We start from the raw sequence: 140,120 nt of genomic DNA, 5'->3' as shown, positions 1-140,120 counted from the left end.
AATGAATCACTGCAATTAAGGGAATCGTGTGATTAAGGGAATCCAGATTCCAACTTTGCTTGTTGGAAGCCACATGGGAAAGTTACAAATGTATTTATTATTTATTTATTATATTATATATATTATATAATATATATATATATATATATATATATATATATAATATATATATATATATATATATATATATATATATATATATATATATATATATATATATATATATATATATATATATATATATATATATATATTATCCTGCCTATACTTATTATTTTTACAAATAACTCAAGGTGGCAGACACATCCAACACATCTTCCCCCTCCTATTTTCTCCACAGTAACCTTTTGAGGTGGGTTGGGATGAGAGAGAGAGAGAGAGAAAGAGAGAGAGAGAGATTGTCTCAAAGTTACCCAGCTGGCTTTCCTGATTTAATGCGGGGCCTGGCAAAGGAGGAACATAGGATCCTGGGATGCTGCAACTGTCATAAATACATGCCGGTTGCCAAGTGCCCGAATATGGATTACATGACCATGGGGATGATGCGATGGTTGTAAGTGTGAGGACCAGCATGCCACTTTTTTCAATGTTGTTGTAGCTTCGAATGGTCACTAAATGAATGGTTTTAAATTGAGGAGTCCCTGTATTTAAGATAGATATAAATACTGGAAAGATAATGTATATGTATGGGCAGTCAAATGAAAAACAAAGAGCCCAACATTTTAGGAGTAATAACACCACAATACACGGACATCAAACTTACCGTGTCACGTTGCCTTCATGCAATGTTTCGCAATGTTTTCCCCATTTGTGGGGCTGGGGTGGGTGTGGCCTGCATCAAGCCCACGGCCTGCCAGTTTGACACCCCTGCCATAATAGCATCATCACCTGAAATTTATCCAAACAAAGCAAAAGCATTTCTTAGGGCCCCTTTATCTGTTATAAAAACCTTCCTTCCTTCCTTCCTTCCTTCCTTCCTTCCTTCCTTCCTTCCTTCCTTCCTTCCTCCCTCCCTCCCTCCCTCCCTCCCAACTCAAAATAGCATTTTCAATTTCTGATTTGCTTGTTTTCAAGCAAATCGACTGAGCAACGACTGAAAAACCTTGTTTAGAAAATGGATATCACTTTTAGGATAATCAGATACAAGACAGTACAACCGCAAATATGCTTACCATGAATCAATCACTACTAAGGTCAATAGAATTGCTTCCTGATAGATATGTTTAAGAATGTAGTTGAAGACATGTTGAGTAATGCTTATTACTCAACATTCTCTATATGTACTCTATAAGTGCTTATACAAGAGAATTCAGCAGCAACTCTTCTAAACTTTAGAAACCGAACATTTCTGTTTCTAAATACCAAATGGATTAAATTTACAAATTAGATCACATATTGAATAAATTAAAAAGATAAATAACAAAAACATATACAGTGATTTAGCTGCTCTGCTGCTTTTGGTGATAATTTAACAACAGTTCCTCCCTGGATAGTGACTTTAGAGGTCAATATTATATCCCATTATCATTTGTTATTTCATTGTAAATGGTATGAAGTATGCTTAAAAAAAATGGTCTTTTAGTTTGTGACAGTATGATCGGTCTTGTGTCTCAGAGAAACAGGTAGAGGTCATCTTTCTGCTAAAAAACATTTGTTTAATTTGTTCTTTCCAGATAGATAGATGATAGATGATAGATAGATAGATAGATAGATAGATAGATAGATAGATAGATAGATAGATAGATAGATAGACAGATAGATGATAGACAGATGATAGACCTAGACAGACACAGAGAGAGAAAGGGAGAGAGAGAGAGAGAAAGAGAGATAGACATACACTCACAGAGAGAGAGATTAGATAGATAGATAGATAGATAGATAGATAGATAGATAGATAGATAGATAGAATGAATCTCAGTTCTGCTTATAATGAAATAAGGAAAGAATGATTCTTATGTGGAAGCTTGAGTTCTCTTCAGCTGCTTTCAGCTTTGCTTCACTCTCCATCTGCAACGTGGAGATAATAGTACAGTGAGAGCTCTCCTCTCAGAAGGGTTCCGATGGTGAAGAGGATGACGAGATGCAATTTTTAATGAAGGTCAATCAGATAATAAGTATCTACGATAGGGGCTTTTACAGTGAGCCACTCTTGTCCTGAATCTCATTTTCTTGCATGTAGTGAGATGCTGCAAATGTTTTCATTTCTTTGCCTGAATCTTTGTCTCGGGGATGACACTTGTGCCAATTGTTGGACTGTAAATTTTCTGAGGCTGAATTTTATAATCTGAATGTTATCTTACATTTTCTTTTCTTGTTATTGCCATTTGTCTGACTTCCTTTTTTTCTTTTCTTTTTCTTTTTCTGCTTTTATGGAATTATATAAAAAAGAGGGGAGAGTGACATCAGCAGCACAGCCTCACCTCCCCCCCCCCCCGCAGATTACAGGATTAATTTGAATTACAAAGAGGTAAATTAGAAGAGTTGTATTTCTGATTGAAGGGTTACTGTCTTCTAGTTCAGTGATCACCAACCGGTGGTCCGTGGACCACTGGTGGTCCGTGAGAAAATTTTGGTGGTCCGCAGAAAAATTATTTGCATTTTTTATATTGCACTAAATCAGGGGTCCTCAAACTATGGCCTCTGGGCTGGATACATGAATGAACGTTTGCGTTACTACAGAGTCTCCCCCTTTGGGATCTTCTTGTGTGGATCGGAAGGGGGAAGAAATTCCAACTTGGGGTCTGCTTCAGCTTCCTAGTGTGGGGCTTTGGGCTAAGGCTGGAGGGAAGTGCAGCTGGTGGCAAAAAGCCAGAGGGCCTTGTTCCAGTGGGACTGCCTCATGGCCTGGAACTGACTAACCATCTCAAACCGCTGAGCCTCCAGGCACCAGTACCTGGCCTTACACTCCCACAGGTCTTCCCTCTGCTTGGAAAGCCTATGCTCATAGTCCCCAGTGAGGTGCTTCTGATGAGCCTCCTTCTTGGTCAGATCCAATTTGAACTGAGCTGTTTTGCCAACTCTTTCTCATGGTGGCTGCTTAGCTCCAACAACTGCTTCCTGTTGGGGCCCTAAGGAGCCCGGGTGAGGAGGCGAGAAGTGTCTGGGAGGAGAGGGGCAAGTAGAGGCTGGCGAGGTACCCCTCGATGTGAGTGACATTGAGTTGACCATGCCCACCCAGTCACATGACCACCTAGCCATGCCCACCCAGCCAGTCATTAGGCAGATAATATTAGTGGTCTATGGGACTTAAAATTATGAATTTAGTGGTCCCTGAGGTCCAAAAGGTTGGTGACCCCTGTTCTAGTTGGTCTCCCACATCAATGAGAGTACTACCCCCAACATACAGTACTTGCTGCTGAAAATCCCAGATCTTTTAATTACCCATAATCCTTAGCATAGCCTGCATCAGGCACTGTAGACATTAAAATAATTCTTTGGAGCAAATCCCAGACTACTGGAGAAGCATCAGAGCTACCATAGTGCCATGGTCCTGGTGCCTTAGCAGAACAAGAATGTTGCTAGCATCTTACTAAAACCCAGTTGGGGGCTTTGCTTCCTGGATGGGAAACCCCCAAATATACAGTAAGACTGTTGCCCGAACTTTTTTAAAAAACTTTTTTTAGTGGAAGAAAGCAAGGGTAACTACACGCAACCTGCTGCCCCCCAAAAAGGCTACATATTCATGAACTCCTGAGGAACTGAGTTGACTTGGAGGAGAATTTACATTTCTACTTAGCAAAATTAGCTTGTCAGAGATGGCCAGTTCCAGTGCTATCAACTTCTAATGGTCACTATGTTACATTCACACCACTTAAATTCAGATCAGCATTTTTGTCCTTTGTTTACTCAGTCATTTCTACAATATCTACAAGTGATTCCCCCCCACCCCCTCGGCCATTTGCATTTGTTCACCTACAGTACATGAATTAAGAGAAGCAGCTATTTTATTTTTGTAGGCTTACATCCTCACCATCCATCAAATTGTTCGCTTTAAGGTACAGAATAGAGGAGGGGGTCACTTGGTGTCCTACTTTCCATCTCTATTTTTCTGCTGCTGTGCGCCTGAAAAGATGAAAACTGGGATAACCAAAGGTCTCTCCTTTTGGGACCAGCTATATTAACAAGCCAGTAGCTCTGGAAAGTTTTGTATCTTTTGATATAAATATGGATAACGAAGATCATTGCTAATCAGATTGCTGTCCTTTTATCTGTTGCTTGCTTATGTCTCTTTCCCTCACCCTGCTCTTGCCTGCTTTTTGTCCCATTTTTGCCAGTTAATATTTTGATGTGTTGCTGATGTTTAATAAAGCTTCTCTCTCTCTCTCTCTCTCTCCCTCCCTCTCTCTCTCTCTCCTTCTCCCTCTCCCTCTCTCTCTTTTAGCTAGTTGAACTGAGTGGTATGTGCACTTACTGTGATCTGGATATAGGGAGTGTGCCGGGTGCAAAGTAACTTATGCATTTCCCATTCTTCCAACATCTTTCATAGCCACAAGCCAAAAGTCTACATAAGGAGTATGACAGGAGGGGCTACTGCCTTTCCCATTTCAAGTCCCCTGCCCGAGATTGTTTTGAGAGAAGTCCCTTTGAGCCCCCTTGTGCACGTATCTCTTGCATGCCAGCCTTAGTCATTATTTTTTATCAGTAGCAGTGTACTTGGCACTTTACCAGCTCTCGTGAAACCTGTTCCTTCTTAAAAGTTTACAGGGTCGTTCTAGACTAGAATAAAATCACTGCTGCTGAGAGAATAATAGGAAGCAGACCAGCAGCAACTGGAAACTCGATTTGCATTGCAATTTTGAGCGGGAAGAATAAGGGCAGATCAATGTGGAAGCATCAGAAAAGAGCTCTTACACAAAGGGACAGGATTTTCCTGAGAGCCCCTTTGGGTTGCAAAGAGAGCAGCTGTGCGGCTTCACGTTGGACTGCTTCTGTGTCATAGCAGTTGTCTTCCTGCAGATATAAGCTGGCATGTTCAGAAAACACTTAGTGCTCTTATAACTCTGGTCTCAGGTTCAGCCTGGCTTTCCTTTTATCTTTGTGTTGTGATGGAGAAGATTTACCTGTTTCCCACCCCTGTACATATGTCACCTGCATCCATTAACAAACCTCAGAGATTTCCCTCCCCCTCCATAGGTATAATCCACTGAAAGTGTCCTTGAATTGACCCTGATAGCAACAGAGAGAACACTCAGGCAGGAACCTGTGGCTCAGTTGCTTAGCAACCGTCCAAAGTTGTGACGGATCCCCTCCAAAAGCAACTTACAACCTAGTTTTGAACTTATGGCTGCTGCAGTGCCCCTGCAGTCACATGCATAGAATTCAGGTGGATTTGCCCCTAAGACCAACTGCAGAGACTCTGCAGCACACACACACCCATGCCTATCTTTTCCCCCATCACACCGTATCGAGTCCCTATAGGCCTCACCCCCATCTCGGAAGCAGTTGCCATTTTGGCTGCAATGAATTGTGGCTACTCAAAAAATGACACTCACTTCTGGGACGGAGAAGCCGAGGGGTAGAGGCGTCTGTTTCTTTTCCCCAATATAAACTCTGGAGGTAAGGTAAGGAAGGGAGCGATTGAAGGGTGAGAATGAGGGAGTGAGACCTAGTGAGAAGGCCATAGGCCTATGGTAACCCCAAGGGGCAGGAGACTCTGATAGATAAATAGAGTTGGAAGGGACTTGTAAATTATCTAGTCCAAACGCCTCCCCCCCACTCAAGCAGAAGATCCTACACCATTCCTGACTGATGGAAATCCCATCTCTTCTTGAAAGCCTCCACTGATGAAGCTTCCACAACTTCTGAAGGCAAGCTGTTCCATTGGTTGATTGTTCTCATTGTCAGAAAATTTCTCCTTATTTCTAGGTTGAATCTCTCCTTGAACAGTTTCCATTCATTTTTCCTTGCCTGACCTTCAGGTGCTTTAGAAAACAGGTTGACCCCGCTCCTCTCTCTGACAGCCCCTCAAATATTGGAACACTGGTATCATGTGTCCCCTGGTCCTTCTCTTCACTAGACTAGCCATGCCCAGTTCCTGTAACCATTCTTCATATGTTTTAGCCTCCAGTCCCTTAATCATCTTTGTTGCTCTTCTCTGCACTCTTTCTAGAGTCTCAACATCTTTTTTGTAGTGTGGTAACCAAAACTAGATGCAATATTCTAAGTGTGGTCTTACTAAGCCTTTATAGAGTGGTATAAATACCTCATTTGATCTCGATTGTATTCCTCTGTTAATGCAATTTAGGATTGCATTGGCTTTTTTGGCTGCCACCGCACACTGTTGGCTCATATTTAATTGATTGTCCACATAGATTCCAAGATCCCTCTCACATTTGCTGCTATTAAACCTGGTTTCACCCATCAGGGAGACCAGGGATGGGGGTCATTAAGTGAGGCAGTTACATGATTGCCTCATTTAATGACCATCATGACTTGTGACTGTGATTTGCAGGCTCCATTATAGTCATAACGTGAGGACTACTTGCAATAAGGTGGTCACACAGATGGATTTATACAAAATATTCCAGCATCATGCTATAATTCCACTGTATCTGGCTTTTTCTTTTTCATTTCACTGCAACCAAAGGTGTATAAGCCCTGGTTCTGCTTTTTTTTTCAAGGCCACTCAGCAAAGTTTCAAAGCTGAGTCCAGTATTGGGATCCAGTATAGTGCATTATTTTTTGCATGCATGCAAATAAAAGTATGCTGTATCCTTAGAGTGATTGAGTTGCTTTAGGTGAGCCAGGTTCTGCCACAACAGGGTATTTTATCTGTGGGGTAGTATTCCGATCTACAGCTCTGCCACTTTCACTTGTACTCTAAATAAAATTCAGTGCAAAATTTTACCATCAGATTCTTTCCAAATATATAAAATGGGTCTTGTCTATTAAACAAGACAAGCCCTTCAGCTTTTACAGGAGCTGAATGAGATAGGTCCACATAGACGCTGATTAAGTCATTATTCCATGTCAAAAGCTCGTTCTTTTCAAAAGATAAAGAAATGGCAATAGCTAGCGTGGAAAGTCATTTTCCATTTTCTTTGTAGCTTACAATGGAAGAGTCACACCTTCTTAGTTTTGGGAACTGTCTCTATTGAAGAGAATATGTTCATGTGATGTTTTTAACCCTTTTTTTATTTAAATTTATTATTTCATGGTTTTTAAAATAGTGACAAAAAGAAACAGAAAAAAACAACAAAACGCAAAGATAAAAATAGTTTATATGGGCAAATATAATGAAATGTGGGCCTCATTTAAACAAAATATGTTAAAAATGTATTACAAATTTATATGTATTTAATAATTTCATTATATAACTATATATAGAATTGTAACTATTTATTATTAAAATATCCCTTTTATTTTGTTGCATTTTACCTGTTTTTTTAAAAAACGCATTTTAATTCTTTTTTGTATTTTAACCATAGTTCAGTTAAAACCCATGTGTTTGAATTACACATTCCGATAACGTAGCTTGTGCATGTGGATGTATATTTTACTTAGCACAATGTGTGAATGTGGCTTTTTACCCACAGTTTATCACACTGTTCTATAAATATCCCAGAGCTGCGCTTATTCTTACTTAAAGCAAATTGCAGTTTAATACCTATTGAGAACCAAGCTAATATCAGTCTCTCACATGAGCAACTACAGCTGTCTTAGCTAAATGCTCCTTTGTTTGGTTATAGGTTTAGATGGGGGAACAAAAGGAGAAAATATCCAGAATTAGCCAAGGAGCCACAATTGCTAAATTGCAATCAGTAAATAAATAGCGTAGAATTTCAGCTGTAATTTACTGTGTATCTGCAAGTCTAATGACCCTCTACACCTGTGGTTCTGTGTTTCCCTGAAAATAAGACCCTGTCTTATATTTTTTTGAATCCTGAAATAAGTGCTTGGCCTTGCTGCCATATGCTCAAAAGCCCGATTGGGCTTATTATCAGGGGATGTCTTATTTTGGGGGAAACCTGGTAGTATTTTTTGCTTTGGTTGATCTCTTCCAGTGGTGGGTTCCTCCCGGTTCAGTCCGGTTCGGCCGAGCCGGTAGCGGTGACAATATGACGTCACCGAACTGGTTCTGCCCCCCCCGCCCTCCTTCCCACCCACCCACGTACGTTATTCTTACCTTTTATTTGATCCCACCCCCAATGTATTGCTGCCTCCTGAGTCCCAACTGATGACTAGTGGGAAAAAAACTGTTTAAACTCTTGCCGCAGGGCTTCAAAGGGCCGTCCTACAGCTGATCAGTGTTAAAAGCAAACAAATGAGTCCGGTCGTAAGTGCGAGGACTGGTCGTAAGTGCGAGGACCTTCCAGAAATGACTCTGACCAGCTAGTCACGCCCACCTAGTCACATGACCTCCAAGCCACACCCACAAAATAAGCCACGCCCACAGAACCGGTAGTAAAAAAATTTAGAACCCACCCCTGATCTCTTCCTATCAAAAGGCTATCAGATCTGGCAAGTAGCTATGGGATCTGGCTTTTAAATTAATCCCTGCTCTAGTCTTCCTCAGCATGAGGGTTTTCAGGTACGCTGAACATTATAGCAAGAGCAATAGCATTTAGACTTAAGATACTGCTTCACAGTCCTTTACAGCCCTCTCTAAGCAGTTTACAGAGTCAACGTACTGCCCCCAACAATTTGGGTCCTCATTTTACCAACCTTGGAAGGATGGAAGGCTGAGTCAACCTTGAGCTGGTGAGATTTGAACTGCCAAACTGCTGGTAGCCGGCAGTCAGCAGAAGTGGCCTGCAGTACTTCATTCTAACCACTGTGCCACCACTGCGCCACTTTTCATCCCTGTGAGCTATCAACATGCCAACTAGAAAAACTAGAACAGTTTTTAACAGCATTTTAATCTGTGTTGGTTTAATTTTTTAACTAGTTTTTACTTGTTTTATAACTTTGCAAGCCACCCAGGGTCACCTTGTAGGGGAGATGAGTGGCTTAAAAAAATATATTTTTTTTTTAAAAAAAGGAAAATTGAAGTGTGTGACCCCCTGCTATCACCTTTAGCTCTTTAGCATCTGGTTGGGTAGCTATTCAGAAACCCAAATAGGCATTGTTCTGGTTAACTAATACATAAAAGGGGCGAGTTGAAAGTAGCTTAGTTTGCTACTGGAGGATTTTTCCCAGAGGTTAAGGAGTAGGCAGCTGCTAAGGACTTGTGGGAAGAAATAACTTTTAGAAAGAGATGCGGAAATGGAAGTACGGCAAATCAGGGTAGATTCCAGACAGACTTGGTGGTTGAAGCTTGTTGATTTTAAGGAAAAATAATGGCGATTAGAGATCCAGAGATAAATGATTGTTTGTGGGGTGCCCTGAGGAAGACATCTGAAGCACAAGAAGGTATAACCCAGAGAAAAGCACTGAATCACAAGATAAGCTGATGAGCTGGACAAAACTACTGAAACAAAGAAGGGGATGACAGAGAATGAGGTGGCTGGATGGGGTCACTGAAGCAATAGGTGTGAGCTTAAATGGACTCCAGAGGATGGTAGAGGACAGGAAGGCCTGGAGGAATGTTGTCCATGGGATCGCGATGGGTCGGACACAACTTCACAACTAACAACAACAAAAATTGAGATGAGAGAGACTGAATTCTCCAAGCCAAAGATTGGAGCCAATGAGACAGAGACACAGAGAGAATAACTAACCTCTTTCTTATATTTAAGTCAAAAAGTTGAAACAACGCATACAAGTTAACTATTTAGATTTGACTGACATGCTAGGCTAAACACATAATGAGATAGACATGGCCCGAAGCAGGAAGCTTCACATATCTATTAAAGAATGCTTTGTTTTAGAATGATTTCCCTCCTGCCTCTGATTTATTATTATTACCTTTTCTCTCCTGCTTATCAATCATGTGGATGAAGAGAGCAGAAAGAGACTTTGGGCTTATCTAGTTATAAATAACTCTTGCAAAGAAATGCTAGCTAAAAGTGAAAGTGCAAACCTATTTTTGGTTGATATTGATTGCCGAGGTAATCAGGAAAAAAAAAATCACAAATGAAGTCTGATCTGCTGTATCCCATACCAAATCCTGAGAACCTGCAAAGGCCTGTGACAAATCTGAAGACCAACTGGTTGAGACAGACTTCCTCATTTCTCCTTTGGATCAGCCCAGTAAACATTCCCTCTATTATTTTCGGCTGCTGGGAATGCCTTTGCTAAATTGGTGATTAGCGAGAATTAATTTCTTCTCAAGAGCAGCCTGCTTCTGTAACCCGTGGAGCTGCAGATTGCTGATTTATACCTGCAAAAGACGGTCATATGGATACATAGCTCCATCAGTCTCTTTCTCGGAAGTGAGAGGAATGAATGTAATCAAACTTAAGTTTTCAAGGTTCAAATGACAAAGTCAAAGTAATCAGTGTCTGAATCTCTGGCTGTGAAGAAATGAATACAGGCAAACTCTTGTCTTCTGAGAAAAGGATAGGCGTGGATGGGGGACTGATGATGAGGGATTTGTAGAAAGATCAGGGTCAAGGGACATCCTGGGATTTGTTCTGAAATCTAACAGTGGCATGCATGTCGATTCTTGCATATTCTATTTTTGTAAAACCAAGGCCATGGGTTTTTTCCAGTATGGCTACATGCTGTGTTGGGCTTTGATCTACTGCAGAATGAATACAGAAAGCAGAGTAAAAAGTATTGTATATATCTCACAACACAAACTGACTTCTTCTCATCACAGTTTTGGTGGAGAAAAATCTGACTTGATTATGTTTTTTGGCTCTGAAATCCTTACTTTTAGGTATCAATGTTTCATTGGTTACAATCTGTCGCAACCTGAATAACAATCTTGTGTTTTCCTAGGTATCGCTTTAGTTTAGCTTGAAGATTTTAAATTTCATCGTCTTCGGTTTCTGGTTTATTATTTTTTTAGGATAAAATAATTTTAAATTGTACGCTACTCTGCAACCTGATAGGGCAAAGGGTGCACGCACATATTTTAAATAAATGGTGTAAAAATAAATCTAAAAAGTGAAAGTATAAGTTACTCTTAAGCATCCCTGTTTCCCAACAGATGTTCCAGAAATGTATTGTCCATCCAGCCACAATTATGGGTCTATGATGGAAGATAGTGAGAATGTTATGCTCAATGTACAAATTCCAGGTAGGATTGTTGCAACCAAGGATTATTCATTTTATTTTGATATATTTCCAGTAACCTATGGCAACAAACTTGATGGTCTTTAGAAATGTCCTGAATTCTTCCCCTCAAGCTCCAAAATATATGTATCAGAATTTGCATCTTCAGAGCAACTAGTCCTCAGGCTCTTTTATTCCATATACCACAAATAGATGCATAAACTACATGACTGAATCTTTTGCATTGCATTTCTTGTCCTGGTCCTTTTTTTCTCTTCTATACTTTTAGTCTTTCCTATAAACCAGAGGTAGCAAATTCGTGTCATCACAGCGTCATGTGACGTATCACGACCACATGATGCATCCGGCCCCCAAGCCACGAGTTTGACAGTCCTGCTATAAACCCTCCAGATTTGCATTACATGCTTCATTGGGCAGATATTTTTTGGTCTTTATTTCAATGTGTACATTTTTGTATGCATTGCTGGTCATCCACATCGCTACCATCATTATCAATGCAAGCTGGACTCCTGTTGACTGTCTCTATTCAGGAACATTATTCTCCACTGCTTTCTGTAATGTGTTTTTCAATGTCCCAGTCTGTTACAGTCTAAATTTACACAAAGCTAATGCTTGAATTACATTTCCCCAAATAGCGAAATAACCATTAGAATGATGAACTTTCCTTGGAACACAGGATGCATTGTCAAAATATGTTCATAGGGTAAAGTGGCTATGCTACCCATAAGTCTCTACCTATCTCATTTCTCATGGGGTTTTTTGAGGTTTACTCAGCTGTGCAAGCAACCCTAGCCACATGGCATACCATTATTTACAATGACAATTGAATCTGCTTCTAGAACATATGTCAGACTTCGAAGCTATCTCATTTATTTTGGCGCTTCGACGCTGACAACATATTTATATTAAACAAGTCCAGCAAGTTTTACCAGTTTTCATGATAATATACCTGTGAGATAAATTAGATATGAAAAGGGTAATTTTATTTTTTTGTATTCATTTATGTCTCACCTTTATTGTTTTCAAAATAACAGCAAATATATTCAACATACCTTCCTTCTCCTATTTCCCCCACAACAACAACAACCTTGTGAGATGAGTTGGGCTGAGAGAGAGTGACTGGCTCAAGGTCATTCAGACAGTTTTCATTGCTAAGGTGGATCTTGAACTCACAAATCTCTTACTTTCTAGCCTGGTGCCTTAACCACTAGACCAAATTGGCTCTAAAGACCTCTCCTTAGTCCATTGTATGATTTAAAAAACACAGTTGATGCAGCTAGAACACTGGAATGGGATTAGACAAGGGGATGAAGTATGCAGCAGACTTAGCTAGGACTTTCTGGAATTTTCCTCAGGGATTTTCTTTCAGGGATTCAATTTGATCTAGTGGGAGAACCAATTTGGTCTAGTGTTTAAGGCATAAGGCCAGAAACCAGGAGCTGTGTGTTCTAGTCCTGCCTTAGGCATGAAAGCTGGCTGGGTAAATTTGAGCCAGTCACTCTTTCTCACTCCAATTAATCTCATAAAATTGTTGCTGTGGGAAAAATAGAAGGAAGGAATGTTAGGTATGTTTGCTGCCTTGAGTTATTTATAAAAATGATAAAGGCAGGATAAAATAAACAAATAACTACATAGGTACATACAACTCAGTGGCCTTGCTTCTAGGCTGATATAGAGTAGTCAATATATAATAACTTGCCCTCTCCCTTAAAATCCATCAGATTATGTGTGACCCTCTGAAGTTGAAGTCACTATCAGAACACTTGATGGGAATCTCCAGCAACTGATGTTCATCTATTTGTGTAGATGGTAGTGGTAGCTAAAAGATAGCGGCAAATAAAAGTGATAGTTTGGGATCAGGAATCTTTTGTGTTTGTGAGTGTGCATATTTATTTATTTATTTATTTATTTATTTATTTATTTGTTTATTTATTTATTTAATTTTTATACCGCCCCCTCTCCCAAAGGACTCGGGGCGGTGAACAGCCAAAATTAAAAACACACAATACAAATATTAAAATACATTAAAACGAAATTAAATTATCTTTGGCTTCTCCAATTTAAAACCCCTTGCCCATAAAATTCCCCAATTAAAAGATTTTTAACCCAGCCCGGCTTGCTGAAATAAAAAAGTCTTCAGGGCCCGGCAGAAGGTACAGAGGTCCGGGATCAGTCGTATCCCTGGGGGTAGCTCATTCCAGAGGGCGGGTGCCCCCACAGAGAAGGCTCTTCCCCGGGGGGTCACCAGCCGACATTGCCTGACAGACGGCACCCCGAGGAGGCCCTCTCTGTGGGAGTGTGTTGGCCGGTGGGAGGTTATCGGAGGCAGAAGATGGTCTCGTAAGTAACCGGGTCCTAAGCCATGGAGCGCTTTGAAGATGAAAACCAACACCTTGAAGCGCACTCGGAAGACCACTGGAAGCCAATGCAGCTCGCGCAGGAGAGGTGTCACGTGGGAGCGCCATGTCGCCCCCATAAGTACCCGCGCGGCCGCATTCTGCACCAGTTGGAGCCTCCGAGTGCTCCTCAAGGGGAGCCCCATGTAGAGAGTGAGTGCCTTAACATGAGTGCCCTTGAGTCAGTGTTGACTTATGGTGACTACATTAACAAGTTCCTGCAGTTCTCTTGGCAACATTTTCAGAAGTGGTTTGCTCTTTCGCCCTTTTTAGGGCTGAGAAAGTGTGATTGATCCAAGGTCATCCAGCTGGCTTCATACCTAAATCACTGCTGGAACTTGTAGTTTTCCAATTTCTAGCCAGTGGCTTTAACTAGTAAACCAATTTGGTCTTGGGTCAGGAATTACCCAATCTGAATTTACCCTCTACCATGAACTAATCTAATGGATTAAAAAAAGCCGAACTTTGGCAGTCTCAGGTTTCTTCTATATTAGGGGTGTCAAATTCTATTTCATTGAGGGCCGCATCAGGGTTGTGTTTGACTTTGGGGGGTGGGGGGGGCATGGCCAGCTCAACGTCACTCATGTTGGGGATGCCTGTGGTGGCCCGAGCACTCTGCCAGCGAAAACAGACTCCCGAGTTCTGTTTTCGGCTGCAACGGCCTCCTGCAACCCTCCCGAGCTCCATTTTTGCTGGCAGAGGCACCACGGACCAGTCCTTCGCTGTTTCCAGGGATACTTCCAGATCTAAGTACCCTGTGGGCCGGATCCGGCCCGAGCCTTGAGTTTGACACCCCTGTTCTACAGCTACCTGGAATATGAGGACAGTTACACCAATTCTTTCCATCATGGACAGCTTGCTGAATTAGTCTAAAAGCTGGAGGGCAAATGCCACAAACAAATTTACACTTCCAATTGGCTTCATGTGAAAAAACAAAATAAATGATAAAGTACGATATTTAGAAAACCTTATATTTAGAAAACAGAAGTATCTGATTAGCAGGTTTATTTAACAATTGGCTACAAATGCTAGATAAAAAAAAATCAGAACCAGGCAATATGAATATAAATGATCAGGCTATACAACATTGTCTGCAAATCCTTAGTGCAGCCCTGCTTTTCCTGGGATTATGTGGCTGTATTTTGAAGCTGCCTGTGATCCAGAAAAAAAAAATACATTAGATTTACGGAATCACAGAAAGGAGCTATAGATTCATGCTTTATGTGTCCCCAAGAATCTTTTTCACTATTGAATTGAAAGTGCTGCACAGCATGATTTTATGAGAGGAAAAGTAAGAGAGATTTTTCCAGAGCAAAATGAACCAGCTTCCTGAATCCCCATTTCCCAAATTGAATCTGAATTCCCAAAATGAACCAGCTTCCCATCCTGAATTCCCATTTCACATGCTGGGAATCGTGGATGCTACAGCATTATTGCATAGGAAGGTCTGCAGGCTAAGGGAGGCAGATGTCCACACAAACTTCCAGAATAATAATGAGAGATGGGATGGAGCCCATAATGCTTGCCTAATATGAAAGCAAGTACTTTCACTTATAGTACTCTAGAAGAATTAGGATTCGTGATCCCAGAGCACTAGATATGAATTGCTATGGAGGGGGTGGGGTGGCAGCAAATTTTAGTAAATTCATTTAATAGAATTCAAGAGCTTTAAAAGCCCTAAATTGTGCAAGCGTTCAAAATGAAGTATCTAGGAAAGATGACCATCCAAACTCTCCTTGAACACATCCAATACAAGGGATCTTACCACTTCTCTCATGAATCAGTTCCTCTTTGAAAGTGTGGCTTATGATTAGGACCTTTTTCTGACATTCAGACTGTTGCAATAATTCGAGGATCGGACTCAATAAAGGATTCAGAAATGTAGTATTCAAACAAAGTATTGTTTATTTACAGTAGGCATTCTATATTCTCTGAATGTTTGCAGATAGAAGCAAGGAGGAGGAGCGTGTATCCCCTTTTATATCAATAAGGCGGGCTTAGAGGTAGGAGTGGTTACATATGAATACATTAGGAAAGGAAGAATAAATTAACCCTTGATGTTCTATGAACATACATTTCCTCCATTCAAGAATAAGGCATTTACCCATGACACAGACAGAATCTACTTTTCTGTAACTTCAGTGCATTGCTCCATGTCTCACACTCTGTGTAGCAAACTCAAGTACTTGAAAATGCTCCCATATATTTCAGTTGTCTTTTCTCCAGGCCAAATTTACCAGTTTAAGAAACCCTCAGTGGTTTCTAATAGAATAGAATAGAAAGATTACCCAGACACTGTCTTATTCTGTCAAAGGAGAAAGTTTTCCAGTGGCCGATTTAACAAACACAAAATCGAAAGGAGCTACTTCTGCAGCCGATGAAGGAGTCTCTTCTCCATGGAAACAAGAGTACTGAAATAAATTTTAATTTCCTCTCTGCCCCTGAAGAGTTTTAAAATTTTTCAGCATCTTTTATTTGTGTATATACTTTTATACTAGATCTTCTCCTCTTCCTCACTGAACTTCTGAAAACAAATTCATTATCTTGTTAATAATGTATGGTCTCAGACACTTGAAAGGAATTTTGAATACATGTTTACTGTTATATCATCATGGATCTGCTTTGTCTAGAGACTTTAATTTTCTTATTTTTTAAAAAAGCTGCAATTACTCTTCCTTTGTTGTCACATTTGAAAAAAAACAAAATAATTTGGAGGTATTTTAAATGTATAACGATTTGGAAAGAGGTTTACAATACTTCAGAGTTTTTAATTCCTAATCATACATGTTGCCCTTTTCTAAAAAGATGTTGCCTCATCTTGTTTGAATATTTCTTGAAGTATGATGCCCAGAGCAGAACACAGTGCTGACTGCGGAATCTAACCAATAGAATTGAGTGGGAACTTTCATTTCCTGTGATTTGGCAATTAGTTTTCTAAGCTGTTGTCTACAATTATGCTTAGCTTTTGTGCAGTCATGTCACACTGCTGATTCATAGTCAGCTTGCAATCAGTGATGCTTCCAAGATCCTTTTCATAACTATGATTACCACGCCTGAGGTAACCCATTCTATGCTTCTGAACTTGATTTTTTTTTCAAGTCAAGAACTTTACATTGAATTCTGCTAAACTTTGTTCTATTGTTTTCAATATATTTTTTGAACCCAACCAGATACATTTAAATGTTACTCCTGTTAAGGTATTAACTTATCTATCCTCTTTTATGTTGCCTATAAATCTGATAAATATTCTTTCCAGCCTTGAATTTAAAATGTTGTAAAATATCAGACTCAGGATTGAATCTTGCAGTGTCTCATTCAGTAACTCCCACAGTTGATGAGAAGCACTTCATAAGCACTCTTTAAGGATGATTTTCCACCTAATTGTCATACGACACATTCCATATTTAGCTGGCTTGCTAATCAGCCTGCCAAATGCTTTGCTGAAATCAAAGTATATTATGTCTCCAGACTTCACACAATCTACTAAGGAAACACTGACATCTTTTAGGATTTAATGTGATTTGTTGTTCTAGAAGTCTGAAGAAAACGATGGGAGCTGTGGCCTACTATTAGTGGAAGAAGCCAGTTGGGAAGAGTGGCTTAAATCTACTGTGTGAAGTGTACCCCAGGGAGACAGTGATAGAGACCTCATAGCATCAGAAACCTCAGAAAACAGTGCCAGAGACTCAAGCCAGCCCTCCCCACTTTAAGAAAACCAAGAAGCACCATCTGAAAGAAGAACACAGAACAGCCCTGCTAGCAGAGCTAACAGTAGAAACACTTAAGTAGAGCCATTAAGATAAGGGGAATCAGGTTGGATTCTTCCCTTTTCCTCTTTCCTGGTAGAATTAACCCCCAGGATAGGAAAGACAAAGCCCCAGGAACAGGATTAACCCATTAAGGACCGAAGATAGGATCCAGGGCAATCACTTTAACTAGAGGCACACAAATAAACCCATCAAGCTGCAGGAGCTTCAAAGGGGAATTAAGAATAAAAGGCTCAGAGTCACACTTCCAAGTTTGCTTGCAAGCCAGGAACACTTGAGCTGTGTCACTACTTTTCTTGCCTTCCTGAATTAAAGGTTCCCTTTTCTGGCAGCTGCTTCCATGTCTATTTCTTCTCAGCATGAATGACTGCTTCCCAGCTGGGAAGGAACCAGAGAAATTTCTTCCAACACTACTTCACAAGAATATCCTGGAAAGGTTTTAAGGAAATACTTTGGACTGAAGTCCTGGGATTCTTAAGAGGCCTCCAGATCCCAAAGTTTGTTAGACCACAAAAATTAGCCCTTAGAAGAATATATTGGTGATATGGTTTAAAATAACAGGGTTGATTAGAGAAAATGTGAAATAAGTATTGCCAACTGGAAACCCCCTTTGGACTTTTTGCATGAAACTGAAAAAATGTGAACTTATATAATTTTAATTAGAAAAAATATTATAGAAAAAATGATGTTTATAACCATAGAGGTAGAGGTTAATTTACATTTACTAACTGCTGTAAAAGAAAATTGGAAGTTACTTCTATATACTTTTCTTTCTTTTTTCTGCATTTTGGCCTTGTCTTTTTTTTTTCTTTACTTTTTTTTTTCTTCTACTCTAAATATCAGTTACCAACACACACACACAAGACAATAGTACATTGGATGAAAAGTCAAGCCATATAACTCAGGACAGTTCCCAGTAGGTATTACTGAGTTTACAACATGGCATTTCAATTTCAGCATGACTATTTTAGCAGGAAATGTTAGTGAACCAACAGCAACGTTGTCTGCCATGTGATAAAAATTGGTCATAACTGGATCACATTCTTGGCACTTCTTTACTGCAGAAATAACACCTGAGAAAGGATTCAGTGCTCCTGTTTTACTTTATTATAGACTGGCTTTGTTGCAAACATTTTAAATGCCCAGACCAGTGGTGGGTTGCTACCGGTTCGCCCCAGATTGGGCTAACTGGTAGTGGCAGTGGTGGGAGGCTCCGCCCACCCGCCCAGATGCTTCTCCGCATGCGCAGAAGCGTCATGAGCATGCTTGAGCACGCCCACGCCCATGAGCGAACCGGTAGCAACGGGTTTTGAAACCTGCCCCTGGCCCAGACCCTGCCATGATTTATTTTACACTCACTGGCCCATCTTTTTTCATATTGAAATAAAATCTATTATGGAATAAATGATAAAATGACTTCAGAATTGTCTTTTAATTAGCAGCAATGGCAACTTTCATTGGAAACATCGTTGTTATTTATTCTCTTGTCCCGGATCATTTATAATTTTTTCCCCTCAGAAGGTTAAATAGGGAATTTACAAATCTGGTAAAGCTGGCTCAGCATGTGGATTTTTTCAATTGTTTGAACTAAAAACATTTTGGCGAAGTCAGATCAATTAAAATAGGACTATTTTTACAGAGCTTTGAAAAGTAGTACCAACTATCATTATCAAGATTTGGTGCTCTTTCTTTTCTTTGGAAGTTAGTAAAAAAAGTTAGAAGTTTCTTCAAAAGTTAGAAACAAAATAGGGACTTCCTGTCTGGCTTCCGGCGCCGCCAGACGGTCCTCCGTGACCGCCGCCCCGTTGCCTGTAAAAGAGCCGCCTTTACACCTGAAGGGCGGCTCGAAAAACTCCATTTCCTGACGGAAATGTGAGTTAGAGCAGGCGAGGGCAGGTAGAGCCCTCTGCGAATTCCCCAGAGGCTTTTTTTTGACTCTTGGGGACGAGCAGGTTGAGGCTCCCTATTTCCGCTCGCCGTCGCTCCGGGCATCGGGAGAACTCTGCCTTTTTGCAGAGCTAGGCGCTGGAACCGGATTAACCAACGAACTTAACAGATGGATTTATTAAAAAAGATGAGACTTGGACTTGGGACCCTAAATTGCAAGTATCCTTAATGAATTTATAAGCATTTCAGAGTGAAAGAGAAAAAAACTTTAAAATGGCGACCGCTGAGGCTTGGGAAGTAGAAGAAAGCCGAAAGTGAGAGTCCTTCCGTAATAGATACAAAGTAGCGGAATATATAGTGCTGGCTACAATTTGGAAGAAAATTAGTTATTTTAAGTTCCTTTCTTCTTGGAGATTTGTACTTGATCTTGTTTGGGGGGGGGAAAGAGTTTGCTGGCAGAATGGCGTTAAAACTTATAAAGCCTGACAGACAAGCAGGGGGGGGGTTGCTCCCCCACTCACAACTGTTTGAACAAGCCTTGAGCCTACAGACTTTGCAAAATGGTTTTAACTTAAAAGAATTTCTTCAGGAGGAAATGGCAAAATATCATGAGACTGTGAATCAGAAATTTGAAAAATTAAGGCAGGAAATTAAAGAAATGATACAACTAAAGTATGATAACTTGCAACGAAAGATTGTAACAGTGACTAATCGTTTTTCAGAAGTTGTTATAAAGTTGGATACAAATATTAAATTACTAGAGTCTAAAATGGAGGAAATTGATGATAAGATTTATAATTTGGACAACAAAATACTAAGAATTGAAAAGGATTTAATAAATATTCAAGACAATAGTTTAGAAGTAAAGTCTAAAGAGGAAGCTGGTCACGAGACTTATAATGCAGAAGATATAAAGCAAGGAATTGAAAGAGAAGTTGTAATGATGCAATACAGGCTGAAAGAATTTGCGATCAGAATTAGAGGTTTGCAGGAAAATAACAGTGATGACTTAAGAAAAATATCTGCTCAAGTTCTGGCTGGGATATTAAAGGTTCATCCTGAGGAGGTATCTTGTAAAATTGATAAGGCCTATAGAGTAAATTCTTGGATTGCAAAGCAAAGGCAACTGCCTAGAGATGTGGTGATTTATTTTACAGATAAAGAAATAAGAAATGATATTGTGCAAAAATCCTTTAATTCTACTTTACAACTGTATGGGAGAAAAATTTGGATATATAAAGAATTGCCGCCTAAGATGTTAAGAGATAGAAAGAAATTTGGACTTTTGGTGACTGAGCTAAGAAAACAAAATATTCTATTCAGGTGGGATGTCCCAGTGGGTATAATATTGAGATATCAAGGAGTAAGATATCAGTTAAATACTGTTGAAAAAGCGGAAGAATTTTACTACAAGGTCCTTAAAAAGCAAAATCAACAAGAGATAGAAACTCAAGAAAAGCAGAAGGAGATGGCAGTAATGAAGAAACAACAAGTCATAGAGGTCTCCACAGATGAGTCGCTTTTGGATTCTCTCTCAGAGGTCTCAGCTGGACTATTTAATATAAGAGAGGTGGTACCGGATTCTAATGTAATGATTTATCAAGCCACAAACCAGTATGGAAGTCAATCAGTTGATATACAATTTACAGAACCAGAAAGATTTAAGCCACAAAAGCAAAACCAACAAGATCAAGTTATAGATCAGCATGAAAACCAAACAGTCGATACACAATCTACAGAAAGGAATTCAGGATGGAGATCCAGCCCACAAAAAGTCAAGAAAAGAAGAAGTAGGTCTCATAAAAACAAAAACTTTTAAACTAAACAACAGTGTAATACCAGTTATTTATGAGAGGACTGAATATATGAAAAGATAATGGGCAAAGTATTGGTTTATTTTATCCTGAGGAGAGTGACAGATCTCTGCAGTGCTGAACTTTTGGGATGTGAAAAGGGCCTTAAATCGAATGGATTGGAAATATCTTTTTCGTTTTTTGGATTTCTTGATAAATATATTACGTTTATGCTGAGTTACATGGCAAGAGATTTACTGGATTGGGGCACGCAGAAGATCTGGTTGTTACCCTATTATGGTGGTTGGAATTAATAATCTGGATAAAAGACACCTCTATAGACATTATATGGAATATAAATATAAAGTCACTTGGGTGGTTGTTGTGTTTTTCTTATGCAACATGAAGATATTTGTTATGGATGGGGGCAGATGGTAATTGAAGATTGAAGATACTGAAAATACTGTTGGAATTAGGATGTGATGTTACCCTAACACGGGTGATGGAGTTTATCATCCAGCTGAAAGACACTACAGAAGATATTATATGGATTACAAGCTTAAAGGTTTTTTTTTAGGATTTTATTTACATAAGGGAATATTTTTCTAGTTGAGTGGGCAGAAGAATAAAGATATTAATATGGTAGTTTTGTAGGAAAGTGGGTGGAGATAGGTTAGGTTATTGATTGTTTAGTTTAAAGAAAAGGGATATTATGTCTAGATGTGAATATATGTAAAAGATTTGAGCTAAGAGATATAATGATGGGGGGGAAGGAAATGGGTAGCTGAACTGAATAAATGTTAAATTAGGATTTACTATATAGTCTTATAGTGGAAGGTTGTTTTGAAATGTTATATTAATATATACAAAAGATTTGATTTAAGAGATATACGTATGGGGGGTAGTAAAAGGGTAGATTATGAGCGGAAATCGCTAAATTGGGAGATATAATAATATTATTATGTTATTATTATGTTAAATTAGGAGTTATTAGATAATGTTATAATAGAATGTCACTTTGAAATGTATAGCATAGTATAGTATAAGGCGGATATGATAATTTTATTAGAAAAAAAAGGGTCAGTATATGGAGATGGAGTAAGTGGATGGTAAAGTATGATATAATCTGTTATGAATTTGGGTTTTATTATGAAGAAGTCACAGGGGAAGGGGAGGGTGAGGGGGGTTAGGGAGGAGGGGGGGAAAAATCTGTATTTGAAAAAAAAAAGTTAGAAACAAAATACAATTCCAGTTTGGTATGAGATAAGAACCGTTGCAATCAAATGATATTGTGATCAGGAGCTTGCAGTTTAACTAAATATATTCTAAATATATTCATTGTTTCTGTGAATGTGAAACTTCCATTTCAGAGCTGTTCAGAACACTAGCCTCTCTGTCTCTCACCCTTTTGAACTGACTTTAAAATTCACCAAGACTGAATCAGATTATTTCCCAGTCTTTGTGAGTACCAAATCACAATGAGGATACATGTATTTATATATTTGCAAGTACTATATTCAGACATGCCAATCCATCAGTGTTTGCCCTTTTTGGGTACAGTAATAACTGAGAATAAAGAGGAGTTACCACTGAGTAATCAGCAGCTGTCCAGGAACTAATTGCAAGGCTCACATCCTTTTTCCCTTCTTCCTAAGAAGGGGAAAAAAGTGGGGACAGGCAATTTTGAAGGGAACCATGTTCCCTTCAAAATGTTAGCAAGTAAACATTTAGGCCTCTTTTTAAATCAAGATACCTTAGCTGGACAACAGTTGGGAGATAGTGCATGGCTACAGAGATTGGGTCTCGAAAGTAATGCACCTCCAATTTCCTTGTGTAGGAGTGGTAACTGCTCCCTTAAAACTGTTTACTCCTCCTTTTCAGAAAGAATAAACAAACTAAACATTTATTGTAACTGCATATCTGCAGCTACGGGATCATCTAATAATTAAGGAGTTCATCTTCCCTGAAAAATTGATCTACACCTTTGTCTAGAAAAGGCCTTCCTCTAAAACCAACAAGCCACATAAAAATGATCCTGGGTTAACAAAAGACAGCTTCAGCTTGTCTATTGTCAATTAGATCAATGTCAGATTTGCTTACTTCACCTTGGCTTCTATATACAGGAAGAGTTGCAAGAGAAGAAAGATAACAAACCTGCCAATGGTCAAAAACAGCTCAGATCAATCTTGGGTGAATATTATACTGCCATCAGAAAGGAGTCAGAAAACTGGGTTGCATGGAAGTTTCCTTCTTGAGTTTCATGTCATATATCTCACCTCAGTTGTAGCCGGAGCTACAAAGAAATTAAGTGTATGTGATTATGAGGGAAAACATTGTATGATTTGATGAAGTGTGAGAGACAATGTTATTTCTCACATTGATCCCATTGCACATTTAAGTTGCATTTCTATAGCATTTCTGCTGTAGCCTGCATATATTCCAGCTCCCTTTACTGGGAGCATACAGTACCAGCTTGGCATCCTGATATCTGCAGGATTGTATTGGATCAACTGATTATAGAAAATGAGAGCAAATTTATTGATCCCACGTTTTGAGGAAGTTCAGGGAGTTAAAGTGAGAAGATGCTGGCAGCACCAATGGCGCAGAACAATCTCCAGTAAAGAACAAGGTAGTCTCTCCCTTTTGGACGTTCTAGTAGTTAGTATAACTACTATATATATATTATTATAATAATAATAGTTATACTATATAACTATTATTATAAATAGAATGATTTCAAATAATTCCTTTCTTCCTCTAATTTTATCACTCCACTTTTAACTACTTTTTAACTTATTTGGTTTGGTTGGTGCTATTTTAATGAAAGTTTGTATTATTTTAATTGGTTTTTTTATTTTATGTAAATTATGGAAGGTCTTTCAAGTGCAGTCAAATAGAAATGTGTAAAATGCATTAATGAAATAAGCAAGCAAGCTGGTAAGTTATGCTAAAACAACCTTTCAGTTTAAGTTCAGAGTGCATATCATTAGCTATTCCTTCCTACTCTTTCTTACTGGATCTTCCCAACCCTCAGATATACTCAAGATTCTCTTTAATATCAGAAATCTAACAGAGTTCTTGTTTTTAATCTGAGGAAAAACTAAATGTAAACCTTAAAATACAGAAATTTCAGTTAAAAGAGACAAAAATCTCACAAATTCCCTTTTCTTCTGACATATACTTGTTTTTGGATTGGATGTTTATTAATCTGCCAATATACTGCTCAATCCAATTGCTTTAAGTCAAGACAATACATAAAAACACAAATAAAATTTAAAAACTTATCATCTGAAATAACCAAATCGCTACAATTCAGATATAAAATGTAACTCCCACACAAAGCAATAAAAATTATAGAGTAATTTTTAAAGAATAAAAGCAAGAGGTTCTTAATTTCCATTGGGCTGTAAAGCATTTGGTATGAAGGTAGTATTTCAGTTTCTAGTCATTCCAAGCAATTCTCCAATTTGAGAATTGTGACATTTATTGGCACTTGCAACTGAAAACATCGAATTGTAGAATTGGAAGGGATTTAAGAGGTCAACAAATCAGCCCTCTGAGTACAGGTAGTCCTTAACTTACAATACTTCATTTAGTGACTGTTCGAAGTTACAATGGCACTGAAAAAAGTGACTTGTGACCATTTTTCACACGTACAACCATTGCAGCATCCTCATGATCATGTGGTTTACATCTGGATGCTTGACAACTGACTCACATTTATGACGGTTGCAGTGTTGTGGGGGTCATGTGATCACCTTTTGCAACCTTCTGACAGGGAAAGTCAATGGGGAGATGAGATTCACTTAACCATGTTACTAATTTAACAACTGCAGTGATTCAGTTAACAAATACGACAAGAAAAGTCATAAAAAAGGGGCAAAACTCACTTAACAAATTTCTCACTTAGCAACATAAATTTTGGGCTCAATTGTGGTCGTATGTCAAGGACTACCTGCACTTTAGAATTCACTATACCATCCCCAATAGACAACTATCCAGTTTCTGCTTGAAAACCTCCAGTGAGGAGGAAAAAACCCAAGTTGCTCCCATCCTCTACCCAATCATCACCATCTTTGATTTGAAAGAACATTTACTGTGCTTTTTAAAAAGCTGCATAAAGAAAAGCACTTGGCATTAGAACTTTACCTTGTTATTACAAATCTTTTCTTTAGCTATTCTCAATGAGATTCATGCGTGATTCATGGTACTTTTAAAATGTGTGTCCTTATTAAGCATCCTGTGTAAGTGATGAATGGATTTCATACTATCGAAATAATGGGGAAGTTCACTTGGTTGCTTAACATTTAAGCCTGGGAGAAATGGGAAGCCCAAGTTATTTTTTTTTTTTTAGTAAGCCAATGATTCCACCAGCATTTCTGAAACCATGGCTAAAAATAACATTTCTTCTGGCCAAAACAGTTAATTGGGTTTTGCTGAAGAATCTGTCATGGCCTCTTTAATGAAGAGGATTATAATTCTCAACTGTACCAGTGCTAGATAAAATGTCCAGTTTATGAGCTTCTGGGATCAAAATTTCCCCTTCAAACCAAAAGTCAATACTTGCATAGCCTAACTTCTGCCTTTGTTATGAAAGGCAGAAAGAACTTTGGATTCTTTTTATATATAATGAACCACATATGTCAAGGACTTAGGCATAGCATTGGAGAAAAGCACCCTAAGTACAAAATATTGGCAGGTTGTTGGAACAGAAATAGCTTGGTGGTCCAGAAACTGAAGATAAACTTTTGTACTTGCTCATCAGCTTTAGACATTCAGATGACTGTCCTAGAGAATCTTCACATTAAAACTATCTTTTGTGGCCTCCCAACACATTGAATTAAACAACATAGGAAGAATTTAGCACTTTCATTCGCTCTCTCACATTTCTTTTTTGAAAATCCAGATGGTCTAGACACACATTTCATCTCTAAAACGTTCATGTGTTTGTTGGGTATTAAAGAGTTGGGGACATTGCATTTTAATAGAATCTATGGCTATATCCATCCTTATATTGGCTAAGAAACATTTTTCTTTACCTTCTTGGTAAAGATTCCTTCAGGTTTCGCTCAGTGCCTGCTGACATCCATGGTTTTCTTGGCATCAATAAGGAAGTGTTTCTGGGACTTCATTATTTTTTAATTTCCCAATATAATCTACATCCCCACTATTATCTAAAGCTCTTCCATCCAAATATTAACTAGGCCCAGCCCTGCTTAGCTTGGATCCAGGGGCTGTATCAAAATACAAGGATAAGCAAGAAGGCAGAAGAAGTCAGGAATGCAAGAGGACGGCAGGTTGTTCAACAGCAATTTGCTAAACAGAGTAATGGTGCTAGTGAAGCTGCCCCAATTAGACCTTAATCCTTTCAATTCTGAAATATAGAAAGGGGGGTGGCAAATCCAAGAAGCACTTAGTTTCGGAGTATTCAATTTTTAAAGTTGTAAAAACCCACCAAACTAGTTCTGAGCACCTCGAGTCTGAAAACAAAGTTTTAGATTGGGGAAGGATATAAAATATTCTTAACTTTCCTCTTCTCTAAGACTTCCTGATCTCCACCATCCAGAGCATGTAAATTCTTCCCTGAACATTCGTTTCACTTTTCCCTCCCTGTCGTTCTCCACCCCGCAAAATGCTTCTCCTCCTCCTTCTATTTTGCAAATTAAAGATCTCATTAGTGCCCGAGTCCCGATGTCACCTGGAGGATTTGGAATCCGCGGGTTTTGCCTCTTTGCTCTTCTCTCCCCTCCCCCCTATTGCGTAGCGGGGGAGGGGGCAATCGTCTCTCCTCAGACCCCTCCCACACCCTACTTCTAAAGCACAAGGGTCCGAGTGGTCTTAAAGCAGGAGGCAGGCTGCGGAGCAGGAGCAAAGTGGGGCGCTAAGTCCTTGATGTAGACAGGGGCGCGGGGGGCGCAGGATGGCCGCGGGAAGAAGGATGGGAAACGGGCAGCCCAAGGGCACATTCGCGCTCCTGAAGACTAGAGCTAGAGAAAAGAGATACAGGCGGCTGAGTGGCTGGATCCCAGCCCAGGGCGCCTGCAGATCTCCGGTGGGATACCAAAGCCATTCCACTGACTAGCTCTTCCTACTGCGAGATCCGTCCCCGTTCCAGGTAGGGCGCTACTAGTAGCCTTTGGCTCACCCGGGCCGACGATCTCAGCTCGGGAGGAATTTCAGGGCGACCATCCGGCCTTTTCAGACGTGGGATAATTCTGCCGGTCCTTCCCATGTGATGCTGGAGAAAGGGAAACGCGGAAAGATCCGCGGCGGACGGATTAGCCCTCTTGCAGGCAAGCGGCGGTAAAAGAAAAAACCCCAAAAGCCCCCCACCACGCGCTTCTTCCACCCCACCTCTTTCCCCTCCAAACCGGGACAGTTGGCCGGGCAGAAATGGCAAGGTGGCCTTAATCGGAACCACCTGTCCCTCCCGGGGACTGGCCGAGAGCCGAGGCGCCAAGTTGCTGAAGGGTTCAGGCGGGGTCAGAAGGGAGGGAGGACAGCTGCCGCTCGTCCTGCCAGTTTTACTGTCGAAGTTGGTGGTTATTGTTATTATTATTATTTTTGCTTCCTGCTATCCCGCCTGCCTTTTCCACCTCGGCCGCGGAGATGGATAGCTGGGAGGGCGATGAAGGGTGAGGGAAGGAGACACTTGCTGGAATCCAGAGCACGCCGCCCGCTGGCTGCTTCCCGAGGGCTACTCTCGACGGGTGCCTCGCGTCCCTTTTCTCTCCATTCCCGCCCGCCTGCCTGCCTGCCTGCCTGCCTCGGGAGGTTGCCCAGGTTGGCTCGTCCTCCCCTCCTTTCCTTTCCGGCAATCGGGAGCCGTTCGCTAAAACAGCCGCCCCCCCAAGCCCTCCCCACCACCACTCCAGGATGTGCCGCTGACAAGCAGCCAAGCAGCCGCGACCAGCCCTGCGCGCCACTCGTCCGCCTCCGTGGTATCAGGGTGGGGTGGGGTGGGGGAGACGAAAAAGGACGACTTGAAGGAGTTTGGGGTCGCGCCAGCCCGGGAAGTTGCTGCAAAACGTGCAGAGCCGGGGTGTCAGCCTCCAGCGCTCCGGATCACCTTCCCTCGGAACTCCGGAGAAGCCGAGCCCTGCCTTGGAGCGCAGGGGATGCAGCCCGCCGCTCCAGTTACCCTCTAGTAAGTAACCCCGGTTTGTTTACTTCTTCTTCCGCCGCCGCCGCCGCGGTTTCTGATAGGAACCTGGAAGGCGCGAATTCGGCCGCCTCGCCAATGTCATGGCTTGGCGCGCTCGGTTGCCCTCGAGGAGCCGAGGCTCTGGCGCTGAGCGCTTCCTCTTAAGTCCTGCCCACCCCCAATCCCCCACCCGTTCCAAGGATGAACTTTTGCTTTTATTTTTCCTCAAAACACCTCAGAAGCTTTCGCGGTATCCTTCCCCCCGCCTTCTCCTCCCCCTCGGGCTCAGCTCCTGGGGGGGGGAGGGGGAGGGAGGCTTTCACCCTTTGGATCGCCCTGAGGACACTGCGCTGAAACTCGGCCGAGAAAGAAGCGAGTGGGGCCTTGAATAATATACAACAGTACCCGTCCTTCCCCCCCAAAAAACCCACCCGCGCTTGGTCGTCGTCCCCGCTACGTCTAATCGCGGAACGTTTCTATGCCCAATCTCTTCGCTCACCTTGAGTAATATCGCAGGAGGCACAAGGTTTTTCCCAGTTCGCCTTTATTTTTGGATAGTCCCTCTGCGACCATTTTAAGCTTTTTTTTATTTTGCTTCTCTTCGCCAGAGTTTTGAGTCCTGAAAGGAAGGCGGGCGGAGGGGGAGGGGGTGGGGGGGGGAAGCTGCGTCCCGGTGACCAATATTTCTCTCCCCCCCCCTTCTCCCACTTCCATGTTGTTTCCCGTTTGCTGACCGCCGTTTCCAAACGCTTAAGTGTCCCCCACCTCTGTTTCACACATCCCGACCTCAACAGTTGCTGCGGGAAGAAGGGAAAGTTATAAAATAATAACACCGTGACTGATACTATCATAACTAGTGATGCGCAGGCACATTATAGTATCGGTGCCGAAAAGAAAAAGCGGACGGCGGGAAAGGAGATTTGGAAGCTGGAGGTTTCCAGATGGGCGGAGAGAGCTGGACAAAACCGAGAGGACGAGGAGCAGCGGTAGGGAAAAGGGGGGAGGGCGGGATAAGGAGAGAGAGGGAGAGGGAGAGAGAGAGAAATATGAAAAGCTAGGTTCCTCCCTCCTTCCTTCCTCCCTTCCTCCCTTCCCTTCCTTCCTTCCTTCCTCCCTCCCTCCCTCCCTCCCTCCCTTCCTTCCTTCCTTCCTTCCTTCCTTCCTTCCTTCCTTCCTTCCTCCCTTCTCTCCCTTCCTTGTTGTCAGTGCATGGAAATTTGCACCAGCAGCCTAAATTGTTTCTGGTATCTGCAAAGTCTCTGTGTAAGAGTTGATGTGAAGATGTATGCTGGGAGATTCGTCCTTCACTTTTCAATATTAAAGTATTTTGTGGACTTTTTGGACGCTTTGCTCTTTGAAGGTATCATTGGGGAAGGAGAGAGTGAAGGAAGCAAGGAAGTAGAGGTGGACACCTCCTTAAGTTGCCAAGGGTTGAAGTGAAAATAAAGAGCAAATAAGCCCAACGTAGTTGGTTAAATAAATGACAAATAAACACCCCAAAAGATGCTCTAAATCACAGAGACTATTCAGAAGCAACACTATTCTCCTGCACCATTCATTGAGATAAATATTGAACCTGAGTTTATGCCTAAGAGCTCCCTGAAGGATTAGCCTCAAGAGTCTTGATTCTCTCCCCCACCGACTTTATTTTATCCTTTTGGGGTTCTCTTCATACCCACTTTTTCTCATGCCTTCCTTGACAAGCACAATTTGTATTGCCTGGTTTGATTTATATGATGGCAAATGCAAACCTACAGCAGTACCAAAACAATTATGGGAGCAGGCTAATGGAGTACTCCTTTTTTTTATAAAAAAAAAAAAAAGCTGCAACAAATATTTCCCAAAAAAGCAAACAAATGACCTTTGCATGGGTGAAACATTAAGACAAGTAGATGTTAATAACACTTTCACTGCAGAAAATAAATGTTCCACAAAATACACTACCGGTACTACAGTATATAATGGGATGAGTTTTGAGATGTCAAAACTCTATTGATTCTGGGTTTGCTCCCCTTCCCCCCCCCCATTTTTTTTTGTTTGTGATTTACAAGTGTGAAATACATCCTTTTGTAGCTCATAGGCAATTTCTCTCCAGTGCTTTGGTATTTTATGAGAAGGTGACATATTTAAGTTTATTTTACAAAACTCTGGAATTTCTTCTTGCTTCCCCAATTTTTGCTTTGCATAAAACTATTTGAATTATTCAGTCTAGCTACTTTTAGCATAGAAGCAGGTGTTTCCCCTCCATTACCTCCCTTTTAAATATTTTCCCACCAAAATGATGTGATATTTTAGGAACTATGGATTAAAGAAGCTGTATTGTTTCCCTGTTTCTCATATCATTTTAAAAAGTACAATCAGAAAAAAAAAAGTTGTGCAGCCAAAACCTAGTAGTCAGACAAGCAAAAGCAACCCTTTCCTCCCTCCCAAAACTTTGTATTTCCAGAAAAAACTGAAAATCTGGCAGAATTAATGCAGCACTGTTTAGTCATCTGCGATAGATTGAAATGGATTGATGGATGGCAAAACAATTGAACAAGACATAAAACCAAAGGGTCCTAATGAATTAAGGTTATGAATCTGCCATGCATCTGCCTACACCTCTGTATTTCTTGGATCTGTCGCATTCCACTTGATTTAAGAAGGCTTTTATCACTCGATCCATCACAGATACATATGATGTTTGAAATACAAGTATAGATGATTTACAGCTGGAGCCCTTTGTCACTCTCCAATGATCTGGTGTGCAATCACATGCCATGGCCTCTTATTTGGAAGCCAAGAGAACTGGCATGCTTTAGTTTTAAGCTTAGCCTTAACCTTTCATTGCCCTAGATAATTGACTGGAGCTGTACTTTTCAACATTCTTCTTCTGGTTTTGCCTACTGAAGGTAATTAAATCCTCCTTCATCTCCATGCTCAGTGAGTTAAAATGAAACAGTTCCATTTACACTCACTGAATATTGCATCAAACTCCAGGCAATAGTAACTCCTTTACTCCTTTACTAATTCTTTACTACTGATACTTCTTTATTAATAATGTTTTTGCACTTAATCATCTGGCTGAGTGCTTAATAACATCCTTTGCTCATCTTTTTCTCCTCTTCCGAAAGACCATGCAGCCTGTGTTGGAGGATCGATTATACATCCTCCAGATAAGTGGATGCAAGGCAGCAGGCAGGGCAAGTTATATACTCAAAAGACAAACTGAAATAGATCAGGGCATGCAAAACTTTGAAAGGGTGCTTTGATTCCAACGAAAGGACTCTATCAAAGTAGGTTTATAACCTGAAGAAAATATGTTCTGTGAACACGTTTCAGCTCTGCAAAGCATTTTGAAGACCAGATGGCTTTATGTGATGATTTTAGAGTGGTTGCAAACCATGTGCAAATATTTACTACTTTTAAGAATAAGAAAATGGTAGTAGGTCTGTGAATGCCATTTTATTTGTGGCTTGTCTATCTGTGGAATAGGTATTATATGTGTTTGCTGCTTTTGCTACATAATGTACACAATAATGTACATAACCCCACACTCCACGATTTGGACAGAACTGAGTCCTACCTCCTTAGGTTGTTCATATGGTGTTAGAAAGATCGATGTGGTTTGATAAAGTGAATCCACTTTTGAATCGTAGATCAACTTTCTTGAATGTGTAATTCTATCAAGAATGATGGATATGCAAAGGATGATGGACAGGAAGAAAGTACAACCCATGGACTACAATGGGCTTGATTATATAAATGGGATTGATTATATAAATTCTCTGTACATTTATGAACTGGCTGTCTGCCTAGTGCAAAGATTGATCAATACCGTATTGTTTGTATGGTTAAGGTTTAATTGCCTGTTTAAAAATTGGGCTGAATGATTTTTACTTACATAATTTAATTTGGTTTTGTGATTTCCTTTCTCTCTCTCTTTTCCCTTGCTTCCTTTTTGTATTTTTACCATTGTTAGTCTTTGGTTCTTTCACTCTACATTAAAGCCTAATGTAAATAATAGTGTGAATAAAACACCAACAACCAAGTGTTACACAGGAAAAGTCAAACTTTGTCAAAGTGCCCATCAGGCCTAAAGCCTATGATGATGAGGGTTTATTTATTTATTTATTTTTTGTCCAGAAGGGTTCAAGCTTATCCGTATCTTCTGGCACCCAACAAAATCTAGTGCTCAGCAGCAGCACAGCCAGTGGGCATTTTTCCAAGACATGCCCAGGCTGCCATCTGAGAAAAGCAAGTAAAAAAAGTAAGGCCTTAATTTTTAAACAGGTTTTCAAAGTTTTCATTTCTAGGGGGAAATAGAATACTCTCTGCAGTAGTTTAGTACATCTTGTCTACAGGCTCTTGGGTGGAGAAACTGCTGTGCTGTGCTTTTCACAAACCTACCACCTTTATCATAAAAGACACATGTGTGTATGTGTGTGTATGTACTATATATGTATATATGTTATTATGTTGTGTTATTCTGCTATGCAGAGAAGATATCAAAACATTGGTTGAACGAACACACAAAAATACATGGTAGATGGAAAACTGACACCTTTATAATATAATAATAACAGAGTTGGAAGGGACCTTGGAGGTCTTCTAGTCCAACCCCCTGCCCTGGTAGGAAACCCTACACCACTTCAGAGAAATGGTTATCCAACATCTTAAAAATTTCCAGTGTTGGGGCATTCACAACTTCTGCAGGCAAGTTGTTCCACTTATTAATTGTTCTCACTGTCAGGAAATTTCTCCATAGTTCAATAGGATTTCCATTCGGATTCCAAGGAACTAGAATAGAATAACAGAGTTGAAAGGGACCTTGAAGGTCTTCTAGTCCAACCCCCTGCTCAGGCAGGAAAACGTATACTATTCCACACAAATGGTTATCCAATCTCTTCTTAAAAACTTCCAGTGTTGGACCATTCACAACTTCTGGAGGCAAGTTGTTCCATTGATTAATTGTTCTAACTGTCAGAAAATTTCTCCGTAGTTCCAGGTTGCTTCTCCCCTTGATTAGTTTCCATCCTTTGCTGCTTGTCCTGCCCTCAGGTGCTTTGGAGAATAGTTTGACACCCTCTTCTTTGTGGCAGCCCCTGAGATATTGGAACACTGCTATCATGTCACTCCTAGTCCTTCTTCTCATTAAACTAGACATACCCAATTCCTGCAACTGTTGTTTATATGTTTTAGCCATCAGTCTCCTAATTATCTTTCTTGCTCTTCTCTGCACTCTTTCTATAATTTCAACATCTTTTTATATCATGATGACTGAAACTGGATGAAGTACTCCAAGTGTGGTCTTACCAAGGCATTATAAAGTGGTACTAACACTTCATGTGATCTTGATTCTATTTCTTTGCAGCCTAGGATTGGGTTGGCTTTTTTGGCAGCTACAGCACACTGCTGGCTCATATTTAAATGATTGTCCACTACAACTCCAAGATCCCTCTTGCAGTTACTGCTGTTGAGCCAGGTACCACCTATTCTATACCTACTCTATATTCTATACCTATTTTGTTTGTGCGTGTGCATGTGTAGTAGTAGTAGTAGTAGTAGTAGTAGTAGTAGTGAAATCTTTGAAGGTATATCCATCTAATGAAGGCAGACTTAAAGGGGTTACATTTCCTGTTATTTCATTTTATTATTTCAAAAACGAAGCAGCTGTAAATATTTCAGTGTTTGTCCATCGTTGCCTATGGATGATTTTAAAAAACGGAACCTTGAAATAGCATGCATCAGGACAGTTTGTCTTTGCTTCTTGAATCACAGACTTGATTTTAGCCACACCCTTTTCAGTTCCCTAGGCAAATAATCTTATTGCTGATTTGGATAGCTGTAGAATGCACACCATCATACACTGCCTTGAGGTGATTGCCATGCTCCTTTCTCTTGCTTGTTTGAATGTAGCACAATTCATATGTACCAGTTCAGAGTAGACTTGTATCTGCTTAGATCATTGTATGTCTATGAACTGGGAAATATCTTCATTGACTCTGACATTCAGCTGAGTAGTTTTGACATTTCTTATTGCTACTGCTGTAGCAACAATTTATCCATTGTAACCCTCTAAAATACACACTATACTGACAGAGATAGATTTTTCTTTCTACATCCATTTGTTTGAAGATGTCAGTCGGAGTGGTGACTGCTCTTTTTCCCTTTCACCTGCCCGAATGGGATATTTTCAACTAGCAAACTTGGTTAGTAGTGTCAGGCCAGAAGTTTTACATATTAGCACTGCTAAGATCTCAGTGCTTTGTTTCAAAAATCAGACTGTACGCCTCTTCAAAGCTGCTTTATGCAGCAAGATGGTCCCCTTGTTTCTAAGAAGGAATGTTGCTTCATTGTGCTCTTCTTTGGAATCTCCTCAATCCTTTTTTTTTTTTTTTTTAAGAACTTGGGTTTGTGCAATGATCTAAGAGGAACATGATCTGGGTTCCCACACTAGGCAGTTATGCTTCAGGAAAAAGGAACAAATGAAACATTAGGCTGGAGTATATTTCTTTTCTTTATTATTTGTGAAGTTTACTTTCAGATATTTTTTTTTTAAATCACAAGTGCAAGCTGAGATACCTTCTCCTTCTCCTGGTCCTTCTCTTTCACCCATAGTGTTATCTGTCTGCTTAGTTTTTTTTTTTTTAATTTTCAATAAAAGGTGGAAATCAGATTGGTTGATGATCTCAACAGATTCATTGGGAGAGAGATCCCGGTTATGCTAAAAAGGGTAAATGTCCCATGAACCTGAGTATATATAGTTCGGCTCAGATGATCGATGAACTCTATCTTGTCCACAGCTACTCCTCTGTGTGAACAGCACCAATTAGCTCCCCTTTAGTGCTTCATAGACACTAATTTGCACATTCAAGAATATGTTTCTGAAATTTGCATGGCAAATCCAGCCCCAGATGACCTGGCTGCAATTTCCATGGCCTTCACCTGGAGGGCTTCAACTGGAACAGCCTACATTAAGGTAGGAGGAGGCCAGGGGCGAGTCCATTCCAGTGGTGGGTTGCTGCTGGTTCGGTCCGGTTCTATAGAACTGGTAGTAAAACTGGTGGGAGGCTCCAACCAACTGCCACAACATCGTTATGGGTGATCTGCGCATGTGCAGAAGCTTCTGCGAATGCGCAGAAGTGCTCCCATTGCAAACAAGTAGCCTTGGCAGTACAGTGGTTTAATGCACCCTGTTATTAACACAGCTGCCTGCAATTACTGCAGGTTCGAATCTTAACCAGGCTCAAGGTTGACTCAGCCTTCCATCCTTTCTAAGGTAGGTGAAATGAGGACCCAGTTTGTGGGGGCAATAAGCTGACTTTGTATAAATATACAAAAGTATGAAGGCTATTGCTTAATGCATTGTAAGCCGCCCTGAGTCTCCGGAGAAGGGCGGCATATAAATCCAATTAAAAAAAAAAAAAGGTAAGTAGAACCCACCCCTGGTCCATTCCTGAGAACATCGCAACCATATTATGTTCTAGTTTGGTGTGGTGATACTTTAGTGTTCTGCATGAGTTGTGACAATGTGACATGCCCTGTTAGAAAGCAGAACTCTTTTTTTCTGTGTGGAAATCGGAAATCAGTTTAGAAGTGGTACTACAAGTCTAGTCTGGTTCTGCTTTGTCCCAAGGACTGCAAAATGAGATTTGCTTGTTTTTTCTGATGTAATCTAGGTTTAAAGCTCAGAAGTTTGAATTTAAAAAATAGTTATCTGTCCATGGATTAGAAATTGCATTGTTCCTCAGTTAGAGCCAATGCCAAAGGGACAAGCTTCAGTAAGCTTGAATGATTTTCCTTAAAGCAAAGCCATTGAGTAAATATGCACTACATCTTAGTGATTCAAGTGCATTAAATGGACCATTTTTTTTTTTTTACATTTTAGTATGATACTTCTGATTAACCAAAATAACAAATGCCAATAGCAATAATAATTGGATGTTACAATACATGGAGACTACAGAATAGAAAAGAAAGAACTGGGGGAAAAATATCACAAAATATAAAGACCTACTAATAAAAATAGAGTAACTGTGACAAAAGAAAGCAAAGGTAGTACTAATATTAAAAGGTGCTTTGGGTACAATCCCAAAACATCTGGATCATCACTGGAACATCATCAGCATTGACAAAATTCACTGTCAGTCAATTGCAAAAGGTAGCTTTACTTGGAACAGCTTACATCCTACGATGATACTTTTCATACCATCAAACAACATCAACCTGTCCCAGGTCCTTGAGAAGGACTCAATAAGTGGATTCATGGATAAAAATGTGGAATCCAGTCTAAACATCTGACTGACTACTACTGAAGAGAGTATGACAATTTAGAGGGATGCAGGGATGCGGAAATGGTGCAGGATTCACTTTTTTCTTTTTGTTATTTTAAATAACTGATGGCCCTGAATTTAGAATCTACCCTGTGATTCTTGTCTTCAGCCTCAAAGAATAGGATAGAGACATGTAGCATTTTTCCATTTTGAGAATTCCTGATCAACTTGACAACTCTTGAATTTTGTTATCTCATGGCTTCTTTGGTTAGCTTAGTACCTGGCCCTGTGCCAGGCGGGAGAAAAACAAAACTCCTGGATCCTTTGGATTCCAAGAAACAAGGGCATTGGAAAAAAAAAACAAGGGAAACTGGTGCCTTGTTTAGGCATGTGCTTTGGAATCTTCCCACCCCCATCCTCTTTTTCATGAAGCCATGGTTAATTCTCCAAAAGTATTGGACTGGCAAGCCTTGTTAAGGAGAAATTTTCGGACAGTGAGAACAATCAACCAATGGAACAGTTTGCCTTCGGAAGTTGTGGGAGCTTCATCACTGGAGGCTTTCAAGAAGAGATTGGACTGCCATTTGTCGGAAATCGTGTAGGGCCTCCTACTTGGGCAGGGGGTTGGACTGGATGACCTACAAGGTCCTTTCCAACTCTGTTAATCTGTTGCACCCAAGGGACTAGGGGAAGGGGAAAGTGTCATTGTAGATTGCCATGAATGACTCCTTCCATACAGCAGAGCTAACCTGACTTTGAGCTAGCGACCCCAGGGGAGGGGCGGAGGAGTGGCGGTAGTTATTAAGGAAAGTCTCAGTCCTAGGGAGGTCACTGTTCCTCAGATAGGCAGGTGTGAATCCCTTCTTTTGAAATGGGACTCTGGAGTTCAGACTGGGCTGTTGATCACGTACCTCTTCCCCAGCTGCGTGGCCTCAGCCCTACCCGCACTACTAGATGTCTTAGCCGAACTGGCGGTGGAACTCCCCAACCTTTTGGTTGTGGGAGATTTCAACCTGCCGTTGGCTGGTGAGACATCTGAGTTGGTGGGGGAATTCATGACCTCCATGACGGCCATGGACCTAACTCAGATTGTACAGGGCCCAACTCATATTGGAGGACACACACTCGACCTGATATTTCTCTCTGGACAGTGGATAAATGATCGTGGGAAGGGGACTCTATCTACCGACCCTCTGTCATGGACCGATCATTCCCTCCTTAGGCTTGACTTTCCCACTGCCATCCCCGGCCCCAGGGGGACGGAACAGGTAAGATGGTTCCGCCCCAGGTGCCTGATGGAACCCGAAAGGTTCCTGATGGAGCTTGGGTCATTTCCCGCCTCCTTAGCCCACGATTCATCCGAGGCCCTTGTCGCAGCCTGGGAACAGGCTGCGGTGGGGGCCCTGGATCGAATCGCGCCTTTGTGGCCTCTGATCCGACGCAGATCCCGGGTGGCTCCTTGGTTCACCATGGAGCTCAGGGAAATGAAGCATCGGAAAAGATGCCTGGAGGGTGGTTGGAGAGCCTCCCGATCCGAGTCCGACTGAACACAACTAAGAACCCATATTAGGTCTTATCTTGTGGCGATGGAAGTGGCGAAACGTAACTATTTAGCCACTCTCATTGCATCTGCAGAAAACCACCCAGCAGCCCTGTTTAGAGTGACCCGCTCCCTCCTTAATCAGGGAGTGAGGGAGGACCCTTTGCAGGGCCATGCTGAGGATTTTGCATAGTTTCTGCAAGATAAAATCACTCAGATTCGGACCGGGTTGGACTCCCACTGTACAGAGTCCGTTGAGGTGACGGGGACTAGTCTTGGTGGAAACATCTGGGTTGAGTTTGAGCCTGTTTCGCTGGATGACGTGGACAGGATTATGGGTAGGCTGGGGTCCTCCACATGTTTATTGGACCTTTGTCCCTCCTGGCTAGTTTCGGCAGCCAGAGAGGTGACTGGAGACTGGATCCAGGCTGTTGTCAATGCTTCGTTAAAGGAAGGGATCTTCCCTGCTGCACTCAAAGAGGCGGTGGTTCGACCCCTCCTTAAGAAGCCTAACCTGGACCCTGATGTTCTTAACAACTACCGTCCAGTCTCCAACCTTCGCTTTTTAGCGAAGGTTGTTGAGTCCATGGTGGCACAGCAATTCCCTCAATTCCTGGAGGAAACAGACTACCTCGATCCTTACCAATCTGGTTTCAGGCGTGGCCACAGCACGGAAACGGCATTGGTCACCCTAGTAAATGATCTCTGGCAGGCCAGGGATGAGGGTTGTTCCTCCATCCTGGTCCTTCTTGACCTCTCAGCGGCTTTCGATACCATCGACCATGGTATCCTGCTGCAGCGGCTGAGGGGGATGGGGTTAGGAGGCACTGTTTTACAGTGGTTCTCCTCCTATCTCTCTGGTCGCCTGCAGTCTGTTTGGGCGGGGGGTCAGGGATCCTCCCAGAGGCCTCTCACTTGTGGGGTGCCTCAGGGATCGGTTCTCTCCCCTCTGCTCTTTAACATCTACATGAAACCGCTGGGCGAGATCATTCGTGGTTTTGGGGTGAGGTATCATCAATATGCTGATGATACCCAGCTTTACATCTCCAACCCTGACCACCCTAGGGATGCCCTTTCCGTGATGTCTCACTGCCTCACTGTGCAGGTTTGGATGGGGAGGAACAGACTTAGACTCAACCCTTCCAAGATTGAGTGGCTGTGGATGCCGGCATCCCGGGATCTGGAGGTTCTATCTTTAATGATCGGGGGAGAAATTCTTGCTCCCTCCGACAGGGTCCGCAACTTGGGTGTCCTTCTGGATTCTCAGCTGTCCTTAGAGGACCATCTGACGGCCGTAACCAGGGGGGCCTTCGCAAAGGTGCGTCTTGTGCGACAGTTGCGGCCTTTTCTAGACCGGGATGCCCTCGCCAGAGTCACTCATGCCCTCGTTACCTCTAAGTTGGACTACTGTAACACCCTCTACATGGGGCTGCCCTTGGGATGCGTCCGGAGGCTCCAGCTAGTCCAGAACGCAGCCGCGTGGGTAGTTAGGGGGTATGTAGATACTCCCGTGTAACATCTCTCCTGCATGAGCTGCACTGGCTGCTGGTGGTGCTCCGGATACATTTCAAGGTGCTGATGCTTACCTATAAAGCCCTTCATGGCTTAGGCCCGAGGTACTTGCAGGACCATCTCCAGCCGCTCTCCCACCATCCTGTGCGCTCTCACAGAGTCGGCCTCCTCAGAGTGCCGTCGGCCAAACAATGTCGGCTGACGGCCCCCAGGAGGAGAGCGTTCTCTGTGGGAGCCCTGAGCCTCTGGAATGAATTGCCCACCGAGCTCAGGACAGCCCCCCGACCTTCTTTCCTTCCGCCGTGAGCTGAAGACGTGGCTCTTCCGTCAACTCAACTGATCCGTTTGGGGGTACACTGTCATAATTTTAAATTGTTTTAATAGGGTCGCTGATTTTAATTTTATTTCATTGTGATTTGTATTGGAATTTGTCATTTTATAAGCCGCTTTGAGTCCCCAGGGAGAAAGGCGGCATATAAATCGCAATAATAAATAATAATAAATAAATAATAGTTTGGGGTGCCACACTGGCTGAAGCATGAGGTACGAATTCTGGTATCAAAGTAAAATATCAAACTCTGTTTCATGAAAAAAGTAGTAGTGGGACCAATGCAGCCTTCAATATAGTTAAACGGCCTTGAAAAGAAATTAAGACAGGCAAATCATAGATGTAAGGCTCTCTTGGTTTTTTCCCCCCTCTCTCTACAGCTCTTGGGTAGTTGATGCTATATTCTTCATGAAATATTGATGGCAGAACTAAAAATACTTGAAATTTACTGCAAATGTGAAAGAGATTCTTTCTCCTAGCAATTCGGCTAGATGGAGATTGTGATTAGTGTGTATGTGGATGTGGATATATGTTTATGCATATTTGTAGTTTCTAGGATCATGAACTCAATCTACGGTCCACCAGTATGTTTTATTTTTGTGGCTTTAATGTCTATTCCATTGGGGTTAGAGAAATCTGGAAGGGGGCTAGGACCTAATCTCCATCTTTAGTTCAAGAGCAGTTGAAAGGGGCAGAGAGCAGGTGCAAGTAGTTCACACCTTTTCTTCCATCCTCATCTCTGCAGTCTAGTACACTGACCTGATCTCAACCTTATGATGAACTGAACCAATTCCTCCTTGCCTTCAATCATAAGAGGGATGAATTGCTATGGTCCAATACATGCAGATACATATCCACAGCATGTGTAGGAGAAATCTTGCAAATTGGGAATAGATCTCTCTCTCTCCCCCTCCCCCTCCCCCACTCCCTCTCTCTCCTCCCTTCTCCTCCCTCCCCCTCTCCTTCCCTATCTCTTGTTTTAATGCTTTATTTTGTTACTTATATTGATTCTAAGCCACCTTGAGCTACCTCTAGATGAGATGGGTGGCATATAAGTTTACTAAATAAATAAATAGGATGGGGGAAACTATCAGCTTCCAAGTTCAATCCAAATCAATGCACATCTGAATATTAGGATAGTTGAGGGGGGAAGGGAGTAAAAAGAACCCAGCATATGTAATTATGGATCCCTCTTTCATATCTACTATCTCCCCACCCCCCAAATACATGAAAGGGACCTTTTGCTGTAATCAATATGTGCAGGGTTTAAGCCCTAGATTTGGATGAAATGCCATCTTCAAATCTCAACTGAGATAAACATTTGAGCAATCAAGATCTTGCAAAGAAAGACAGAGCCTTTCATACAGGGAGAAATGTCAAAAGAACAAGCCACTTTCAAATCAGATAGCTAACATGAATGGAGAAGATCTGATAATTCTGAAGAATTTTACAATAAGCAAGAAGCTAATGTAAGAACTTGAATTTGGAGAAACGTCTTCAGAATAGGAAAGGGAGTGGGACAAAGGCACATATTTTTTTCTATAGCTATTTAATGTATATCTGGACTATATTGTAAAATTGGCAAGATTGAAAGATGTGATAGCTGGAGTCGATATTGGAAGCTGAATCACTGAAATACACAGGTGACACTATTTTGTAAACTGAAAATAAGGAAAGTAAAAAATGAAAAATGAATAATCTGGGTAAATGTCAATTATTAAGACAAAGTAACCCAACCAATATGCTTCATGAACTTACATCTCACAGTGAAGATATAGTTAGATATAGATGATAGATAGTTTTGGTGTCTGGGATTCAAAAATAAAGATGGACCTTGTGAAGGATTAAACCTAGGGAGGAAAGCAATGACCAATTTATGGTAGGTAAAGCCAGAAAAGGAAAAGAATATTTCAAAGATCAGAATAATTACTGCAGTGGTCTTTCCAATGGTAATGTATAGCTGTGAAAGCTGAAGAGAAAGAAAGAAAAGGAAAGGAAAGAGAGAAAAGAGAAAAGGGAAAGAAAAGGGAAGGAAAAGAGAAGGAAAAGAGAAAGAAAGAAGCATTTGAATTATTGATTAGGAAATAATTAATAGGAATATCATTAACTCCAAGAAAAATTGGTTAGTCCTGAATCAAATTAAAGGCATACTGCTCCCTTGAGGCAATTATGAGCAAGCAGAAACTCATATACTTTGAGCATGTGACATGGACAGATAATAACCTTGGCAAGATTCAACAAACTAGAAAGGCGGACAAGCCTTAAGTTGGATAGATGGGATCAAAGAATTCATAAGATTGTCCTTGGAGGAGCTACAAAGTATCACTGGATCCAGATTGTGGTGGCAAGTATTCATCCATACTATTACTAGAAGTCAAGCTTGACTCAATAGCAACTAATTAGCTGTTTTATCTCAAGGGTTATTTTTACCATTGCCTTCGCTGATATCAGAATGTTCTGTATGGGGAAAATAACAACAATAACAATAAATGATCAAATTCCTAATAATACACAGATAATATTTACTGTCTTTCTCATTTTCACCCCTCCATGGTTCAACTCTCATTAAGCATCTTTTTGACTGCATATGGCTATTACCCTTTCTTCAGAAGGTATGATTGCTATAAAGTACAGTGATTTCTGGGTTTTCTTCAGTGAGCTGTACCATTGCCTTTCCATGGGGACAGGTAGCAAGTGACAGTTGTTAACTCCTGTTCTCTGGACTGGATGCAAAAAGCCATAATAACATCAGGTAAATTGACTCTCATTAGCCAAAGATGGCTAAGGTGATGAGAGCTGGCTGCCTTGCTTGGGCAGTAAAAGTGGCAAAAGAAAAGGCAAATGAATCTGATTCACCACCTAAAGGTTCTCTTGTGCCTCTTTTACGGGTCTTTCTATGGACCATCCAACAGAGTGTTTTATTATATTGAATTGGGCCATGTGCTATTTATGTGCATCACCAAGAATGTGATAATTCACCTTTTTAACTCATAACTCACAACAGAAGCTCACTATAAACTTAATAACTTGAACAGCATATATGTAGGGCAAGGGATGGCAGAACCTGGGGGTGGAGTGAAAAGGGGGAGTAGCCTAGAATCCTTGCCTAATCACAAGAGAACTGAGTCCAACCCCCCCCACCTCCCTCGTGTTCTGTTGACTCGTATCTTTTTTTTTTTTTTTTTTTAATTTGATTTATATGCCGCCCTTCTCCGGAGACTCAGGGCGGCTTACAATGCGTTAAGCAATAGCCTTCATACTTTTGTATATTTTATACAAAGTCAGTTTATTGCCCCCACAAACTGGGTCCTCATTTCACCTACCTTAGAAAGGATGGAAGGCTGAGTCAACCTTTAAGCAAGAGTCCATCATTAGTTGAGAAGATTCCCTGTAGGAGTCTGCATACGTGCAGGAATTTTCCTATCTTGGATGGCAAACCTCAGATAAGGAAGGTTACATGCACGTAGGCGCCAGGAAATGGCATTAGAAAATAAGACCCTAACTCTGTAAATAAGAGGAGCAAGAGAAGAGGAAGTGGGATGTATGTTATACTTTAACTATAGCTAAACATTATAAGTGCTTAAGCAAGCAGTAATGGTTAACCAAAGATTTTAGTTGCTTGGAAGACTTTTGTGAGCCAATGAGATGCTGACAAGTACTCTGTGGCTGGAAATAACAAACTATATAATGTCACTTTGTAAAGCAATAAATACCACATATATCCTCAACCTCTCTGTGTGTGGTCATTTCAACAATTCCCGTGCATAGGCTTTTAGCAATAAATCCGTTTAATTGAACCTTCACATGTGAACTTGGTCTTTTGCACCTGACAATATGGGAGAGAAAGAAAGTTTAGATTTTGTCTACTATGGACATAAACACTTCCTCTGTGCCTGCATCTATTTCTGAGCATTGCCAACTCTTTCAGAGTAGAGAGAGCTCTGGACAAAGAACTCTGATTGCTTACCCATTCCCTTTTCCTAAACATAGCATGGACAATTTTGTAAAGGATTAGGCAGAATTTTGAAGGATATGACTGCTAATTGTGGTGGCTGATACGACTCTACTATGGCAGGATGGGTGCTCATGCTCAACTAAGTTAATGAGATGTCTGCGAAGAAATGCACAAGCTGAGAAATAACTACTACATAAATGGGGTGCTGAACTAGAGAATCTCTGAGCTAAGCAGGACTCTTAATAAAGTTTAAATGATCTGAAGCATTGAAGAGAGTGGAGACAGTCTGACAGTCCTCTTTTCATGGGGTGGGCACAGAAGAGGTAATAAATGTTTTGGGGTGGGGAACCTAATCCCTGCTTTCTGTGTAAGACTTCTAAAAAAGAAGCAACGGTTTATGTTATGAGTGCTCCCATCCGAAATAAGCCTGGTTGACTTTGATGGACTAATGTCAACTGAATTAATATACTGAACATTGAATTCTATGTGGGTGCCATTGACCTTGAATTAAATATTCAGTTCGTTCATTCAATTATAATTTAGGTTATATTGCAGGGATGATTAAGAATTTGTTTATTTTATTTTTTTTAAATATATAGAACCAACCAAAAGTATAAATTTATTCATAAATGGAATCGAAAAATGTTGGTTTTTTTAAAAATGCAAACTTGGAAGAAAGAAAATAATAGCAGCATTGAGGCTGAGAGCTCTTAAGCTCTGCTTTGCTACTTGACTCTGAGAAAATTCTGTCTAGGCTGAGACACTTCATAATAGCTACCACATTCCCCCAGGAGACAATTGTCCTGCTCCTGTGTCATCCTACCACCAATAGTTTTCCTTTCTATGGGCAGGCTATATTGGATTGTGTGTTTCTGTGTGTGCGTGTGCGTGCGCGCACCTGTGTGCACATACATGCATTCATACACACACATAGATAAATAGGTAGATACATACACACAAAATGTATGCATTGAAAGTACTATAAATTGAATTTATGCTACATTAAAACATCAAGAAGCACACATGCAACAATTAGATTAACATTTTATAAAATCCTTTCTTACCACTCCGGTGGTCTATAATCTAGATTTACTCTTATCAGTTAAATTACAATAATGCAGTGGTTATAACACTTGCCTTGCAAATAAAAAGTTGTTGGTTTGAGTCCTAACTTAATATTTATTACCATTTTTTAAAATTCCTGAGGTACCTCTTGGACTTCATTACTTTTTTTTTAATGTCTTCTGGTGAACCATTTCATTATTTCTCCAGTCATTTGAGGTGAAACCGAGAGGGGATGAAATCCTTTCCCCTCAAGAGACTGGTGAAATGGTGAAATGATCCAGAACTGGTTTTAATAAAATAAAAAAGCCCAGGGGAAAGTGGGTCAATCAGGGCGAGAAAGATACTATTTTGAAAAAAAACTACCAGGTTTCCAAACAGCAACCTTCTACTTACAAAACAATATGCACAAGCCTTGTGCTATTATAGCGTTACTGATAAAGGTAACTCTAGAAGCTCTGAACAGTTCTGAAAGTTTTGAAATATCTGAAATATTAGAGAACAGGGAAACTATAATATTGATTCAGTTGAAGGGGCATTGCTGCCTCTGTTAAGTAGCCAATAAACTGCAGGTTAGACTGCGATGAAGTAAAGCATACAATATCCCAATTAGACACAAATTTCAAGGCAACATAAGGGATAAAATGGTACTTTAATGACACCAAAACACACCTGAGAGGCACATCTGCAATTGTGTAAAGCAATATCATCTGTTCTGGCCTTCCAAAAATGTTTCTGACCCATTCTGGTAAAAGAGCAACCAGGCAGTGTGGATAAGCTGTTAAGAGAAGAAGGATCTGCTTGGCTTGCCACTCATTTGTCTTTTTCAGCAGCTGTTTATATTTTGAGATTTCATTAATATAAATAAAATTTTATTATAAAGAGAGTTTGTCCATATATTTAATTGGCATAAGCCATTTCTCATAAGGCGTACAATCAAATGGAAACTAATAAATTTATCATGAGTAATGGGTTATGCTACTACTTGGTAATAGAGGACATGCTTCGCATGCAGAGTGTTCCAAATTTCCTTTCTGGTCTCTCTAATTACAAGGATCACAATAAGTTGCCGTGCCTCAGACCTTGAAGTTCTGCTGCAAATCCAACAGGACAATTTTGGTTGGTTCAGTTCATAGGAGGAATTGTAAGTTACGTGTTCTAAATTAACCAGTGAGATGATGCCAACCATCATGTATTTTAGCCATGGGTTTAGTTGTAATCAAAAACCTAAACAATGATGTCTAGACCACAGCTAATTCCAGGCCAAGCAAACTACATTGTGTTCATTATTTGAACTATAGCTAATCTGGTATGACATTTAATAAGTTTACAAGTTCTTAAGCCAGGGATAGAGAGCCTGTGACCTCCAGATATTTCTGAGCTACAGATGTTGTTATTCCTCATTTTTAGCCCTACTGATTGGACTTGGTGGGTCTTGTGGTGTTATAGCATCTGCAGATGCTATTACAGATTCTCATGCTGAGGAAGATCTCAGGCAGGAAGGATATTCCATGCTGGAACATCAGCGGCGGTGTTTCTGGAGAATCTCAGACACCCAGATAGAATGCTATGTGAACCCAGGCATTGATTTTGTATTGTGTGAAAATCAGGCCACTGTAATTCAGTAAATCTACATTTTTCAACCTTTGAAGGTCCACAGATCTCCTCTTAATTTTCTAGCATGCACTTTTATGAAGTTACTGTTGCTGCTGCAACCCACCGTAGATTAAGAGGTGACCCAAAATTGTTATTTAAAGGCCATTAATATAAAGAAGGTAACAATTCACATTGATTAGGAAAAGTGTGTGTATAGCTTTCAGTAGGAGAGTGATATTGCTTACAGTGGGCATATAGTCTATGAAAAGAGGGATGGGAGAATTGATCGGTTTTGATACAGATTCATAACTTTTATGTTCCTCAGGACCAATTGGGAGTGGGGGGGGGGAAGGAAAAATACATTCGCTAACTGATCATTTACAGGTTTTTTAAAGTCATTATTTGATGAATGATGGGTTGACATAGAGAACATATACCCTTGTGGCTTAACCGGTGAAGCCTGAAAGGACCAGCCAGCTAGGGTGGGAAGGCCACTGCTCCACACTACACCACTGCCAGCTTCTACTATCTTGACCTGAGTGCTGGCATCAGAGCAAGTAAGGCACTTGTGGGTGAGACAGTCAGGAAGACAGTCTTAGCCATAGCAGCATAGGCAATGTCTATGGTCATCTTGCCTGCAATACAACACACTGAGGATCTGCGTGGAAAGGGAATCATATGGGCTGTAGCCTGTCATCCTTACGAATCCATCACTTGAGGTAAAGGGCTTCCTTTGCTTCAGGAGTTGGCCAGTCCTTAGGTTATTCAGTGCACACTTAGGACAGACCTATCTGAATGCTATGGGAAACATTGATCTTTAATGCTGTTATTTTCTGCTGCAAGTGTGTAATGCAAAGGTAGAAAAAAGCAGGTTGATGCTCAGGACCACCTGGGATTTCTATGACTGTTAGTTAGACTGGGAAGTGAAAAAACATCCTAGACAATAGCAAAATGAAATTATTCCTGTATGGCTGCCACTAAAATTGCATAGATGCATTTCCAGAGGTCAAATGGACTTAAGGATATCTTTTTTACATGTACATGCCTGTAAGGTTTTCAGATTCATGAGTATATCAATGTACACAGACATGCACATGCAAACATGCTGGTGCATTGGATGTAGGAAATACCACTGTAATACTATGTTTTCTCATAACAATCACAACTCTCAATTGCAGTGCCTCCGTGTAAATTGCTTAGGATCAGGCCAGGCCCCAGGCTAGCTAAAGAATCCTTTTCCAAACTTGTTTATATTTTGCATACTCATGATTGGCAGCTTTAACTGCTGCATTCTCCAAAGTCATTAAATCTAATATCTTTCCCTTAAAGTGCCTTAAATTTTTTATTATTGCTGCTGCTTAATCTTTCAGTTGATGGAGTTGAAGGTACCTATCAGGCTGTGAAATACATATACCCAGACATATACAACTGAATGGAAAACAGGCTGTGCCGTGGCAGCTGACATCATGGGAGACAGAGGAGGAAGGGAATGGGAAAAGCAAAGACAGTAGTCCTCCATAGCTTCACTTCAAAGGATGTAAAATTGCACAAGGGCATTGAACTCCTTGGACGCAAAGGACAAGTGGAGAGAGAAAGAGTAGATATGAGAGGGAAATATAAATGCATACATGCATATCTATCGATCATCGATCATCTCTTTCTCTATGATATAAAAAGGAAGAGATTTTAATTTAGCACTCAAAAATTGAGAAGCATGTATAAAGGAAGGAAGGAAGGAAGGAAGGAAGGAAGGAAGGAAGGAAGGAAGGAAGGAAGGAAGGAAGGGAGACATGATAGCAGTCTTCCAATATTTGAGGGGCTGCCACAGAGATGAGGGAGTCAAGCTATTTTCCAAAGCACCTGAAGGCCAGACAAGGAATAATGGATGGAAACTGACCAAGGAGAGATTCAACCTAGAAATGAGGAGGAGCTTTCTGACAGTGAGAACAATCGACCAATGGAACAGAAGTTGCCTTCGGAAGTGGTGGGAGTTTCATCACTTGAGACTTTCAAGAAAAGATTGGACTGCCATTTGTCAGAAATGGTGTAGGATCTCCTGCTTGAGCAGGGGGTTGGACTAGATGACCTATAAAGTCCCTTCCAACTCTGTTAATCTGTAAGGAATTATAGGTGAATGTGTTTTCTGAAACAGAATACTTCAAGTGACAAATATGTCACACTGTTTCAAGTCACATTTATCTGCCTGTGTTTTGTTGGGTTGTGGAGCATCTTAACTTTAAAATAAAAACTCAGAGTCCCTATTCCCTGTTAAAAGAAAAGTTTGAGATATATCTGCTCTTTTTTCAAATGATGGCTTTAGAGAAGATGCCAAACCTGATGCTATTACCACCACCCCTTGACTAAAATCAATTTGCCTAAATTTTATCACATTTCATGGTGAATATGATTGTTTGTGTTAATGGGATTTGAGTTATCCATATACAGAATTAAAAATTGCTTTCCCCCCCTTCCTTTGAACTTTAGCAAGATATGCTTTTTCAATGAATTTCTTCCTCTGATCGCACTGTTCTTTCCTGTCACGTTTGAATTCTGCTGTTAGCCTAGATTTCTTCAAGCTTTACAGATAGGTGCACATTGCAAGAAACAATGTCTCATTTCTCAACTTTCTTCCTGATCCTTCTTGATTACTCCCAACATCCATTTAGTACTTTTCATTTCAGCAATTGCCCTGCATTTTCTCATTTTTCTCTAGCAAATACTATTGCAGTCCATCCAATTTCACCAGATTATACTTCTCTAGGTTCAGAAGAGGTGAACACAGTTTCATAGGCTGTGAAATAGGAAGACTGAGGGAATTCTCAATTCTTACTCAGGGTTAAAAACCAAAAAGACCAGACAGAAAAAAACATGAAGGCTGTTGCACTGAGATGACTATTATACCTTGGGACAAAGGGCCTGGAATGGGATAATTTGGGGCTGCCAATTTGCCATGGCCAACTCACCACAACTTGCTATGGGACGACTCAACAATTCAATTTAAGTACTTAAAATAATTATTTTATTATTATTAATTATTTTGATTTCTATCATATTTCATTTTGTCCTTTCTTTTGCATTTTTTAAAAAAATGATTCTATTCCACCATTTCTTCATTATTAGTGTAACTCTTGTCCTACAGTGAGTTGGCCATGGCAAGTTGGTTGCAGTGCATTGACTGTTGCAAGGTGGCCACGGCGAGTTGGCTGCACTGAGTTGTCCTAGACTCCAGAGGGTCAGCATGATCAATGGTATTGTGACAAAAGTCATGGGCCAGACTCAGATTTCAATTGGCCAGGAAGCTAGTCACTCTCAGTAGCCTAACCTAAATCACAGAACTTTTATAAGACTAACGTCAAAGAGACGTTAGTCTTTTAGAGACTCTTTGTGTTTCTGGGAAGAAGAAAACAATGCAAATCATCTTGGAAAAGATGATACAAAATTAATGCATTGACATCTTATCTAATACTGTTCAGCTAAATTGGTTTGTAAAGGAACACAACTAGTGATCAGGAACAGACGAGAAAAAAACACGCAAAGATATCTTTAGTGGATTCTTTGAAATAAATCAAAGCAGCATGTTTATCACATTCAATATATATGTGTGTGTGTGTGTGTGTGTGTGTGTGTGTGTGTGTGTGTTAGATTTTGCTGCTTATTTGTGGAAAACATTTTCCTCTCCCAACAAGAATATCTTATTTCTTCCATTCAAGCCAATTGTAGGAAACCCCCATAAAGCATTTGTGCTTAGCTCCATGTGAAAGCTTTAATATTGTAAATGCCCAGAAATTTAATAACTTTTGTGGCAATTCTATTATGTTTCATGGATATTCTAAAACATAATTTCAGAAATGTTACAATGGATGGACAATCACTTTTATGTACCCACCTCTGTTAAAGCACCTGCAAGCTATTCGCTCTTCATTATTTTCCTTAGGAGGAAAAGGTATTTGCATGGACTTTACAGTGGTTTAGAATATTTAAATTGGGTGATTCAGTCATTTCATTTCTATTTTCAGAAAATACATAACTGTAATATGTATCTTGCCAGCAAATATGGGTACCCTGCAAAATTTAGACTCTACAATCTAATACAAATATTGCTCTAAATATTTGTATTAGGGGCTGCTGAAATGTTTCCAGGTAGCCTAATGTGGATGGCAGATGGAAATAACAGGAGGGCCAAATCCAATCAGGACTCAGATCTATGTCCAATGAAATAAGAATGAGGTACATTGAAAACAAGTTCAGCCCAACCCCTCCCCCTTTATCTCTTCGCCCATTCCAGGTCTCTGCCTACCTGATGCACATTAAGAGGTTATTCAGTCATGCAGATGTTAAGTCCAATCCAGCATCAGATTTTCTTCTGATCATACGGACAACAACATATAGGGATAATCCAGAAGGCATCAGCCCAGATGGATTTAATGGAGGGCCAGTTTTATCATGAAGCAAACTGAAGCAGTTAGATGGGTGGTAGGTATGTGTGTTTATGATCAACTGGTTTAATATTATATTTTTGGTTTTAGAGTTTGTGATATTAGTTGCTTTAGACATTTAGGCAACATGCTAAAAGGAATATAATCATTTTAAACAAATAACAGTTTCCTATATTCCAACAAAAAATTAAGCTACAAGAATATATGGCACAAGGTGGCAATATAGTAATGGTGATTATAATTTATCACTATAGTTATGATCTTCTCTGTCTGAAGTAGCAGGTCTTTTTAAATAATTTCCTTCCAATGTGCCATTGGGCTAGAAAGAATAATAAAAAAAGAGTGTGGATTTTAACAGTAGAAATATAAATAACTTTCAGGAGAGAAAAATAATAAGAAATATAATAATTGAATAGTGAGAAACATACTGTTTGTAAAATTAAAGCAAAGAATTCTTTCAATATTTCAGGAGTAAGAAATGGTTGCACAATGGGATAACAAGGGAATACAAGGATTATAAATGAAAATTACGTAGGATTGGCCCAAAGTCATCTTTCTCTTCCTCTTGGCACATACAAAAGGAATGTGATCTTTGTGGTTTTTCCCACTACTTTTAGGGCGTGTCAAATTTTTCAACATTCAATTTCCAAACGGGGGTGCTCAAAAGATATGACATGCCTTGGAGATTGTAAATGTATTTTCGTTACTTTACTATAATTTAGATGTGCTTGGTAAGTAACTAAAGTAAAGTAAATATCATTACTTTTTAACATTTTGTTGTTTCATGAGTGTCAAATTCCCTGCACAGTGCTGCTTGACAAACCCTATAAGTTGCCCTCAAATCTTCTTAAATGTAACTGACAACATATGTGCTCCAATTTTGTTCTCCTTGCCTTTCTTTCAAAATATCCTAGTTATCTTCCAGGGCTATCCAACCTGCTGCAGCCCTCTAACATTTTCCTTCTTCATAAATTTCCATAAAGGGGTGGGGGTTATTGCTTTTTATTGTTTTTTATACTGGGTTTTTATCTTTGTAAGCTACCTGGAGTCACTGAGAGTGTGTTGAGTGGTCATATTAATTTTCTTAAATAAATACATTTTGACACCCCTTAATCCCAATCCCTAGTGACAAGAGATGGGGGGGGGGGAGAGGGAGAGATTGGTCATATAAATATTAAATATTTCTGGTTTGCTTTTAGCTTCTATTTATTCTTTTTTTTTTTTTTTTTGAACAAGGGTATGGGAGGGGAGTAAATGTAAAGGAGGAAGGAGTTGTCGATCACAACAGTGTTTCTTCCCTTAAAGATAAAATATAATTTTAATTTATTTTGTTTAATTAAATATTGTTTATTTCCATTGTACAACACTGAGCCACGTGATGTTGGTTGGGAGCCATATCAGTAATAGAAATAAGTAAATATAAATTATAAATTAAAATATATATAAAAAGTAACATATAAATTCATTTAAAACCATTACTTATGATTAGTGAATTCATCAGATAATAATGTAAAACTGCTACCATCTTAAGGGAAGTATGGAAATTTTCTCGATATTACAGTTTAAGTTTAGTTATCAGCCCTCAGGACATAATGATCTGAACCTCTAGAACAGAGTTCTCAACCTTGACAACATTATGGACTTCCTTTCAGAATTCTGCAGCCAGTACAGTGGATGGGGAATTCTAGGAGTTCCGAATCAGAATCAGGAACAGAGCTGGAAGGGATCTTGGAGGTCTTCTGGTCCAACCCCCTGCTCAAGCAGGAGACCCTATACTGAATCAGACAAGTGGCTGTCCAGTCTCTTTTTAAAATCCTCCATGGATGAAGCACCTATAATGTCTGAAGGCAAGCTGTTCCACTGGTTAATTGTCCTCACTGTTAGGAAGTTTCTCCTTAATTCCAGGTTGCTTTTCTCCTTCATTAGTTTCCATCCCTTGTTTCTTGTTTTCCCCTCTAGTGCTTTGGAAAATAAGTTGACCCCCTCTTCTTTGTGGCAGCCCCTCAAATACTGGAAGTTGAAGTCCACACATCTTAAAGTTGCCAAGGTTGAGAAACACTGCTCTAGACTAGACAATTGTTCTCATACATTAGGTTCTTACATTTGTATCTCTGCTAAAAGAGAAACATAATTCAGCAAAAGGGGCTGCATTGGATATGAGTGTTCCCACTGATATTAACTAAAATGCACTACTCTTCCTATCTACACAGAAAGAGAGTAACATTCCAGTGCCTTGTGTGTTTATCTGGTGACAATGCTTCCTTTCAGAGGTGTTATCGTTGAGATGGATAAGGAATTATTGTCTTTTACCTTAAATATGTACACTTTGTTCAGCGTACAAAGCATCAGCCAATTTATCCTTAAGTAATTTGCACTGGATGAGGTGAGGGAGAGAGAAAAAGGCTTCATAGCTGTAGAAGCATCATAGTAACCAGGATAAGAATAGGGAATAAAAATGAACAACATAATAGTTCTCGGGCAGAATACAAAGAAATAAAACATGAACTAAGGTTGGGTACATTAGTTCAAAGGGATCGTGAATCTATATGGAAATTATACAATGAGGAAGCATCTAGATTGGCCACTGAGTGGCAATAGAGGGAACTTGAGAAGGGAAAGGATTCAAATTTAAGAAAAAAGGGCGGAAAAGCTAAGCTTTTTTGTGTTCAGCCACACAAACACAAAATTATTCAATTACTTTTGTGAAAGTAATTGAATAAGGCACATTTTGGAAAATAAATGCAGATGTTCACTACTGCAGCAGGTTTTGAATTTTTTTTCCCCTTCATGTCCTAGTTGTACCCAGTGTTCTGTGACTCCTTTCTTTCCCCATTGTTGAGTTGCTGGAGTTGTGTTGCTGTATCTTTTTGTTTTTGTGTGTCTGTGTGTGTATCTGAAAGAGAAAGAGAGAATAGGCTAGCATTGGAGCAGCCTAAACGGAGGAAAGAGAGCTGATTAGTCAGCCTAATTTTTGCTCTTTTTAATGGGGGGATAATGAAGTGAGTAAAAGATTATTGTGGGAGAAGTCTTCCATTATAAGCCATTCTCTATTTAACCATATAAATATGCACAGCTTAGTTTTTGAAAAGAAAAGCTGTTCATGTGTTGCTCAGTGGGGATCCTTTCACAGGTCATCTGAATAACAATGTGAGGTTTTATTCAGAAAGAAACTACAGCTAGCTCTATTCAACCATTTAGGGAGGGAAAAAGACTCAAAGTTCCTCTTGCATAAATGGATCTCAGACAATATAGAAACAGCCCCCCCCCCAAGCAGCCCCACTTGGCACTCCCAATTTTATCAGCTTAGAAAAATGGCTAATCTAGCCAGAAAAAAAAGGCAGACAGAAAGAAAGAAATGCAGGTTGGATGGGGAGGGATAGAGAGATGCAACAGCTTTACCCATGACAGACACCAGCCTCACCTCTGACCTTCCCAAGAAAGGTTCCCAAGAAACCTTCCCAAGAATGTTGTGCCAAGAATTTATTCTGCATTTTCCCCCCTTTCTCATTGGGCTTGATGGATTATTTTCTTCCAAAGAAAATATATTTATGAAGTACCGTGTTTCCCCGAAAATAAGACCCCGTCTTATATTTTTTTGAACCCTGAAATAAATGCTTGGCCTTATTGCCATGCGCTCAAAAGCCCGATTGGGCTTATTATCAGGGGATGCCTTATTTTGGGGAAAACAGGGTAGAATAATAGAATTTTATGATATTCTTCTGGGAGGATGTGGGAATGTGGCGCTTAATAATACATTACAGTATTTGTATCTTTAACGATTCTGATTCTGTGTCTGACAGACTATACAGTTTACCTTCTTTGCACTTCACCACACAACAGACTTCCTCTCATGGGCCTTTTCTGGATTGCAAAGTGTGGGCAGTTGTGAGGCTGTTCAAGAGAGGCATAACAGAAAACGCCAGGAACAAGAATTACATCTTTAGGAAAAAATATGCTCAGGATTGAACTGAAGGTCTTTGAGCTTGGTGGTTTTCTTACAGATGTTTGATTACCAAATTAGGTAACATCATCAGTGCTAGCACTGATGATGTTGCCTAGTTTGGTAATGAAGAGAGAATTGAGGGGGCAATAGATGTAATATGTTGTATCAAAGGTGACTGTAAAACAGAATGATGGAATACAGAATATCAAGAGCCCTCCACACTTATTTTATTTATTAATAAACTTTATATAGCCACCCATCTCAACAAAGGCGATTCTGGGTAGTGTAAAAAATAACAACAAATAAAATCATATATAAAATGAACAGATATAAGAATAAAAACATCATTTAAAAATAAATAGAATAAAACAGTGGTGGGTTTCTACCGGTTCTCCCCAGTTTGGGCGAACCGGTAGTGGTGGTGACGGGAGGTTCCGCCCACCCACCCGGATGTCATCACGGACACTCTGCGCATGCGCAAAAGGTTCTGCACATGTGCAGAAGCACCTCTTGCGAGTGAAGCGAGCGTGCATCTGCTCCCGATTCCGAACCAGAGCGAAGTTAAGTGGAACCCACTACTGGTATAAAAAACAGAAATACAAATACTAGGGAAGAGAGGATAAGAATAGCCAACTCAGCAATGGAGCCATAACCTAACCAGGTTTTGAGGGCCTTGGACTGTCAAAAAGGATTGACCTAATCTAATTTTTTGGTGGAAATGATCCATAAGGCGGATGCCATGGAAGAGAAGATACGTCTCCTGGGACCCACCAAATGAAGGTTCCTAGCTGATGGTATCCATAGCATGTCTTTTCTGTCAAATCTCTTGGGGAAGGCTTATATTACCAAAGAGAGGCAGTCTCTCTGATATCCTGATCCCATGCCATGAAGGGCCTTACAGGTCAAAACCAGCATTTAAATTAGATATGAAAGCAAACTGGCAACCAATACAGCTCGTGGAGTGGAGGTATAACATGTGCTGTTCTAAGAATGCACATAATTGCCTGTGCCGCGGCATTCTGTACCAGCTGAAGCTTCTGGATACTCTTCAGGGGAATTTCCTTGTACAAAGCATTGCAATGGTTCAACTGATAAAACAAAGGAAGAGCCTTAATAAGGATGAATGTAAGACAGTAAGGAAAATAGAAATGGGGGAAGGAAACTTGATGAACAGATGACATGCTTAATTATAGAGTAGGGATGGATGAGGCAAAGAGGTCTTGGATTATGAGAGAATGGGAGTCAGTAGGGTTGAAATGCTAGATAGTTCAAATGTTGGGCTAGGATTGAGAACCAAGGTTCACTTCATCCATGAAAATGCTCTGTGTAACTTTGGATCAGGTACTCTCCCACTCCAATGGACCTCACAGAATTGTTATTGTAGGATAAAATGAGGAGACATCCTTGTGGAAGATCCCTTGAGAATGGAGACATGATGGGGTATCAATCTCAAAAGTAAGCAATCTCCCCATACCATTATTGCTTAGTAGTATTTGATAGAATTTATTTTTCTATAATTCAGGACTGTTTCACCCATTACATATTCCTAGATGCCTATTTAAGACTTCCCCCTAAGTCTACAGATAAAAATGAAGAAACTATTCAATGTTGGAAAACCATAGATTATAGTTTGAACTAGTGTATAAGGCACCAGCCTAGAAACTGGGAGATCATGAATTTTAGTCCTATCAGACCCACACGTGCAGAGTTTAAGCTAGCTACTATTGTGTTATGCAGTAACTCCAGGCTAAATATGTGCTTGATCCTTGCTCCCTGTCAGCCTGGGTTCTTCTCAACAAGTCCTGTCTGGATTACTCTGGACCAGTCGCTCTCTCTCAGCCCAATCTACCACACAGGGTAGTAGTTGTGGGGAAAATAGGAGGAGGAAAAAATATTGGTATGTAATAATAAAAGCAGGATATAAATAAATAAATGTGCTTATCCTAGAGTTGTGGTTGACCCTCTGGGTCCTGTATGCTAAGAGACGTAGTCAGGTTTCTTGAAATACACTGTGTAAAATAGCTCCCCAAGATCCAACTGATAAAATGCATCATCTGTACTTTCCACTCATTCCTCCCTTGGACGCTTTCCATAATTTATCTTTGTTCTGACTTTCAGGAGCTCCTTAATGGCCATGGACAGAACATTGGCAAACACCCTGGTGCTGTCTATGGTGCTGGGCTGTTCAGCTGCCCTAATGGATACTTCGGTGCCAAACTCCAGGGAACCTGTGGTAAACGTGGCTGTGGTTTTCAGCAGCTCTTCATACTCTCTCCATATCCGGAGCCGACTAACATACCAGACCTTCCTGGACATGCCTCTAGAGGTCCATCCAGTCACTGTGGTGGTTAATGACACTAATCCCAGCACACTCTTGACTCAAATCTGTGACATGCTCTCCAGCACAAAAATCCATGGAATTGTCTTTGAGGACAACATTGGTACAGAAGCTGTGGCACAGATCCTTGATTTCATCTCATCCCAGACCTATGTACCTATCGTTAGTATCAGTGGAGGATCTGCTGTAGTCCTTACACCTAAGGTGAAATTTCATTGTTATTCTGGGAAATTGAGCTGGAATGGGCCTGTAGATTATTCTCAGATACCTCATATGTATTCATTTATTTATCTATTGTCACAGTTTTCTACAAGACCATTCAGGATATAAATTCTCTTAACTTAAACAATGGTATAATTCTATTGCAGTAAACGACTAAAAGCAATTGTTGTTCACTAAGAGTCTGACTTTTTAAAACAATACTGAATTTTGTTTAATCTAGACTTGGGTCACACTGTACACTTAACACCTGCAAGTGCCAGTGCAGATTGGGAGATTCACTAGTTAGTTAGCTGGGCAGGAAGACAAGGCTTGACAAGGGAAACTGACAATAAAAGATTAAGCAACAACCAGGGAAAACAGCTATGCAAGCTCCAGGCACATATCATGCGAGATTTAAGTAGATTTGGCTAGGAAGCCACAGCAAGGAGACCAAAAAGGATATTATTTTGTGAATGCTCTCTTGAATACTGGCTGCCTTGGTGGTGCTGCATAGAGTATATTATACATTTACTCACTGATGACAAATCCATGGTCATGCTCTCTGCTCAATTATTTAGAACCTATTTCTACCTAGAGCCACTCCTTGCAGGTAGAGCAGTTCATCTTCTCATTCAAATGGTCTCTTTTAAGAATGCCAACTTTTTTTTAATGAACTAGCACTTGAGCCTATAACCACAGTGAAATGAATAAGAATTTAAAATGGAAAGGAATTTGTCAGAGTGTTCACAGTGTGACTATTTTGAGACAACCCAGGATCAAAATACTGTAAACAGAGGTTTGTGTTTCAAATAGTGGTTTATTTACAAGGAATATATACTACACGTATTTACAAGGAATATATACATACATGTATAAGGCAAAAATCAGGCAATCAATCATCAACTATAGCACAGAAACACACACGGAGAGAGAGACGCTCTCACAGGGCCTCTCTTATATATACAGCCTCTTAATGTCATATCACCCCAAAAACCTTGCTGACTCATTCCCTGCCTTATATCATTGTAGCAGCTGGTCAGCTCTTAAAGTATTTCCCTAACAGAATTGGGGAAAAAATCTTCCATCTTCTTTACCAGGATGAAAAAAGCAAGACCATGGAATTTTACCTGAAGGACAAGTTTGCAAAGATCAATAAGGAGAAATGTGGAGGCCCTGATGTGAATTAAGGAGGTATATTTCTGAGTGGTTAAACAACAGTCTCTTCCAATTGGATGCCTCCAGATTTGTGGGATTAGAAATCCCCTTCACCTTGCCAGCTGTTAGCTACTGTCCAATAAGTCCTGATGAACACCACGTTGACCGAAAGGCTGAAATGGGAAGTCATCACTGCAAAGGATTTATACTTCCTGTTGAGTATTTTAAAAATAGGCATGGGAACACCTTGGCTTCTGATTTTGGCATGTCTATAAGAAGGAGAATAGTTTTTCTTCTTTTTTATAATATCTAGAAATGTTGGTAATATTAATGGTAGAGTGGTTCCATTTACATGGAATTAATTTTTTTTTAAAAAGTAAGGTTCTTGAAGAAAAATGTAAAAAAAAATAAAGCAATTAAACAGTATTATGATAGAAGTTGATCAATGAATCATTAAGCACAAGTAATCTAGTTCTTGGATGAGCAACCCAGAGAAAACAGTTCAATTGCAGTTGCGGTTCTGTATCATATCAAACAGGATTGCTAGTACAGTCCAATATGATTGCTTGGGATCTACTAAGTATTTATAGTAACATTAATTCAGCAGGTAGCTGAATGATTGCTAACCTGAAGTCACCTCTGATACAATGAATCCCACCCCACCCCACAGCTGCCTTCCTGCTTCCCAGACCCCACATCCAGCAATCTATCTAAATAGTTTCTTTTGGGGAGTTGCAGTTTGGATAGTGAAAGTGGATTGATTAATTATCTGTGCACGTCTTTGTAGGGGTGGGTGATATGGGGATTCTAAGCATAATCTGTATCTGTATGAATAGCTTATATAAACTATTTAAAATGTAACTTTTTGTTCGCAGAATAAAAAGGTGAAATCTATCCTTTAAATACCACTCCACTCCATATGTAAGCTAAGACAAGCCATATCATTTATGTGTGATTTCCTTCCTTCCTTCCTTCCTTCCTTCCTTCCTTCCTTCCTTCCTTCCTTCCTTCCTTCCTCCCTCCCTCCCTCCCTCCCTCCCTCCCTCCCTTCCTTTTTCTGTAAGGCTATTTTTTATGGAGAAATTTGTATTCTTTTTATGGAGTTTATCAAGTTTGTAATGTTATGAGTTATGAATTATTAAGGTTTTAAGGCTATTCTTTTGATGGATATGTTTGTAAGGCTATTCTTTTATGGACACAAACTATAACATAGAATTATGGAAAGTAAGGAAGAAGGAACAGTATTTTGACCACTATTTCACCAGATTATTCAGAATTCTTACAATATATATGTAGAAGCTAATATTTTTGTCAGGCAGGTCAACCAGTGTTCATTGAATGCTGTTAAAACTATCATAGCAAGAAAATAGAAACTAATAAATCTTGTACAATTATGGCAAGCCTTTTGATAACTGTTTATATTGCTGAAACAGGTAGAAAACTGGAATATATTTTATTTATTTATTTATTTATTTATTTATTATTGAATTTCTATACCGCCCTTCTCCCTGAGGACTCAGGGCAGTGTACAGCCAAAATTAAAAAACATGCAAGACAAATATTAAAAAAATAATTAAAAGATATATAAATTTGGCCCAATTAAAACTCACTACCAATTAAAACGCTTAAAACATTTAAAAGCATTTAAAAATTTCTTCTTAAGCCAGCCCGGCTTGCTTGAAAAAATGGGTTTTAAGGGCACGACGGAAGGCACTGAGGTCCTGGATTCTCCTTATCTCTGGGGGGAGCTGATTCCAGAGGGTAGGTGCCCCCACAGAGAAGGCCCTCCCCTGGGGGTCACCAGCCTACACTGTTTGGCTGATGGCACCCTGAGGAGGCCCTCTCTGTGGGAGTGCACGGGTCGATGGGAGGTCGTCGGTAGCAGCAGGCGGTCTCGAAGATAGCTAGGCCCTATGCCATGGAGCATTTTGAAGGTGATAACCAGCACCTTGAAGCGCACCCGGAAGACCACCGGGAGCCAGTGCAGCTCGCGCAGGAGCGGTGTTACATGGGAGCGCCATGCTGCTCCTGTCATTACCCGCGCTGCTGCGTTCTGGACCAGCTGGAGCCTCCGGGTGCTCCTCAAAAGGAGCCCCATGTAGAGAGCGTTGCAGTAGTTATTAATTTTCAGGAATGGAGGAAAGTACAGTCAAAGTCTTGTCAATGTGTAACATCTGTTTATTGATTTCTGGATCAATAAACCTGTACGATTGGGATGCAGCTCATGTTGGCAAGCGCAAAATCCTGTCCCATGTTTCGTTCTAGAAAAGCAGCACTTCTGTCTTAAATCACTAATTTAGGGCACATGCAACTACATTGCAGAGACTACTGTAGGACACACTGAAATTTTTTTACAGATGGGCTATGCACTTGGGTAATTATTTTTAGCTTGCTCACCTGTCACAAATGTCAGTGGTAGTTACTGTCAACTTCTCACAGGAAAATAGGGTATGTTCCTGTGCCTTGTTAGCAGCCAACACAATGTGGTTTTATTTGTCTAAGACTGATCCTGGATCATTGTGTTATCTATAGGCAGAAGAGCCCATTCAGACATGATTAGAAATAATGAGGATATTCTTCAGCCTGTTCCTCTGGCTTGGCCAGATCTTTGTTAATAATAATTCCTGTATCAGAAAGTAAAGTAATATATAGGACTGTGCAAAGATGACTAATGACAAGCTCTTGCTCTCCAGTCAAAAAAAGCTTTAGGTTATTGAAAGGAAATTTCTACCTGGAAGCAATTTATCCATAGCAACTCAGCTTGACTGGAGATGATGTGTTTGTGGCAGTCAATGGCAGAAATATTAGGTATACTGTCCACTATTCTAAAGAGCAAGCTTGCTGCATGGAAGCAGAGAACGTAACAACCTTATTTAATTTGTTATCTTCCAGGTACATTAGGCTTTGGTTCAGATAGGTTACTATCTGACTAGACATAAGTAACTAGCCAGCATGAGTATCGTCAGGCTGAATTAATTGACACTTCAGAAAGTCACCAGTTTCTTAGCAGGTGTTCATGTTTGTTAACTCAGTGGATCTTTGTCTGTTTTGGAGATAGTTACAAAAGTTCCTTCTTGGTGGTCTTTTTCCTCAAATCCCACCTTACAAAAATGGTTTTGTAGAAACACGCCACCCATTGTTGATGGCTTCTGAATTGGGTTAAGAAAGTGTGCTGTATTACGTAGTCATGAATATATTTCTGTGGCTAGTCGTTTTGGGGAAAGAAAGGATAAGTCATCACAAAGATTACCAATTATGGCAATATGGTATATAAAGGACTGGAGTTGGGAATATTTTTGTTCTGCCGAATCTTGGAGGAAAGTGATCCATTTTTTCTTCCTCTTCTAAGCAGAGTGCATTGTAAATGATCATACTTTTCTTCAGGCATGCTAGCAATATAATCCTTTGAGTAGGGATGGGTGGAATTCAGGCTTGTGGGATTTACTTTGAGATATTTGCTGGGTAATTGACATACAGCAAGTGTTTGCATAATAGCTCATTGAGGCATGTTAAAGAATGAAAATGTTTGATTTAAGTCTTGCAGAGATTTAAGTCACTTGAAATTAAGGAAGGCTAAATAGTACTCTGAGCATATATTTAATCCCAGAATGTGTAGGAGATGGGCTATTAAAAATCCATTCCTGTTTCACCACAACTTCCCTTTACTTCATCAACTAGAAAAAGAGAGATGTATTTATGATTCAGCTTATTTAAAGAAATGCTTTGCTTCCAGAAATCACGTGGATCACAGTTGCTGATATTAGAAGGTCAATGGGGGAGAGAACCATTTCAACCTTTGGGGATGGGTAAATATTTTTAGTGCTTGAAAGAATGAAAGCCAACTCTTTCTTCCTGTAAACCAATTGGAAAAATTGGCCCATGTTTTGTTGCTGCTTTGGGGTTTTAAGAAGATGAAATAAGTGACTCTAGTTCTCCCTTAAAATCTTCAGATAACCACCAAAAAGTACCCCTCAACTTCTCTGGGAATATTCTCAGGGCCACAGAAGTGGTGTTGAGGAAATGTATGTGGCCAGTACTTTAAGCCACTGATTACATGGATATACTGTCCATTTTTATAAGGAAATGTTTAATAAATTTATGAGCAAAAAGAAAAGACAATATCAAATTCAAGTTATGGTAGACCTTAAAATATTGGGCATCTATTCCATTTTAGGGGGAAAAAGAATTAAGGCTTAACTTGACACTAAGTTTGACTTTGCTTGACACAATCATCACAGCTAAACTGGAATGTAGTCTTCTCTTGTCACAAAAAGAATCCCTAGAATTTCTTATATATTGTATGATGTAATACCATTCAACATTTCTATAAAATTAGCTGCTTTTGTCTACCTGCCTGCCTGTTTGTCAGTTTGGGGGGTGGGGATGCAATTTCAGATCCGTTTTTCCATTATCATTTCATTCAAGTATTGTGATAATAATTATGTCATTTGTTTAAACATGACCAATGTTGTGATGAATTAGTTGTATTCACACAACAGGTTCCACTAAGTCAGTTACACATCTTTGCTAGGTTTAACTGTTTTCATGTATTGATCTCTATGTGTGAATGGTTAATGTGGATAACCCCCAGTTAGCTGCTCCAGTGTATTATGAATAGAATAGAATAGAATAGAATAGAATAGAATAGAATAGAATAGAATAGATTAGAATAGAACAGAACAGAACAGAACAGAACAGAACAGAACAGAACAGAACAGAACAGAACAACAAAGTTGGAAGGAACCTTGGTTTTCTAGTCCAGCCCCCTGCTCAGGCAGGAAACCCTATTCCATTTCAGACAAATGATTATCCAATCTCCTCTTAAAAACTTCCAGTGTTGGAGCATTCACATCAGGAGGCAAGTCATTCTACTGGTTAATTGTTCTCACTGTGGGGAAATTTCTCCTTAGTTCTAGGTTGCTTCTCTCCTTGATTAGTTTCCAACCTTTGCTTCTTGTTCTGCTCTCAGGTATTTTGGAGAATAGCTTGACTCCCTCTTCTTTGTGGCAACCCCTGATTAACCCAGGAAATTGGTTAATTCAGTAACCAAACTAAATGGATTGTATTTAGGTGCCTATGCTTAAATTTCACTAGAATGTATATATTTCTTAAATAGGCAAGTTGAATGTTCCCTATGACTCTTAGATATTCCATTTAGGTAGATGCGTAAGTAGATCTCATTTAGATACTATATCTATCTATCGCTATCTACCTATGCATGGAACCTGCATTATACTGAGAGCTGAAGATTATATGGAGGTGCTTCAGGTCAAGTCTAATTAAGACTCCAAGAAGCTCAAGAATATCTGCACCACTTGACAGCAGACAGGTGGGATTTTGATGAGCGCATCTCTGTAGAGATGGTAAGGAGTGCATCTGGTCCTTTTGTCATGCAAAGCGTATGCAATACTGCTGACCTATATGTCTTCCCTAAGGAAGATGGCTGCTATTCTAAACCAGAGATTTAATTTTATTGGTGTGCTTATTTTTAAAGAAATAATCTTCTTCAAGGTCTTAGCTGGCTTGCATTTGATTGCAACAATATGTTTTGTTCATATTCATTACCTTCCTTGCTAAATTAATTTGGGAATTACAGAACAATGACACTTTCCTATTCTGAAGAAATGCTCTTTTCTTCTGCAAGAACAATGTATTCCTTCTGCTGTCTCAGGTTCCTTTTTTAAAATAAAATATTAAAAGTTTTAATTGCAATAGTAAAAGATAATACAAACTAAAAAGAAAAAAAAAAGGTGCAAGAAAGCAAAGAAGAAAGAAAAAAATGAAAGAAAAACCCTAAGAAAGCAACTTCACACCCTCATCTTGAGGTGTCTAAACAATTTCCCAATCTCTTCACCACCTCTTAATTAGCAGATACAGTTCTTCTTCCCATAACTCATCTCTTAACTATAGGCAAATCCAATAAGTAACGTTCTCTCCAATTCAGGTGTCAGCAAAAAGTCCAAACAGAGTCTAAAAACATTAATTAACATACAGCACTCTTAACAGTAAGCAAATCCACATTTAGGAGGCATAAAGCGGTCCCACTATCCTAGTATGAAGAAAAGACTGAAATTTAACATGACAAAGAGAAATAATTTCTCCTTTAAAGAGAACAAGTTCACAAAAATTCCTCACTTTAAATGAAAGGATAGTTAGCGACAAAGCCAATTTAAATACTGTCATATTAGGATACATAAAGGTACAGTAACTGTACTTAAAAAGGCTTAAATATGTCATTAACTCTAAGCTTGCGGTTTTAGTTTCTGAGACAGCTTGTCTCCCACCTTCTCTGCCAATTTATTTCATATTAAATCTTTGCTTTCTAATGATTCACTTTGCTGGGATTGTTTTTGATTTCTCTCTTCTTTTAAAGAAAAACAACACAATTTATTTGGAGATTATAGTAAGTTGCTCTGAAAAGTTATGTGGAACTTCCATTTGAATTTTGCAAGCAACAAAAGCATACCCCCCATTTTCTAAACGATTAAAAAAAATCAATGCACATATTTTAAGAAAGGGCTTAATTAATACTGTATATGTGTATTTTAAGACTGTAGGTTTTACTATATAGAACAATATATCAAGGATAAAGATTAATACTGATTTCTTTAGAAAACTATTAAAATGTGATAAATGATCTTTCTACAAAATGTTATACTGAACATTCTTAAATTTGGGAAGAAAAAGTGAAGGTTCATATTTTGTTTTAAAATCTATGGTATATTCCATTGCTGTGTGGTGTTTATTCAGTAGTTTAGAGTTCAGGAAAATTACTGTTTTCTCTACATGGGTCTCCTATGTATGTGTATTATGTCTATATCTATATTAGGGGGAAATAGTGTGAAATGCAATCAAACATAAAGGGTGGGAATTAGGAATTTAAAAAGGCACAATGAGTCAGAATACCCGATACAGGGTTGCTGAAGCAGATCTAGTAGGTATTGGTTAAGAAATGATTACTATAATTTAAGTTCACAATAGATTTAGAGATTGTAGTGGTGATAATGCTTTCTGATTTTACTTGGAAATGACTCATATGAAAGCAGATATCCTGATATGCCCCATTTTTATGAAGCAAATAGGTGGCAAGGCTGAAAAGCAGGATGAATTTTCTGACTTCATAGCTGCAACATGCTATACCAGTCCTCAATTTGAAAGTGTTAGAAATAGTAACAAAAATGTTCATCAAGGCCACTATTCTGAGATAATGGCTATGGATGGCTTTCCCCAATTTTTCAGGTAGGTCACATTCACTTGCATAGAAGCCACGCTGCTTGAAAAAATCATGGAAACTGAAGTACAGCACCAAGTTGGGGGAGGCTTAGTTAAGATATCAAGAAATATACATTGTTTGCTGAAATCTTGCTTATCCTCTTTCATTCTCTCTCTCTCTCTCTTTCTCTCTCTCTTTCCTAGGAGCCTGGCTCTGCCTTTCTACAGTTGGGTGTCTCAATTGAACAACAGATACAAGTGATCTTCAAAGTCTTGGAGGAATACGACTGGAGCTCCTTCGCTGTTATCACCAGCTTCTATCCAGGATATAGCATCTTCCTGGATGTAATTCGGTCCTTCACAGACACCAGCTATTTTGGCTGGGAGATCCAGGAAGTCTTGACCTTTGAGATGTCCCAGGATACGAGCATCTCCAAACTGCAGAAGCTGCTGCGCCAGATAGACGCTCAAGTCATGATCGTCTATTGTTCACAAGATGAGGCAGAATTCCTCTTCCAGGTGGTCGAGCAGGCTGGTTTGATCGGCCCTGGCTATGTCTGGATTGTGCCTAGTCTAACAGTGGGCAACATGGATGTGCCACCTACCTCGTTCCCTATTGGCCTCGTCAGCGTGGCCACTGAAAGCTGGAAAATGAACCTGAGACAAAAGGTCCGGGATGGAGTGGCTATCATTGCTATCGGAGCTGAGAGCTATTTCAAGGCCCATGGCTATCTCCCCATCGTGGGTAGAGACTGCAATAGCAAAACCCCTTCTAGCGCACCAACAAACACTTTCTATAGGTCAGTATAGAGGTAACATTGATTTAAACCGATGCTTGTGGGTGTGTATTAGAAATCAGAATTTGATTGACAATGATCTTTCATCATGAAATAATGGGCATTTTCATCTATGGGAGAGGCAGTTTAGTGGTAATCCTAATAAGGCTTCTTAGATTTCTATAATTTAATAACCGTAGCTTTAAAAATTAACACACATCTCTCCTCAGCATTTCTCACAGCCAGATATTTGCATGTTCAATAATAAGAATTCTTCAGGCTGAATATATGCACAGTGAGAATTTCTGAAATGGTGAAAAGGCATGTTTATCCAATGGAAGAGTATAGTCAGTGGAGAAGAGTGCAACCATAGCAAGAGAAGCTTAGCGGTTTTAGGAGCAATCAGAGAAGTTATATGCATTGTGCACACTTATCCTGCTCTTCAACAGCCTAAGAACAAATTCTTGTTTCTGAATTCTGATTTAAAATGGATGGGCTCTGAATCAGTTCAAACTTTATAACTATTAATTTAAAAAAGTTTTCAAGAATGCCTCAAATTCTATCATTTCTGGACTTTGGGAATGAATGACATTCTCAATCATGATGAAGTGGATTGATGAAGTGTATCTGCCATGATAACTGTTTAGTCTTAAAGAATGACCCAAGTCTTTTATTTCTGAAATTCAGAGCACTTGATTTTGTAGGAACAAGGACACATTTGACATCATACCACTAAGCTATAGCAGGGGTGTCAAACTTGATTTCATTGGGGGCCACATCAGGTTTGTGTTTGACCTCAGGGAACTGGGGTGGGTGTGGCCAGGGTGGGCACTTCACTCATGTCGGGGGCACTTGTGGTGGCCTGAGTACTCTGCCAGCGAAAACAGGCTCCTGATCTCCGTTTTTGCTGGCAGAGATACCGCGGGCCAGTCCTTTGCTGTTTCCAGGGTGGCCCCAAGGACAGGATCCAGACCACAGAAGAGTCACTCTCTCTTCCCTTTCAAAGAAGAGGGATTATAATTACAGCTAGTCCTTGATTTACAACAGTTTATTTAGTGCCCCTTCGAAAGCACTGAAAAAAAGTGACATATGACCATTTTTCATGCTTACGACCATTTAAGCTTCCCCATGGTCACCTGATCAAAACTGAGATACTTGGCAACTGTTTCATATTTATGATGGTTACAGCATCCTGGGATCACATGATCCCCTTAGCAACAGAAATGTGGTCATAAGTTGGGAACTACCTATACCACCAAGGGAGTGAAGGAAGAGAGGAATACTAGGATGAAGTATGTGGAGAGATCAAACCAAGTGGTTATTACTGCCGTCCCACCCAACACTCCTCTCTGTTTGAGATCAGTTGTGCCAGGAAACTTCATCTCCAAGAAGCAGCAACAGTAAGAGTGAGCAACCAGCAAAGTCCTGAAGCAAAGCACTGTAGCTATGCTACACTGATGCTCCTCTGTTTAAAAAAAACGGAACTCAGAATATAATCGCAGCACTCTGAGCCTATTTTACTTTAATTTTATCTTCATTTTTAAATTGGTTCATCATCTAGAATTAAGAGCTGCATTGAATGCACTAAAAAACAGATCTTTCTTACGTACGCTTAAAATGTAGACCACAAAAAGACAATGTCATCTGTAGCAATTACAAAGTCTGGAAGAAGTCCACTGGATAGGCAGATCAATATTTGCTGCTGCTGATACTTTGCAGTACCACCAATCACATGGGGATGGTGCCCCTTTTTACATGGGGCAGCGAATGGATGGCAGTGCCACAGAGAACTGGTGCTAGGACAGTGGATGCTACTGGTTTGGAATTCTCTCTTGCTGGTGGTAATTGCTGAGTGGCTTTTCCAGCCTCATCCACTTTGAAGGCCTGTGAGGCTAAAAGTGGAGAAGCTCCCTTCCTGTGTCTTGGAAATGAAAAGATCACCATACAGCTTTAGCTAATAAATATCTTCTTCATAGCCAGATCTGCAAAATAATTTAATTTGCAAAATTAAAATACTTTCTCCCACTTTATGTTTGGCATCTGAGACCTCAGAGATCTTAGCTGGCAGCAAGGACGGGCCTTGGTATAAAGTGTCCATTTGCCATCTTGTACAAGATAAAGCCAGGCCAATTTGGGAGCATTTGCTTTCAAAAGAAATGAAAGTGTTATACCAAAAAACATAAGATTAATGGCTTTCCTCATTCTCCATAGGCATTTACTCAATGTGACATGGGACAACAGGGATTTCTCCTTCAACAGAGGTGGTTACTTGGTGAGGCCCACCATGGTGGTGATTTCATTGAACCGGCATCGACTCTGGGAGATGGTAAGGCCCTTCCCCTGTCCCTCTCTCCTTGCCCATCATCTTGCCTTAAGTGCATAGTCTCTTAGAACTATAGTTTCCTTGTTCTACAAAAGGGTTTGTCTATAATTCACCCCTAGTTTTAAGTTTACATTGCAACATCCCCTAATATCTATTAGGGCTATGGAGGCTTTGACAATGATTGAAAGAACTGCTTTGGATCTAATGTAAACCTAATTGTGATACATAAGCAGATGAAGCCAATCTGGCTTCATATCATTTGTCTACTTTTATTTTCCATTGAATTTACTTGCAACTGGAAACAGTGGAGGATATTTACGTACCTGGGAGTTCTTTAGATTAAGATACCGCCACCTCTTCTTCAGATCAGTGGTGGGTTGCTACCGGTTCTACCAGGTTCGTGCGAACTGGTAACGGAGTTGGTGAGGTGAGAGAGAACCAGTTCTCTCTGACGGTTAGTTTGGCCCTCCCGCTCGCCCCTGCGATATACATACCATATATTCAGTCATTTTTAGCCAGCTGAAAGGTGCGGCAGAGCAGCTTGCCGCATCTCAGCTGTTCCTTAATACTCTGCGCTTGCATGGAGTGCGTGCATGAAGCGAACTGGTAGTAACACCGGTTGAAACCACCACTGCTTCAGATACAGAGAGACCATGTCTATCTGAATTCCCAGCCAGCAAGACCACAAAACCAACATTTTGGAAAATGCCAAATGGGAAAGACTGACTCAAAAACTCTTCGATCGTATTTAAAATCTTATCTCTGTTATAAATATTAGGACTACGCACAACTGACATATGATTCGTAAGAACTGCTTTTATACCTAGGTCAGGCCTAGGCACCTCTCTGGAATTCATTAAAACAGCCCAATTTCTTTCTGGCTTTTGTAACAGAAGGCTGGCAGGTCTGAGAATTCTGAGCAAGAATTGGCAACTGACTGTCCCCAAAAGTCACTCTTATTGTCCTTCTTACTTGCACAGTGCAGGCTTTTTTTTTACTCTGTCATTAAAATAAATAATTTCATTTGATAAACAAATTGAAGCACCATGAAATGAATTTTTAGATTCGTTTATTTTGTATGTTTGCAACTAATTTATTTAATTTGCAATGGAGGCTTGATGCATCACATGCCATAAGGCACATAACTCAGTTGGATAAATGCTCGTAGTGCAAGATGACTTTGTTGTTTCTTTCCAGTCATTAAAAATTGAATTAAAAAATAAAACTCGACAAATGTTATGAAAGCAGATTGGCTTAAACTGCTTATGTACCAGGGATTAGGTTTTAAAGAACATGTAGGCATATTATAAAGCTTGCCAATAAATTACTGTTTTCCCAGAAAAAAAGGATAAATTTTCATTAAGAGTCAACCACAACATCATTAATATCGGTGTCAATCCAAAAGATAAGTGCTTCCCAAATTGTCCTTTTTCTGGAGAGTATGATCAGAAGAAAAAGTGTTCAATGAGAGAAATTTATTTAGATATTTGGCTTCAAAACTCTGCATGTTAATTTACATTGTTATATCACATATCATGTCCATGTTTGATGTAGCCTAGGCTTCACAGGGTAGGTTGTACCATTAAGTTAAGTGAGGAAGCCACCGTAGGTCATTGATATTCATTTATCCTGAAGGGACAACAGTAATTGAATTAAGTTCTATCTCAAACGGCAAAGAATTTTTACTTGTGTTTACTTTATGAATAACCTTTGGTGTGAGAAAGAGTGCATGTTATGTTGTAGGAGTAACGTGCAACTGTCCATTTATTTTCTTCCTCACAAATCAGCCCAAATGATCACATTTTAAAACAAGGCAACAATTTAAGCAACAAAAGGGACTATTTTTATATAAAATAATGTGATGTTTTGTTTGCTGCTGCATCTCAAATAAAATGTCCTGAGCCCACATTAAATTTTTTGTTGCAATTTCTGCCATTCCAAGGTCATTTCATTTATTCTGACCAGGTTTTTAATTTTGAGGAATGTTCCATATCTGTTAGCTCTGAAGCTCTCATCCCATTTCCTTAGAATATTCCAGAAAACTGGAGGAATATTAGAATGATTTTAGCTAGCTGGGCATTTAGATTGCACCATCAATTTTGCTAGAATCTATTCCAGCAATTATGTATTTCTTTTAATGAGAGAATATTGATGAGGTTACTCTCCTGCTCTCCATATACACAAATGGACATCTAAGCATCTGCAATGTAATTTTCTATATTACAACTGGCAAAAAAATCACAAAGGAAAACAAGTTGCTTGTGGTATCTAAGTATTTCTCCAATTTTCCCTCTTTGCGGATTATCTAAGTATATCTGATTGGGTTTTATGTTATCTTTGGATAATTACAAAAATAATCTGAAAGAGATGAACACTATTAGTAGAAAGATACTGGTGTTAATTAAATGAGCTATTTGTATAATTGCTTTCCATTATCACTTTTCCTTTATGATATGACTTTCTCTGTTCAAGTGTTTTCCATATGTCATAGTAATTTATTACTGAGTTTTCAATAATTCTGTTAGGAATAAAGAATATAATTCTACTCAAACATTTAAAATTTATCTACATTTTCAACTTTAGGGTAAACTGTTCTTTTAGCTGCTTCCAATACTCCATGGATGAAGGGTTTAGGAGACATGCCAGATGATAAACAAAATTTCCCCCACCCCAATTCTCCAGTTTATATTAACTCTTTTTTCTTATATCATAATATTCTATTGAGTTCCACTGAGAATAAGAGTAAAACCAAATTTGAAAGGAATTATTTAGAGGTCTCAAACCATTATAAATAAATAGAATGTCAGCGTTCTTATTCTAACTTTAACTTATTTTAAGACAGAACCGAAACCTGACATAGAATTTGGCTTGAAACATAATGGAAAAATGTAAGGTTTAATTTAAACTTTTTTAAAAAAATAAAAGAAATGCTTAATGAATTTCAAGCTTTTGGGGAAGTATTTCTGGAAGAGTAACATAATTTTGAGGACTGTCCTTCAAAGGCTCTTGCTGTCATATGCAGAATGTGCATTGACTAAGGAAAAAGGCCCTATTTCTATTATGCTGTTTTCTCTAAGAGGAGAAACACCTGCATCTACCGTAATGTTGTGTAACTATTAAATGAAAGCCTTTTGATTTTTGCAACACTTTAGTGATGTGTTAAATGTCCAGTTTTCTTCTTTCTTTTTGCAATAGTTTAAAAAAAATAAATTAGAACAGGGGGCATAATACTCATTCTATACTTAAGCTAAGATTGGTGAGCCTCTGGAAATCCCAAACAAAATGTTCCTAAGTGCTTCTTGTTTTCTTGGGCCATGATAATGCAACAAGTTTTTTTTTAATTGTCATTTTTACTATATGTACATATGTGTATACATAAGATGCATGCACTCAAATATACTTACACCTATATATTTTAATACTATCTAGTAAAAACATAATTTGTAAACTAGCAAGAATTTTAAGAATGTTTTAAAAGCTTGAAAACATCCTACTTCATTTCTGGTATTTCTATGGTGGCGCAGTGGTTAGGATGCAGTACTGCAGGCTACTTCTACTGACTGCCGGCTGCCTGCAAGTTGGCAGTTCAAATCTCACCAGGCTCAAGGTTGACTCAGCCTTCCATCCTTCTGAGGTGGGTAAAATGATGACCCAGATTGTTAGGGGCAATATGCTGACTCTGTAAACTGCTTAGAGAGGGCTATAAAGCACTGTGAAGCGGTATATAAGTCTAAATGCTATTGCTATTTCACAAAATCCAACAAGGCCATATTATAGTGTCTGTTACATTTTTACGACTTTGATCTAGCCATACAAAGCCTTGGTCCCTTCCTTCCTTCCTTCCTTCCTTCCTTCCTTCCTTCCTTCCTTCCTTCCTTCCTTCCTTCCTTCCTTCCTTCCCCCCCTTCCCTCCCTCCCTCCCTCCCCTTCTGCCTTGGTAAGGCCACACTTGGAATACTGCATCCAGTTTTGGTCGCCACGATGTAAAAAAGATGTGGAGACTCTAGAAAGAGTGCAGAGAAAAGCAACAAAGATTAGGGGACTGGAGGCTAAAACATATGAAGAATGGTTGCTGAAATTAGGTATGTCTAGTTTAATGAAAAGAAGGACTAGGGGTGACATGATAGCAGTGTTCCAATATTTCAGGGGCTGCCACAAAGAAGAGGGAGCGAAGCTATTCTCCAAAGCACCTGAGGGTAGGACAAGAAGCAATGGGTGGAAACTAATCAAGGAGAAAAGCAACCTAGAACTAAGGAGAAATTTCCTGACAGTTAGAACAATTAATCAGTGGAGCAACTTGCCTCCCGAAATTGTGAATGCTCCAACACTGGAGCATTTTTTTAAAGAAGATACTGGATAACCATTTGTCTGAAGTGGTGTAGGGTTTCCTGCCTAAGCAGGGGGTTGGGCTAGAAGACCTCTAAGATCCCTTCCAACTCTGTTATTCTGTTTTCTGTTTTTCCCTCACCTATTCTCACACAAAAGGTTATTCATGAGGGGGATGACTATCCTAGCATATTGATAAATAGATTTCCCCCCTTGCTTTCCGTGCATAAGTAGAGTGATTATAGCAATAAGTAGAGTGATTATAGCAATAAGTAGAGTGATTATAGCACTTAGACTTATACAATGCTTCACAGTACTTTACCGCCCTATATAAGTGGTTTACAGAGTCAGCATATTGCCCCCAACAATCTGGGTCCTCATTTTACCAACTTTGGAAGGATGGCTGGCTGAGTCAACCTTGAGAATTGAACTGCTGAACTGCTGGCAGCTAGCAGTCAGCAGAAGTAGCCTGCAGTAATGAATTATAACCACTATGCCACCACAGCTCTTTATTTTAACCTATGCCGTGATAATATTTTTTCTTGAACAATTGTTATTTCAGTAAGGAAAATAATACTGGCTGCAGTGTCTAAGTAAAAAGAATACAAGTAACAGCGCAAATGGAGAGCAGAAGCCTAATGAGAACAGGCTTAATGGCAAGGTTGTCCATTTTATAATTACTTATTGGAGTTGCTCAAATATTCCCGGAACAACAACAACAATTCTGTACCCATTACTCCATTTTAAATCTATTTTTTTTCTGCTAGGAGTTACATCCCATTCATTTCCAATCTTTGTAAATAAATATAATTACCTAGACTATTTCCATGGGGTCATTTAAAAATCCAGCACAGTTTAAAGCTAATATAGTATTATCTATTTGCGAAGTGCTGTAGCTTAATGCCATTTGCAGCACGAGTGCAAAAATGATCACCATCCATGAGGATAACAGAAATAAAATGTCTAACTGCTGTATCCATATAAAACAGATGGAACCTTAATAGACTCAGATCACTCATTATTCAGTGATTACTGTCAAACTGTTTGGCAAATTGTTCTAGATTATGATTACCCAAAGGCTATAGATATTTTTCTGGGTAGAGCAAAGACTGTCAACGGTATCCAGTCCCAGAGCTCTAGAATCTGTCCTGGTATATATACAGTATTTTAATTTTGTAGGGATCACTTCATGCTGCTGGTTTGCTTTAAACTATAAAGTAAGAAAGAGAGTTGATTCTTCTTCCCTACGGTCTCCTCCTCCACTGATGTTGTTGATGACGACAACGATGATGATGATAATGATTCTCAAGGAGCCTTGTTTACATAACTTATTGATAATGGTATATAAAAATCCAAAAGCACTCTATTTACATGGTTCAAACAGCATCCCCCACTCCTTTCCTACTGCACAGGTGGGGAAATGGGAAAAGGGAATTATCCGTATGGAATATCCAGTGTGGCCACGCTATGGATCCTTCCTGCAGCCCATGTCAGATAATCGCCACCTCACAGTGGCTACCCTTGAAGAAAGACCATTTGTGATTGTGGAGAACACAGATCCTTCCACTGGAGTATGTGTCCGCAATACAGTCCCTTGCCGGAAACAGACCAACTCCTCCGTAAGGTAAACAAGAGGGAAGAATTCAAAGGATGGAACAGGAGAAAGCAGTACTGGAGCCAACAGAGGGTTGGCTTGCTAAAGGGAGGAGGGGGCTGGCTTCCAATGTATATCTTTTTCCAGAAACCCCAACATGTTTTCTCATGTAAGACCAGTTACATTAATTTTATTCCTAAACTAATTGCTAACTTCACTGTTCACCATCATTCATTTGTTTTTGTTTTTTACTTGCCTTCTGTTTCATTATAAAATTTTTTCCAGTCTGGTGTCCTTCAGATAGGATTGATAACTCCTCCACAATTCCAGACCAGGACATCCCTCAGTCTTTGATTGTGTTGCCTAGGAATTATGGGAGATTTAACCCTACTTATCTGTCATAGAAAGGGAGGCACAATCTATTAACTTTATGATTATGATAGTGAAATTTGGAACCCCAATGTCCACTTTCCACGATTCACCAAGGGAATCAGATAAATGTTGAAGCAGCTTTAATAATTTAGGTTTAACCCTTTAGGTTAACTGAAACTAAGGGTTATCAGCCAAGTATCTCCCTCAATAGCAGAACCTGTGTGTCACTTATGCATTAGTCTATCCAGTATTGCTGCTGCTTCTATCTTCTTATTGGCATACTGCGCGAGCTGCACTGGCTCCCAGTGGTCTTCCGGGTGCGCTTCAAGGTGCTGGTTATCACCTTTAAAGCGCTCCATGGCATCGGGCCTAGCTATCTTCGAGACCGCCTGCTGCTACCAACGACCTCCCATCGTCCCGTGCGCTCCCACAGAGAGGGCCTCCTCAGGGTGCCATCAGCCAATCAATGCAGGCTGGTGACCCCCAGGGGGAGGGCCTTCTCTGTGGGGGCACCTACCCTCTAGAATCAGTTGCCCCCAGAGATAAGGAGAATCCAAGATCTTAGCGCCTTCCGCCGTGCCCTTAAAACCCACTTTTTCCAGCAAGCTGGGCTGGCTTAAGAAGAAATTTTAAATGTTTTAATTGGTTTGTATTTTTAATTTTGGGCCAAATTTATATATATTTTAATTGTTTTTAATATTTGTATTTCATGTTTTTTAATTCTGGCTGTACACCGCCCTGAGTCCTCAGGGAGAAGGGCGGTATATAAATTTAAAATAAAATAAAAAATACAAATAAATACTAATAAGATGGAAATGTTTATCCAACTTGGATAAACATCTGAGAGAGGGTGTCCTTTCTTTAGACAGTGTGCTTGAAACACGCCAATCCTTCACTCTGCTGGATTTTCCATGAAAGAAGGAATGGTGAGGAAGCCTGAATAGTAACTGCTGCAAGCTTTGAAAACTTTCCAAATTAGAGGATGAATTCAGGATAGGCAACCCCTCTAAATCATGGGGGGAGGGACCAAGTTTAGCATTCAAGTCAGTAGTGTTGGGATGGCTTTCAATTCAACCACATTGCCCAGAAGACGCTACTGTGCAACCTTTCCTTATGTGCTGCCCATCAGATGTGTCGGATTATAGGTTTCATCCCTCCCAGCCAGCAGGGTCAAGGAATGATTGACTGGTAATATGATAAAATATATTCCCTAGTGCCTATTCTGTACCTCTGTCTGAAACAATATGAATCCTAATAGAGTCATATAAAGAGCAGGGTACATGAATAGAATTGCTATATTTTAATTGATCTCATGCTGTTAACTAAATTTGCATAAAATGAACACAAACATGATGGATATTAGGTCATGGATGGAAGAATAGTTGCCATTTGTTTGGAATGCCATTTGTGCGCTTCCTAAGGTGATACTAGAAGTAAAAGTTGTTTTGATTGATGAAAATGATTATCAGTCAATGGAGATCTCAATTTTGAAACATTTAACAGGGAAAATTACTCCTGTATGCCACAGTCAAAATGCTAATTATCTGCAAACTGTTTTTACTCTTACCAGCCTTTCTCCCCGTTTTGGCATGACCTAGGGCCTTTACAGTTGCAAGTATCTACATGTTAGGACTATTGTCATTTATTGGCTTCAATTTCAACGTATTTTACACCAGATACCATGGCCTCCTTTGAGAGTACTTCACTCAACCACATATATTGGGTGTGCTTTTTAAGGGCATATTGGTTTTAGATAATGAGATTGAAGTTAACAAACAGTTTTGAAATCTAGAGGCCATTTTATTGCATATATTATTTGTTGAATGCTACATTTCAATTATAGGTTATGGAAATGAAGGTTTTTTCCCCCATCCCAGTTCATGGACCCCGTGAAATTTATTCATTGATTCCCCAAGAGTCTGTAGACCCCAGGCTAAGAATCCCTGCTTCATATTAATAAAAGTAGCTGTAATTTTGTAGTGATATTTGAAAATAAAACATTGATAGTTTTAGAGGAGCAGAAAATGCTGTTTCCTCTGAAACATGGGTAATTTTCATGACTGAAGTCAAGTCAAGATAGAGTGGTGATGCAAAACAAGTGTGGCTATATTATGTATGTGGGGTAATAACAGATTACTCTTTTTGTTCCCAAGTTTAAGAGAAAGGATTGGGAGTAATAGTTTGCAATTTAAAGTGTGTTTGTCCTATTTTGACCACTATTTCCTGAAGTAGCAAGAAGCCATGCTTTTTGCAGCTGTGCTATTGGAATTCTGCAGTTAAATTCAGATTCTCAGGATTGCAAAACTGAGATTATCTAGCTGTGATTTAAAATATCGAAGAGTTTAAAGGGGGTTTCCTTGGTCAGTGTTGAACAGAACCAGGAATAGGTTCATGTTTCTGCTTCAGGCTGAGCGGTGAATAATCAGTCATGATTCCTGGAAGCTTACAGTGGATAACCTGGTTTGCAGATTAAAGGCTATGGCTGGTTGAAGGAGGTAAGTAACTGGCACTAGCAATCAATCTGCATTCATACATGTTGGGGCCCAGAGGCTGAGCTTTTTAATCATTTGCCTGTTGCTGACCTCTGCAATTCTCTAATCAAGATTGTGTCATCAACGTTCCTGCTCAATGGAGAAAGTTACTTCTCCCCTAATAAATTTAAACTGAAAGCCAATAGAAGTTTCTGGCTTCGTTCTTCAAAGATCCTCTTTAATGTTTCTGATGCTATAATGTTTTGTGTCATTCTGTAAGTCCCAGTTTTAACTGACATCATGAACAGGCTTACAATTTTTTTCTTTCCGCTTAGAATCTTTAGTCTCCTCTAGTGTCCAGTTTCTAAAATCTCTTTGTTATGACTTAACCATAACCAGGATAGCTAAAATATGCCTGTTTCCCAAAAGAAGCTATTTATTTTGTATACTAAATTTCAGAATCTTATAGTAAAAGACAATTTTCCAAATTAATCTGGACCCTTATTCCATTTATAATCTCTTCATCCTGTGTACTCAAACCTGTGGGAAACTGCTGTCTTGCAGTCTCCTCATGAGAAACAGCCATCTGGAGCACAGGTGGGTGATCTCTCATCCTCTCCTTATCTGGAGAGGTTCCAAGGAATCAGTCTATTTACCAGTTCCTTGGTGTTAACTGTGCTCATTGGTTCTGTTTTCATAAAGATGTCTTCAGTTTACCATACCTCCCCTCAAAAGTCTGCAAAATGGTCAATTTTCAATAGCAAAAATAAATATGAGAAGGGGAAGAGGAGGCCTCCTTCTCCCAATCAGGAAGCAAATGTGAAGCCAATCCATGCAACAGTATTAAAAATATAAAAACAAACATTATTCCAAGCCTCCTTGTAAGGAGGAAGCTGTGAGTGCTTCCTGTTTAAGGAGATTTGCCTGGTAAATTTTCCTTCAACCGCAGGAGCTCCAACTTCTTTCCTATCATATCTTCTGCTGTTGCTGGATAGTACGCTAAATATCATATGATTCCCCCACAGTCCTATTGATAAAAATCTTGGATACTTCTGATGTGTGCCCACTAGGTGACATAGGATCCTGGGTTCAATGGCCTGATCCATCAAGGCCCTCCTTATGTTCTTTCTTCTCCTCTTGGGTCCATAAGCTGTCACAGATGTTATTAACAACCGTCTTGATGACAAAAGTAGCATATCATCTCCTTAAGTTTATTGTAATGTACTTTGCAAAATTAACATATTTTCCCACCCTAAATTTGATTACTTAGGAAAAGCAAAAAATGGATTATTGTATAAAAGGACTAGGGAGCTAGAGTCTGGTATCATTCTAAAATTCTCAGGAGCATCCTGCTTCTGAATTTGTAGTAAGTCCTTGCCCTTATGAGTCATTATTTGCTACTTCACTCCAAATGGTGAATCTTAGGATTTTTGTTTTTATGTTTCATTTAATGAAAGTGAGCTTCTTTGAAGGAAGACTGAAATTCTTACAGTGGAGGAACTGATTGTAAAGATATCAGAGTTGACTGAAAAGATTTTTGTAATATCGAGAGGGAGAAAGAATAATGAGTATAACTATTGAAAAGGTTAGAAGTAGCATATTTTTCTTGTTTCTTTAACTATTTTTCTTTCTTATTTTTCTTTGCTTTTGCATTTATTTTCTTCTTTCTCTATATTTCTTTCTCTTTTTTCTTCATTTTTTTCTTTATATTTGCTTTTAATTATGTAAACATTCTTAAAAATATGTTATGGTGCATTGCACAGCTAGCTAGATGTTTAGATTGGAGTTGGTATTTTTATTCATCCATCCATTATCTGTCTGTCGGTCTGTCGGTCTGCCTCTCTCTCTCTCTCTCTCTCTCTCTCTCTCTCTCTATCTATCTATCTATCTATCTCTATCTCTATCTATCCACACAAACACATACACATTTAAGACTACACATCCCTGGCTTAGAGAATAATAATAGAAAAAGTACATGTTGACAGCTGGAGTGTGTCTGAGCATTTGTGTGTAGGCATCCCTGCCTTCCGTTATGGCCCTCACACCAAGGAGATGCTCCAGAAAATAACAAATGTGGAACATTACCCATTCTAACCACTGATGAAGTTACACAGCTCATTTACAATGTGTCATATCCTGTGATGGCATGCCCATTATTCAGTGCCATGCTAAGCTGGCAAGCTGATTATTTATGACTGTGTTTTTCTAAAGACAACAGGACTATAGATAGCAAAAAGGATACAGGACTACCACATCCCAGTAATGGTTTAGTTATTTTTATTTTGGAATAGAGGAATTGGGCTAGTGACTATAATGTCACCCTAAGGAAACATATCAGGGCATAGCGATTTAGGTTCAGGATGTCGCATGCTTTGATTTGAGCAATTGTACATAGTCCTGGCATGATTTGCTTGGAAGACACAGAGGTTCAGTGTGATTGTTGAGTGCCTTCTCATCTTTTTTCAGTGGGACTGAACCTATGGACCCATATACCAAACTCTGCTGCAAAGGTTTTTGCATTGACATCCTAAAGAAACTAGCCAAGACGGTGAAGTTCTCCTATGATCTCTACCTGGTGACAAATGGAAAACATGGTAAAATAGTGGATGGTTTCTGGAATGGCATGATTGGTGAGGTAAGGAATTAGGTATCCTAAAAGCCTCATTGTTTGGATTTTAACCATGTACACCTACAGGTTTAGTACACTGCTATTTGTCAGAAGTTCTCCATGTGGAGAAAATAAAAGCAGACATGCAACTTTGGTTCTCTTCTAAAGTAATGCAATCCTTCCGAACTGTAGCACATTCCTTAAAGGCTGATTTAGCTTAGACCAAAGGCAATGAAAACTCTATAAGTACCTCCCTGCACATACATCCTTCTTGCATCCCTCAATGAGAAAGAAGACCCACCACTCAGTAGTCCTCAACTTTGTCTGTGGGCTTCAGCCTTAAGAGATGGCAGGCTTAAGAAGATGGCTTTAGAAATAGGGAGTTACTCTCTTTCCTGGGCAAATTTATGGAATGTGAAATGGAGCTAGAATCTTATAGTCAGGTTGGCATTGAGCTATGCTTACCTGGGAATGAAGTCTCTTGTCTTTGGCTAAGCATGTGTAAAAGGCATACCTTCCATTACATGCAACTTAAGAATCTGTCTTCATCCCTGTGCTCCCCCGCTGCTCTGTGATTAGGTCATCCTTTGAATAAGATAACAGGCTACTTGAGTGTCAAGAGCCCTACCTCTTGGTGCTGATTGGGATATTTAGACTGACTCCTAATCTAGCAGCATGGTTTAAGATTTCTCACTTAGGTGAGTGACAGGGGACAGATTTCTACAGTAGTATCATTCTATCTGTAGGGATGCCATGCAAAGAGGTCTCTTTGAGGTACAACCTTTCCCCCCCCCCTTGAAAATAAGTCCCACAGAGTTCTGTGTGTCTTACTCCCAAGCAAGTCTGCATAGACACAAAGGCTCATCCTCAACAGGGGGCAGCACCCATCCCATCTTGTCTGTGCTTGGAAGGGTTGGGCATGGTTAAAGTTTGAATTGGGAGACCTCCAGAGAAAATAACAGGGCTGTGGGCTACATTGGGAAGTTTTAAAAAGAAGTTGTGGAAGAAGACACATTTGTTTATTTAACAGAATTTATGGCTGCTTATCTTGAAGCACAACTCTGGCTCAAAGACAACCAAACCATGTACATACTGTTTTCAAGAAACCATATGGATATATTCACAGACTCACCAAGAGTCACAGTTGAACTTCAGCTCATATTTACCTTTCACCCTTTAGTTTGCTAAGATTAGAATGAAAGCAAGCAGAAATTTATCACTATAGTATAAGATCCATTTGGAGCTGGTTCTGTAGAAGGACATTATTATTCATGCCCTCTCTCTCTCTCTCTGTTCCTCACCCTCCCAGGTATATTACAAGCGAGCAGATATGGCCATTGGATCTCTCACCATCAACGAGGAACGCTCACAAATTATTGATTTTTCTGTACCTTTTGTGGAAACGGGCATTAGTGTCATGGTAGCCAGAAGCAACGGGACTGTCTCACCCTCTGCTTTTCTAGGTAAGAGCAAACAAACATATGCTATAAATACTAAAAAAAAAAGTGAGATTTGTAACAGAATATAGCCATATGGAATGTTTCTGTGTTGGTTATGGAAGGTCACTTTCACTGTCCTTTTCACCTCATTTCTTGACTGCTGTAATTACTTCTACATGGACTGTACTTGAAGACCTCTTGGAACCTATAGCTGGTTCAAAATGTGGCAGCTCATGTAGTGATAGGTTCTCTCCCTGTTACCCATGTGTCTCCTTTATGGCAGGAGTTTATTGATTATCAGTTGACTTCTGGGTGCAATTCAAAGATAATTATTACCTTTAAACCTTATAATTTTGGGCCTGAGTACCTTATGAGGCTGCTTACTCCAATTGTTTTCTATCTAGTGCGAATTAAGAGAGGGGCATGTTAGAATATCAGTGATAGGTTGGTTTTCCCTTTCTCTGGAACAGTTCATCCAGGATGTGGTGGCGCAGTGATTAGAGTGCAGTACTACAGGCTACTTCTGCTGACTGCTTTCAGCAGTTCGGCAGTTTGATTCTCACTGGCTCAAGGTTGACTTGGCCTCCCATCCTTCCGAGGTTGGTAAAAGGAATTATTGAGTCTGTCATCTGCACCTCTATAACTGTCTGGTTTGGCTCTGCAACCCAACAAGACAGACACAGACTTCAGAGGATAATTAGAACTGCAGAAAAAACAATTGCTACCAACCTGCCTTCCACTGAGGACCTGTATACTGCACGAGTCAAAAAGAGGGCTGTGAAAATATTTACAGACCCCCTCGCATCCTGGACATAAACTGTTTCAACTCCTACCCTCAAAATGACGCTATAGAGCACTGCACATCAGAACAACTAGACACAAGCACATTTTTTCCTGAATGCTATCACTCTGCTAAACAAATAATTCCCTCAACATTGTCAAACTATTTACTAAGTCTGCACTACTATTAATCTTCTCATCGTTCCCACCACCCATCTCCTTCCACTTATGACTGTATGACTGTAACTTCGTTGCTTGTATCCTTATGATTTATATTGATATTGTTTCCTGATTGCTTATTTGTACCCTATGACTATCATTAAATGTTGTACCTTATGATTCTTGATGAACGTATCTTTTCTTTTATGTACACTGAGAGCGTATGCACCAAGACAAATTCCTTGTGTGTCCAATCACACTTGGCCAATAAAAAATTCTATTCTATTCTATTCTAAAATGAGGAGCCAGATTGTTGGGGGCAATGTGCTGACTCTGTAAACTGCTTAGAGAGGGCTCTAAAGCACTGTGAAGTGGTATATAAGTCTAAATGCTAAGTGCTATGCAGTCCCATTCCTGTTGTATTTCAGAGACCTGGCTCTTTTTGACAAAATCTTAGGATAGGAGCTGCCTATAATGTCAAGCAAGTAAGAAAGTAAATAATTTTGGCCCTAAACATTGATACTGTCCTCTGTCCCCTATATTGAGCAAGCTCAGTCCCTACTGAACTGTTTTAAGATTTTCTTAAATCACTTTTACGCAGTTATTTCTAAGTATTTTGGGGGCCTGCATAACTTATGCTTTGACCACTTAAGGAACACCTCTCACACCAGCAATAAAAAAGGAAGGAGAGGATTTCCTAATGTAAATTTATATGAGGTGAAGAGCTTTGACTTGCAATATTAACGTACAGTTAGATGTTTTTTTTTGTTTTTTTTAATTGAAAAGTTTTACAAAGAAAATTTTTTCCCCCTCCATATTCCCCCCACCCTTTTCCCACCCTCCCCCCCAGACTTCCCAGAGCAAAATACAGGGTATTTCAATTAACAATCATAAGATAGATTAGCCTAACTATTCTTAAACTACCTATTCCCCCCCTAGTTTGATATCCCCTAGTTTAAATTTTCAGTATGAAAATAGTGATTTGGGGAATAGAAATATTTTCTAAAACACTGTTTTTGCATATGTCATACTTTGGGCATTAATGTTTAAATAATAAAGCGTGTGATCCCGTTGCGAACCGGTAGTAAAGGTAAGTAGAACTCACCCCTGACCTGAGGTGTTGTAGAACCAGTCTCTCAAAGCACTTCATCACTATAGACGTCAATGCAATGGGTCTATAGTCATTCAGGCTGTTTATGGCTGCTTTCTTTGGAACTGGAATGATTGTGGCTGCTTTCAAGCAAGATGGAACTCTAGCCAATTGCAGGGAGATGTTAAAAATCCTTGTCAGGACCCCTGTTAATTGGTCAGCATAGGTTTTTACCACTTTCCCCAGCACTCCGTCTGGACCTGCAGCTTTGTTGGGATTTATGGCCTTCAGCACAGCTCTCACTTGATGTTCATGCAGGGTGAGTGGCTGGAGATTAGAGGGCCTTTGAGCTAGAGCCACAGAGACAGGTCTTTTAACCTTAAAGAGGAAGAAGAAGCTATTCAGCTCCTCCACCAGCAGGGCATCTGCGTTGGCTGTTTTCATTGTATTTCCCATGTAATTGGTTAGATGTTGCAACCCCGGCCACACCTCTCTTGGGTTATTATCTGCCAGATGCTTCTCCACTTTTTGTTTGTATTCCTGTTTAGCTGCCTTAATACCTCTCCTCAAGTTTGCCCTGGCCTCGTTGTATTCGTCTTTACTTCCTGCCTTGAAGGTGGAGTTTCGGGCTCTCAGAAGTGATTGTATCTCTGCTGACATCCAGGGTTTACGATTACTGTAAACTCTAATGCACTTATTCACTGTTACATTGTCTGTGCATGTTTTAATGTAAGAGAGTACAGCATCAGTGAATTATTGCAGCTCCAAATGTTCAAACATACTCCCCACCCCCTTGTCTCAAAGCAGTCCTGCAACTGGCAGAGTGCTCCTGTTACCCATGTGTCTCCTTTGTGGCAGGAATTTATTGATTATCAGTTGACAATAATATCAAATAATACAACAATATTCGTTTTTTGCCATCATATTTGCTGTTATTTCTTCTAAGCAACTTTTCATTATTTGCTTCTTAAAGTATTAATATAGGGTATCTGGAGATTGGGGATTCATATAATGAATATGATATCAAATATTGCATACCTAATAAGATTTGGCTATTTTAATTATGGTCATTGGAAGAAAACAAAGGTAATTGACTATGAAGGCACTTTAAAATAATAGAAAATACTTGTAGCTCAGGTTTTAGATTTTGGCAGTGGTTTGTTTTCCAAGCTTTTTTTAATTTAGTTTTTGAAGGTTTCGTTACCAGATTAGGTAACATCATCAACAGGATTTTCTTGTCCTATTCTTCTCAGCTTACAAATGGCTTGCATATAAAGACACTTTTTCTTGCATGTAACCTGGTATCATACAGCGAAGAGCATGACAGGCAATGCAGCATAGTCAAACATTTGATTATGTAAAGACATCAGTAAATGGCTTTAACTGAGAACGAGAAGAACAGTGTCAATGAAATGAACACAGTGTCAGATATTTTTAAAAAAGTGTTTTGTAATGTTGCTAATAATAATTACACCCAAAAATATAGTCTGTCTGAATCCTGCCAAACAGAAGATGTTCTGAACATTCTTGAAATGCATGACATCCAATCCTTTGCATTAGAGAATTGGGCAAGACTTACAAATTAATATCTGAGCTGATGATTACAAATATGGAAAAATCAGTTAATAGAACAGACTATACCAATAAAAGGCAGAGCCAAAATGATGCCTTGTACTGTTGCCTTCTGGCAGAAGATATAGAACAATTAAAACTCGGACCACACGTTTTCTGAATATTTTTATCCCAGAGCTATAATTGCACTCAACAATGAACTAAAGGGCTACCATCAGTGAGCTGTTGGACAGTATTACTTAGTCTGTTGTGTGGATGTTTGGGTGGTTTAGGGGTGGGGAATTTGTGGTGGGTGGGGGTGTGTTTGGGGATTGTTATGTGTGTTGGACCTGGTCTTTGGGTGTTAAGTGAATTTTGTTGTATGGGTATACTGTGTATACACATACAATGATAATAAAGTTGTTGTTGTTGTTGTTGTTGTTGTTATGATGCCCTGCCTCACAAGGTATTTGCTGCCATTTTCTTGTTCAGTTTGGTTTATAAGAAACCTATAATGTCCATAATTCCATTATCATTGTCACAAAGTTCATTCTCCTAAAACATTGCTTGAATGCCCATCAACTCTTCTGACAGATCTTCCTTGTGAGGGAATGTTTGGAAACAAGATGATCTCTACTGTTTACTCTAGTTGACTAATATTCAACAAATGCCTCTGTTCAATCTCCAGGCACAAAGTCATAACCACTGTGGATCTGGATGAGGGATTAGTTATTGGCTCAGCATATCTGTTTTCATTGGGAGGTGCCATAAAAGGGTGGTTTTTGTTTTGGTCATTTTCATTTTCATTACTGCTGAAAACAATGGCTTCCTCGAACAGAATGGGATAAACAAGCTTACTGGCATTCTGAGAAACATTATTATTTGCGGTGTACTGGGCAGGGTTGGTATTTGGAAGAAAAAGTGTAGAGAACCTTGGCATTGGTGTTATCCATTCCCTCTCCTGTTCCAGAAACAGGAGAATAGACAACTAAGCTACCTGCTGACCATTACTGTCACTGTTGCAAATAGGTTAGCTAAGCAAACTTTTTCTCTCTCAATATTTTCTGGAATATCTCTGGATGTAGTATCCTTACTCCCTGAAAAACACCTTGTTGCATTCTGCCAACATGGAGGTTAAATACCTGTCTGCATCTGTCCATATCCTTCTTCCTTGGGTCAAAATGTAGACCTTTGCTGTGATCTTCTTTTTATCTGAATATCTCTTCCCCTCATCAGAGACTCCAGGCCCATCAGTGCCAAACAAAACTGCCCTCAGTTTCAGGTAATTAATTGGCATTTCTTACTGGGACTATTGGCCTTCAACTGAACAGGACTGAAGATGACTTCCCCAGCCTGTGGTCAGCTGCTCTCCATTCAGCTGTCTAAATAGCATCTCTCTTGTCAGACTGTCTGACTCTAATCACCAGAACAAGGAACTGGCTCTATAAGTCACAGCTGGGATTGGCAGTTTTTTGTTTCTGAAACAGGAATAAATGAGATGGTCTGGAACAAAAATGGACTGATGACACCAGGTCCCTTGTTTCCTGTCATCGCCCTCTGAAGTCTTGCCAGTGCTACAAGGAAAAGGCTGGGGGGTGGGGGGAAGGTGGTGTGTGGAGGGGAGGCAGGAAAGGGAAAGGACAAGATATAGATCTTTCTCTGCCAGGATGTTTGGCGTCTTCTTCATTTCTAAAAGTATCTCTTCACTTCTTCATCTTATGGTTATTCTCTTCCTTGCTGTTTCTCTCCCTCCCATTTTTGGATTCTTCAGTCTAAAATAGAACCACGAGTTCTAGAACCCATACTACTTCAGGAGACAGTTAAAGATTGATACGGAGGGGTTAGCCTCTCTTGGATAGCTAAATTAAAAAAATAAATAAAAAGTTGAGGTTTGCCTTCCAGCCAGAAGAGGTGGGGTTAATATTATCCTGTTGGTTTTCTCTTCGAGTGCTTGAAAATGAGAATATTTTTTTTTCTTGAAGGATTGTGTTAAGTAGTAAGAATTCTTGAATTCCTTCGAGATGAACCAGAGCCACCTTCAAAGTCTTTGATCAGATTTCTAGAGATGAGGACCTAGGTTAGCCTGTATTCTAGTTGACATTGTTTACAGTATAGTTAAGTAGTTAATGTGTTTCTTAAAAAGGGTTCTACTTTGGGCACTGAAGGCTGTTTTCATAAGTATGCATGAAACTGAACAAGGTTAGGTGTTAAGCCAACTTATTTTGTGCATCTGGCTTCACAGGCCTAGTCTCTCTCATCATCTGTTATTTTTCTGACGCCTTGATATGTAAATTTTAGCAAGGTACATATTTTACGTTTCTTGCCTTCATCCTAATTTGCAAAAGGACTTTACAAAGCTAAGATTCAGTCATTTTCATCACTGATTTTATGAATTATTTAATGCTTCTTGGAGAAAAGATAAAAATTTATTGCTCTGATTATTCATTCTGACTGATCATTGCTCCACTGTATTTGTGTGGCTGAGCTCATATCAGCTCTCATATATATCAGTCCCCTTCTGGATTCTTAAGAGTAGTTTGGAAAAGGCATGAAATGAAAACTAGGGCAAGTTTTAAACTAGGATGTCATATCAACTAGATTGGAGAAAGTTCATTTGACAGGAAAAAAATAGATAAAAGCAAGATTTGTTTTTCTCATGCTTGTTAGCATTCCCCCTGTTAAAATCTTTGTTTAGTGTTGATCATCCAATGCTACTTAATAGCCTCAATTTATAGTATTGTATATCAATATATTTTTGCTTCAGTGTTTCTTTTTGTTTGGGGTTCATTCTCCCTCTCTCTAGAGAAAGAGAGAAAGTTAAAAGCCTGTAATAATGTACTTGTTATATATTAACTAGAACGTATGACAGTGTCAGTGACTTTTATCGGATAATTGTAAAGGAGGAATCCTTTTCTTTTTCAGAGACTGATGGTTAATAGTCCAGAATGGCTCAATTTATGGGAGCTATTTGTTTGACCACTTCCTGATATAACATCTCATTGGAAAGTTGCGAATAGGAGAGTTGTTAGAGATTGAAAAAGGCACAGCACTTTCCTTATAGAAGGTCTGGGTAACAGATGGAAGATAGTTGTGAAATGGTTAAGATGCTGGGCTCATTGACTGGAAGGTTGGTAGTTTGAGACTCTAGTACCACAGGACTGGGTGAGCTCCTGTTCTTGCTTCAGCTCTTGACAGCCTAGAACCGTGATGGTAAACCTATGGCACATGTGCCAGAGGTGGCACACAGAGCCCTCTCTGCTGGCACACGTGCCGTCACCCCAGATCAGATCTCCATGGCGTTTCTTTCGTGAGCTTGTTTCCCAGCAAATGACGAAACAGAAGCTCATGAAAGAAAAAGATCTTACCTCTTGCCCCACTGCCAGTGTTGGGGTGCCCCAACTCCTGTTGGCCAGCTAGTCTTTGGGTCTCTGCTGCGCATGTGCACATGTCCACGCATACGCAAATGTCCACGCATGCACACTTTCACACATGCCCGCACATGTGCACGTTCGTGCGCACGCACCTTTCAGTTTGGGCATGCATGTGCAGTTTGGGCACTCAGTGCCTAAAAGGTTCGCCATCACTGGCCTAGAAGTTCGAAAGTATGCGAATGCAAGTAGTTAAATAAATACCATTTTAGTGAGAAATTAACAGCATTCCATGCACCTCGGCATATAGTCATGCCCATGGAAACATCACCGATTCCATTGACTAGGAAACGGAGATGAGTACCGCCCTCTAGAGTTGGAAATGACTGGATGGATAGCTCTAGTTGTGTCATGCAACAATTATTGTTAACATTAACAAGCCATAGTTAATGTTCACCATGGTTTAGCAATACAGTGAATGAAATGCTGAAATATATATTTACCTCAAAGCCCACTTCTGTAGCTTATCCCCAGGGCCTATGATTCTGACCTCACCCGATAGCTTCTTGATCGACATTCTGGCTTCTGAACTGAACAGGCTCTCTGGTTCATTGGATGTTGCAGAAACAAGGACTTCCTGTGGAGTCCTTGGTGCTTTTTGAGCTCGGTTGTTTGCTTGCAGATGTTTCATCTCCTGGGTAGGTAACATTGTGAGTGCACAGGAGCATCATCAGTGCACAGGAGCATATGTGCAGGCAAACAACCAAGCTCAGAAAGCAGCAAGGGCCACACAGTTCAACCCTGAGCCACAGATATTCTCTTTTAGCCTCAATGTCAAAAGTAGCTGCAACATTGACAAAGTCAAAAAGACTCAGGCAAAAATGGTCAGAGGGAATTTAATCTTCAGCAGAGACTGATTAGTGAGAGAGGCAAGCTGTGAATCCACCAAGATCTTAGAGTTCTGTGCCACGTGCACCACGTGCATATAAATAAGTGACATAAAATGCCATTTCACAATTATGTCAGTAACTTCGGAAATGTTTAGACCTATTTTAGGAATATGTCAAGAGAGTGGAAGAAAGGAACGGTAATACGATTCTACTGAATGGAAAGCCACAAAGAACAGCTTCCTTCCTTCCTAGAGCTGTTAAGACAGGTAATAAAATCAAATCTCCTTCAAATCAGTTTCGGCTGCATCCATATAGGTGTTCCCTATTGCTGCCTTCTGGGATGTCTTTCAACTGTCCAGTCCACCCTACAGCCTGAGTTTTTCTGATAATCTTTCATCCAGACTTGACTCTTCTTAATTTCTTAAGGTCAGTTGAGCTGCATTGTACAAAGAGTTTTTTTTTTAAATTTGATTTATATGCCGCCCTTCTCCGGAGACTCAGGGCGGCTTACAATGCGCTAAGCAATAGCCTTCATCCTTTTGTATATTTACACAAAGTCAGCTTACTGCCCCCACAACTGGGTCCTCAATTTACCTACCTTAGAAAGGATGGAAGTCTGAGTCAATACTTCAAAATATGGAATAGTTGGTACCAGTGGATAAGTCAGAGAGGGGGAATGGTTAGAGATGAAATTTAGGAGAAATCAATGTAAATAAACAACTGCACTGTCAGAGAGATATAGAAGGAAATAAGTCACTGTGCGTATGTATATATGTATATATAACATTAGAAAGTAATTAACAGATGAAGTTGAGCACTATATACTATATGTACTGTATATGTATATGTAATTTGTGTGTTTGATTAAGAGAAACTTGTTAGTTTTTCTTATATTTGTTTTAAATGTCTTTTTTTAAATATGAATAAAGTTTGTTTTTAAAACTGAAAAAAAAAAAGAAAGGATGGAAGGCTGAGTCAACCTTGAGCCTGGCGAGATTCGAACCTGCAGTAATTGCAGGCAGCTGGTCTTAATAACAGGGTGCTTTAGACCACTGTACTACCAAGGCTCTTGTTCCTTAAGAAGTAACAGCATTTGCCCTCAAAGTGAAAACTCAGTTACAGCAGCCAGCAACTGATAAGTTATAAAGTGCTACAGACATTGCTGTACGGATCTTTATCCTTTTGAGATGGATGTGTGTGTGTGTGTGTGTGTGTGTGTGTGTGTGTGTTATGCTTTTGTGTGTGAGAGACAAAGGACAAAAGAGATTCAAGAAAAATTTAAGAGAACAACCTTGGTTTCTCACATGCTACAAAAACAATAAGTTATGTCTGTCCCAAAGGGAACCATTAAGTATGGAAACAGGAGAAAGAATGAGTAGCATCATGGCCTTTCTCTCAAAATTCACTCCCAAGATATGGATTTGCTGCTTGATAGGAGTGCAGGTTGCCTCTGTTTGCATTTTTAAAAAATAAATAAATAAGCAAATAATACAGAAAAATAAACTGTGAGCCTCTCGAAGTGAAACAACACTGTTTCAAGAACTTCTGATGCTTTGAGGAAATGGAAAATATGAAACTGTATTCTAACAGAGCTTGACTTATCCAGCATTGCTATCTTATCATTTATAGAAAATCATCTAGTGAGCTTGCAATCAGAGTCTAAGTAACGGTGATGATTACCTGTCTCATCTTTCGCTGCCCTGTTCTGTTCTGGAGGACAACAGTTTTCTTTCCTTCCTTCTTTCTTTCTTTCTTTCTTTCTTTCTTTCTTTCTTTCTTTCTTTCTTTCTTTCTTTTTTTTTTCTTTCTTTCTTTCTTTCTTTCTTTCTTTCTCCCTTCCTTCCTTCCTTCCTTCCTTCCTTCTTCCCTCCCTCTCCTTCACCCCTCTGTCTCCACTCATTCACTCATTGCCTTTCTTTCAGGAATTCAGGAAGACTGGCAGCATTTCTTCCTCCTGTTCCTTATCTCTGCAACAGCAACCCTTTGAGGTAGAGACTGGACTGAGAAAGAATAACTAGCAGATGACCAAAAGACTATAGTAGTTCATGTGATGAATGTACAGCTCCTCATGATTGTATCTCACCTTTCATCAGCTGTAGCTTAAAATCTATCAGTACAAGTTAGCATCTCATTGTGATCCCGAACAAGTGAATTTCGTCTCACAATGCTGTCATTTTCCTGAAAGAACTGAAATGCTATCCTTAAAATGTACAGCCCTGTTTGCCTTTTGAGCTGACAAGTGATTCATTGGCCTAGAATGTCAAAAGAAGGTTGCTTGACAATTGAGCGGACTCTATTATTTTCCACAATGAATCTTTTCACATAAAGACAGTATTTCTTGAGAATGTGTTATCGGCTAATTCCTAGATGAGTAGAGATTTCATCAAACCAATTCCCACTCAAATACAAGTTCAATGAACACCAGCAACTGGTATTTCTAGGAAGAAAATTGTAGGCTCCCTAGGGAGTATTTTGTTTAGGATTTATAATTTCAATGGGATTAATAGGTAGCATGTCACCTACCGAACGAATAGTTAGGGATGCTTTGGGGCATTTGCTTTTTGTAAAAGAGAGGCTGTACAAACTGACTTGATTTGCATGTTTATATTTATATTTATATATTATATTTATATTATTAGGCTTATATGCCGCCCTATCTCCAACGGACTCAGGGCGGCTCACAACAATAAAACCACAATAATCCATTATGCAAAGTTAAAATGCCTAATTAGATCAAATACTATTAAAAACCCATTAGAAAAACCCCCATCAGTCCAGGCCGGGGAACTCGAATAACCAAGTTTTTAATTTGCGGCGAAAGGTGCGAAGGTCAGGGGCCAGCCGAAGCCCCAAGGGGTGTTGATTCCAGAGGGTAGGCGTGCCCAAAGAGAAGGCTCTACCCTGGGGGCCGCCAGCCGACATTGTCTCGCCGACGGCACCCTGAACAGGCCCTCCCTATGGGCGCGAACCAGGCGATGGGATGTTGTTGCTGGCTGCAGGTGGTCCGCCAAATATCCTGGGCCTAAGCCATGTAGGGCTTTATAGGTCATCACCAGCACCTTGAATCTCACCCAGAGGGCAACTGGCAACCAATGCAGGTCGCGCAGGAGGGGTGTTACATGGGAGTATCGGGTATCTCCCATCGCAACCCGCGCGGCCTCATTTTGCACCAGCTGAAGCCTCCGAGTGGTCCTCAAGGGCAGCCCTATGTAGAGAGTGTTACAGTAGTCAGTAGTAGTCAATGTTCCAGATTAAGGTACAGTATGCCTTTACAGTTTCTTATAATTCCAAATTTTGTGATGCCCTATTTTGTGCAAAAGAAATGTAACATGTTTTCAAAAAGTCAGAAGCATTCAAAATAATACTTTTACTATTGTTAATAGAGGAAGAGCAGGGGACCCCTTGGGTGAGCATGAGCTGCCTAGGGAAGATCCCTGGGCCAGTGCAGAAGGTTTTCTCTTGCCAGCAGAAAGATTTTTTTGGTCCGTCTTAAACAGGATTAAATATTGCAATTCATTTACCAAGGGTGCTGCTGGTATACAAGGTGCCCTTGTGCAGAATTCCATTAGTGTCCCAGCAAGTTTTTAAATATTCCAGCTGTGTGAATGTGCACTTGCTTGCAGTTAAAAACATATTTTAATATTCCAGTTAATATGCCCACTTGTCCACTGTTAAATCTTTTCCATACCTTGCCTCCCCCTCGTCTGGCATCTTTGGACAGCGCCAGGTTGTGGTGGCCTTTGGGACAGTGTCTTTCTGTGTTTAGCAGAGTGTGTGTCCCCAGTTAAATGCAACTAGGACGCCAGCCTAAGAGTATTTAAATGTATGCTATCGAACAGATATACTATTAGAGAGCAATCTGTATCCATTTAATTTTTCCTTCCCTCGGGTGCTTTCTGAGGGACAGACCTAAACTCAATAGAAATGGAGGACTCTTCTTGCTATTACAAAACCTCCTTCCCTTCCCTTTCATCTGCCTCTCAGTATGCTAATGAAATGCATCTGATGCCATCAGATAAAGTTTATGTCCTTTATGACAGGAAAGGACAAGCTGACAAATGGCCCTCAGTGACGGTATTTGGGGGGACTGAATTAATCCCATTATTCAGTCTGCCTTTAATGCTGGAGCTCTCAGTGTCTCTCTGTTGCTGCCAACATCTGAAAATGGCCTGGTCTCTCTCTCTCTCTCTCTCACACACACACACACACACACTCACATTCTGTTTTTCTTCATCCCATATGTTTTTGTGATTCTGTGATTGTTTCCCTATATTGATCATGTCCATGTGGGTGTTCTGACACCAATGATGCAGTCTCTCATAACTGTCTACTCATCACAAACACAAGATGGGAGTCCCAGCCTGTATGGCCTGATGTGCAGAGTTGGCTTTCTCTCTGCCCCTTGAAAACCGCAAGGCTAATAATCATCTCTTTACCTCTGCCCCATCCATCTCCTGTAGCTCCTCTTCAATCCTAACCTGTTAGGTAGCACATCCAGAACCTTGGACATTGCCCAGAGAAGTGGGAAGAGTCGGAAAACAGCCACAGATTGCACCCCTATCTGCAGTAATCTATTAGACAACCCCCAGGTGACAGGATTATCATTGTAAGGTACCCCCGAGCTGCCTCTAAGCAAGATGGGCAGCATATAAATTTAATCATAAGTAAAAATAAATTTGTGAAATCAATGATCTGCTATGATATTGATAATCCCATCAAAGAAATATAGGTTCAATATAAATCAAACAAACTTCCATGAGAAAAAACAAGGCTGAGTGACTGGAGGAGCTGATTTGAAGTATTGTTTATTCATGTTTACTAATGGGAATATTGATCTCATAGAAAATACTGCTTTCATGAGATCAACATTCCCATGTTCAACCTCCACACACACACCCAACAAAAAAGAAAAAAATAGGCTGCATAAATTAGAAGATTGGACTGCCACAGCCACAGCCACCGTTAAATGGCTTTGAAGACCCATGGCCCATTGATTGGACAGGAGTGGTCATCTTACAATGATGACTAAACCCGAGTGAATTTCTGACTACATCATTCGAAGCTTCCTTGAGATGTGAATTTTATATTAGGGAGTTTTGAATTGGGATAAGAGGAAAACATCCACTTTCATGCTGGAACTTCTTAAGCCAGTGTCAGATTCCCACATCTGTGGCTAGCAATGAAATAGACCTATTTTCTATGAAAGGGTCTCTTCTTACCTCAATAAACAATATATGAGTGTGAACTGTTACTTTAACAGTATTAACTTGTGCTCTATGTTTTATCCTACACGATCCTCTATCAATTGGAGGTTATAATTAAGGAGGATTTGATTTCATTGCCACTGTGTGGTAGTCTAGCTTGTGGCTGATTGAGGAGAATATTCTGGTTTGTTGTTGCACTCCCATCATCCCCAACCGGCCATGGTTTCTTTTCTATACTATCCTTTTGTACCCATCTCTAAAGCAATATTTATTTTCCCCTTTATCTTTGGGGTTCTTTGCAGGACAATACCAAAATGACAATATCAAAAGAGCCTCTTTCAGTTCTGTCCTTTTTTAAATTTGACTTTGATTTTCTAAATGCTTATGAAAATGTTTCACCCTTAGTTCTTTGACTGCTAAATGCTAGTGACAATCTTGTGCCATAGGCCTATCTTCCCTCATTCCTTGCATACATTTTCGGTGATTATCTGCAGAGTAACCTTTTAGCGAGTGAATGTTTCTCCTATTGGGTAAAACTCTTGTTCTCTCCTTTTTGTTCTCCTATCAGTTTAGGTTTTATTTATTTTTTTTAAAAAATGCTATATATAGCAGGAGTGTAGCAAAGGTCTTTCCTCAGCGGGTGCATAAAATCATTCCAGATATGAATTTGATATATGTGTGATTTGTTCTGATTGGAGCTAATGTAAGTGCTCCCCTCCCAGTGTCACTTTCTTTTACTTGAATCTCTTGTAGTCTGGATCCCCTGCCTTGAGTTTCAATGGAAAAGGGGTCAGGTTAGATTCAGTGTTAGCTTCCTCTGGGATTTAACTTCCACTTGTGTCTTCAGGGGCATGCCTCTTCTGTCTTTGAGATGAGGGATGTATCTAGACTGCCACATCTCAACAATGAATCAATGTGGAACATGTGACTGCAGAAGGGGGGAAAAAAGCATGCAGCTACGGTTTAAATGCTTGTTTTTGAAATGGGAGCCTTCTGTGAAATCAGGAGCTGCATATCAAGCATCATCCTTCTGATTGTGAGTGACAGCCTCCCGACAGCAAAGGGAGAAGAGAAAAGAAAGTTGGGGGAAACAAAAGAAGCTGGGAATTCTACAGACATTTTCTAGGCTCTCTTGGGTCATCAGGAGAGCAACTATCACAGCAAACCATGGCAGCTCTACATGCAGCATCTAAGTGAATGAAATTACATCCAGCAGAGTCTTCTACCTTTCCCAAAATTATATCCTGGAGATTTATTGGATTCCACGTATGCCTAGTTGGACGGGGAATGTTTGGAATTGACTCCCAACCCATTGGGAAGACAGCAGAGTAAATAACTCACTCTCTATATAGGTGGCACTGCTACTTGTGTGTGCAAGGGCTACTTAGGAATTTAGGAGAAAGTTTGTTCCCTTCTATTTACACAAGTCCATTCTCAATAATCAGTATATAGTCTGGGCTTGAATGTTACTGCTGCCAGCATCCATACTTTGAGTTTGCTCCTGGAGAAGCAACAACTCATGAATTAAAAAGGCACTTCTCTGATATAGTATATGTTAGTCCTGCTTACTGTTTGACTCTCATGTCAAGGTAAAATTCTTTATATCCATCCCATCCATCCATCCATCCATGTCTGTCTGTCTATCTATTTATCTATCTATCCTCTATCTATCTATCCACCTACCTACCTACCTACTTACCTACCATGTTTTCCCCAAAATAAGACTGGGTCTTATATTAATTTTTGCTCCCAAAGACGCATTAGGGCTTATTTTCCGGTTAGGTTTTATTTTTGGGGAAATATGGTACTAAATGCATCCGTCTGGCTGACAATTTTAACTGGGGCTTATTTTGGGGGTAGGGCTTATATTACAATATCCTGAAAAATCATGCTAGGGCTTATTTTCCAGTTGGGTCTTATTTTCAGGGAAACACGGTAGATAGATAGAAATCTATCTATCATTTATTTTCTATATCTATCCATTCATTCTATCATCTATTTATTTATAGCTATCTCTCTGAATGTCTGTCTGTCTGTCTGTCTCAGTTCAGGTCCTTAGGACCAATCTCTAGTGAGTCTTGTCACCAACAATGTTTTGGAGCTGTTTTCAATTTCCTTATTGCCAATATTCAGAAGTAAGAAGAAATGAGGAACTAAGCCCTATTAGCTATGCACAAGAGGGAGACATCAGCAGATATGGAAACACACAGACACAGATACAGACACACAATTTGGCAGTGTGTAAAACAAATTCCAAATGAGAATTTAGCATGCTGGTCCTTCAACACAGATGACAGCAAGGGTGTTCTGTCCCTGTACCATGCACACACCCAACCAGCCAGCCGAGGGTTAAATAAACTCTTCAAACCCACAACGTCAGTGATAAGGAACTTGGCAGCAACTCCGTGGCTGCCTGCCAAGAGCTTTTACTCCGATAACACAGACAAAAATACACACAGTTTGAATTAAATCCACGGCAAATAGATGTTGTGTCCGAAGGTGCAAGTGCCTCGCCAGAGATTAGCTTTGTCCGTCACAGAATCCGAATGGGTACCACACTCCCTTTTATAGCCTGTGGGGTGTGGTCCAGTGACTCAGCTTAATCTCTGGCACGCCTCCTTTTCTGCTGCTCACGCTTGTCTCTCCAACGCTGGCGTGGATCCAACCACAATGTTTCTTCGTCACTATCCGAAACACCTGGCTCCTGGCCAATCTCTTCTCCTTCGGGAGACACCTGAGGCATTGCCAGAGAGGAGGGTCCTGGAGAGGGAGGCCTGGCCGTCTCCTCTCCTTCATGTTCAGAGCCTTCTTCCTCCGATAAGATAGGCTCGGAGGATGGAGCCACAACAAAGGGGTTATGAGGGAGAATAGAAAAGGGGAGCGGGCAATGAAATAGAGTGTGTGGGTAGGGCAGGTCAAACTGCTTGTGACAATAAATTGCAACATTTTTGTATTCCTTCCATGTTATAGATCTCATTGTTGTCTATGACGATGTAAAGTTATAAAAGATGTGATGCAGGGGTGAAATCCAACAGGTACTGACAGGTTCTGGAAAACCAGTAGCAGAAATTTTGAGTAGTCCAGAGAACTGGCAAATACCAGCTCTGGCTGGCCCCAGAGTGGGGTGGGAATAGAGATTTTGCAATATCATTCCCCCAGGAGTGTGGAGGGAATGGGGATTTTGCAGTATCCTTCCCCTGGAGTGGGGAGGGAATGGAGATTTTGCAGTATCCTTCCACTGCCACACCCATGAAGCCTCACCCACAGAACCAGTAGTAAAAAAATTTGAATTTCACCACTGATGTGATGGCAATTTTTTAAAAATCTCAGCAGATATTGCATGTAAGTCTTGGTTCATGTAATTTGGGTTATCCTTCCAATAGGAAGAATGTATAGCTTGCAGTAAGAATGCATAAACAAATGATTTTTCCTAATCAATCCTGTTATCCTGAGTTGATTGGCTTCCTCTCATCTTCTAGAGCCTTACAGCCCAGCTGTGTGGGTGATGATGTTTGTGATGTGTCTCACGGTTGTTGCTATCACAGTCTTTGTGTTTGAATATTTCAGTCCTGTTGGCTACAACCAGAATTTAACCAGTGGCAAAAGTAAGTAAGTTTCCAAATGGCTCAGTGAATGAGTTGCTTTACTTGGGTGGTGAGGGACGAAAGGACAAAAAGCGGGATTATTCTTTTATTAAGCATTTTCTTGCCAGTTATTTCAATGAAATAGACTAATGAAGTCCAAAGGTACTTTTCGATTGGCCTTTTCCAAGCACCCTAAGAAGAATGACAGCCCAGAATGAACAGAAAGGTTTGAAGTAACCAAGGAGTAGAAGAAATATAGAGCGTGCTGTCTTATTGTAATCTATTAAATCAGTGATTCTCAACCTGAGTCCGGGGACCCCGGGAGGGGGGACAGCAGGATGTCATCGCAGGGGGTCCGTGAAGGCTTAAAGAAATATTATGATTTAAATCTTGAGTTAAGTCGGGGGGGGGGTTCCATGGCCATGGACCATGGCTACAAAAGTTATTTAAAGGGGGTCCATGGTGAAGAAAAGGTTGAGATGCACTGTATTAAACCACATGCATAAGGGAAAAGGTTTGCCACTGCAAAAGATAATGTCTCCAATTAGCTTATAAATACTTTCTGTATTTTGCATGGAACCCATTGCAGTCCCTGCCAATGAAGAGTCATACATTTCTGTTTCTCCCAGAATCCCCTTTGGTCTGATTCCCAGGATAAGAATTCTTATACTGCTTAGTTACAGGGATGTGCAGTCCTTCAGAGCAAGTGTGGACTTGCTATTGGACCTTTGCGTCTCGGACATCTATTTCTCTGAGATTGTGCGACTGCAATGTAAGCCCAGGAAAAGGCACAACGTTTTGAAGGAAGCACCAGTAAGTGTAGCATATCTGCCAATATTAATTCTGAAGGGCTGCACATGTCTGGTTAATAGGATAATTTTCATCCAGTGGCAAAGCAGCAATGAAGCAGTGTATGACATTAATTTATTTGTAATTGTTCCCAGATTTGTACAGTCATAAGTGCAAACTTGACAATTACCATTGATCTCTAATACTCCGATGCTTGAAGGGCTGCCACAAGGAAGAGGGGCCAACTTATTTGCCAAAGCACCTGTAGGGCAGGCAAGAAACTATGGATGGAAACTAATCAAGGAGAGAAGCCATATAGAACTAAGGAGAAAATTCCTAACAGTGAGAACAATTAACCAGTGGAACGACTTGCAATCGGAAATTGTGGGTGCCTCAATATTGGAGGCTTTTAAGAAGAGACTGGACAGCCATCTATCAGAAATAGTATAGGTCTCCAACAAGAGCAGGGGGTTGGACTAGATCAGAGGTGGGCTTCACATAATTTAACAACCAGTTCGCCTAGTGCAGAATCCAAAATGTGAGCATGTGCGGCTTCAAACACACGGCAATTTCATGTGTGTGGCTTCCAGCACACCTTCTTGGGCAGCCGTGGTGAGTAGAGCAGGCGAGGCGCGGAAATCAAGTGGGTTGCATGGGCGGGGCGAGTGAGCCAGAGAATGAGATATATAGGACGGGATAGCACCAGGGCGGTTGGTCGGAACTACTGGTATGGGCGAACCGGTCTGAACCAGCAGCAGCCCATCTCTGGACTAGATGACTTCCAAGATCTCGTCCAGTTCTGTTACTGTTACCTCATATATACATGGGTGACAGGAAACAGGAATGTGCACAATAGATTGGAAGTTTAGCAAATCTTGGGTGAGAAATCTAAAGGTTGTTCAAAAGCTTAAAGGTATTTTTTACAGTATATTAAACACTGAACACACTAGATTTCAAGAGACCAAATCTGTTAACGACTGAGTGGATTATTATTATTATTTTAATGAAAACAGCCATCCAAGAGTCTTTTGGGCAAGCTATACAGACCAATCAAATGCAAAGAAGAATGATGTTCAAATGTATGTATAGAACTTGAAATGTCAGAAAACGGCTTTTCTCCCACCTGTATGATTAACTGCACCATCTCCTAAAATTCTGACCTCTCTACAATAATTAAAAGATTCTCCTTTGAATCTTGTAGGTAGTCTTATAAACATCATACCCGTGACACTGTTTTGATTTCATCCACAGTAAAAAACATTCCAGGCCACATGGTAGTTTGTCCTTTATTTTTTTTGTCATTCTGACCCAGGTTGTGGCTAAGCATTGTGTGAAAATCCCTCCATTCTAGTCCTGGTCAGTTCTTCAACACTTCTTTGCCCCTGAAAGTGCCTGTAGGCTTCTTGAGCAGATTCTCCAATTAGTGGGTCCCACTTCTTAGAGATTTCGAGAGCTTTCTCACAGCTGCTTTTAGACGCAAGCTGCTGTTGACCTCTATCCTTGATAAAACTTATACATCCTGACATGTAGATAATGAAAAGGGTGTGGGTGGAATGAATTCCTTCCAACTGTCCATTGCCACTTTTGTTCAGTCATCTCACCTTCCAGAGAATTCTCTGAATTTCTCACCTTGGAAAATTTGCTATCGTTCAGAGATCATAGTTAAGGATGCTGGAATGAGATGGCAAACTAATTAGAAGGAGAGAAGAAACCAGAGTAAAAATAAGCAATCTTTTTTTAGCTTCCATCATGTTCTTTGGCAGGGTACGGGACACCTGGATGTTCCTGATTGCTTTATTGGAATCTCTCTCTCTCCCCCCTCTCCCTCTCTCTTTCACACACACACAGTATTTTACATTTTCAGATTGTTGTTTTGTTTGTTGCATTCTTCATTTAAAGCAAAAAAGACTGTCCTAATATAAGGGGGGGGGTGAAGAAATGAAATATTCAGAACTTGGGCCTACCACTTTGCTTAGAAATTGAAGGAATCCCCTTTCACCAGGGGTGAAATCCAGCAGGTTCTGACAGGTTCTAGAAAAGCGGAAATTTTGAGTAGTTTGGAGAACCAGCAAATACCACCTCTGGCTGGCCCCAGAGTGGGGTGGGAATGGAGATTTTGCAGTATCCTTCCCCCAGGAGTGGGGAGGGAATGGAGATTTTGCAGTATCCTTCCCCTGCCATGCCCACCAAGCCACGCCCACCAAGCAACACCATGCCCCCCAAGCCACGCCCACCAAGCAACACCATGCCCACCAAACCACGCCCACCAAGCAACACCATGCCCACCAAGCCACGCCCACAGAACCAGTAGTAAAAAAAATTGAATTTCACCACTGCTCCATACCCAAATGTCCTGTGGTGATTTTTTTGAGACTTTTGTGTAATGTAGAGAGATCAAGAACATGAAAACTGTGAAGACTCTCAGAATTCTGAATCCGTTAACTCCTTCCAAACCATTGCCATTAACGGGTTCAAGATTAATGTCTGAAGGATATATATATATATTCCAAGCCATTTTTTTCAGCCTGAAAGAATGTTTAGAGGAAAAAGTAAGACCTACCAGGCACACATTTCTTGGGTAGGATGGTCTGCCACAACGTAAGACTGAATCGTTTCCTGCCCATTTCAGTGGCTGAAATGTTACAGCTCTAATCCCAGGGAAAATCTGCAGTGCTTGGCCAAGTTCAGCATGTTGCTGCCTTCCTTCCGTGTGTGCAGAGAGGGATATAACTTTCTATTAGTCTGGGTTGCCTGTAAGCCAGTATCATCTTTATTCCTCTCTCTCTCCCTCTGACTCTCGGTTCTCCTTTGCTATCAACGTTTGCTGTCCAGAGTCTACTCCAGGCAGCTGATTATGTTGGTTCTACTCCTTCACCTTCTCCGATGACTCCAATAAATAGGAGCAGTTATAAGGCATGTAACACCCATGTAGGGGCCTGGCCCAATCCAGCTGGTCAAAGGGAAATGGCAAAAACGTAGCCATTAATTTTAAAAAATTTAATACATTTATAGGTAAATGTCTATGGAGATTCTCAGTCATCCAGGTCATGATTGTCCCAAAGTTGCTTTTTCAAGAGGCAACTGGGCTCCCTTGTTTTTCTTTGAAGACATTTCGCTTCTAATCCAAGAAGCTTCTTCAGCTCTTGGATAATATATGTATGTTTAATGGCATACACAGTAACATTAAGGCTAGACTTAGAAGATTTCTAAGCTTCATGTATTTAAACACTCAATGGCTGATCTCTTGGAATACTTAATAAACCTTTAGGCTTCGTTATTCCAAAGTACACTGCTCAAAAAAATAAAGGGAACACAAGCAGAAGACATCTGAGATCTGAATGAATGAAATAGCCTTATTAAATACTTTGTTCATTACATACAGTAGTTTTGTGTTCCCTTTAGTTGTTTGAGCAGTGTATAAACTACTGAATGTAAAGAACAAAGTATTTAATAAGGCTATCTCATTCATTCAGATCTCGGATGTCTTCTGTTTGTGTTCCCTTTATTTTTTTGAGCAGTATATTTTGCAGAAATGTCTCATTATTATGGTTTAATTAGAGTTATGGGTATTTTCATGGTTGTAGACAAAGTTATCTACGCTTAAATACATTGGAGAATCTCCTAACCACATTTTCCCCTCTTTAGGACAGAATGACAACCAAATATACAAAAGCAAAATCAGTCCAATCTGTTTTTACTCAACAACAAGCAAGCAAGTTACACTGAGTCAAAGAACACACAGAGATCCTATAGGGAGGATTTCTTCTCTCCAAAGTTCAAGCAGATTATCCAATTGAAGATTCCAGTCGAGGGGCCGACAGGAATTCTGATCAGATGAGTTGTAGAGCTAGAGAAGCTGGGGGATAATTAGAGAGAGGGTGGGCAGATGTATCTGGAACACAGCTATGATCTTCTGCCCTCTCCACACCCGTGTTCTTTTTATCCTCTTGTTGTTGTGGCCCGCCAGCTGCCAGATGTGCTGGCGGCAGGCTCGGACGATAAGGAGGTTGGGGAGGAACTTGGGCCAGTTCTGGAGTCTGGAGAAGGCTCTGATGGATGCTCTGCACCAGAGCAGGGCTGTCCGACATTTCCCAGCCACTGGAGAGGCAGCTGCTTTTGGAGGCTGATATGAGTGAGGAGGAAGAACAGCTGGGGCCTGTTCCTGATGCACGTATGTGCAGAGCAGTTAGAAAAGGTGAGCAACAGAGGACAAGGAGTCAACTTGGGGAGCAAAGTATACATGGACCCTGAATGGCCCCTCCCTAGCTGGGGAATAAATAGAAGGAAAGGGGAGTAGTTGTTGTAGGAGATAACAGTTCGTATTTCTGAAGATTTTGCTCATTGTGTTTCGTACCACAAAATTAAATTAAAGAATTTAATTTGCAGCCTTTTTGGCTGGGAGCTCATGGCCTTGCAATTATCGCAAGGAACTGATAAGATTTGTTACTGCAGTTAACTCCTTGAAGGACTATCGCCTGGACTTTTCGGTGGGTGAATGCAATTAATTCACAAGAGGTAAATAAAGAGGGGTTTTTCGTGACAAGGAGTCTGTTTCTTGCTTCTGCTAAGGCTGGGTCAGAGCACTTGTGTCTCAGTAGCAGATCTCATCTTTTCTGATTCAGCCTTTCCTGACTGACTCTGTGCTTTGCCTCCTTTTTCTTTTCTTTTCTCCAGAACGGTCAGCTTGTAACCCACAAGAATGATAAGCACATTTATCCATCCCAAGTAGCTAGGATTTTTTCTTATATCACAGCTAAGTTGATCCTCCTGACTCTGATGTTCAGTGCCTGTTCCCTAGTTTGCCTTTATTTTGAGGCCTTTGAATATTTCTAGTTATTTCCCATCAGCTAGCAAAGATAAACCACAACATTTAGCTTTAGTTCTAAAGAGACAGTTTTATCTCCAAGCGTGATCGTGTGATTAAAAAAGTAAGCAAAGCAATGCAAATTCCAAAGTACACTACTAAAAATGCTCATTTTTACAAAATTTTGTATCAATGAGTGAAAAGTCTTCAGAGTTGCATCCCTCAGGTGACACTCATAATACTGAGGATGAGAACCATGCCTTACAGGTTTATTTTATTGCTAAGAGACCTGTTTCTTTTTGCAAGAAAGACTCATTATTTATGTTCCTCCTTCTAGAGTCCGGTGGGCCATCCTTCACTATCGGCAAGTCGATTTGGCTACTCTGGGCTCTGGTTTTCAACAATTCTGTTCCCATTGAAAATCCCAAAGGCACCACCAGTAAAATTATGGTCCTCATCTGGGCTTTCTTTGCTGTCATCTTCTTAGCCAGCTACACTGCAAACTTGGCAGCATTCATGATCCAGGAGCAATATATTGATACCGTCTCTGGGCTGAGCGATAGGAAGGTGAGCAATAATGATGATTTAATTAATATGCTATGAAGGTGGTAACCAGTGGTGAAATCTGAACCGGCTGCGCATGCACGCTGCACACCAAGTGTGTGCTGTGCACATGCATGTGCGGTGTGCACCAAAAGGAGGCTTGGGAAGGTAAGTAGACAGCGAGGGGGGGGGAGAATCAGCTGTGGCAGCGAGCTTGGGAACCTTTTTATTAACTTTTTAAAAGCATTTTTTACTACCAGTGAACTGGTAGTAAAAAATGCTTTAAAAAGTTTTTAAAAAAAGTTCCGACGATCGCGCATCGCTCAGCTGATCTTCGGAACTTTCTTTTTTTACTAGCAGTTAGGGCAAACTGGCCCTAATCGGTAGCATTTCACCCTGGTGGTAACCAACATTAATGACCTTGGAGTATGTCACCAGAAAGATCAATGGTAACAACTTGATGCCTCCCTCCCATTTGTCCTAGGATCCCTTGTTTATCAACCGTGCTGCTGGGAGCTGATGAGCTCAAAGTATGGTTTTGAGGTTTGTTGTTTAGAACATGGTTTAAGATGCTATTGCTAATCAGTGAAGGTTTGTGACGTTGGATTTGGTTTATCTCCAGAGTCATTTTAAATAGAAGTTTAGGGCCATGTGAGGCACAACATGATAACTGTTCTGCTGTCTTCCTTGGGGAGCTCAGAGGATCATGCAGACATGGGGCTGGTTAGCAGCCCTGAAGAACCTCCCCCTTCTTTTAATTAACATTGAATTTTAATCATCTTTGCCTCTTTTTATATGTTATATATTGTTATTATATTTTAATATTTTATTTGTACACCACCAGAGTTGCTCTTCGAGAGTGATAAATGAATAAATTGATAAATGCATCAATACTACAAGGAGCACACTGGTTCCAAAAAGGTTTCCAGATTCAATTCAAGGTGCTTGTTATCACCATTACAAGCCCTGCACGGCACAGAGCCAGGTTATTTTTGGAATAGCTTTTTCTCCAGTGGTTTCAACCAGGTCCATCAAAGAAGGAATGGCAGAGTCAGGCGAAGAGATAAAAAGAGGACTCAGCCTAGAATCACTACATAGCCACAAACAAAGTCCAACCCCGCTTGACTTTCGTTGATCCTTATCTAACTCTAAGCAGATGCTGACAGTTCGTTGAGAAGGTTTCATGTGCATAGGCTTTTAGCAATAAATCACTTAAATCGAACTTTCTGTGTGGACCTGGTCTTTTGCGCCTGGCAAAACCCCCTCTGAACCAACTTCATCTTATGGGACCCAGGAGACATGCTTTCTTTACTTCAGAGCCTGCCCCCTGGGACAGCCTTACTCCTGAGTTTACAGATAACCAGACCCTGCTCTGAAAGGATGGGATAATCTGGCTTCCTCAGGTATTAGAGCCAAGATACTAAAGCCCAATATATATGACAGTGTATGAGTTGCTAAGAACGTGTGAATTCCCTTGATTACAATATTATGTTTATATTATTTTATTATTATTTAATATTTTATTATTGCACTCTCTATAGTTTTACATTGGTTTTTTTTATGAACACAGTTTAATGCATTATTTGTTAGTCACTCCAAGTTATTTCTTTCAGATTGATGGCCATATAAATTTTCCAAATAACATAACATAAATAAAAATGGGGGGGGGAAAGTCAAAATGCAAGACACATGGAGACCACTCAGTTGTCTTTCATGGGCGTGACCATTGTCAGAACCTGAATTTACATAAGTATTTGTTACCATAGGAAACCAGTCTTTGGAGAACAGCCATGTGAAAACTCATTTTGGCTAACAGCAAAAGTTACTAAAAATAATGGTCTCTGTATCTACATTACAACAAAGCAATTTTCTGGGAAACCATTTTGTGCTCCTATATTTGACTTTTTTATGAGTGCAGATAGCAGTTTTTCTTTCTTCATTTCCTTGAATGTATCATGACTCTCTGTAAAATGTAAATGGAACATTGTGGCAATCTAAGTTATCAGCTAAAATAAAATAAATGTGTACATAACCTCCTAATTCAACCTGTAAAATGGAAGGTACACAAGTATGTACATAGCTCTTTCTGGGCCAGATTCTAGTGCTGAATAAAATACACCAACTGTTTTCTTTTGGTTTTCCTTTTCAGTTCCAAAAACCTCAAGAGCAGTACCCTCCGTTCCGATTTGGAACAGTTCCCAATGGTAGTACAGAGAGAAATATCCGGAGCAATTACCACGACATGCATACCCACATGGTAAAATACAACCAGCGCTCGGTGGAAGACGCCCTCGTCAGCCTCAAAATGGGGTAGCTTTCCGTTTCTTCATCCTCAAGATTTCTGTGTCCAATGACATTATTTCTAACCAGATCTAATTAGGACAAGATTTCTAGTCCTTTTGAAGTAGCACCAACATTGATTTCTAGGACTTAGTCCTTTCAAGTTGTAGTAATTACTTTGTTTCAGCGAGGAAAAATTTACATAGGCATTCCAATTTGAGTGGGCTGTATCTACAACTGCTTTCAAATAGTAGGCATATGTGTTGAGTATAACACCATATTAGAAGGGGCAGCCTATGGTAGCCTCCTTGTGTGTTCAAACGTCCTTGATACCCAAACTTTCTATATATTGCTAATGTTTATGGCATTAACTATAATGGAACTTCTACCAGTCTTCAGCCTACAGATAGCATTTTTGCATACTCTCATATGCTCTCACCTTACTTAGTCCCTTCTCCATCTGAAAACATGAACCTGTGAAGAAACAATTTGATGTCCCCAATAGAAGAGCATATATATAGTTTAGGTTTGAACTGTCGAGTCCTTAGTGCTCTCTGAGCTGGGTTGTCTTGCTTGCAGACATTTCATCCAGGGGTGTGTTCTAAAATTTTTTACTACCGGTTCTGTGGGCATGGCTTATTTTGTGGGCATGGCTTGATGGTCATGTGACAATTATTTAGGATTTAGCAGAGGTACTGGTCTACCAGGCTTTTAACTGCTTGCAGAGCTGTACCGGTCTACTCATTTGTTTTTGGAGACACTAGTCTACCCATTTGTTTTTGGAGGCACTGGTCTACTCATTTGTTTTTGGAGGCACTGGTCTACCCATTTATTTTTGTAGGCATCGGTCTACTCATTTCTTTTAACACTGATCAGCTGTAGGGCGGCCCTTTGAAGCCCCGCGACAAGAGTTTAAACAGTTTTTTTCCCTCTAGCCGATCAGCTGGGACTCAGCAGGCAGCAATAGATTGGGGGTGGGGCCAAATAAAAGGTAAGAATAATGCAGGGGGGTCGGGGGGGCAGAACCAGTTCGGTGATGTCATATTGTCACTGCTACCGGCTTGGCGGAACCGGGCCGAACCGGGAGGAACCCACCACTGATTTCATTACTTGCTAAGAAACGTAATTAATGCTAGTAAGCGGGGTCTACAGCAACTCACCATGGCCAACTCACCAAAGCCAATTTACTGTGGCCAACTCAATGTTGGACAACTCGCCATGGCCAACTCACCGTGGGACAAGACTTATACTAATATCAAAGAAATAGTGGAATAGAATCATGAAAGAAAGTATGCCAAAGGAGGGACAAAATGAAAAGTGAATTACAAAAATTAAAATTATTTTAAAATTATTTTACAGTTTGCTGTGGCAAGTTAGCCACAGCGAATTGGCCATGGTGAGTTAGCCATGGCAGTTGGCTATATCGAGTTGGCCCCTTCCTTTGTGAGTGTGGGGTTTGCGCCCTATTTATATACAGGAGCTTGTCTATCAGTATTGAATAAATAATAATCAACAAAGCAAGAATTAATTTACAATTAACTCTGGTGGGAAGCCTGACAGATAGAATATTTGATGAAAATGCTAATGGGATGAATGATGTCTTGATCAGTTTCATGTACTCACCTGGCCTATGGGTCAATGGTGGGTTTCAAAAAATGTTACTACCAGTTCTGTGGGCATGGCTTGGTGGGCATGGCATGACTTGGTGGGCGTTGCAGGGGAAGGATACTGTAAAATCTCGATTCCCACCCCACTCCAGGGGAAGGATACTGTAAAATCTCCATTCCCTCCCCAATCCAGGGGAAGGTTACTGCAAAATCCCCATTTCCCCCCAATCAGATAGGACTCGTGAGGCAGAGAAAATAGATGGGTGTGGGGCCAGTCAGAATTTTTACTACCGGTTCTCTGAACTACTAAAAATTTCCGCTACCGGTTCTCCAGAACTAGTCAGAACCTGCTGAAACTCACCTCTGCTATGGGTCATTCTTTCTATGTGAAGAATGGCCCAATAGTCTATAGTCCAGTTGAAATTGCAGCCTTGGCATTCTCTGAAAAGTTCAAACCCAGCAGTACCCGATCTACAGCAGGATTGTGCATGCTTTGAAAATGATTTGGAACATGGCTTCAGACCTCACACGAAGACAAATATTCATTAACACATTCTGACTTTTACCTGGATTTCAAGTGAGCTTGGAGAAGCATTGAGGTTGCCTTGAAATGTTGACTTGTCTGAGAAGCCTAAAAACAGATCAGACTCCCTTAATTAACAGAGACACGCTATAGTGCTACAAAGCTCAAAGCACTTCTTCAGAGTCATTTTAAAAATGGGGACATTCCTATTGTCTAATACAAGCTTTTCCCAACTTGGCTGAAGTCCCTAGTTTCCTCCTATTGTGTTTCATAGCAATTGTTCCCTAATCTGCTTTTTCTGTGTGCTTGATTCCAGAAAGCTGGATGCTTTTATCTATGATGCCGCAGTGCTCAATTACATGGCTGGCAAGGATGAGGGTTGCAAGCTGGTAACCATTGGCAGTGGGAAAGTCTTTGCCACCACTGGCTATGGCATTGCCCTCCAGAAGGACTCCAAGTGGAAGAGAACAATTGATTTAGCTCTCCTGCAATTCCTGGGAGACGGTGGGTTGTTTTCTCTGTTAGTCACACATTGCTAGCTAATATTTAGGAAAAATTACTGCTTCATCCTATTTGTTTTCTTCCAGGGTCACAATGATTTGCCAAGTTCAGAGTAGAGCTTTTTCTTTATTATAATACAGAGGCGTAAAACAAAAACACAACAAAAAAACCCCAAACGTAAGAACCAAAGGAAAAAGAAAACAACAAAAAGATATTATATTACATGTTCTGTAGGGAACGTGCAGTCCATTTTTGAAACAATGATTAAAGTAGGGAATGTGCAGTCCATTTTTGAAACAATCATTAAACCTTGATCACATGGAATAATACAGATGATTTTTTTTCCATTACACTAGCCAGTTTATAGATAAATAGTGAGCACGTATCACAGGTTCAAGACTGTAACCTTGAGGCCGCAACTTTCCAACATCTAAGAATAAATGTTTTTGTTACACCTCAAGCTTGATAAATCCATCATTCTTCATATATGATAAATTCCATTTTTTGGGGTTCTATACAGGTAGTCCTCAATTGAGCCCCAAAATTTCGTTGCTAAGTGAGACATTTGCTAAATGAATTTTGCCCCATTTTACAACCTTTCTTATCACAGTTGTTAAGTGAAACACTGCAGTTGTTAAATTAGTAACAAGGTTGTTAAGTGAATCTTGCTTGTCAGAAGGTCGCAAAAGAGGATCACATGACCCTGGAACACTGCAACCGTCATAAATGTGAGTCAGCTCCCAAGCGTCTGAATTTTGATCATGTGACCATGGGGATGCTGCAATGGTCGTAAATATGAAAAACAGTCATAATTCACTTTTTTCAGTGCTGTTGTAATTTTGAACAGTCACTAAATAAACTGTTGTAAGTCAAGGTCTACCTGCAATAGAAAAATATCTGCAGAATTTGTGGCATATAAAAGTATGGATATCGAATAAAAACGGGAGATAGTGAGACATGCCTGTAGCATGTGAATAAGCTTCCTCTCAGTCCTTCCACTCAATGATTTTTCATCTTCACATTTGCATTTCCCATTTCCTTTAATAGAAACAAAACAGGATAAAGCCGCATCTGCAAGATGGGAAGAGGGCAGATATTTTCACCAGAAGACAAATGACTACTCCCACTCTCTCGTTGGTCATTTGCAAATGTACTGTTCACATAGTTTAATGAAAAGAAGGACTAGGGGTGACATGATAGCAGTGTTCCAATATCTCAGGGGCTGCCACAAAGAAGAGGGAGTCAGGCTATTCTCCAAAGCTCCTGAGGGCAATGGGTGGAAACTAATCATGGAGAGAAGCAATCTAGAACTAAGGGAAAATTTCCTGACAGTTAGAACAATTAATCAGTGGTACAACTTGCCTCCAGAAGTTTTGAATGCTCCAACTCTGGAAGTTTTTAAAAAGAGATTGGACAACCATTTGTCTGAAATGGCATAGGATTTCTTGCCTGAGCAGGGGGTTGGACTAGAAGACCTCCAAGGTCCCTTCCAATTCTATTATTCTGTTACATATAAATTAAAATTGAATTATAAGATGGAAATAAAAGTAGCTCCAAAACTTCAGCAAAGTGAAATTCATTAAAATGGAAAGGATTTACTTCAGCTATTTTTTTTTCCTATTACAGTAACACAATAGTTATGAAAGACATCATTAGTTCTTATTTCCTCTTTATTTCCTAATATATGGGCTAAATGTTGTCCTAGACACCAACATGCATTTTGCCCATTCTGTATTTTCCTCAAAATTCTGGTGCTGAATGTTGATGATGAATTCCTTAGTCATTGGAGAAAATGTTGAAAAGTTTTTGGAAAACTGCTCTCCTCTGCACTGTGAAGATTCATATTAAATGAAGCCAAACTCCTGGCAATTCCCTGAAAAAGTCTTTCTCTCTCGTTTCACTTCATCAGGAATTAAATTTTCCGCTACTTCAGCAGCTTTAATAAGTGGCTGATATACTGTAAGTAAATATGCAAGCATGTGCTTAATATGCATTAGGACTAGGGAAATTTAGGAGAAGTATTTTATTAATCAGACGTAGAAGGAGAAGAAAGAGAAGAGGAAAGCAAAATAAATATTTATGCCACTTACAGGAAGTGCAATAAGTTAAAAACAAACTTGGGATCCCTGTGATATGTCCTGGCACACACACAGAATGTGTCTTTCTCCAAAACACTATTATTTAGCTCTTATTTATTGTCTAAGTAGTAAAATATTCATATTCATATATGAATATGTAGTCCTCGACTTACAAGAGTTTATTTTGTGACCATTTGAAGTTAACAACAGCATGGACAAAAGTGACTTATGACAGTTTTTCACACTTATAATCGTTGCAGCATCTTCATGGTCACATGATCAAAATTTGGATGCTGGGCAATTAGAAGGTATTTGTGACAGTTGCTTCCTTCCTCGGTTATGTAATCATCTTTTGTGACCTTCTAAGAAGCAAAGTCAAGGGGAAAACCAGATTCCCTTAACAACGTTATTACTAATGTAAAAACTGCAGTGATTCACTTAATGATGGCAAGATAGGTCATAAAATTGGGGCAAAATTCACTTAACAACTGCCTCACTTAGCAACATAAATTTTGGGCTCATTTGTAGTCGTAAGTCAAGGACTATTTATAAGGAGGCAGAAGGCATCTTGATTATAAATCAAGATCACGTGAAGTGTTAATACCACTTTATAATGTCTTGGAAAGGCCACACTTGGAATACTGCATCCAATTTAGGTCGCCACGATGTAAAAAAGATGTGAAGACTCTAGAAAGAGTGCAGAGAAGAGCAACAAAAATGATTAGGGGACTGGAGGCTAAAACATATAAAGAACGGTTGCTGGAATTGGGTATGTCTAGTTTAATGGAAAGAAGGACTAGGGGTGACATGATAGCAGTGTTCCAATATCTCAGGGGCTGCCACAAAGAAGAGGGAGTCAAACTATTCTCCAAAGCACCTGAGGGCAGGACAAGAAGCAAAGGATGGAAACTAATCAAGGAGAGAAGCAACCTAGAACTACGGAGAAACTTCCTAACAGTTAGAACAATTAATCATGGAACAACTTGCCTCCAGAAGTTGTGAATGGTCCAACACTGGAAGTTTTTAAGAAGAGATTGGTTAACCATTTGTGTGGAATAGTATACGTTTTCCTGGCTGAGCAGGGGGTTGGACTAGAAGACCTTCAAGGTCCCTTTCAACTCCTTGGAATCCGAATGGAAATTCTATTGCAGTTCCTGTTTCTAGGGTTCTCATTAGCTCACTGTGCAAGCACAGTGCTGAACTAGGTATGCCTTTAGATCTAAACTCCCAGGGTTTTGATCTACTGTAGCAAGCGTGAGCACTGGTGGGTATATCCTAGTTATCAGCAGTGGCCTATTAAAAAAAATAATAATAATAAAATCACTGACTCCTACTTGCCTGGATGCCATTCCTGTGAAAGAGACACCAAATTAATGTATTTATTTATTTATTATTTATTTTATTTTATTTTATTTTATTTTATTATTTTATTTCATTTCATTTCATTTTATTATTTTATTTTATTATTTTATTTTATTTTATTTTATTTTATTTTATTTTATTTTATTTTATTTTATTTTATTTTATTTTATTTTATTTCATTATTTCATTTCATTTCATTTCATTTCATTTTATTTTATTTATATACCGCCCTTCTCCCGAAGGACTCAGGGCGGTGAACAGCCATAATAAAAACAATGTACAAAAATAGAATTTAAGAGCAGATTAAAATAATTAAATCATGGGCCGAATTTAAAACTCCCATTTTAAAACCAATTTTAAAACCCCATTAACACCAAATTAAAATCATTTATCCCATCAGATGGGATAAATGTAATGGGAGAGTTTGATTTAACCAATAGACAATGCATGTGAACAGAAGACTTTTATATATTCAGTTATGTACTTTTGCATTTGCAGGTTTTAGAGACATCTCTGTCTTAAATTATAGCTTTATTTGTTAGCAGATGGAAAGTGTCAATACGGCAATGTGCTCCAGAAAAAGTCTGCCTTGGAAGCTTATAGAGATCCCTCTTAGCTCAATTCTAATTGTCTGTCAATTTAATTGAGAGTACCACTACATTTGGTACGTTTTCAATATCTGGTTGAGATACAGAGATTTTAACATTGATGCAGAGCTTTTAATCTTCTGATTTAAATGAGAAACCGGCGGTCAGGATAATGAGCTGGTCACTACCCACTCATGCTGTTCCACTGATCTAAAAGGCTGCACCTGCCAGGTGCTCACGGTTGTGAACTCCATAGGAGCGAAGGAAGATGATAGCTACACTCTGGTTCCCTTGAACATTTGCACTGCTTGGAAGTTAAAACTTGAAATCATAATAGTCTTTTGCCTACATCATTAGTTCAGCCACATAAATGCAGAAGCAGAATAAACAAAAACAAGCAAATATGATGCACTGTAGGAGAAGAAGGTTTTTTTTTTTTTTACCTCATATCTGGCCATTTTAAAATGGTCGCTTTGCACAGACATTTAAAAAAAACAAATAAAGATGTACCGTTATTGGAATGATTTAGGAGAATGAATGGCATAATACAAAATAACTTAAATCTTAGACTATTCTGTATGAAATGAGGGAAGAAACAGCCATAGTTAAACATATGATTAATGAGGATAATAATACATGGATATATATGAATCGAGTGAAGATGCACAAAAGACTTGTAACCAACCGACACACTGTTTGTCTTTGTATTGAAGATGGTTTTTATTTGTTTTTTTATGTATTTGTTTAAAAATATTTTTTTTTTCAAAAAACAAAAACAAAAACAAATAGCAAAAACCCTTTTCAAAACAAGACAATCCTTTTTTAATTCTTTTCGGCGAAATTCGTGCATCCCAAACATCATTTTTTTCCCCCAGAAATGTTAAGAGTTGGCCCACGAAGGGGATGATCTTTAATGTCGGATGGATTCTTTAGCTAAAAGCATTCCCTCGCCTACCCTTTGCCTATTTGTGTGTCGTTTTGCAGGTGAAACCCAAAAACTGGAGACTGTATGGTTGTCTGGTATCTGCCAAAATGAAAAGAATGAAGTGATGAGCAGTAAACTAGACATTGATAACATGGCGGGGGTCTTTTATATGCTGCTGGTGGCAATGGGGTTGAGCCTGCTTGTCTTTGCTTGGGAACACCTGGTGTTTTGGAAGTTGCGGCATTCCGTGCCAAAGTCCCACAAACTTGATTTCCTTCTAGCTATAAGCAGGGTAAGTAATGTTCCTGCACAGGCAGTTTATTTATTTATTGTTTTTTTATTGCATTTTTCTGTTGCCCAAATGCCCAAATGATCTCGCATAATGGGATCACATGACGCCAGGACACTGCAAACATCATAAATGCATTCTAATTGCCACGCCTCCAAATTCTGATCTTGTGACCATATGGACGCTGCAACGGTCATAAGCGTGAAACATGGTCATAAGTCACTTTTTCAGTGCCATTGTAACTTCGAACAGTCCCTAAATGAATGGTTGTAAATTGATAAGTACTACCTGTATATAATAATAAACCAAAATAAAGATTGGCAAAGATAACAAGAGCCAGACAGGGATGAAAAAAGAAACAAATCCATACTATTCAAGGAAACTTCATTCAACCTTGCCAAAGGCCTGGGAAAAGCAGCAGATCTTCAAAGCACGAGTAGAATGGGGGCTGTCCAGCTCTTGGTGTGGATGAAAGTGCTGGCCTTGAAACCAGAAGATTGATAGTTCTAGTCTTCTGTTCTAGGCATCAGAGCCAGCTACGTAAACTTTGAGCCATCTACTCTCTTAATTTGACCCATCTCACTGGGGGGAGGGGGGGTTGTTGTGGGGAAAATAGGCGGGAAACATTATGCAAGCGGCCTTGAGTTGCACAAATAAAAATGGGATACAAATCTAATGATCATACTAATCATAATCAAAATCCTTCTTCTATTCCTCCAGGAAATACTCTTATTCTTTTGTATAAATGTTCATTAAAAAAGAACAATTTAAATTATTTGTTTATTTGTTCATTAGATTTGTATTCCACCCACTGTTCAGTGTGCTCCTTTCTTCACAACTATTCTGAGGCGGAGTTCCACATACTGCACTAAGCAGTAATATATGGATTCAGCTGCTGGATTTAATTTCTTTTTTACTTTTTCATTAGATGTTTTTTACTGTTGTGAGCCGCCCTGAGTCCAGCTGGAGATAGGGCGGCATATAAATCTTAATAATAATAATAATAATAATAATAATAATAATAATAATAATAATAATAATACCTAGCCGGAAAATAAGCCATAATGCATCTTTTGAAGCAAAAATTAATATAAGACTCAGTCTTATTTTGGGGGAAAACACAGTACTTGAATGTCAGTTTACGGACTAAGAACTTAAATTGATGGGCTATGTTTTCAATAGTCTGTTTGGAGTGGAAATTGTGATCAAACCCTCACCCCAAAAATCCTTTGGAGCAGAACTGGCTGGGAATTATGGGATAAATATGTCACAACATGAATAACACATTTAATACAGTAAATAATAATTTAATAATAAATAGTAATAAATTTGTTTTTCTCTCTGTTCCTTTGTCAAGATTGCAGCTTTAGGTCTGTCTAGTCAAAGTGCTGCCATAAATAAATTAAACCTAGCTTTAGCTAGCTGATGCATAAGGGGCAATCTTATTTGTTATTCAATCATTTGTCCCGCCTCCACATAAGGCCTCCTGCTCCCTCTAGGTGTTTTAAATCTTATTAAACCTGTGACAGCCTAAATGCTTAGTAAGAGTTTTCATGAAATTGTGTGAATAATAATAGTCTGATTCTGAACAACTCAGTAATTCTAGTAGGTAGGAAGATACTTTGGCTGTCTTCACTCACAACATGTGTAGAGGTGAAGAACTGCAAATTATAAGTATTTTAGGCAATACAATGTTTATATAAATTAAAATGATTGCCAGTTCAGATGATAAATCTGGCAATAAAATCTGGAAGTTGACTATGAGAATGACTCCTGTGCATATAAGACTCAAGGATTTTCACTGTTCATAACTTGTCATATTTTTAAGTACAACATTTTCCATCCAATATCTCAACTATGGTTACACTGGTTTTCGAACTTGCCCCAAGCAGAGGGTTCTGGTATTTGGGCAAGTCCCAAAAAACTTATTCTAAACTGCTTTTGGAGAGTTTTCAGCCTTACTAATAATCCCATAATTTCTAACAAACATCCCTGGTATGGATTCATGAGGTGGGGATGTGCTGTCAGGATTTGTAAAAGCAAATTAGAAAGGTGCCACTAATATTAATTTGTGTGAAATTTATTTGAAAATAAAGTGATTAGAAAACAGTTTCCACAATTACTAAGAAAGAAAACAATCATGCTTATTGAACAAGAATTTATTTGCCTGTTGAGTTCTATTACATTTATATTGCATATACATTTCCAAGTCCTTTTGTCTTTTCCATTATAAACACCTTAGCTAAGCAATAAAAAAACAATAAAAACACTTATGTTTCAAGTCTTGCATAAATAGAAACCAGACAGAAAATAACTATTTATACAATTTGAGTTTTTACCTATTAAAACATTCGTTTCCTTTTGTTGTTAAATGCTTTAAATGCCTAAATTAAAGTCATGTATTTGAGAAGCATTTTCTGAATTCTAGTTACATGAAATTTCTTAACCAGCCACTAGATTCATTGCATCTCATAACAATCATTATTAGTGTCCTCAAGGAATATTTTACAAAATTTAATTAAGCAGCAAACACTTTAAAATACAGATTGAAGACAGTTATGAAGCTAACAACTTGAATACAAGATTCCATACTGAGAGATAAAGAGAAGATAGCTTCATTATACTACAACATCTGCCTGAATGAGCAGCTCATTGTAGAAGAGGGAACAGTTCTTTCCAATCACTATTTAGTGAGTTGTTGGGTCTTCATTGTGGAATCCAGATTTTCTATGTAAGACCAACAATTGAAAAGAAATTTTTAAAAAGTTCTTTTCAATCTTCCCTAACTAATTTTAGTAGAAAATGCTTTCTCTGAATCTTCCTATTTCAAGGATGAAGAATCTGATATACAGGTTTATATGGTTTTGGCATTTAGTTTTGCTCAGATAAAGGAAATTATTCAATATTTATGAGTTCTCTCTGTGAAAAAAAGGCTAATTTAGTATCACCATGGGTCATTCCTTCTCAAGACAATTTGTCATTCTTTTCTTGTTTCATCTTGTATTCCCAGGGTATTTACAGCTGTTTTAATGGAGTCCAGAACCTGGAGAGTCCTGTTCATGTTTACAAACCAGATGTCACTGCTAACTCTGCTCAAGCCAATGTGCTTAAGATGCTGCAGGCAGCCAAGAATATGGTATCAACAGCCAGTGTTGGAAACTCACTGGAAAATGCTACACGCACTATAGAGAACTGGTCTAGTAGGAGTGAAAACTTCCAAACAACTTTCTCCTTAAGGACTCCCCAATTTGTGATTCAAAACACTAGTGGGTCAAACAGGCCAGCTCATTCCTCCAACACTACAACAAGTGAGAAGCTAGGGAGAAACCTTCCACCTTTGCTTCTGGCACCTCAGCAAACTGTGGGACCAACCAGTGAAAGCTGCGGAGAGACAATTGAGCACTCACCGATACTCCATCCACTCAAATTAGGAGGCAACTGCTCTGAAGATAAGATTATTCCAGGTTTTGCTGTGTACCACGCTCCACAGTATTTGGTAACCACATCTCAGGCTAACCTCAGAAAACACATCGGAAGTCCTCTTAGTGATGCTCCTCATTCCCCAATCAGGGCTCTTCAGGAACTTTCTCCACATAATCATAAGTATACGCTCCCTGTGTCCAGAGGCCAGGGGAAACAAAAATTCCACCAGAATGATCCCCTGTATAAAGAAGGTGAGCATAGCAGTGCAATCCAGGATTCAAGGCTAGCTTTCTCTTCTGAGAAGAAAAAGAATTTGGAAACTCACTACTTGCCCCATCCCTGTATATATAATTCCTTCCCAAAGGACAACAGAACTTGTAGACCCTTTGCACATAAAGAATACGACCCACTAGAGCTGGGGAGAGAAAAGGAGACCTATACAGCTAGCCTTTCAAGATCAACCTTGGAACAGCATGGACAGTTCCATTCTCTAGGCATCTGGAAGCATCCACCAAAGTGTTCCAGTTCCAGGGATGTCCTGGACTTCTTTCCCAAAGCTAGCTTGATCCCCAAAGCAAAACTGCTGCCTGGGATCCATCATGGAGTCCACCACCATTCTCCTGATGCCCTTAGGCCAAGCAATGCGTGCAATAGGAAATGTATGCAGGCCGACGGTCTAAGTTGGAAAGAGAAACAGCTGCTACATTCACAATCTATGCAGCTCCCATCCTATCGAGAGGCCTGTCTACCGTACATCTCAGGCATACACAGGGCTTCTTCAGCTGTAGTGCAGAAGCAATATGCTTATGTGAACTCGTACCCAAATTTACCTGTTTATTGGAGAAGCTTTCATCCAAGCTCTTCTCACCTATGTGAACAATCCAGTGCCTCCCAGCACTGTTTCAGCCAGGCATCCTGGCCCTCATGCAGCAGGGATTTCTTGGTCCATGAGGACGGACAGAGGGCCACGTACTTTGATAGCACACAGAGAGACTGCAGAAATCAGAGCAGGGTTTATCCAACATTTATTCAGATGGCCAACACTGAGAGGAGAAATACGCCGACAACCCCGAGGATGCACGTCCCTTGCGCAACAAGATCATGGAGGCGCATATCTAGCCTAGAATCTGAAGTCTGATCACGGAAAAAAGGCGGGGTGGAGCGGGGAGAGGATGACGCTAAGAGTGCCTGCGCTTGATGCGTAACTTATTCCCATGCACAAGAAACCACTTCTGTGGGGGCACTCTAGAAATAGACACGTATGGGTAAATGACAAACCATCTTGAACTATCGATCTCCTTCTCCCTATGATACCGGTACCAAGAAAAAGTCACGGTCTCTTCTGTACACACAAGAGCAAGTGACCTTTCTCTTTTATCTCCTGCTGGAATTAAGATCAAAGCAACACTCAAAGCCCAGTCGGAGGCACTTTAAGGACTGCATTCCAAAGTCTTCCATTGCTGAGCACTGGAGCACTCATTTCATGCAAAAGGCTCCTGGTGGCAATTCACAGCATGCAGCCTCTGTGTGGATAGCTTAAAACACATCGATTCCAGTGTCAAACATCTACAACTCAGTGCCAGCTATTTTTCAGAGCATGCTGTCCGTAACACAGCTGGAAACGGCCGACAGCATCCTAATAAAAATTAGGACTATCTTGTTTACCCCTATGCACTGATATAAATGGAACTATATAAATGATGAACGGGCAAATACTATATTTTTAGTGTTTTACATTACCCTCTGATTCTTCATAAAGAGCCTCAAATGCCATGTGTTAAAATGTATTAACTTCCCCTTTCTTTTTCTCATGTAGCTTTTGGCTGCATTGGCAAATCTTGTCTTTTACACTATCCCTAAAACAGTAAAAAAGGCTTTCTTGCCTTTCCTTTTAAAAGTACAGCATCATATAAAAGACATATTTAAAACAATAGCTGCTATTGCCACATCAAATTTGAACTGCTGAGCAAATACAGGTGACAGGAAAGTATTCGTGAGAATGTTATTGTCTTATTATGCAGACTAATATTCCAGATTCATTCAGGCATCTTTCTTACTCCCAGAGCATGACCAAAAATTCAAATTCAGGCAGAAATATTCTTATATATCAAGAAGGCATCAGAAGAAGCAGCTGTGTAGCTTCCCAGTTTCGGATAAGGTATTTGTAGCAGCCTAGTGAAGGCTCCCGTGTTTAAAAGGGATCACCAGAGAGGCATTCAGTGGCCCTGTTGACTGTCTTTAAAAATTATTTATGTTAACAGCAAATGCAGACTGGCTTATTGGTTTGCAAATAAAAGGAGATCACCAACATACAAGTTTTCTATATATTTGGAGAATTCCAGAAGCATGCTGAAGCTTAGAGCTGTAAATTAAAAAGCAAAGGTTTGGGATTTGGGAGCCAACAAGGACTCCAGAACTAATAGGATACTGATGCTAGACAGTTGAGCCTAGAGAAAAACAAGCAAACAAACAATTGGTAGCTATTTCACGCACATTGTCTGCGGACAGAATTGCAAAAAGGAATGTTATTTTTTGCTACTATCTTTTGTTTAGGGATGGGAAAACCTGTATCCCTTAGATCCTTGCTCCTGCTGGTAAACTGTCCTTGAGAAGCTTGCCCCAGGTGACTGTTTGCTGAAACCGCAGGAGGAGGCATCCATCGCATGCACATTCTGCTGGCTGTTTATCAGATGGGCATATGCCACTCAGAGCAGATAGTCTTGCAGATAGCCAGCCTGAAACCAGATAGGGCTTTAATCCGCACCTTAAATTGTCCCAAAGGTGCTTTTCCAAAAGGCAACTGGACTTCATTTTTCCTTCATTTGAAAAACCAAGTCCAGCTGCCTTTTGAAAAAGCACCTTTGAGACAACCATGACTTGGATGACTGAGAATCTCCATAGACATTTAGCACCTTAAATTCCACTCAGAAGCTGTCTGGCAATCAACAGCAGTTCTGCAATAGTGGTGTTACCAACTGTTACATGACTAAAGCAGGCTTCGCTTGTTACTCTGTGCAGCTGGATTTTGAATTGGCTGTAGCTCCCAATTGGCCCTCAAGGGCAGCCCCATATAGAGCGAATTACATTCGTCTTGTTATGAAGTGACAAGAGCATGAATTACCATAGTAAAACCTCTTCTTCCATGAAAGGCCACAACTAATGTACCAGCTGAAGCTGGAAAAAGACTCTTCTGCCATGACTTCCACTGTTATTACAGCAGGAGTCTTGAGCACAGGAGAAGCTCCAGGTTGCAAACTTGCTCTCCACAAGGGGAGTACTGCTTTGTTCTAGAGTCAGTTGGATTTTTTTTCCCTGGAATTGGAAGACTTTAATTCAACAGCCTTCCATTTTGCTGGGATAAACCCAAGCTGTTTCTTTCCCTTTCCAATTTTTAACAGTTTATAGGCACCAGATCAGGCCTTAGCATTGCCTATCTGGTTCAAGATGTAGGTATGCAACTGGATTATCATCAGCAAATTAAAGATGCCTCACCTATGCCAGTAGGGGACCTCCCCTAGAAATTTTGGTTAGACATTAAATAATAAGAGGGGCCAAGTGCCCCACCTGCTCTGGAAGGAAGAGAACCATTACAGCTCAGTGCTTCCCATCTCCAAAATGGACCAATGCATTTCATTTTCATTTTCCCTTCTCACCATTATGAAAGTAAGCTCCACTGAGAAATTCTTGATGAAAAATTAGGAAAGGGACAGTAACTAACTCAACGCTCATGTTTTCGTTTGGCTTCTCTTATGTAAGCATTGTTGACCATAAAGCCATCCACTAAAACATTACATTAAAAAAAATATTCTATTCTGAGCAATACAACGACAGCAAAGAGCTGTGTTGAGTCTTCAAAATGTATTGTCATTGAAGTTGCTAGATTTCTTTCTTTTCTTTTTTTTTCCCCTCCAGGTGAATCCTGTTTCTCAATTGCAAATATTTTGCTTGCAAACCCCTGGGATTTTATGGCCATGGCTAAAGCACAGGATTTGATATGTATGTTTGTGGGTAGATCTTGGGGACATAGGAAATAATCTATGTCCTTCATGCATAATCAATCTTCAGTCCTCTCTACTAATATTCTGGGAAACATTTCTAACAAATGAAGAAAAAACTGTTTACCCTTCATACTTCATAAACTGTGAAAATTACACTGAGATCTGCAATGCTGACTTTTTTTTCCCTTTCAAGGCACTTTAAAAGTAACACAAGCTGTACTGACACTTCTCCCCTCACTCCAATCCCCACCGAGGGCAATACATTTATCAGGATCAATTAAAATATAAAAGAATATGCAATAGGGGCAGGGTTTTATAAGGCGTGGGATATACAGCTGGGTACCATACATCATTTGTGCTGCTTTAGAAAAGAGAAATTACATTTAAAAAAAATTCGGAAGAGGATAACTTGCTGTGTGTCTGTCTGTGTCTGTGTCTGTGTGCACCTTCAAGTCAGTTTTACAAATCTTGGTGACTAGCTTAACTAGTCCCTGAATTTTTCTTGGCAAAGTTTTTCAAAAGTGGTTTGCCATTGCCTCCTTCCTACGGCTGAGAGAAAGTGACCAGTGGTCACCAAGCTGGTTTTATGCCCAAGGTGGGACTAGATCTCACCATCTCCCAGTAACCTGATGCCTTAGCCCAGAGGTGGGGAACAATGGCCCCTTTATAACTTGTGGACCAGAGGTGGGTTTCAGCAGGTTCTGACCAGTTCGGGAGAACTGGTAGCGGAAATTTTGAGTAGTTCGGAGAACTGGTAGTAAAAATCCTGACTGGCCCCGCCCCCATCTATTCTCTGCCTTCCAAGCCCCAGCTGATTGGGAGGAAATGTGGATTTTGCAGTAACCTTCCCCTGGAGTGGGGTGGGAATGGAGATTTTACAGTATCCTTCCCCTGCCACGCCCACCAAGCCACACCCACAGAACCGGTAGTAAAAAATTTTGAAACCTACCACTGTTGTGGATCAGTGGTGGGTTGCCCCCGGTTTGGACCGGTTCGCAAGAACCGGTAGTAAAACTGGCGGGAGGCTCCACCCACTGCCCTGGATGTCATCATAGGTAATCTGCGCATGCGCAGATCCCATTGCAAACCGGTAGTAAAGGTAAGTAGAACCCACCCCTGTTGTGGACTTCAATTCCCAGAATTCCTGAGCCAGCATTGCTGGCTCAGAAATTCTGGAAGTTGAAGTCCACAAGTCATAAAAGGGCTATCATTCCACACCCGTGCCTTAGCCAGTACACCAAACTAGCTTTCACCTATCCCTTTACAAGGGAGCAATTGTTACTGAAGCCTGATTTATTACTAATTTCAGAAATGTAGAGAATGAGAGGAAGTGGTGCCTGCCTGCCCTGGTCTCTGCAGTTTTCTTGGCAAGATTGTTCAGAAGTGGTTTGCCCTTGCCTCCTTCCTAGGGCTGAGGAAAAGTGACTGGCCCCAAGGTCACCCAGCTGGCTTTGTGCCTAAGGCTGTAGGCAGAGTTTCCTGGCTTCTAGCCTGACGGCTTAACTGCTGACTAAACTAGCTCTCGCCAGTGCTGCTCCTGGAATATATTTTACCTCAGCTTCCCCCTGCCTGGTTGAACATATTCAGAGCCAACCTGACAGCATGAACGTTCAGGCTTTCAACAGAAATCAGAAAGAAAAGAAATGTATTTAATTTAGCTTCAGTATGTTGCTGGAGGTGGGGAGTGGGGAAGGACCTTTGATATTTTTGTCTCTTCATTTCCACAAAGCTTGTTTTTTTGTGTTTCACTCACTTTGCCTCATTATAATCCCAGCAGGATCAAAAGTGTCTCAAGGAAAGATCACCTCCTTGCTAATTTTTCACTAATGTCACTTGCTAGCTAGGGGCTCATTTGACTCCAGTGATGGAGCTGCCCTTTTTCCAGATGGAATCTGTGGGGGCCGGGAGTGCCCAAGCAGCCTGCAAAATACCTGAGACAAAACAATTTAGCAGCACAACTGGACTGAAAAGGGGCCTGGGAGTTCCTGCTTTCCCTGCCGGTAGAGGAGAATCATTTCTCCTATGCCAAATTTTCTTTTTATAGTGGGTTAGTGTAGAGTCGACATTGGTGGCCCTCCAGTTGTTTTTGGAAAGACTGACACTTGTCTGCCTGTGCAGATGGGCAGTGCACAGCCCATCTTGAAGTTGTTACAGTTAAATTTGTCAGCAAAGGGGGCTGTTTTTATTTCACAAAAAGGGAGAACAGAAATAGATTGTAACAGTGACAGTAACAGAGTTGGAAGGGACTTTGGAGGTCATCTAGTCCAACCCCCTGCTCATGCAGGAGACCTGTACTAGGGATTCGAACCGCCGAACTGCCGACCTTTCTGATCGACAAGCTCAGATGTGATAAGGGAAATGCATACATCTCTCTCTCTCTCTCTCTCTCCCTCTTTCTCTCTCTCTCCTATCCCACAATCTTGAGCCATGGTGGCACAGTGGTTAGAATGCAGTATTGCAGGCTAACTCTGCTCATAGCCAGGACTTTAATCCTGACCAGCTCAAGGTTGACTCAGCGTTCCATCCTTCCGAGATTGGTAAAATAAGGACCCAGATTGTTGGGAGCAATACACTGACTCTGTAGATCTCTTAGAAGGGACTGTAGAGCACTGTGAAACAGTATATAAGCATAAGTGCTATTGCTATGTGCTATCTTGGTGCTGAGCCTTGGTGGCGCAGCAGACTAAAGTGCTGTTAAGTAACACCAGCTGCCTGCAATTACTGCAAGTTCAAATCTCACCAGGCTCAAGGTTGACTCAGCCTTCCATCCATTCGAGGTAGGTAAAATGGGGACCCAGATTGTGGGGGCAATAAGCTGACTTTGTATAAAAAAGAACACCATTTAGGGGGGGCCAAAAGCCCCACTAAGCAGGTATATACAAAAGTATGAAGGCTATTGCTTAACGCATTGTAAGCCGCCCTGAGTCTCCGGAGAAGGGCGGCATATAAATCGAACCAATAAATAAATAAATATCTTTGTGTCAGGAACACTCCCCATCTTCTCCAGGTGATCTTTGGAAGCCTTCACAAATCACAAAAGTGTTGTTTCCAAACTAAACACAATTGTCTGACTCTGTTTCAGAGTAACATTTGCAAATGAGTCATCCAGTTGACTTAAAAACGAAAACAAGAAAGCAAATATAACAGTGCACGGTCCTTTGTTCCATTGCCTTTGAAACTTTTTAAGACAGATCCACCTTAAAGCTCAGCATTAGGTGTTTTGCATGCTGGCTTAGTTTCAGGGTAACTTTTTCACATTGAGAAGGAGGATGACTTCCTAGACAGTGAGCAACGTGCCCACAATTGCTGTCCCTGTCCCATCTGGTGACTCAATGACATCATCCAAAAGAGCAGTGCCAATTTTCCCAGCCTTTTTTTAAAAAGTGCTTTTAAGAATGGGAGCAAATTGAAAGCAGGGTACCCCTGACAGCTCAACTGCCTCCTTTTCACCCTCCTCCTAAAATTGGGCTGCTAAAATCTGGCATCAAATGATCATCACAAGGATATGGAACCAGTCTGGGGGGGGGGGGGTTGAAGGATGGGCAGAGAACACTTGGCCTCCCAGGGGTCTAGTCTCCTGTTCTAGTTGTGTGCAATGATTTTGCCCCCAAATTAATCATTTTGACACCCGACCTCAGCAGTGAGATCTTGGGGGCTGGTGTTCTCCTCTGTAAGAAGAGATGCTGTGACCATGTCTTAAGAGCTTCTCACTAATAGTAAGCATGGATGCTTATTCTATACCCAAAACACTTGATGGCAGGAGCAGTACAGAGGTGGTATTCAGCCAGTTCGGACACGTTTGGGTGAACTGGTAGCTGAGACTGCAGGAGGGCCCACCACCTCACCCTGGCATAATGCCATCCTATTTAGCCACGTTTTTGAGACCAGAAGGCATGCACAAGAGCAAAATGCATGCCTGAAAGGCCAGGTGCATGCGCGGAAGGCGTGTGTGAGAAGTGAGCATACACGTGGGGCAGTGGTGAAATCCAAACTTTTTTACTACCAGTTCTGTGGGAGTGGCTTGGTGGGCATGGCTTGGGCGTGGCAGGGGAAGGATACTGCAAAATCTCCATTCCCACCCTACTCCAGGGGGAGGATACTGCAAAATCCCCATTCCCTCCCCACTCCTGGGGCCAGCCAGAGGTGGCATTTGCCGGTTCTCCATACTACTCAAAATTTCCGCTACTGGTTCTCCAGAACCTGTCAGAACCTGCTGGATTTCACCCCTGGCATGGGGCGAACCAGTGGTAAGAATATTGGAAACCTACTACTGGAGCAGTACTATTATTAACCTAATTTGAGCAGAGAAAATGGGAAACACCTACCCCTGCTCCAACACACTTTCCATCTCCCAAAATGCATTTCTTTGTGCATGTCTGTTTAACTGAGTCTGATTCTCAACACAAATGCTGGACGGATCCCTGTAGTCGCCTCGGCAAAGTTTCTCAAAAGTGGTTTGCTAATGCCTTCTTTCTAGGGCTGAGAGAAAGTGACTGGCCCATGGTCACCCAGCTGGCTTTGTGCCCAAGATGGGACTAGAACTCACCATCTCCCAGTTTCTAGCCTCATGCCTTAGCCAATACACCACACAGGCTCTCACCTATCCCTTTACAAGGGAGCGATTGTTACTGAAGCCTGATTTACTACTTATTTTTGAAATGTATATCCGATCAGTGAAACATCTCATATTACAAAATATGAGATGGCAATCTGTTCTTCACAACAGCTTACTAGAATTCCATGTGTGCATATGTATTTACGCAGAGTGTAAAATGTGTGAGTGGTGTACGTTTTATTACGCAAGGTGATTTTGTCTGGAATCAGAGTTGGAAGGAATCTCAGAGGTTACCAAGTCCAATGCTAGATCTGCTAAACCATTTTGGACAAAAGGTGATCCAGTCTCTGTTGGAAAACCTGCTGAAGGAGGAATAGATCACTTCGCAAGACATCTAATTCAATTGGTTCGCAGCATTTACGGTGCATAAATATGCCTAATCTAAATCTACTTTTCTATCGTTTGAACACAGCAGTTTTGGTCCTGACCTCTGGGGTGACAAAGAACAAATCTTCCTCAACATGACACTCTTTTAGATATCTGAAGACTACAGCACTGTTGCATCTCCCCTCAATCTTCTGTTCTGTAGCTAAATAGACCGTTCCTTTTTTAACAATCTCACAGAAGTTAGTTTCTTCCAGTTTGTAATTTTCTTTTTTAGACTGCAGTGCCCAGAATTGGACACAGTACAATCTTCCTAACAGAGTCTGACCAAGCTAGAGGGGGTTGGATTAGTTACTTCTTGTGATCTGGACTATATCAATACAACTCTATATAGCACATGCCTCTTTGGTCCCTGCTGCCATATGTTTAATTCATGATATATTAGAACAACTTGCAGTAGTTTGTTTTCAGATACACTACCGGCCAAACCAGGTCTCCCCCATCCTGTATAAATTTATTTTTCTTCCCAGATGATATATTTCATCTTGTCTATTTCAGGTCATTGTTCAAGCCTGCTTAGATATTTTTGAATCTTCTCTTTTATTTTTCAAACTGTTTTCTGCTTTCTGCAAATTTGATAAGCTGACTTCATAGCTCCATTCTGTAGAACAGGTCAAGGTTTAATCAATGCAACCTTTAGGGTTTACTTTAAATGCGAACGCTCTGGCAGAGAATCGGTACTGCTCAAAGGAGGAATGAACAACTTGTTGTACTTCCAGCTATTCAGTTCAACTCTCACTAAATCCTGCAAAACTGGATGTTATAGTGTTGTGGTGTTTGGAGATTATTTGTTTGCTCTCTGTGGAAAATATTGTGGTTGGTATCCAAAGGAAAGCAACCTAGAATCCTCTTAACCATCTCCATTTTTTTCCTCTACAGTCTACACCAATGTTTCTCCTCTTTAGCAGCTTGTAGATGTGTGGATTTCAACTGTGTGTATTCCCCAACCAGCTGGAGTTGAAGTCCATACATCTTCAAGCTGCTTGAGAAACACTGCTCTACACTAATTTGTCATGAACCTTAGACATGTATTATAAATACATTTATATGCCACCCATCTCACTATCGAAATGACTCTCCTATAAACCACCTCATTCACTGACCAGACCAAGGAGAGTTCATCAGTCAATGATTTTGGCATTCTGACAGATGATACGCATTAAGCAATAAAAAGAAAATCAAATTGATAACATTCAGCATACAACAAAATGCCACCCTTGTAATAAAAATCTTTAGCATTACGGGTTAAAAATGACAGAGATCTGAATAATAATGCCAATATTTTTATTGAAATATTTTTTTCTTTTTTTCTAAAGATCACGGTGCTCCAATTCAATATAGTATAAATGTCAGTCATAAAGCAATAATTTCTAAGAACCTAAAGGTAATTTGTAGACAAAAGGCAATCTGCATGATACACCTTTTGAAAACAAATCACCTGGAGTTTTCAGTTGTAAAGAAGCCCCACTTTAAGTGATATTCAAACACTCCATGAGGAGCAGAGCAATTATTCTCCAAGAGTTGTGATCTTTTTATTAAGCCCATACTGTAGATCGTACTGTATGTAAGTCTAAATACTGCAGCATTTAGACTTACATACCACTTCACAGTGCTTACAGCACTCTCTGAGTGGTTTACAGAGTCAGCATATTGCCCCCAACAATCTGGATCCTCGTTTAATGAAATGTTTGCAAGAAAAAAAACCAAGCTCAGAGAGCACCGAGGACCCTACAGTTCAATCCTGAGTGACAAATAATCTCTTCTGTTGGTACATTTAGTTCAGTTTGCGGCTTCACTTTTTTGAGGCTCCTCTGCTTTGCCACCATGTAGTCTTTTGTAGTCACTGGAATTTGGTGACCCTGAGATAAATGCCAGGTCTAACTGCCGTTCACCAGAATTTGGATTGGCAGATCCAGTTTTTGTGTCCTTGCAGGGTATGGTTTTTCCAACTTTGAAAGGGCTATCAGATATGAGCTGCAAAAATCCAGCTGACCACTAGATTCGGTAAGAAAATGCTTAAATATCTAATATCTGCATCTAATGATTCCTTACTTTTTGCATTTCTAAGATAACCCATTTCTCTATTTGCGCTTTATCTTATGCAAGAAAGACATGTTTAGCAAACTTTGAGATAAATGTTTACCATGAAGTTAAGGGGGTAAATGTTTCTATTAACATTCTATATGCAGAGGAGGAAGATAGCCAGAGCCTTCTCCTATAGTGATAGTACGCAAATATAAGTTTACCATCCGTAAGAACTGGATGAAAATGTGTAGGAAACCCAAAGTTTCACTCAAAGACCTTCAAAGACTTCTTTTTAAAAAAAATGCATGCTTCACAACTCAGAATGCTGCAATAGTTTCCCCTAAACATGTGTTTCACTATCGCAACATAGTGGAAAATTGAAAATAACATCTAATCTGCTGGAGAAAGCACTTCTAAATGTCTACTGTATTTTTGGTTCATGCTCTAATCCATCACACTGTCAGAGAAAGAGAAAATCATTATCCAAAAAAGGGGAGGGGAATTACCCCCTTCGCCTTGGACTCTATCAAATTTAAAAACACATACAAAAAGCATCAAATCCCCTGATATCCATATAAAAAACAAAAAAAAATGACTTTCATCCTGCCTTAAAACCTGTGGAGCTCCAGAACATTTGCAAGGCCAGGAATGAAAAAATGGAGCCTATTGCAAAAGATGGTCCAGGTAAGTAACTCTCACTGCTTGCCTAGATGGCTGCTGAAAAGCTATCATGTTATCCAAGCAATAAACCATGAAATAGAGCTGCATCCTCAAAGTCCAGTTTTGGGTGATTTATTAGAAAACCTTATATGGGAACAATACAAAAAAGAGAAGAAAAGAGATTGGTTGCATACAATAAATATTGCATATGTTAATTTCCAGAGATTTTGTTTTATTTGCGATGAAACTGGAATGTCAGCAAAAGACAATTCTAATCCTTCCTATAGAATGAGAGAAATAACAAAGTTGGAAGGACCTTGGAGGTCTTCTAGTCCAATCCCCTGCAGAAGCAGGAGACCCTATACCAGTGATGGTTAACCTTTTTGGTACCAAGTGCCCAAAGTGATTGCGCACATATGCAAATGCATGCGCGCGTGCCAGAACCCCCCCAAATGCAATGCGAGTGCCTCCCACATACGCCCCCCTGCGAATGTGCACACGTCCCCCACGCATGCACCCCCACACCCCATTTTGGCTTCCAAGTTGGTGCGGAAGGCTTTCCAGGCCCAAAACAGGGCACGCACCCATTTTGGGCCCGGAAAGCCTCCCACACCAACCTGCAACCCCTGCGCATGCACCCCATCCCCCCATGCATGCGCGTTTGCGTCCCCCGCATGTGCCCTGTGCATGTGCAGCAGTGACCCCAAGAGCAGCTGGCCAGTGGGAGGCACGCATGCATGCATGGTGGAGCTGGGCTGGGGCGATGGCTGGCGTGCCCGCAGAGAGGGCTCTGCGTGCCACTTGTGGTACGCGTGCCATAGGTTTGCCATCACGGCCCTATACCATTCAGGACAAATGGCTGTCCAAACACTTCTTAAAAACCTCCAGTGTTGGAGCATTCACAACTTCTGGAGACAAGTCATTCCACTGATTAATTGTTCTCAACTATCAGGAAATTTCTCCTTAGTTCTAGGTTGGTTCTCTCCTTGATTAATTTCCAACCATTGCTTCTTGTCCTGCCCTCAGGTGCTTTGGAAAATAGCACCCCCCCCTTTTTTTGTGGCAGCCACCTCAAATATTTCAACACTGTTGTCATATCACCCCTAGTCTAGGATCTAGTCTGACGTTTTTCAAACTTGGCTGGCTGGGGAATTCTGGAAGTTGAATTCCACACACCTTAAAGGTGCCAAGTTTGAGAAACACAGGTGTAGTGTATTTGTCCAAGTTGTTTCTATTATTCATTGATACATGAACTATTATTCATGATACATGAGTGGCTTTTGGAATAGGGGAAAGAAAATATTTGGCTATCCTCACAGCAATGCAGGTGGTGGAATGAAAACTTCCTGCAATTTTTTACTGGTCCCCTCCCTCAACTGCATGTTCCGCATTGATTTCATAGTTAGATGAAGATCTCAAATATTCCAAGATGTTAGGAACAGCATGTAAATGACATTTTGCTTGATGCATTTTTTTTTTAAATAGAAAGTTAAAATGGCCATGGACTCTTGTACCCAGCAAAGATGTTCTTTGTACAATGCTGAAACAAATTCCTTGACTCTTCTCTGGGTCAATATTATGTGAAAAAAAAATGGAAGTCCTTTCACTTCTGATTAGAACAGTCTCTACAAATACATCACCCTCTTCTCCTTCAGTTTCCCCTTTACCAGTTGTGAAATTCAAAAATTGTCTGTGGGCACAGCTTGATGGGCGTGGCTTGGTGGTCATGTGACTGGGAAAACCAACTATCTCACTTTACACAAAAATAACACAAAAGCTACACAACTGACTCACACACAATGCAAAAGCAGCTGGACTTCACACAAAATGGCCCCTGCAACAAGCAGGAACCTCACAGAGTCACAGAGAGCTCAAAAACAAACTATCATGCTTTACATAAAAATACCAGTTCGGGCAATAGGTAGTAAAAAAATGCTTTAAAAAGTAAAAAAAAAAAAAAAAAATTCCAACGATTGCACGGCACAGCTGATCGTTGGAACCTTTTTTTAACTTTTTAAAAGCATTTTTTTACTACCTATTCGCCCGAAACCGGTAGTAAAAAAAATGCTTTAAAAAATCAGTTGTGCCGCACGATTGTTGGAACTTTTGTTTTATTTTTTAAAGCAATTTTTTACTACCGGTTCAGGTGAACTGGCCCGAACTGGTAGCATTTCACCCCTGCCCTTTACCCTATCCAGCTGAAAGGGCGCGTGTACTATCAGGGTGATAGTTTGCTTTACAGCCTGCCAGATGACTTAAGCATTATTTGTTTATCACCACAATTTTGTTTTCAATCAGTTGAACACTCCCTTTCAGAACATCGTGGAAAAGGAAGAGCAGAAGGGATTTTAGATCATGAAAGAGATGAACAATAAAGGATGCCGTCTTTCTGATTTAAAAAGTCACAGGTAGTTATTATTTTCTAGGCCAGGAAGCCCGAGCCTCCACAAATTAAGAGGTGGCACTGAGGGCTGAGAGGATATTTATATTTTATATATTATATTTATTAAATTTTTATACCGCCCCCTCTCCCGAAGGACTCGGGGCGGTGAACAGCCAAGATTAAAAAACATACAATATAAACATTAAAATACATTTAAAACAAAATTAAATCCAAAATGGCTCCCCAATTTAAAACACCTTACCCATAACCCTATAATTAAAACAAATTTAAAATTTCCACATTAAAACATTAAAAGGGGGAAGATTTGATGGTAGACACCATCAAATTAAAGACAGAGCCCTTAATCCAGATTTAGTACACAGATGCCCACTGGAAGCACCGGACCGTCTTCCTTTGGGACTGTAAAACATTTCATCTCATGCTTACATTCTGTTGATTACGAGAAACCCAACTGGGTACTTCAAATAAAGTACTTGCTTGACTGAAAGGTCTCCTATGGCATCTTCCATCAAAGACTTTATCCTGAGCGGGCAAGCTGAGAGCTTGACATCTCCATCTCTTTTCCAGCACTGCAAAACTAGGCAGATTTTTTCCCCCTTCTCTGGAGTATTTTAAATAGAGATAATATCTGACTGCAGATAGACCAAATTGAGAGATGTTGTGGAGCTATTAGAAAAAGGAAAGTTCACAAGTGGGCAAAAGTCAGCGATAGAGATGTAGAATGAGTGGCCAACCTGCACTCTTAATGAAGTAACCCCAAGACAGGCTGGTTCTCAGGCTGTCACCAGAACAGCCACCAGAACATGTGCAAGAGATAATTGGCAGGATTGTTGATTTCTCAATTAAAGACCCATTAATAACAGATTAATTTCATTTTATCCATAATGCATATACATATGCATACAGACATACTTGGAACACACATAGTCTTGAACATGCTGGAATTTCTAGTATGTATACACTATTGAACCAGCGACGTCTACACTGGCTGGGGCATGTCGTGAGAATGGCTGATGGTCGGCTTCCAAAAGATCTCTTGTATGGAGCATTAGTGCAGGGAAAGCGCCTCAGAGAGAGACCACAGCTGCGATATAAGGATATCTGCGAGAAGAACCTAAAGGCCCTGGGAATGGACATTAACAACTGGGAAACCTTGACCTCCGATCGTTCAGCTTGGAGGCTAAAGACACAGCATGGCATTCTCCAATTCGAAGAAACACTTGTTTGGCAGGCTGAGGCAAAGAGGCAGTCCCGGAACCAGCGAAATCTGGGGGCTGGGCAGGGAACAGAATGTATCTGCCCTCAGTGTGGAAGGGATTGCCACTCTCAAATTGGCCTTTTTAGTCACACTAGATGCTGTTTTAGGACCTCTTTCCAGAGCACGATACCATAGTCTCTTGAGACTGAAGGATGCCAATACACACACACACACACACACACACACACACACACACACACACACACACACAGCATGCATGTATAAGAACTCTGATGGCACAGTGGTTAGAATGCAGTTTGCAGGGTGACTCTGCTCACAGCCAGAACTTCAATCCTAACCGGCTCAAGGTTGACTCAGCCTTCCACCCTTCTGAGGTCGGGGACCTAGCTTGTTGGGGGCAGGATGCTGACTGCTTAGAGAGGGCTGGGAAGCACTATGAAACAGTATATTAAGAGCCTTGGTGGCGCAGCAGACTAAAGCACTGTTATTAACATCAGCTGCCTGCAATTACTGCAAGTTCAAATCGCACCAGGCTCAAGGTTGACTCAGCCTTCCATCCTTCCGAGGTAGGTAAAATGAGGACCCGGTTTGTAGGGGCAATAAGCTGACTTTGTATAGAAAAGAACACCGCTTAGGGGAGGCCGAAAGCCCTACTAAGCAGGTATATACAAAAGTATGAAGGCTATTGCTTAACGCATTGTATGCCGCCCTGAGTCTCCGGAGAAGGGCGGCATATAAATCGAACCAATAAATAAACAAATAAACAAACAAACAAACAAACAAACAAACAAATAAATAAGTCTAAGTGCTATATATCATTGTACAGTTAAAAAACAATTTCATTTATTCTGCTTCTGAACTCGGATGTGAAAAATCACATTTCCTCAAGCACTTTGCTAGTTCAACCTCCAAAAAGAGCGGCTGTGCTCAGAGTTGGTGAATGTTGCAAGTCAGCAATTAATAAATACGGCCCCAAGAAAAGGACCTAATTCATAAGCTGCAGCCTAGAGTGAGGCTTGAATATCTGATTCAGGCAGTTAAAATTATGTTGAGTTGGACGCGATTCTTTCTCCCCCAGAAACATTCTGCAAGAAGAAACTAAGGCCAGTTTGCAAAAGACCAGTGTAGATCGCTTTAAATAAGTAAAGTGCTATAAAACTGGATTGTGAATATGTGTCCACTGACTTAGATACCTGGCAGTACAGTGAAAGCATAGGCTTTTTCATTCAGCTTTCACTTTAATAATGTTGGGTATTATCAAGCTATAATGGTAGCCCGGACCATGTGCATAATGAGACTCTCTTCTCCCAGAGACTTTGTCTCTTCCACATCAAACCCCCGTGCTCAGTAGCTCAGCTCTCTTAGACATCAACAGTCTGCCAGATTTGCTTCCCACCTTTGGACACAATTCTCCTGGACCTTAAAATACACTGAAGAATCCATGACCTAATATAATTTGCCTTTAGAAGTGCTATAATGCTATCTCACGACTTGGAACTTGCTATCATCCCTTCAAATGAGTAGATTAATTATTCAGAAAACCACAGCTCACATCTCAGCAAATATGAGCAGACAGTCCTGGATAAAATGCCTAAAAAGGGTACACTCTTCTGCATGTTCAGAATGCAGCCACAGGTGACAGTAGTCTGGTGATGTTCCTATTCCTGTTCTTGATTATCACGGTTATGTTCTCTTCTGTTTCATCCGAGTCAGAGGCTGAAGGGCCTAATCTGACGTGTTGTCAGTTTGGGAACCGACAAGCAATCAGTCACCTGAAGTAGAGCAGAGAGACCATCAGCAGAGCAGGGGAAGGCAGACTCAGATCACGAGGGGCCAAGTTCAAACATGACACCCAGCTCCAAGACACATTCCCAATTTTGAAGGACAGAACAAAGGCGATCCTGAGTTGTGCCCACAGTGGAGGTTACTTTGAAGTAGCTACCAAGTCTTGCTCTCTGTTGAAATCAACCTTGTGATGTCAGATCTGCATGCCTGTATCCTTACTCTTTGCTCTCAGATTCTAGGTTTACAACTCAGAATAGCTTATAGAAGTCTCGTGTGTCTGAATTCTAGCTAGACAGACCACTCTGGTTTCTCTGCTGTTGCTTCTTCCTATTTTTATGCTTGGGCCCTCTACTTCCTAGATCTGCCTCTTACTGCTGACTCCAGATCTAGGAAGTGGATCTTGAAGTATCAAGTTGGCTGTGCCCTGATTACCAGGCAGACCTTCCCTTCCCTTCCCAGAATTCCCCTTGAACTTTGTGTGCAACCGTTCAACCAAAAGTTCTACCTGCCTCTGTTTGAATTACATACAACCCTATAATAAAACCAATTGCAACTTGCTATTGTTTGCTCACATCAGACATGTCACTAGAAGGCAAAATCACGAAACTGCATCTCATTTACTTTGGCCATGTCTTGCAGGGGAATTCACTGGAGAGAGCAATTATGTTTGGAAGAGTTAGCGGAAAAAGGGAACCCAGCCAGGCCTCCAAAGAACATGGTGGCTGGACACCATCAAAGCTATGCTAAAACATAGAAAAACATAAGTAGTGCAAGATCAGAAGATGTGGAGAGACTTGGCCCATAGAATCAGCAAGAGTCAGACTTGACTGGATAGATATCATCATCATCATCATCATCATCATCATCATCATCATCATCATCTCAGGTTAGGGCGGTTATTACCATCATCGCTGTCCAACTACACTTGTCTGATAGCTACTATATCAAAACCCACTCTTGCTTTTTATTTTTATTGCACAATATATTCTGGTTTGGGGAGTTTAATGTTCCTCCTTGCAGTTATCTGGTTGTAGAAAGCCCCCCCCCCTCCCCAGAAGAATGAAATATTTTGGGGGATACCAACAAAGGCAGGATAGAATATTTCCCCTAAAGGAGAACATAGAGAAAGCTTTTTATATGCATTTTTGACAAGGCTTGTCTTACCGAACCAGAAAGGTTTTATAAATGCTCTTTTGAACTAGGCTAACGACCAACTCTGCTGCTGCTTGGGCTCCACAGCCATCTTATTTTCCTTAGAGAACCCTGCAAAGGCACAAGTAGCCTCCTCATTAGTATCCTTGGAGAGACAGGATGAAGTCAATCTTCACTTTAAGCGTTTGGGTGAAACGGAGAGGGGGAGAGGGAGAGGGAGTCCAGCCAACAGATTGCAAACTGTTCTCAGGGCTGGGACTCCCTTCCCTGCAGCTGGGGAAGGTGGTGGGAGAATAGGCGATAACCTCAATTATTATAAACTGCCCTGTCAGAAAAGAGGGGAGGGGGTTTGGGAAGGAGAAAGCAGCAGCTTAAACATGAAATCAGGCCGGAAGCATTTGTCACAATGAAATTAAAGAGATGAGAGGCTGGAAGCAAACGGCTTGTCGAAGCAGCCACCAATTTGGCTCACTTGAAAGAGCAAGCATCAAAATGCAAAGACAGCTAATTGCCACTGTAAATTCCTTGATGAAAAGAAGCTCCTCTCCATGGGGGTTATTGCTCAGTTTCCTGTGACCATCTCCCTGTCTCTAACCTTATTAGCATCCAGTTTTCAATACACTGAGCTTCTTGTGGGATAGTTATGTCACTTCTATTCAACTACTACCAAGCAGGAGCTAACAAGAGGCAAAGCATCTGGTAAGAGACAGACTTATACATACACTGATTTTTTTTCAAACCTAAAGTTTGGACCCCAGAATATTCACAAGCTTTGGTAATCATGGTATTTCATTGTTTCGTGTATCAATCATAGCTAAGAAAGATTTGGGTTCCTATCTGGAGAACCAATTTCATACATGTTTTTTATTCATTACGATAGCCAACTCCATACATATCTTCTGGATTTAGCTTTACGATAACATTCTCTTGCAGGAGAGATCAACCTTCTTCTATCTGAGTTTATAAGCAATAGATGACATGCAGAAACTCATAAATCAATTTTTCCCATCTGGAAATTTTTTGCTGCAGACGTATTAGACCATCTATAATTTCCAGAGAGCTGTTAGATATGCTGGGTGAGGATTAATGATTTCTTTGTGTTACGATATTTCAAGTACCATTTGTTCCTCAGGAACTTACAAAGGCAAAGTAGAGGAGACTGTTAGATGCTACTCAGGACAGAAGAGGAGGAGAATTACTATATTTGCACCTACAAATTTTATCTAAGTTTTATTAAAGATTTTTTTTTAAAAAAAGAGGAAGATAAAACTAATACAAATTATATAAAGTATATAAAAGTCTTTAAAAAAGAAATCAAAGGGAAAACTAAAAGTGCAGGAAAGTTAAAGAAAAATAGAAAAAAAAGAAAAAAAGGTACAAAGAAACTAGTTTCCAATCTTCTTTATAGCAGTTATAAATGCCGCTCTAAATTTGTCTCTTATTCTATGGTGACTTGCTTCTTTCTATAATCTGCACTTACATTTATCATAGCTCTCCGGATGTTATATTTGATGACAATTAGGATTTTATAAAGAAAACAAAACAACCTGTAGCTTTAGAATGACCAGATTGCACCTCAAGCATCCAATCGTCACAATACAGTTGTTTAAGGTTTTTAAGGACATTTTAAGAATCCAGACCCAGCTTCTAACCATCAGTCCAGAGGCTCATTCTTTGGCATGACAGCAATACTCAGTGGCATAGAAAAAGAGATTCCAGGTCCTTGCCCCCCCTCAGACAAGGAGTTGGGAGGCATCAAGTAGTTTATGCTGTGAGGGATTCTTGGTGCTCTCTGAGCTTGCTTGTTTTCTTGCAGACATTTTATTACCCAAACTAGGTAACATGATCAGTGCTAGTAAGGAGTGGGGTTTGCCCTCAGTTTATATTCTTGTGGCCTGTCAGCATTGGTGGGAATGATCTTAGAGCAGGGGTGTCAAACTTGCGGGCCGCAGGCCGGATGCGTCACATGATGGCTCCCACACACCTGGTTTAGCGAAGGGAAAAAAAGTCCCAATGCATCATGTGACGCCGCCGTGACGACCTGAGTTTGACACCCCTGTCTTAGAGGTTCTTTGGTTGGGCTGTTTACTGCCAGCTTCTTTGGCAGTTCCTTGATTGGGGTATTGTTTACTCCTTATTGTAGATCTGATGTTAATCCTGGAGTTAATCTATGCTCATCTGGGTGCTGATTGCTGGTGGGGAGGTGTTTTGGTTTTCTTTGTTCTATTTTGGCTTGTTGATTGTCTCTTTTGCATAATATGTAGATGTTGTTTATGTCTATGTGTCTATTGATGGCTAATTTGTCAGAGTGCCAGGATGCTAGAAGTTCCCTGGCATTTTTGGACTTGTCTTGGTCTAGGAGAGTCATAGTTTTCCAGCTGGGATTATGGTTAGTTCTCTCCATATGTTTTGAAATTAAAGAGTTTTCATCATGTTCTCTGACTGCTAATTGGTGTCCATGGATGCGTTCTGTCAGTCTTCTGCCTGTTTATCTTATGTAGTGGCTGTTGCAATCATTCCACTGTATGTTGTAGATGACTCCTGTTTTTTTTTTTTTTCTGATTCCATGTGGTTGTAGTAGTCTGTTGGTGGTTTCTGAGATGTTCTTGATGTATGCCAATATTATTCTTTTTATGGCTTGTGTTGGTTGTGCTATATTGGGTTGAATGGCCAGGCACTTTTTGATCAAAGTTTTTGCTGTCCCTTCACTTCATCACTCTTCCATGGTGTTCCTTAAAATGATGTCCCTGCCACAATTCATAATTAAGCCTTTCAGCACCTCTTCATGGGAGGTTTACTTGTCAGACACCTCACAGATGGCAGGAAGAGGGCAGATGACCTTCCTAAAGTCAAACAGCAAGGCAAATATATATTAGAAACACACACACACACATCCCAGTGAAAATACAAGCATCAGGTACAAACTACGTTAATGGATACTGACAAAGTCCGTATTGTGTTGCAATGCAACCAGCCCCTTTTTTGCTTGCTCCAGATATCAGACATGAGGGAAGCCACCCCTCCTAGAAGAAAGAAATATTTTGAGAAATATTTTTAAAAAGGCAGGATAAAATATTTCCCCTAAAAGAGAAATAAACATCTTAAGGGAGACAGAAACTCAGAGCTTCAGTCCCCTGCCCCCAGCAGTTATTTGGTGCCCATTAAGAAAGACTGGGCCGTCCTATCTAGAAGACAAAAGACCTTCAGCTCCAGGGTGATGGGATTAAGACATGACTTTCCAGGACATAATAGGATTAACACACTAGCAGCAGAGCTCACTACATTGCACAATCTCCTAAGGACATTGCATCAGCACACTTCAACCAAACTTGGCTCAGATAAACATGACCCCACATGGCCCCATGGGAGTTTGACAACAGCCAATAGAATACATGTTCTTGCACAGGAACAGGAAGTTCAAGTGCAAGGCCCAAGAGAAGGTATAAAACCCGCTCACTCTCAACTCCATGTGGTCAGCTGCCCAGAACTATGTGCTTGGTGGTTCTGCTTCACCATTAAACCATCTTTTCAATCAGCCTCCATGTTTTCAGTGTCTTTCTCCTGGCTCGGAAGTGAACCAGATGCATATTTCTTCCAACAGACATAAGTATGTGAATTATCTGATTTGTTTGTGATGTCACAATACACATTTCATCATTTCTTGCTCCACCAATTCCATTCTAGCAGAGCAGGGCAGAATACAGCAACCAGGCCTGCCACAACCACATTGCTCAACCTCTCTAACTTAATTAGGACTTGTTGAAAAAATACCCTTGGATACATTTTCAGTGACATTTATTTGAAGCTCTAAAATTAATTATTACATTTTTATGCTGCCCATCTGCCTTATAAGGTATTGAAGAAACAGATTCTCAAAGAGAACTTCTAAATGTTATTATGTCTTTTGCTTAAAACATGACATATAAGCTATAATAGTCTTCAGCAACATGATGCCCATCAGATGTATTTCTGTTCAATTTTCTATCTCTGT

General features: G+C 40.2%; 1 protein-coding gene across 2 annotated transcripts; it reads left to right on the top strand.

The window, feature by feature from the left end:
- Window positions 1-26,785: 26,785 nt before the first annotated feature.
- Window positions 26,786-122,041, top strand: GRIN2C (glutamate ionotropic receptor NMDA type subunit 2C). 2 transcript variants are annotated; one of them, XM_034408709.3, is made up of 13 exons: window positions 26,804-28,111; window positions 56,854-57,277; window positions 65,846-66,441; window positions 68,629-68,743; window positions 74,479-74,690; window positions 79,970-80,138; window positions 81,421-81,574; window positions 98,072-98,197; window positions 104,107-104,336; window positions 106,462-106,622; window positions 109,039-109,226; window positions 114,235-114,467; window positions 117,475-122,041. In XM_034408709.3, the coding sequence occupies exons 2-13, from the start codon at window positions 56,864-56,866 to the stop codon at window positions 119,023-119,025; spliced, it is 4,149 nt and encodes a 1,382-aa protein (XP_034264600.2). In that variant the 5' UTR covers window positions 26,804-28,111; window positions 56,854-56,863; the 3' UTR covers window positions 119,026-122,041. The 2 variants fall into 2 exon arrangements, with proteins under 2 accessions (XP_060544698.2, XP_034264600.2); XM_060688715.2 differs by lacking the exon at window positions 56,854-57,277 and having other exon boundaries at window positions 26,786-28,111.
- Window positions 122,042-140,120: the final 18,079 nt, after the last annotated feature.

This window comes from Pantherophis guttatus, chromosome 2 (genome assembly GCF_059756535.1).
Source record: "Pantherophis guttatus breed Tessera chromosome 2, ASM5975653v1, whole genome shotgun sequence".
Classification (NCBI taxonomy): Eukaryota; Metazoa; Chordata; class Lepidosauria; order Squamata; family Colubridae; genus Pantherophis; species Pantherophis guttatus.
The sequence above is the reverse complement of the archived record's forward strand: the minus strand, read 5'-3'. Positions and strand labels throughout refer to the sequence as shown.

Excerpts from the sequence above, each read along its gene's own strand:
- GRIN2C (XM_060688715.2), top strand. The coding sequence starts at position 27,593 with ATGAAGGGTGAGGGAAGGAGACACTTGCTGGAATCCAGAGCACGCCGC. Across the intron at positions 68,744-74,478 it reads GGCATCGACTCTGGGAGATG|GTGGGGAAATGGGAAAAGGG; the intron begins GTAAGGCCCTTC and ends CCTACTGCACAG. Across the intron at positions 104,337-106,461 it reads CTGGGCTGAGCGATAGGAAG|TTCCAAAAACCTCAAGAGCA; the intron begins GTGAGCAATAAT and ends TTTCCTTTTCAG.